The sequence below is a fragment of the Macaca mulatta genome, chromosome 2 (assembly GCF_049350105.2).
Source record: "Macaca mulatta isolate MMU2019108-1 chromosome 2, T2T-MMU8v2.0, whole genome shotgun sequence".
Classification (NCBI taxonomy): domain Eukaryota; kingdom Metazoa; phylum Chordata; class Mammalia; order Primates; family Cercopithecidae; genus Macaca; species Macaca mulatta.
Window position 1 is genome coordinate 179980539 of NC_133407.1, and position 144179 is coordinate 180124717.

Below are 144179 nucleotides of genomic sequence, written 5' to 3' on the forward strand. Positions count from 1 at the left end.
CTTAAAGTGAGGCGACATACACAGGGGTCTGCACAGGGAGCCTTGACATGAGCCTGAAAGTTTTTCATCCAAATCTATCCCCTGTTGCTAAATTCGGACATTCCATAATAATTTATGTTGTCATTCTGTTAAGTCCTGTCTTCTTTTTTTCTAAAATTACATAGAGGTAATTATTCTTATGAGAAATAATATATTATTTCACTAGCTTAATAGTATAAATTAATGTATAAATATTTCCGTTTCTGTTAAAAGAGATTAGGTGAGATTTGGGTACTTTATGGAAAACAAAACAAAAAACAGCAAAATGAAAAATAAAAAAGAAGGAAGACCACCATTTTCATATTAATAATTTATCTTGAAGCAATCCTTTTTCCTTGGGCAACACTTACTCTTCTGCCTTTCGAGCAAAACAGTAGGACTCTGGTCACTGCTATTATCTAGGCACCCAATATTCAGATTCCCAAATACCCTCAACATTTGGCATTCCTGTTCACATCTCATTCCCAATGACAATGAATGATTTTTAAAATGATTCCCCAAAGGAAAGCTGATAAACTGTTTACCCCACTGGGATAAAGCAATATTTTATTCCATGTATTTGGGTATTTTGTTGATATAGTATTTATGAATAAAACTATATAGTTTTTCTTAGAAAAAGACAAAATAAAATATAATTATTAATTTGACATTTTCTGTAGGATTTTAAAAACAAGGAAACAAAAAATACTAAACTTCCTTTGAAAGTTTCTAGAATTAGAATTTGATCTAAATTTGTGACTTGGTGGACGTAGAGAGAACAAAAAGGCATACATATTTCAGCCCAGAGGCGTATGTTTTTCTCTGAACTAGCAGATTGTTTTCAGAAACATTCCACAGACTGCCAGGAGCTTTGCTCTGTATTCTGTGCCATTCCAGGTAGGGTCAATGGATAATAAAGCTTCCCCAACACATTATCTAATCATGGGCGAGGCTTTTAGCTTTATTGCAATCACTATACTGTATGATAGAATAGAACTAGTAATGGCTTAGCTTCTCTGGACTGGAGGCAGGAAGTACTTTACAAATTTGTCTCAGCTGCTTTGCATCAGTTGCAAAAGTCATTTCTCTATCGAACCGCACTTCTGTTAGTGCTTTGCACACACACAACTGGGACCAAGAATAAATCAGTCATAATTTAAATTGATCAAAACTCATGTTCTATATTCACATTTTAAAATTTAGTACAAAAACTCAGTCTCCAGAGATATCAAAGACCCCTAATAATTCAGCAGTTTATTTTCAAGATGCGTGGTTCAATTTGATTATGGCTTTTTTACTAATGCTAAAGACCAATTTTGTGTTGACATAAGATTTAAAGGTTGAAATTAGAGATTGAATATTAGAACAGTGCTTTAAGTAATTAATATTTTCAAAATATATAGAGAACATATGAATATAATTCTGATTTGGGCAGATTTTGACATGGGTTTTTTCTAGTTCATGAAACAATTTTGTCATTTTTAAGCTTCAGATGAACAACTCTCAGTCTATTAAGACCCCAAATCTAAAATTAAGTCTAAGTGTATTCCATGCAAAAACTAACCATCGGGACTGCACCTTCAGCGAATGAGGTCGTGGAGTCTGACGTAAAACTGGAGTGCTTTTTAGCTCCTAGTTTGGTATAAGAATATGACCCATTTGCACTATCTTTAATATTCTGTACTTTTTTGCTTTAAGAAATTATACTTATTTTAAAAAATGAAAGAAAAATCATCAAAAGGGTACAATTAAAATAAGCATAAATAATAAAAAGAAATTTATCAAATGTATTTTTATTGTATATATTTAGATTTATAATATGATGTATTGCTATACATATACACAATGAGATGATGGCTATAGTCAGGCAGATTAACATATCCATCATGTGGATATCCATTGCTACAGTCAAGTAAATTAACATATCCGTCTATACCCTTTGTGTGCGTGTGTGTGTGTGTGTGTGATAACAGTACCTAAAGTCTACTCTCTTAGCAAACTCCCAGCAGTATATAACACAATATTATTAACTATAGTTCTTATGCTGTACATTAGATCTCCAGGCTTATTTATCCTCCCTGACACTGTACCCTTCGACCTTCATCTTCCCATCCTCCAAGCCACTTTTCTACTCTCTGTTTCTATATATTTGAGAATTTAGGGGAGACATTTGAGTGTGTGTGTGTATGTGTTTTGATTCCACACACAAGTGAGATCATGCAGTATTTTTATTTCTGTGCTTGATTTATTTCACTTAGCATAATGTCCTCTAGGTCCTTCATCGATGTTGTCAAAATAGCAGTATTTCCCTTTTGAAGAATGAATAAATAATAATCTGTTATGTGTACACACACACACACACCACATGCACACAAATATTTTTCTGTATCCATTTTCTTTATCCGCTCAACTGAAGTGTCCACAAATTCATTGGACACTATTTGTGCATTCTCTTTGTGGACACTTCAGTTGTTTCCGTATCTTGACTATTGTTAACAATGCTGTGATTAACATGGGAGTGCGTACATCTTTATGAGGTGTTGATTTCATTTCCTTTGTGTATATATGTAGCAAAATGATTACTGGGTCATACATCAGTTCCATTTTTAATTTCTTTGGCATCTCTATATTGTTTTCCACAATAGCTACACCAATCTACATTCCCACCAACAGAGTACAAGGGTTCTCTTTTCTGCACACCCTTGCCATCACTGTTATTTCTTGTGTTTTTGGTAATGGCTATTCTAACTGGTGTGAGGTAATATTTCATTGCGGTTTTGATTTGTATTTCCCTGATGATTCCTAATACTGACCAGCTTTTCCTATACTGTTGGCCATTTTTACTTCTTTTTTAGAGAAATGCCTATTCAGGTCCTTGGATCAATTTGATTATATTATTTTGTTTTTTGATCTTGAGTTATCTGAGTTCATTAGATATCTTGAATATTAACCCCTTACGTGATATATGGCTCACAAATGCTTTCTTCCAATCAATTGGCTGCCTTTTCATTTTGTTTATTGTTTCCTTTGCTGTGCAGAAGCTTTTTGGCTTGATGTAGTCCCACTTGTTTACTTTCGCTTTTGTTGTCTGTGCTTTTGATGAGATAACCCAAAAATTCTTGCTAAGGCCAATATTAAGGAACTTTACTCCTATGTTTTTTCTGGGAGTTTCAGATCTAGTGTTCAGCTCTTCAGTATTCATTTTGAGCATGTTTTTGTGTATAGTGTAATACAAGGGTCCAGTTTCTTTGTTTCATTTTTCTGTTTTTTTTTTTTTTTTTTTTTGCATGGGAATATCCAGTTTGTTTAACACCATTTATTGAAGAGACTACCATTTATCTATTGTATCTTATTGGGGTGTGAGCAAAAATTGGGTAAGCATATATGATTGTGTTTATTGCTGGGCTGTCTTTTCTGTTATATTGCTCTTTATGTCAGTACAGACATATATTTTTATGTCAGTACCATATTGTTTTGATTATCATTGCTTTTAATATAACTTGAAATTAGGGAGTGTGATGGCTTCAACTTTAACTTTGTTTATTAGCATTACTTTGGCCACTTGGGGTCTTTTGTAGTTCTATACAAATTTAAGAATTGTTTTCCTATTCATGTAAAAAGTGTCAGAGCAATTTTGACAAATATTGCATTGAATCAGTATATCACTTTAGGTAGTATGGAGATTTTAATATATTAATTCTTCTGACACACAAAAACTAGATATTTTTTTCATTAACTGTGTCTTTCTCAATTGCCTTCATGAATGTTTCATAGTTTTCAGTATAAGCATCTTTCACTTATTTGGTTAAATATATTCCTAAGTATTTATTTCTTCTTGATGCTATTGTGAATGGAATTGTTTTCTTGACTTCTTTTTTGAGCATACCATTAGTTGGTGTAAAAAATCAAACTTATTTTATGTATGTTGATTTTATATCCTGAAACTTTACTAAATTTGTTTATTAATTCTAACAGTTCTTTAGTGGCATCTTTAGGGTTTTTTATACATAGGGTCATGTCAACTTGCAGACAGGAATAAAATGAACCTTAAGGAAATCTTATTAATAATTATATTCCAAAAATTAGATAATCTAGAGAAAACTGATACATACATAGAAACTTTAATCTATGAGACTGAATTAAGAAGAAAGAGAAAGCCTGAGCAGATTATTAACAAATAAAGAGATAAAAGTAACAGTCAAACATCTCCCAACAAAGAAAAGCCCAGGACCAGAAAATTTTATGGCTGAATTCTGCAAAATATTCAAATATGCAATAATACCAATCCTTCTCAAACTCTTCCAAAAAATAGAAGTAGGAATAATAACTTCAAACTCACTTACAAGGCTGGCATCATCCTAACACCAGAACAAAAACACCACAAAAAGAGAAAACTACAGGTAAATATCTTTAATAAATCTATAGGCAAGAATCCTAAATACTAGCAAACCAAATTCGGCGACACATTAGAAAAATTGTATGCCATGAACAACTACAATTTATCCCTGGGATAGAAATTTGGTTTAACATATGCAAAGCAATTAATGAGATACACCATAATATCATAAAGAAAGATAAATACCACATGATTAACCCAATAGATATAGAAAACATATTTGACAAGCTTCAACATTGTTTCTTAATAAAAGTGCTCAACAAAATAGGTTGCTAATAGGTCTAGTACCATGTTAAATAGTAGTGATGAGGGTGGGTATCCTTGCTTTGTAACTACAGAAAAAGCTTTCATTTTTTTCTGATTAATTATAATGAACACTGTGAGTTTTTCATTATTGGTCTGTATTAGGCTAGAGACTGTATTTGTCTGTTGTCATGTTGCTATATAGAACTGCCCAACACTGGGTAATTTATAAAGGAAAAAGGTTTAATTGACTCACAGTTCCGTATGGCTAAGGAGGTCTCAGGAAATTTACAATCATAGCGGAAGGGGAAGCAAACATTTTCTCCTTCACATGTCAGCAGGAAGGAAAAGCACTGAGCAAAGAGGGAAAACTGCCTTATAAAACCATGAGATTTCATGAGAACTCACTCACTATCATGATAACAGCAGCATGGGGGTAACGACACCATGATTCAATTACCTCCCACCAGGTCCCTCCCACAACACATGGAAATTATGGAAACTACAATTCAAGGTGAGATTTGGGTGGGGACACAGCCAAACCGTATCCCACCTTAGCCTCTCCCAAAGCTTATGTTTGCACATTTCAAAACACAATAATGCCTTCCTAACAGTCTCCTAAAGTCTTAGTTAATTCCAGCATTAACCAAAATGTCCAAGTCCAGAGTCTCATCTGAGATAAGAAAAGTCCCTTTTGCCTATGAGCCTGTAAAATCAAAAGCAAGTTAGTTACTTCCTAGATATAATGGGGATAGATGCATTGGGTAAATACACCCATTTCATATGGGAGCTATTGGCCAAAATGAAAGGACTTCAGACCCCATGCTAGTCCAAAATCCAACAAGGCAGTAGTTAAATATTAAAGCTCTGAAATAATCACCTTTGACTCCATATCTCACATCCAGGTCACACATATGAAACAGGTCATCTGGCACAGCCTTGGGCAACTCCACCCCTGTGGCTTTGCAGGGTACACCTCCTCTCCCAGCTGCCTTTACAGGCTAGTGTTGAGTGTCTGTGGCTTTTCCAGACACATGGTGCAAGCTGCCAGTGGATCTAACATTCTGGGTTCTGGAGGACAGTGACCCTCTTCTCACAGCTCCACTAGGCAGCACTGCAGTGGGGACTTTGTGTGGGGCTACGACCGCATATTTCACCTCTACACTGCCCTAGCAGAGATTATCCATGAGGTCTCCACTCCTGCAGTAAACTTCTGCAAGGACATCCATGCACTTCCATACATCCTCTGAAATCTAGGTAGAGATTCCCAAACCTCATTTCTTGACCTCTGTGCACCCACAGGACCAATACCATGTGTTAGCCACCAAAGCTTGGGGATTGCACCCTCTGAAGCAACAGGCTGAGCTCCACTTTTGACCATTTTCACTGTCGCTGAGACTTGGGGCACCAATTCCCAAGACTGCATAAAGCAGCAAGGCCCTGAGCCCATCCATTTTCCCTACTTGACCTCCAGGCCTGTGATGGAAAGGGCTACTATGAAGACCTCTGACATGCCCTGGAGACATTTTCCCCATTGTATTGGTGATTAACATTTGGCTTATTTTACTTACACAAATGTATGCAGCCAGCTTGAACTTCTCCTCAGAAAATGGACTTTTCTATCCCATTGTCAGGCTGAAAATTTTCCAAACGTTAAGCTCTGCTTCTCTTTTAAGTTCCAATTCCAAACCATATCTTTGTAAATAAATAAAACCGAATGCTTTTAACAGTGCCCAAATCACATATTGAATGCTTTGCTGCTCCTAAATCATCTCTCAAACTCAAATTCCACAGATCTCTAAGACTGGGGCAAAACGCCACCAGTTTCTTTGCCTAGCAAGAGTGACTTCTAGTCCAGTTCCCAACAAGTTCCTCATCTCCATCTGCGACCACCTCAGCCTGGACTCCATTGTCCATATCACTATCAGCATTTTGGTCAAAGCCATCAATGAGTCTCCAGAAAGTTCCAAACGTTTCCACATCTTTCTGTCTTCTGAGCCCTCCATGTCTCTAGAAAGTTTCAAACTTTCTCACATGCTCTGTCTTCTTTTGAGCCCTAACTTCTGCCTGTTACATAGTTCCAAAGTTGCTTCCATATTTCTGGGATTCATTACAGCAGCATGCCACTCTCTGTGGTACCAATTGACTGTATCCATTCTGTATATAAAGAACTGCCCAAGAGTGGGTTATTTATAAAGGAAAGAGGTTTAACTGACTCAGTTCTGCAGAGCCTCAAGACACTTACAATTATGGCAGAAGGGGAAGAAAATACATCTTTCTTCACATGGTGGCAGGAAGGAGAAGGGGTGAGCAAGAGGGAAAAAGCCCCTTATACAAACATCAGATCTCATGAGAACTCACTATCATAGGAACAACATGAAGGTAACCCCTCCATGGTTTAATTGCCTCCCACTGGGGTCCCTCCCATGGCATGTGAGGATTATGGCAACTATAATTCAAGATGAAATTTGGGTGGGGACACAGCCATACCATATCAGAGACTTTTTTTTCACTAAGAAAATGCTTTTATTGGAGTGCAATGTCAACACACACAACAAACAGCAAGTGAACAAATAATGAGACATGGGAATTATACAACAGATTTTTCATGAATAAAGATTTCACATTTCTTCTACTCTTTACCCAGTTACAGAATGCTCTAGCCTACTTCCCCTTCAGCCCAGTCCTCCAAACTTTCCTCCTCCTTGGCCATAGCATGCTGGTGCTCCTGATACTTGGACACCAGGTTGTTCATGCTGCTGACAACCTCAGTGAACTCTATCTCATCCATGCCCTCATCCAACTACCAGTGCCAGAAGTCCTTGCATCTGAACATGGCCATGAATGGCTCATGGATAGCTGTGTTGTTGCTGATAAAGGTGGCAGACATGTGGCAGACTTTTGCAACATAACAAAGGCCAATAGTAAAAAGCCCACAATTTATATTACAACTAGAAGAAAAAAAATGAAAGCTTTTTCTCTAATACCTGGTATATGGCAAATATGCCCACTCTTATCACTACTATTTAATATGATACTAGAAGTACTAACTAGAGCAATTAGACAATAAATAAATAAATAAATAAATAAATAAATACATAAATCCATAAAACATCCACATCAGAAAGAAGAAAGCAAATCCATTTTATTGCATATTAAAAATAAAACATTATATCGTACAAATTATCTAATATAATAATAATAAATTCCATTGTAATATAATGTCTTTTTGGAAATTATTTAAAATCCTGCCAGTGAATGATTTTCATATCACCTTAATAAGTTTAATTCATGTGCCCAATATGGGTTTCTTCACAATTTGAACATACTGCATATAAAAGTAAAATTTTTATTTTTGGCTATCTATTTTATAGCTAATTTTTAATTAAACAACTTTTTTTCTAATATTTCTTGAGATAATAGGAGGGTGTTTATAATGCCATACATACAAGATTTTCACAAGTGGGTTATCAGGTTGTCTCATAAATTATATCATAAGTTTGGTCTAAATTTTTACGTTGTTATAGATTCTATAAAAATCATTTACATTTCACATATTTTATCTTGCAAAACCCTTCTGGGTTTAAATGACAGTGAATGCTTAAACTTGAAACACATTTAAAAAAAAAACTTGTTTCCAAAATGGTGGCATATATGTAACCTGGCTTCACTCATCCCCACAGAAAACCAAAAGAAAATTACGTAGCATTGAGATCAACATCAGCAGTATCCCAAAACCCAAATATGAGGTTGAGTCAGTTCTGTGGGCCACAGAAACATAAAAATACTTCAAGCAGAGGATAAGGGAATCGGATTTTTGTATGAATGATACTCCATCCCCAACCTGCCTGGCATCAAACACAAAGGAAATTTTCCCAAACTTATGGTTTCTTCACTGGAAATAGTGAGACTGAGGAGGATGACTAGCTTCCAAACCATCTTAGGCTCTTTGACAGGAGAGCTGTTGATGAGTCAACCCAAAGGAAGCATCATGTGAGCCTAAAGAGAAATATATATCTGACAATAGAGACCAAGGAGAGAGGCAGGACTATCATATCCAGTCCCTGAAACCTCTGCTCTGTAGCTCAGCCAAAAGAAATGGCAAATTAGCATGGCTATTCAGCAGAAACACATGTCAGCAGGTACCTTCCACACAGGGCCTCTGAGCACAAGCCCCTTGCCAATACCACCACACTGATGATGTCCTTTTGGGACCTTGTCCATTCCATATTGGCAAAGGTCTGGTCGATTGCTAGAGCTGAGACAGACCTGGCCTTTAGGCCCCATCTAGTCCCAAAATAGAGGAAGTGACCTAGCATAATAAAATATAAGAAATTCAACAGATAATTTATGAAGACTCTCTAAGCAAAGATAACCAATAAAACCCAAATCAAGTCAGAGATAGAAGACTGGAATAAATAATCTTTCATTGCAAAGTCATAGACATGCATTCACAAACAACAACAGAAAACAGGGAACCACAATTTCCCAAACAAGCAAAGCATGGAACCACTGAATGGCCCTGAAAAGATGCCAATACATAAGTTATCTAACCAAGAATTCAAAATAGCAGTTCTAATAAAAATCAGCACTCTCTAAAATTATACAGAAAGGCAATTCAAAAATTTATATGAGAAATATGACCAATAGATTGAAATAATTTTTAAAATTGAACATAAATCTTGGAATTGGGAAGTATACTTGCTGAACTTTAGAATTTATTGCAGTATTTTCACAGCATAATTAATCAAGTGAGGAAAAAAATCAGTAAGCTCCGACAGGCTATTTGAAATTACACAGACAGAGGAGAAAGGAAAAGAATAAAAAGAAACAAAGATCACCTATAAGAAATAGATAATTAACTAAAAAGACCAAATCTAAAAATTATTAGTGTTCAAGAGAAAGTTGAGCAAGAATATGTGGCAGAAAGATTATTCAAAAAAAAAAAAAATGGAAAACTTTCCAAAACTTGAGGAGGACATAAATATTTAGAGACAGGAAGGACAGAGAACATTAAACAAATTTGACCCAAATAAGTCTATGCTAGGGCCTGTAATAATCAAAGACCAAGAACAAAGAAGTAATTTTTAAAAAGCAACAAGTTAAAAAAATATAGCATAGAAAGGAACTCCAATTAATACGACAACAGACTTCTCAACAGAAGCCCACAGGCTATAAGAAAGTGAGTGATATTTCCCAGTCATTGGAAGAAATAAAACTGTCATCGAATAATACTTTATCCAGCAAAGCTGTTTTTTCAAAAAACGAAGGAAAGACAATGTCTTTCCCATACGAATGAAAGCTGAAATAATCCATCATCACCAGACCCATCTAACAGGAAATGCTAAAGGGAATTCTTCACTCTGAACAAACAAACAAACAAACAAACAAAAACAAGCAAAAGAAAGCAAAACACTGATGTACAAAAAGAAAGCACTTGAAGATATAAAACCCACTGGTAAAATAATGTGCAAAGAGACAACCCAGAATACTGCAACACTATTAGTGTAATGTACAATTCATACTAAAAATAGTTTTTAGTATTAAAGCTAAAGTACAAATATATCAAAACAATAATAGGTACATCAACTTGTTAAGAGACAGGCAATATGAAAATATGTAAATTGAGATGACCAAAAGTTAAAAGATGGGGAATCAGAGTTAACATCTAGATAATTGTTTTAAGTTCTTTCTTTTTTAAATTTTTTTTGTGATCTAAATAAGTTGTCATCTTATTAAAATAAGTGGTTAGAGCAATTAAGATATTTCTTAAAGTCTCATGGTAACCACAGTGCAAAAGTCAATAATACATACACTGACAATAAAAAGCAAAAAAATTAAAAAAACAAAAACATACTAATAGAGAAAATAATTGAATCACAAAGGATGACAGTAAGAAAAAAAGAAAGGTAGAGAAGAGTTACAATGCAAGCATAAAACAAGCAGCAAATTGGCAGTTCTTAGTTATCAGTAAGTTCTTAGTTATCAGTAAGAACACGAATGTAAGTGGACTTAATTCCCTAATTAAAAGAGAGTAGCTGCATTAATAAGAAAACAAGACCCAACTATATGCTGGCTGTAAGAAACCCACCTCACCTATAAATACACACATATTTTCAAGGCAAAGGGATGAAAATACATACTCCATGCAAACAGAGACCAAAAAAATAGGAGTAGTTAAAATAGACTATAATTAAAGACTAAAAAGAGACAAAGAAAATTACTGTATAATTACAAAGGGGTCACTATAGGATTAGGATATATTAATCATAAATATTTGTGCACCCAACACTGGAACAAGTATATAAAGTAAACATTAATAGATATAAGAGAGAAATAGACTGCTATACCACAATACTAGAAGACTTCAGCAACCCATGCTCGGTAATTGACAGACCATGTAGACAGAAAATCAACAAAGGATCATCATAGATAAATGACACACAAAACCAAATAGGCCTGACATTTACAGAACATTCACCAGACTGCTACTGAGTACACATTCTTTTCATCAGCACATAACATTCTCCAGAATATACCATATTTTAGGCCACAAAACAAATCTCAACAAATTCAAAGAAGGAGAAATTATATCAAGTATCATTTCTGACCATAATAGAATAAAACTAGAAAGCAATTACAAGAGGAATGTCAAAAAATATACAAACACATGGAGATCAAACAACATTCTCTGAAATAACCAATAGATCAATAAAGAAATTAAGAAGGAAATTAAAAAAAAAAACTTGAAACAAATGAAAATGGAAATAAAACATAATATATATTGGATGCAGCAAAAGCAATATTAAGAGATAAGATTATATCAGTAAATGCATACATCAAAAAAGTTGAAAGACTTTAAATAAATTACCTAATGACGTACCTCAAGGAATTCAAAAAGCATGAACAAACATAATTCAAAATTTGTAGAATAAAATAAATAATAATTAAAAGATCAGAAAAAGTAATTTGAGACCAGAAAGGAACACAGAAGACCAACAAAATGAAAAGTTTTTTTTAAGATAAACAAAATTGACAAACCTTAGCTAACCTAATAAAAAAAAGGAGAGAAGACCCAAATAAATACAGTCACAAAAAAAGGGGACATAATGACTAAGATCACAAAAATACAAATAATCATTAGAGAGTATTACAAACAAATATACAGCATCAAATTGGAAAATTTGGAAGACATAGATAAATTCCTGGACACATACAGCCTACGAGGATTGAACCATAAATAAGGGGATTGAAGCCATAACAAAATATCTCATCAAAAAAAGTCCAGGACCTGATGGCTTCACTGATGAATTTCACCAAACATTTAATGAAGAACTAAAACCAATTTTTCTCAAACTTTTCAAAAAGATGAAAACAAAGGATGACTAAACTCATTCTAAAAGGCCTGCATTAGCTGGACACCAAACCCAGACAAAGAAACTACAGGAAAAAATTTAACCACAGGCAAGTATCACTGACAAACATGAAAGCAAATATCTATCTTCAACAAAATTCTAGCAAATTTAATTCAATGGCATAGTAATAAAATCATTCACTATGATCAAGTGGTATCCTTCCCAGGGATGTGAGGATGGTTCAACGTATGCAAATCAGTAAACGTGATAGATCACATTAACAGAACCAAAAAACAAAAACCGTAGGATCATTTCAATAGATGTTGAAAAATATTTGATAAAATTCAACACTCCTTTATCATAAAATCCCTTAACAAACTGAATATAGAATAACTATACTTCAAAATATTAAAGGCCATATATTACAAACCCACAGCCAATATCTTGCTGAATGTAGAAAAATAGAAAGCCTTTCCTCTAAGATCTGGAATCACACAAGAATGCTCACTTTCACCACTTTTATTCAACATAATAATGGAAGTTGTGGCCAGAACAATCAGACAAGAGAAAGGAATAAAGGACATCCAAATTAGAAAGGAAGAGGTCACATTAACATTAGAGCAGATGACAGAATCTTATATTTAGAAAAAGATTCCACCAAAAGACTTTTAGAATTGATAAATTCAGTAAGATTTTAGGATACAAAATCAACTAACAAAAATCAGTATCATTTATATACACCAACTGCAAACATACAAATAATATAAAAACCTAGGGATCAATTCACCCAAATATGTAAAAGATCTATACAAGGGAAACCATAAAACACTAACGAAAAAAATTGAATAGGATAGAAAAAATGGAAGGATATTTCATGCTTATAGATTAGAATTACTACATTAAAATGGCAATATTACCCCCCAAAATTTACAAATTCAATGCAATTTTTATCAAAATATGAATAAGATGGTATTTCTATTACACTATTCACAAAAATAAGAAAAGTCTTAAAATTTATATGGAACCACAAAAGACCCCAAAGAGCCAAAGCAATCCTGAGCAAAAGAAACAACACTGGAGGCATCACACTTCCAGACTTCTGAATATATTACAATGCCGTAGTAACCAAATAAGCATGATACTGGCATAAAAACAGACACATAGCTCAGTAGAACAGAATAGAGGACACAGAAATAAATGCATCCATTTACAGTCAACTAATTTTAGATAAAATGCAAGAAACATCAAATGGGAAAAGGACAGTCTCTTTAATAAATGTTTTGGGAAAAGTTGGATAGCCATAGGCAGAAGAAGGAAACTAGACCCCTATCTTTCATCATGTACAGAAATCAAATAAAGATGGATTAAAGACTGAAACTTAACACCTGATGCTATAAAACTACTGGTAGAGAACATTGAGGAAACATTCCAGGACATTGGTCTGGGCAAGTTTTCTTTGTGTCAGACCTCAAAACACAGAAAACCAAAGTGAAAATAGACAGATGTGATTACATGAAGTGAAAACGCTTCCTCCATATGGAGCTCAAACAACTCAGTAGTAAGAAAACAATCTAATTTTTTAAAATGGAAAATATGTGAATGGACATTTAATAAAAGAAGATGTACAAATGGCCAAAGGGTATATGAAGAAAATGCTCAACATTATTAATCATCTGCTAAATGAAAATCAAAACCTCAGTGAGTTATAATCTTACTCCAGTTAGAATGTATTTTATCAAAAAGGAAAAAAGGAAATAACAGATGCTGGTGAGAACATGGAGAACAAGCAACCGTTGTGCATTGTTGATGAGAATGTAAATTAGTGTGGCCTCTAATATGGAGTGTTCCTCAAAAAACTAAAACTAAATCTACCCTATGATCCAGCAATTCCACTACTGGGTACATATCCAAAAGAAAGGAAAACAATACATCAAAGAGATATTTGCACTCCTATGTTTATTGCAGCACTTTTTTCACAATAGTCAAACTATGGGATCAGCCTAAATGTCCATCACTGCTTGAATGGACAAAGAAAATGTACTATATACAAACAATGAAATATTATTCAACCATAAGAAAATTAAATTTGCAGCAACATGGGAGGAAGAGGTCATTGAGTTAAGTAGAACAAGCCAAAACACAGAAAGACAAATACTGATTCTCACTTATATGTAGGTCCTAAGAAAATGGATCTCATACAGATATAGAGTAAATTTCTGGTTATAGGAGGCTGGGTAAGGTAGAAGCAAGAAGAAGATAATGAGAGGTTTATTAATGGGTACAAATATACACTTAGAAGAAATAAGGTCTGATATTTAATAGAATAATAGGGTGACTCAGTTCATATTAATTGATTGTATATTTCAATACAGCGAGAAAAGAGTAAGCGCAATGTTTCTAGTGTAAAGAGAAGATAAATATTTTAGGTAAAAGCTATCCCAGTTACCATGATTTGATTATATGAATGTGTCAAATTATCACATGGATTCTGAAATATGCACATCTAACGTGTATCAGTAAAAAATATAATAAATCTACCTGTAAAAATTACAGGTTATTTTTGCAATATCAAATCTCTCAATTTACTTTGATGTTATTTACTGCCTTTTTTCCTGGCATTTTATGTAATAGACTATTTTTAGCAACTGAGGGAAAAACATTCTACTTAAAACCTGAGTTTTTTCTAAATAGGAAAAAAAAACCCAATAATGTAAACATCTGCTTTAAAATCAGTAGGCTATATGCATTCATCCAAAATCTATTTTAATATATGACTTACATCTTTTAGCTCAGATATGTAGAAATTTTTTCACAATACTATATTTGAATAATTACTTTCTTTTTCAAAATTTGAATTTTTTTTTTTTTTTTTTTTTGACACAGAGCCTTGCTCTGTTACCCAGGCTAAAGTGCAGTGACACGATCTCGGCTCGCTGCAACCTCTGACTCCCAGGTTCAAGCGATTCTCCTGCTTCAGCCTCCTGAGTAGCTGGGATTACAGCTATGCACCACCATGCCCAGCTAATTTTTATATTTTTAGTAGAAACGGGGTTTCACCATGTTGACCATGCTGGTCTCGAACTCCCGCCCTCAGGTGATCCGACAGCCTCGCCCTCCCCAAGTACTGGAATTAAAGTGCGAGCCACTGCGTCCAGCCAAAATGTGATATTTTAAAACATTGTACAGAGCTTGATTGAAAACATTTTTTCAGACATTAGTAAAATGATTTTTACAATTTGCTTTATTTTTATTTTTACATTATGTCCTCAAATTACAGCAGTCTCCTCAATGATAGAGACCTTGCCTATAAGGATTTGCCAACCTTCCAATCCAGTAAAATTTGCCATTTGCCAAAGAAAGATGTTTAAACTTCATTAAATGCTGATGTTCAAGGTTTTTTGAAATACGAAATACCATATTCATCTTAAAATAATTTTTCAATGTCACTTATGTATTATTAGAAGTATAATAACTAGACTCAACTGTTGCAAAAAAATTGTTTTACTGCTAAGAGAGAGGACAAATATACTAAGGTCTTATTTTTAATAAGTTTTTCACTCATCTGCTTAATAAATATAATCATGTGGAGATCTTCAATTCAGAATTTCATGAAATGTGTTTTTTGGACTTTCTTTTACACTTGTTGCAATCATCAACATTATTTCAGTGGGAATTTAATGGTATTCATGATAATGAGCTGAATAGAATTCCGTGGTGACATGTGAGGAACTGCCTATATTTAAAACTGTGAGACCTTTGTAAATATCTTTTGAATAATGGTTGGGATAACTGAGAGACAAACAAAAAGTACTATTTGTTCAGCAAAAAGCTAAAGGGCCAAGAAATATAGCTAAAGTCTCTCCTTAGAACAAGTTTGAATGAAGTATTTCATTATAGACAAGTAGAGAAACTCAATACAGTTCCAATATGAAAAAGTTTTTGCCTGGAATTGATTGACATGTGAAAAAATGAAGACATTTTTGAATATAAAAAAGATGGACAAGAAACAAATCAAAATCAACTAGAAGTCCATATGGTTTTGTTGTTGTTGTTTTGTTTTTGTTTTCCCCAGACTCTCTCATATAGTAAAGGTAAATAAGCACTGTAGGAATCTTATTGTTATATCAGTTCAGGAGTGCATATGTCATGAAATTGAACACTAAATGGAATTTGTTACGTTCTAAGATAGAGAAGCAAAATACAAGTCATTTTTCAATTAAAAATGAAAATTATTATTGTTCTTACACAGCTAAAAATAATAAATTAATAGTCACCTGTAGGGGAATATGCTTCTGTGTTTAGTAAAACATGTAGAAAATGTGTTTATTTTTTAAATAAAATAAGAATTAAGGGCAAGAACACTGATACGTGTAAGGCAAAAATACACATTGAATAAGTGCCATTTTACCTTAAAAATTAGATTCAAATTATTATATTTATCAGGAGATCTCAATTAAAAAATGGAATGTGTTTTTAGTTTATGAACTTCCTCAAAAGATTTTGACCGGAGAAAATCTAAGAAAAACTTACCACAATTTTATGTATAGTCAGAAATTAATTACCCACATTCTTGATGGAGTGCTTAGAAGCATATTCCCTGAAAATAACAAGATTTGAACTTTAAGATTTATCCATTACATTTGTCCTTCTAATGCCAATGTGCCTAATTTTATAGTATTTGTAATTTTATCTTCTTACAAGAGCCCAACAGCTTTTATAGGCTTCAAGGCTCACAAAACTTATATCTACCCATAGAAATATTATAGCTTAGATTAAAGTAACAGGCACAATTGATAAAAAACATTGTTGTCATCATTGTCAAGTACTTATGCTACTTTTCCATAGCATTATTCTGTCTCCATGTTAAAAAAGCACTTTGAATCCCTCATTTTCAAGGTGTTCTGTGATATTTGTCAATCTCTCTGTAAGAAACAAAATGAGTTGCTGTAATTGCTTTTAGATCAAACTGAGAAATGCTCGTCAGAAATTGTTCACAAACAGTTGAATTGCAGCAGCATTATTTGTACTTCTAATGTTGAAAGACTATAGCATATCTTGAATGTGTCATTATTTTTAAGAGAGCTTCTAACCTGGAGAAAGGCAGTAGCTACTTTTCAATAAGCAAAATCTTGACTTAAAAAGTATGTTACACTTAACTTGTGATGTCAAATTTTATTTGTAGATTTGATGGGCAAATAGAAAATAATGGCTTCATCATCTCCTGCCAAAATGTGCATGCATGTGCATATGTGTATTTGTATGTTTCAGGAAGGTGGTATGAGAGGTAGAGGGGCCTGGGAGCAGGTTAAAAATTAAAGTAGGAGGGAAAAAAGCATAGAAAAGAGAGTAGACATCGGAGTCCTCAGCTGCTGAATTAATGAAAATGTTATTGCCATTTTTATAGGCATTCCAGAGGAAATCAGAGTGTAACCTGTCTCAATATATGAATCCTAAGGTCTCTGGCCCCACAATCTTATTGCTGAATAGGATCAACCTAGAAATTTGCAAATTATATTTAACAAAACTTAAACGTAGATCCAGACAGTAAATCTAACCCACTTTTAGCAGTGAGCATTTTTATCTCCATCAGATAGCTTTCAGAGCCTTTTAATTGATGTGAAGATTAAAACAGAAAAGAAAAAAAGTCTTTAAGAAAGTGATAAGAAGGCTGCTGCTACAGTTTGGACATTTGTCATGTTGAAATTTGGTCCCGATGTTGGAGATGGTGCCTAATGGAAGATGTTGGAATTATGGGGGTGGAACTCTCATGAACAGATTAATGTCCTCCCTGGGAGGAGCTGAGTGAGTTTTCACTCCGTTAGACTTTGTGAGAATTCCCAGAAGGGCAGTTGTTAAAAAGCGCTTGGCACCTCCATTTCCTTTCTCTTGCTTCCTCTCTTTCCGTCGCCTCCTGGGTTCAAGCGATTCTCCTGTCGCAGCCTCCAAAGTAGCTGGGATTACAGGTGCATGCCACCACACCTGGCTAATTTTTTTAATTTTTAGTATTGACGGGGTTTCATCATATTGGTCAGGCTGGTCTCAAACTCCTGACCTCAGGTGATCTGCCTGTCTCAGCCTCCCAAGTGCTGGAATTACAGGCATGAGCCACCACATCCAGCCAATTTTTTTTCCTTTATAAATTGGCCCAATCTCAGGTATTACTTTGTCACGACACTAAACAGACTAACTTAAAGATGATTTTCTTTCATTCCTACAAAGGTCAATTACATATACTTTTCTTGTGCATACTCCCACATGTAATCTTCGTACTTATCTTAGTATGTTATTGTATTTGTATGAAGTATCTTCAGTTTAAATTCTATAGCTTAGAAGAAAACATAATAATTTTGATCTTTTTTAATAAAATGTGTATGTAGTTTTCAATATTAACATGAAATTCTTGTTATTTTATAATATGCCTATGATCTATGCTTGCATCTTTACACTCTGCTATTTACTGTGTATATTAAATATTTATGTTAAATTTTAACTCATTGTATGTTTCTTAAAGGTGTTGTGTCTTCTTACATTTATGCCATCTACATACTGTTTGTTTGTGGACTTCTGTTACATGTAAAAGACTGCATTAAAAGAATATGTCCCTCAGATGATTTTTTTCTGATTCCCAGAAAAGAGATGGTTCTTTATGTTTAATCCCTGATATGGTTTGGCTGTGCCCCCACCCAAATCTCATCTTGAACTGTAGTTCCCTTATGAGAGGAGCCCCGGTGGGAGGTAACTGAATCATGGGGGTGGTTACCTCCATCCTGTTCTTGTGATAGTGAGTGAATTCTCACGAGATCTGATGTTTGTATAAGGAAATTTTCCCTATTGTCTTAGCACTCCTTCCTGCCACCATATGAAGAAGGACATGTTTGAAGTAAGGTGCTGATATAAGGATACCTAAATATGTGAAAACAACTTTGGAAATGGGTAACAGGCAAAGGTTGCAACAGTTTGGAGGGCTCAGAAAACGACAGGAAAATGTGTGAAATTTGAAACTTCCTAGAAAGTTGTTGAATGACTTTGACCAAAATGATGATAGAGATATGGAAATGAAGTCTAGGCTGAGGTGGTCTCAGATGGAGATGAGGAACTTGTTAGAAACTGGAATAGAGGTAATTATTGGTATGCTTTAGCAAAGAGACCAGCAGCATATTTCCTCTGCCCTAGAAATCTGTGAAATTTTGAACTTGAGAGAGATGATCTAGGGTATCTGGCAAAATAAATTTCTAAACAGCAAGCATTCGAGTGTAAGTCAAGCATGAAAGTTTGGAAAATTTGCAGCCTGATTATGCCATCAAAACAAAACAAAACATTTTCTGGGGAAAAATTCAAGCCCCTTGCAGAAATTTGCATAAGTAATTAGGAGCTGAAAGTTAATCACCAAGACAATGGGGAAACTCTCCCAAGGGCATGTCAGAGACCTTCACAGCAGCCCCTCTCATCAAAGGCCCAGAGGCCTACAAGGAAAAAGTGGTTTTAGCTGCCCAGCCCAGGGCCCAACTTCTGCTCTGTGCAACCCTGGGACATAGTGCCCTGCATCCCAACTGCATCAGCTCCAGTCATGGCTAAAAGGGGTCAATGAACAGCTCAGGCTGTTGCTTCAGAGGGTACAATCCTCAAGCCATGGCAGCTTTCACGTGGTGTTGGGCCTGTGGGTGCACAGAAGTAAAGAATTTAGGTTTGGGAACCTCTGCCTAGATTTCAGAGGATCTATGGAGATGCCTGGATGCCCAGGCAGAAATATGCTGCAGGTGTGGAGCCCTCGTGGAGCATCTCTGATAGGGTAGTGTAGAAGTGAAATGTGGAGTTGGAGATCCCACACAGACTCCCCACTGGGACACTGCCTAGTGAAACTGTGGGAAGAGGGCCACCATCCTCTGGACCCAAAAATGGTAGATCCACTTACAGCTTGCACTGTGCACCTGGAAAAGTCACGCATATACTCAATTCCAGCCTGTGAAAGCAGCAGGGAGTGAGGGCTGTAACCTGCAAAGTTACAGGGGTGGAGTTTCCCCATGTTGTGGGAGCCCACCACTTGGCATCTGCATGACCTAGATATGAGACATGGAGTCAAAGGAGCTAATTTTAGAGCTCTAAGGTTTGACTGCTCTGCTAGATTTTGGACTTGCATGGGGCTTGTAGCCCCTTCATTTTGGTCAATTTCTCCCTTTTAAAATGGGTGTATTTACCCAATGCCTGTACCCCCAATGCATCTAGGAAGTAACTAACTTGCTTTTGATTTTACAGGTTCCTAGGCAAAAGGAACTTGCCTTTTCTCAGATGAGACTTTGGAGTTGGTCTTTTGGGTTAATGCTGGAATGGGCTAAGACTTTGGGGGACTGTTGGATAGGCATGATTGTGTTTTGAATTGTGAGGATATGAGATTTGGCAGGGACCGGGGGCAGAACGATATGGTTTGGCTGTGACCCCACACAAATCTCATCTTGAGTTATAGTTCCCATAATCACCTTGTCAGGTGTCATGGGAGGGACCCCAGTGGGAGGCAATTCAATCATGGAGGTGGTTACCTTCATGCTGTTCGCATGATAGTGGTGAGTTCTCATGAGATCTGATGGTTTTATAACAGGCTTTTTCCCTTTTGCTCAGCACTGCTCCTTCTGCTGCCACGTAAGAAGGATGTTTTTGCTGCTTCTGCTGCCACAATTTTAAGTTTCCTGAGACCTCCCCAGTGCTGCAGAACTGTGAGTCAGTTAAATCTCTTTCTTTATAAATTATGCAGTCTCAGGCAGTTCTCTATAGCAGCATGAGAACGGACTAATACAATTGCGTTGTAAAGTTTGAGTGTTTGTGTCCTGCAAACATCCATATGTTGAAATCCTAACCCCCAAGATTATGGTATTAGGAGGTGGGGCATTTGGAGGTGATTAAGTCGTGAAGGCTCAAATATGATTAGTGCCCTCACCAAAGAGGCCCAGGGAAGATTGCTGCTTTTTCCATCATGGAGACATAAGAAAGAGATGCCTTCTATGAACTAGCAGGTATTCCCTCACCAGATACTGAATTTTCTAGTGCCTTGAACAGGAACTTTCCAGTCAGCATAACAAAGAGAAATAAATTACTGTTGTATATAAACCACCCATTTTATGGGTGTTTTTGATTATAGATTTTTTTGGTTATTGTGCTCCATTTTGGTTATATAAGCACAAATATACTAAGATATCCCCCTACTTATTTGCATAATGCATTGTATAATTGTCTTACTATTTCTTTAACTATACATGTGTGCTTATTTCACTATGACTGATTGTAAGTAGACAAATAACACAGGCTCCATCTTACCTATCTTTGTATCAACTCTCAGTCCAGTCACACTGTCGTCTCTATTACTTCACTTTTGTCTAAAACATATACAGGTGTGTTATTTAATAAAAAATGTAGGACTGGGTACATTTTAAGTTATGTGATTTTTTTCATTTAGTCTAAAATGCATCATTTGATTTATTTTTTTTTAATTCAAATAAACCTAGGCAATAGATATTGTAAGTATGCACATTCTTAGATATGAAAACTAAAGGATCGTCCACGAGGTTAAAAGTTGTGCTCAAGTTCACAGAACTGAAACATAAAAGAGCAACATTCTCAAATATTAGATCACTAACCCCAAAGGTCTTGAAATCTTCAAACACTGTGCTAACTACCAAAATTTTAAAATTTTCTGAACACTGAGTTATTTAGCCTTATATGTCAGTATTCCCGATATTAATATCATTTAAATAAAAGAGAAAGGTAGCAAAATGTTCAGGTACTAATGTGATATTCTATGAGTGATCATTAACCTTATAGAGAAAAAAAGATTAATATTTTCTTATGAAGTCTCTTTCATATGCCTTGATTTCAATATCTTATTGAAAGTAGATGTGCATGGACAAAGACTTACATAATTAATTGAAGACTATTTTTCCTAGTGTAACATGTCATTAATCATTCAATAATTACCTATTATGAACTGTTCAAAATGTATTTGTGCCATGATGTTCAGATTTGTGCATAATGTATAATTTCTCCAAAGCAACAAATCAGTTTAAAGCTTATTGCTAATGTTCTTTCTTCTTTGAGGAAGTATTACATTGATATTGTAAAATGTGCAAAATACAAAATGCACTAGTCTTCAAGTATATAACTATAATAATATTTTCATATATAGACAATCATGTATCTACTTCACAGGCTAAGATATGAAACATATCTAGCTACCAAAATGATTATTTATTCCCCATTTCTTGGCAGTTCAGAAATAATATAAATTTTGTCTCCTGTGACCATAAAGAAGCTTTATCTGTTTTTGAGCTTCATATAAATGGAGCCAGGCTACAAGTGCTTTTTTCTTTCTTCTCTCAACTAATATCTGTGAGATCCATCAATGTGTCAGATATCACATTTTTATTATTCATTTTTTGACCAACATTTGGGTTTTTCCAGTTTTGGGGTAACTGGTAGTAAAGTTAATGTGAAAATTCTTGTACATATTTTTTCATTAACAGATGGGCTCATTTTGGGGTAGATCTCTAGGAATAGAATTGCTGAATCATATAGAGGGCCCATATGTAAATTGTAAGTTGATGTTTTAATGGAAAACATAACATATTTACAGATAAGAAAGCAATATTCAGAACTATATAGTGAAATATGTATAGGTTTGAGCTTGAATTTTGTCAGCATTATATTAAAAGTTGTGTAAGATAAACATTGTTTTTCTTTTCTTACACAGTCAACACATAACAGACACTATTTCCCCTTCTGGTTATCAAGGTGAGTGTTGGATTTTCTTTTACAAGCATCCAATCAGTTATCCACTGGACACCAACTGGGTGTCTTATAATTCAATTCAATTCTGACACTCTCTACCTGGAGTTAGTCAGATCCCACAGGTTAAGGGCTCAGTCACACAGGACTTTTTTCACTTCAGATGTTAGCTGCAAGTAATAGATTGTCAGCTAAACTTCTGACCACCTTGCTATAAATCTGGATTCCCACTACCTTCTCCCTGAGTTTGATTAATTTCTCAGGATACCAGTTTATTACAGAAGATATTGCAAAGCATACATATAAACAGCCAAATTAAGAGATTATGAAGGACAAGGTATATGGGAAGGGGCTTGGAGCTTCCATATCCTCTCAGGGTGCATCACCTCCCAGGCACCTCCAGGTGTTCAGCCATATGAAAGCACTTCAAACCCAGTTATGAGGGACTTTTATGGAAGCCTCAATACATAGTCATGACTAATTACTCTATTGGCCATTGATTATCAACTAAACCTTCAGCTCCTGTCTCCTTCCTGGATGTGGGAGAGTGGGATTGAAAGTTCCAACTCTCTGATCACTTGATTGTTTCCCCTGGCAACCAGTTCCCTATTCTGAGGCTATCCAGGAATCCATCAAGAGTTGCCTCGTGAAAACAAAAGATGCTGCTAAGAATTATACAGGAAATTCCAAGGGATTTAGAAACTCTGTCAGTGCTCCTTTCACTCAGGAAATTATAGAAGTTTTAGGAGCTTTGTGTCAAGAACGAGGGACAGAGACAAATAGAGTTTACATATGTCTTATTATAGTATACTATAGAATAGTAAATTGAGTTATTTAATTTTGAGTTAGTACATATACTTATTGGCAATTTAACTTGACTTACTTTTACTTCTATATATTTTGATATAAATATGAAGAAAATAGATAATCAGGTTAGTACACAATAGTTTTGTAAAAGTAGCTCTATAAATTGTTCTTTTATTTTTATAAATTATAATACAATTTATAGTGTTATAATTTTGTGAAATCCCTGGATATGTTTCCTTCAATAATTTTTAAAAATTATTTGCAGTACTTTCATCCTAAGACAAGAGTTTAATACTCCATCACTTCAGAGCAAAGATGGGTGGATTTTGCTTAGAAACTGAAGGAAAAAGGAATTCTTCATTGGGAGGGAAGAATTCTTCATTGGGAGGGAGCAGAGAAGGCTTTGGGTGGAATAAACAAACTAACAGCCTATCTGTATCTATCAGTAAACCAGAATTTCATCATTTCTCACTTCTAAGCTTTGGTACAAAAGGGAAAATTGGGAAATATTGAGAGGACAAAACCTCAGATAAATAGGAAAGGAAAGCTAACAGCAAATGGGCATGTGATCTTTTTTACATTTATGAATCTGGAACAAAGGACATCACAAAATACTGTATTTCATACAGAGGGGGGTGCATTTGTCAGCCATTTAGGTCTGCATGTGACATAGGAATGATAACTGTATTCTCATGTAAAAGGTAACAGAATTGAAAACCTGTGCACCTGCCATGGTGTAGTCTTGGTGATGGGTGAAGTAATCCTGTAAGAATAAATGTTAGGTCAACTCCTGAAGCCAAGAATGGGGTGAAGCACATGTTTCACTGGTTTTAGAGTATTTGTACTGCTTTTATGGAAGTGGGTCAAATGAACCTTAGCCTTGTGTTTGGAAGGGTGGGGCAAAGAACCAAATCTTTGGCATACCAGGAGATTAGTTACAACGGTAGTGAATACCTCAGCAGCCAGGGCAGATGTTTACGGGAAGAAATATAGTGGCATGTGTCAAAACTCAAAAACAGTCTGAGATGAGGAATAATCGCTGTCCAGGAGCCGGGGTCCTTAAACCACCATGGCGAGTTTGCCTCATAACCAAAATTTAACTTAAACATAGTTTGAAGGGAAAAGTAAGGGAAAAAATGGTAAGAAAGAATAACAAACCTCAATACAGAGTTTAAATTTAAAATTGAATAATACATGAAATTATTAAATAGTTCACCCATTTAAACATAACTGACATTTGCTGCTTAGATACATTCTAAGTAGAAGCTAATATTTATTTTTTCCTCCTTCCTTTTTCATGTCATTCCTCTGTATATTTAGATTTGTGTATGTGTGTGTGTGCTTTCAAGATGTAACTGTATTTATGATTATAGAAACAATGTAAGTTAAGCCTTCTAGTATAATTATATGTCATTGGCAAAAAGCCCAGTTGTGATATGCAAGAATGATTTAGAGGGCAATAAATGACAAAATCAAATGTGTGTGCATCTTTTAAATGGGCAAAGAATCTTTAAAATAGATGGAATATGGATTAATTGATGGCCGCAAAGCCTTGAATTGAGTCAAAAATTCTATGTTGAAGAATTCCTTCACACACCCACTCATAAACTTAAATGGTTCATAATTTCTGTAACACACAACACACCTACAGAGGACTTGGAATGTCTGTGATCTTTTCCAGGCAATCCAAAATATAAGGGACATACATTCATTTTTATTATTTTTTTCCTACTCCCTTCCGGGAAGGTCACCCCCTGTCAAGCAGCCTGTTCTCTCAGCCATTCTCTCCTGGCAAGTCATCTTTCAGGATCTCAGTCAGAACAAAAGCAATTTAAACCCTTACATGTGCTACTATTCCTTTTCCCTTGACATTTTATTATGACAAATGTCAAACATAGAAAAGCATAAATAATTTTACAATGATTCCCCACATGCTTACTACCCAGATGTTAACATATGTATTACACATGTATTCTTTCCTCTACCATTCATTCCATCGTATATTTTCATATTTTAAAGTAAGTAATGCAAAACTGACTTCTGAATTATGTAAACCACATGCCATAATTAAGTAAATTCCATGCTATGCTCACTTATTCAGACTTTCAACTTTTATGAATTATTGAATACTACATGTATTCGTGCACTGACCTACTGCTGCTCTATACCCGGGGGATAAAAAACGAGTTAAAATGTTTTAACAAATGCCCCTTTGAAGTAGAAATCATGTTCTCATTTGAACAATAATTTTTATATGGCTTTATAACACTTCTAATATTTAAATATTTTTGTCTTATATGTACTATCTCAATCTCTGAATCAACTTATATAATTGCTTTCTTTCCTACATGTTAGTATGGCTTCAGATCAGTAATATCCAAGCTATAAAAACGCAAACTGAAGAAAAGTCCTTCTTCTGGTTCCAAATTTTGCACTCTTTTGTTGTACAGCAGTTTTCCCTTACCCATGATTTTGCTTTTTATGGTTTCTGAAAATATTAAATGGAAAATTTCAGAAGTAAGCAACTTATAAGTTTTAAGTTGTGTGCTGTTTCGAGTAGCATGATGAGATCTCATGCCCTCTCTTTGCCCCCCAGCTGCTGAACATCCATCATTGCTCTGTTCACCATCTCCATGCTGTCGACCTGCCCATTAGTCACTTAGTAGCCCTCTCAGTTATCAGATCAACTGTCATGGTATTGCAGTGCTTGTGTTCAGTCACCTTTACATTACTTAAGAATGCCCCCAAGTACAAGAGTAGTGATGCCAGCAATTTGGATATACCAAAGAGAAGCCATAACATGCTTCTTTTAAAAGTGAAGAGGTGAAAGTTCTCAACGTCAGGAAATAAAGAAAAAATAATATGCTGATGTTATCAAAATGTACTATGGAAAGAAGATATCTTCTGTCCATGAAATTGTGAAGAATGAAAAAGTAATTTGTGCGTATTATATACAGAGTTTGGAACTATTTGAGGTTTCAGGCATCCGCTGAATGTCTTGGAAAGTATTCCTCATGGATAAGGAGAGACTGCTGTACTGCACTCTCTGCACAATTTTTCTGAAGTAAACTGGAAATAAAATTTAGCAAGTATGCTGATGATTTTCTACTTTGTTATGTGTAAAACTCCATTGCTTTTGCTCTTCATCTTAATTTTGCCACCTAGTTCATACTACTACTATACAGGTCCATAGGGCTTACTGAGAAGTGCTTGACATTTCTCACATAAGGGTTTCTTTTTAAGTATTCTGTAAAGTAGCTTCATTAATGAGCATGTTGCTTGGAATTATCAGATATTTCTGCTGAGCATTTTTAAAAATCACCCTTTACTCACACGACAAGCTGTTTTTTTTTTGAATACTGTGGGCAGGCCGTCTTACATGTAAAGTTAAAAGAAGACATTTTTAAAAGAACACGAGCAGAATTTAGAAAGCCAGCATTTTTGTCAGTGTGAAATAGAATGCCAATGTTAGAGAAAATCTCCTGATATCAGGATCCAGAAGCTTCTTTGGTACAGAATAAGTCAAACGTCCAAACATAACATCAGGAAATAACAAAGCTGTTAGCAGTTTTCTTGTACATGCTAGGGACGCAAATCACAATCTGTCTTCCAGAAAATACCACCTGGAAACTTTGAAGAGGAATATTCCTGAAAGTCTCCCAAAAGACAAAAATAAGTCCTACTAAATTTTACCAGACTGCAAATTTGATGAAGAAAATTGTATAATACTTTCAACAATTGCCTTCTCTAGTTTGTATAACCAGGAGTGGGATTGCTGTACCAAAAGTCAGAGGCATACACAGAGGGTTTACCAAATTCAATTTTAATAAAAATTCCATACTGTTCATTATAAAGCTTGCACTATTTTGAATCTCTGTCAACAGCAAATAAATTTTCAGATTTTACCACATTGTTCCTATCATTTGATGTTACTACACATTTAATTTTACCAATTGTGGTAGGTATGACATAGTGTCTCTCTGGGGCTCTATTTTGTATTTCCCTGTTATCTATGCACAAAACTTTACCTTTTTAGACATATAGGTATCTATATCTTTGTATCTTTATGTCCTATGTATGCCATAAAAAACAATCTCTTAAGCGGTTGTATGATCAGTCAACAACAAAACTGCATGGCTATCTTGTAATGTAAAAGTAGCAAAGCGGTGTTGAAGACCACAGAGTCTGCAGTCAGACTACTTGGATATGAAGTATGTCTGCCACTCTTTCTATCTCAATGAACTTGGGAAAGTAGTTAACCTATCTGTGCCTCATTTACCTAGACTTTAAAACTGATACAATAACATATATTATATGTTATCATATGTTAGAGTTAAGAGTATTATATTGAAAAAAAAACCCAATATGTTCAGCACATAGTAAACAATGTACAGTCATTAGCAAGGAACACAGAGTGTTGTATTAACACCTCCGTCTGAACATCCCAATGGAATAGTTGAAGAAAACGAGCCTCAGAAGAGCTGAATGATAGGCATTTCAGTGACTTACTCCAAATATTTCTGGTACAAAAATCTAAAAATAGAATACTGCTTTTATCGATGGCTTAGCTGCCAATTGGACTTCCAGCCTAATGGATACACTCAATTGTATAGTAATTAATCATCAATATGACAAACAGAAACGATCATCAGTCGTGTGTTTATATTATTCTCTCTGTTCCTTGCCAGTATCTTGTGATCTTAAACACCACATTTAGAAACTAGTTAATTTGTAAACTGACTAGATTGTCCAGAAGTCAGCTGCAGAAATTTTTTGAGGTAAAAGAAAAATTTCTTCCATGGCTTTAAGAAAATAACTTTTTAAAAATTGAAAATAGTAAGTTCAAACATAAATAATTTAATTTTTTAACATCTAATTGTTTAATTTTTAAAGATAATGTCTACTTAATGATGTTTATTTATAAATTATATATTCTTAAAATATATTTTAATCCCACCTGGGTGGACTTCAGCTGTCAATTTTCAGAAAAACTGTTTGTTCTATAAATGGACTGATTTCTAAATAGAAACTAATTTTTCTATTCATTCATTCATTCATTCATTCATATATTTTTTAAAAAAATTAAATAGTCAATGGTTTCATATTTTGGAAATAAAGGGATCATGATTTGGCTTTTTTGACATTCATTTTTTCAACAATTCCATTGGGATATTCAGACAGTGAGGTGTTAATAGAATACTCTGTCTTCCTTGCTAATTCCCTTATATTATTTAATATGTGCCGAATATGTTTCCAAGTAATTTTACAAATATAATAAATAAGAGTCTTGGCCGGGCGCAGTGGCTCACACCTGTAATCCTAGCAATTTGGGAGGCTGAGGTGGGTGGATCTCTTGAGGCCAGGAGTTCATGATCAGCCTGACCAACATGGTGAAACCCTGTCTCTACTAAAAACACAAAAATTAGCTGGGCATGCTGGCATATACCTGTAATCTCAGCTACTTAGGAGTCTGAGGCATGAGAATTGCTTGATCCCATGAGGCAGAGGTGGAGGTGACCCAAGATTGTGCCATTGCACTCCAGCCTGGGTGACAGAGTGAGACTCTGTTTCAGAAAACAAAAAATAATAAATAAATAAATAAAATAAATAACACTCTTTATCATCACCATAAATCTCTGAGGTATTTGTATTTTCATCCTCATTTTAAAGACTAGGTAAATGAGTCATATATATGTATATGTTATCTTATTGACTTATAGTTGAGTAGAGCCAGTAAATATTAATTATTGGGACTCACATCAACTGACAATTCATGCTGATCATTTAAATAATTACTGTGAAGGTGAATTTTATATATTAACTTGGTTAGGTCATAGAGCACCCAGATATCTGATCCAACATTATTCTGGGCATTTCTGTGACCATGTTTTCAATAAGTTTAATATTTACATTATTGGACTTTGAAAAAAAAAGATTGCCATCAGTAATATAGTTGAAGTCAGTTGAAGGCCTGAATAGTACAAAAAGAAAGTCCTCCCCCAAGCAAGACAGAAATTATCTAGCACATTGCCTTTGGACTTCACTGACTTTCCCAGGTTCTATAGCAGATGGCATTCAGACTTAAGCTACAACATCAGCTTTCCTTGGTCTCTAACCTGATGGCTGGCCTACCCTGTAAGTTTTGAGCTTGCTAATGTCCATATCATGTGAGTCAATTCCTCAGAACAACTCATTTCTATATATACATACATATTCTATTATTTCCATTTCTCTGTAGAACCATGGCTAAAGAAATTACTATAACAAATTACATATCCTCAAAACCTTTCTACTAAGACCGATAAAATTTTACTTTTCTTGCTGTTTTGGGAGGTGGGGTACAAGTACACTGGAATAGAAATGTATATAAAAACACATACATACACACACATATATAAATTTATTTACCCTACTTTATCATAGGACAAGCTTTATCATGTAAGTGTTTATAAGTTTATATCTTTTTAAAAGTTGTATTTTATTTTTTCTTACAAATAATAATTATAAATATTTATGGGGTACAATGTGTTTTACTACATGCATGCATTGTGGAAAGATCAAATCAGGTGTTTGTCACCAAAAGAAAATGATAAATATGTGAGGTAATGGATATGATAATTAACATATTAACATGTGATAATTAACATGACAATTATCATATTCATGACCTCACATACTTATTTCTTTTTGGTGATAAACACTTGATACTGGGTAATTTATAAAGAAAATGTATTTAATTGGCTCATGGCTCTGCAGGCTGTACGGGAAGCACAGCGGCATCTGCTTCTGGGGAGTCCTCGGGAAGCTTCCAACCATGTTGGAACACAAATGAGTATCAAGCACATCACATAACAAAAGCAGAAGCAGGAGAGAATGAGAGAGAGTGGAGAGGAAGGTGCCACACGCTTTTAAATTACCAAATCTCATGAGAACTCACTCCCTATCACGAAGACAGCATCAAGCCGTGAGTGATGCACTCCCATAATTCAAACATCTCCCACTAGGCCCCACCTCCAATATTAAGGATTACAAGTCAATATGAAATTTGTATGGAAACAAATATTCAAGCTATATCAATAGCTTTGTAATATATTTTGAAGGCTTTTTGTTGTTGTTGTTGTTGTTTTTGTCCAGTATTGCTTAGGCTATTTGGACTCTTTTTCAGTTCCATAACAATTTTATAATTTTTAAAAATATTTCTCTGAGAAAGGACATGTGGATTTTGATGGAGATTGCATTGTAACTTTAGATTGCGTTGGGTAGTATGGTCATTTTAACAATATTAGTTTTTCCACTCTTGATTATAGAATGTCTAATTGTTTGTTTCTGTCCTCTTGGATATCTTTCATCGGTGTTTTATAGTTTTCCTTGTACAGGTCAATCACCTCCTTGGTTACATTTCTTCCTGGGTATTTTATTTTTCTGTGCATAGCTATTGTAAATGAGATTGCCTTCTTGATTTTATTTTCAGCTATTTCATAATTTTTGTGTAGAAACACTACTAATTTTTGTGTTTATTTTGCATCCTGCAATTTTACTGAATTTGTGTATCTGTTCTAAGCATTGTTTGGTGCAGTCTATGTTTTATTCTAAATATAAGTTCATATTGTTTGCAAACAGAAGCAATTTGACTTCCTCTTTTACAATTTGGCCGCCTTTCATTTATTTCTCTTGCCTGATTTCTCTGGCTGAGATTTCCAGTACTATGTTGAATAGGAGTGGTGAAAGTGGGCCTCCTTGCCTTATTCCAGTTATTAGAGAAAAGACTTTCATGTTGGCTCCAGGTTTGTCATATGTAGTAGTCTGTTCTGATCCTGCTATTAAGAACTGGTTGAGACTAGGTAATTTATACAGGAAAGAGGTTTAATTGACTTACAATTCTGCTGGACCGGGGAGGTCTCAGGAAATTTACAATCCTGATGGAAGGGGAAGCAAACACATCTTTCTTCACAAGGTGGTAAGAAAGAGAAGTGCTGACCAAAGCGGGAAAAGCCCCTCATAAAACCATCAGATATCGTGAGAACTCACTCACTACCACAAGAACAGAATGGGGTAACTGCTCCTAAGATTCAACTACCTCCCACCAGGCCCCTCTCATGACACGTGGGGATTATGGATACTACAACTCAAGATAAGATTTGGGTGGAGACACAGTCAGATGATATAATCATATATGACCTTTATTATATTTTAGTGTATGTTTCTTCTGTGCTTAGTTTGTTGATAGTTTTTATCATGAAGAGATCCTGAATTTTATCAAATGCCTTTCCTGTATTTATTGACATGATCATTCTCTTGATGTGATGTATCATGTATATTGATTTGTATATGGTGAACCATCCTTGCATTGCTAGTACAAATCCCACTTGATCATGGTATACTATCTTTTTGATAGTGCTGTTTGATTTGGTTTGCTAGTATTCTGTTGAGAAGTTTTCTGCCTAAGTTAATCAGGAATGGTAGGCTGTAGTTCGTCCTTGTCCAGTTTTGATATCAGTGTTATGCTAGTCTGGTAAAAGGACTTAGGTTGAATTTCCTAATTTCATGCTCTTCAATTTTCTGGAATAGTTTGAGAAGGATCGGTGTTAGCTCTTCTCATATTTGATAGAATTTGGTAGTGAATCCATTTAGTCCTGGGTTTTCCTTGTTGGAGGAGTTTTTGTTACTGAGTAAATCTCACTTTTTGTTATTGGTCTGTTCAGACTTTCTATTCTTCCTAATTTAGTCTTGGTAGGTTGCATGTTTCCAGAAATTTATCCATTTCCTCTAAGTTTTCCAGTTTGTTATCATGTAAGTGTTCATAATAGTCTTTGGTGTTCTGTTTATTTCTGTACTATTAATTATCATGTTACGTTTTCCATTTTTTATTTTATTTGGCTCTTCTCTTTTTCTTTTTTGTTTACTATACCTAGCAGTCTATTGATTTTTTTTTCTCAAAAAACCAACTTTTGATTTTGTCATGATGTTCTACTATTTTATGTATCTATTTCATGTATTTCTTTTATGATCATTATTATTTCTTTCATTCTACTAATTTTGGGTTTGATTTGTTCTTGCTTTCCTAGTTAACTGAGATATATCATTAGATTATTTATCTGAAAACTTTCTGCTTTTTGATGTAGGTGTTTATTGCTATAAACTTCCATATTAGGACTGCTTTTGCTCTATCCCAATGGTTTTTGTATATTGTGTTATTTTGATTTGTTTCAAGAACTGTTTGTATTTTCCTCTGAATTTCTTCATTGATCCAATCACTGTTCAATATAATGTTGTTTAATTTTCAGTTTGTTGTTTAATTTGTACAGTTCCAAAGTTCCTCATGATATTAATTTCTGGCTTTATTCCATCCAGTTCTGATAAAAGGCTTGATATGATTTCAATTATTTTAAGTTTGTTGGGACTTATTTTGTGACCTAACATAGTCTGTTATAGAGTATGACCCATGTGACAAGGACAAGAATGTGTATTCTGCAACCATTGGATGAAATATTCTGTCAATATCTGTTAGGTTCATTTGGTCTAAATTCCAATTCAAATACAATGTGATTTTTTTGTTGTTGTTAATTTTATGTCTAGATAACTCATCTAATGCTGAGAGTGGAGTATGAAAGTCCCCAACTATTACTGTATTGGACTTAAACTCTATCTTTAGGTCTAATTATATTTGCTTATTTATTTGGGAGCTCAAGTGTTGGGTGCACATATATTTAGAATTAGAGTATCCTCTTGTTAGATTGATCCCTTTATCATTTTATGATAACATTCTTTTTTTTTACTGTTTTTGCCTTAGTGTCTATTTTATCTTAAGTACAGCTACTTCTGCTGTTTTTTGGGTAAAGTATGTTTCTTGTAGGCAGCATATAGCTGCATCACTTTTTTTAAATTTATGTGGCCAGCCTGTGTATCATTTAATTGGAAAATTTAATCAATTTATATTCAAGGTTATCAATGATATATGAAGTTTTATTCCTGTCATACTGTTAATTGTTCTATCACTGTTTTGTATATACATTATTCCTTTTTCTCTTATTATTTGTCATTGTAATTTGGTAATTTTTTGTAGTGGGACCATTTGAGACCTTTCTCTTTCCTATCCATTTGTTTGCTTTAACAGTGAGTCTCATACTTTTGTGTTTCTCACTTCAGTCAGAAGGGCTATTATTTTTCCCCCATTTGGTAGTTTGTCTGTTTACTCTATTGATAGCTTTTTTTTTTTTTCTGTGAAGGAGCATTTTAGTTTAGTTAAATCTCACTTATTAATTTTTGGTTTTGTTGCAATTAATTTTGGCACTTATTCCAAAATACTTTGCCAAAGTCAATGACAAGAAGAGTATTTTCCTACGTTTTCTTTTAGAATTCGGATAGTTTGAGGTCTTACATTTAAAATTTTAAGTCTTAAATCTTTAATCTATATTGAGGTAATTTATGTACATGGTGAGAGGTACAGGTCCAACTTCAGTTTTCTGCATATGGCTCATCAATTATTCCAGTACAATTTATCAATAGGGTTTTCTTTTCCCATTACTTCTTTTTGCTGGCCTTGTCAAGGATCAGATCATTGTAGGTGTGTCGCTTTATTTCTGAATTTTCTATTTTGTTCCATTAGTGTATGTGTCTGTTTTTGTACCAGTAACATGCTGTTTTGATTACCATCATCTTTTATTCAACATAGGACTAGAAGTCCTGGACAGATCAAAAGAAAGAGATAAAAAGCATCCAAATAGGAAAAGAAGAAGTCAAATTATCTCTCTGTACTGACAATATGATTTAATACTTAGAAAACATTATACTCCACCAAAAGGCTACTAGAACTGAAATTATTTGGGTAAGGTTTCAGGATACAAAATTGATTATCCAAACATTGGTAACATTTCTATACACCAATAATGTCTAGGCTGAGAGTCAAATCAAGAAGGCAATTCCATTTACAAGAGCAACAAAGAAAATGAAAACCTAGAAATACAGCTAACCCAGGAAGTGAAAGATCTCTACAAGGAGAACTGCAGAACACTGCAGAAAGAAATCAGAGCCAACACAAACCAATGGAAATATAGTCCATGCTCACGGATTGGGAGAAGCAACATAATTAAAATAGCAGTACTGCCCAAAGCAATCACAGATTCAGTGCTATTCCTAACAAACTCCCAAAATCAGAGAATTAGAAAAACAACTGTTGTAGAATTTGTGTGAAATAAAAAAAAAAAAAGAGCCTGAATTTGCAAAGCAATTCTGAGCAAAAAGCACAAAGCATTTTCTAATATTTGAATTAACCTCTGTAGAGGAAGACATTTTTTTCTCAAGATGTGCCTATGTCGATGGTTGGGAAGTGTACCTCAGCTTTGATTCTGGATTCTTGCAGTACAGTAGTCTTCATATGATTTCACTGACTGTGTACTGCATCAGAGATGTCTGTAATTTCCTCGGTGGCTTGGCTGCAGTTTTTAGTACAGGCCATGGTGAGGCTTTGCTGAGGAGAGAATGTCAGGTGGGCAGTGCTCAAGCCTTGGTGATTACAGTAGTGGCCCGAGCATGCCTGTCATTTCATGCCTGGGCAGCATGTGTAGACATTAGATTTAGCAGGTGCAGGTGGTCCAATTTTTGGACTTCCAGGCAGTTTGCTCAGGTGTTGGCAGTGGCAGCAGTGGGCCAGATGGACAAGTGGGTCCTCAGGTCCCTGGACATGGTGTGCGGCATGAGTGATGGTAGTAGTCATAGTAGGACAACCCTTCAGCTCACAGCTGGCACTCAGTATTTTTAGTAGTGGTCATAATGAGCTGGGCAGACCAGTCCCCAGGCACTCAGCTGGCATGTGTTGGTGGGTGTCAGTGGTGTTTGTGGCAGGCTAGGTGGACATGTCTTCAGGTTTCTAGGGGGAGTTCATACATATATGCCTGAGGTGGAGGAATGGTCAGGGTAATTTCCATGTCCATAGGCAGTATGCTTGCACATTGTAAGAGGTAGTTCCAGGCCAGGCGGGCTGGACTTGAGGCCCTGAGTGGTGTCCGGAGTCACAGGCTGTAGTAGGTAGGGCCAGATGATCTGCAATGGTGGCTGTGGAGAGCCTGATCTCAGGGCACATGCTAGAGCTCAGAGGTCATTTTGATGGTGGAGAGAGGGTTGCTGTTCACAACCCCAGAGAGGCAGCTTTTAAACTCAGGGTACTGCTCATTTTGGTTGCTGGTAGCAGTAGCAACTGCATTGGTGTGTGACATGGGGAGGGATCCTGGCATCTGGATGTTAGCACAAGCCCAGAAGTTGTGCTTCTGGTGTAAGCCAGGTTGCAGTCCACAGCCCCAGACAGGCAACTCTTAGACTTTAGGTAATACTTGCTTCGTTTTCTGGTGTCAGCGGCAGTTGTAGCAGTGCGTGATCAGGAACGGGATCTGGTCCCTGTCCAGGAGGTAAAGCTCGGAGCTCTGCTACTAGTGAGGGCAAAAGAGGGAGATGAGACTACTCCGCCCATAGACTAAGGCAGGCACCTCTCACGTTCTGGATAGTACATGTTTTGGTGCCGTTTGTCCTGGGCAGCCTTGTCAGTGTGTTGCATTGCCCCTTCTCTGGGGAGCAGGACTCTATTTGGTCTAGAGTGCTGAGGACCTCAGCACTGTGCCAGCTATGTGCCAGTGCAGCTCTCCAGGTGGATGCTCAGGATGTCACCGGGGGTTTTGGGGATGGAGAGGTGCAGGGACTATTGAGTCCCAAAGAAGAATCCTGTCTGGTAGAGGCTGAGTTGTCAAAATTACAGTGTGATGCTGCTGCTTATGTCTTGAGGGTGGGAATATATGACCCAGTGCAGACTCCCTCTATAGAGCAATGTCCACATGGGGTCCCCAGGCTGCCCCCCATGACAGCCCAGGGCTTGTGTGTGTACAGGAACTCTCCCATGGCTAGGATCACAGTAGTCTGCGGTGAAAACGTGGACCACTGAGGGTTTCACTTAGCCCTTCTCCACAATATTGAGCCTCTCTCCCAGCTCCCAGCCAATCCCAGAAGAGCTGGGTGTCACAGTTCCCTTTCCTGCCATGCTTCAATTGTTTTTCATGACTTCTCTGTTGAATTTCATTGTTCTGCCTCAGATGCTCTATGCCAGATGTGATTATCTATTTGCAATTTTGGCTTTTTTTTCCCCCTCTGGAGACAGCAAGTGTCCAATACTTCTAGTCAGCTACCTGGCTTGAGAAATATGTAATATCTTCTTAAATACCATTTTTTTCTCTTGGATGTTTATATTTGGTTGCCAAAGTTCCTTTTTTGGTAGATATTTAACACCCTGAAGGAATCTTTATGACATATTTTAGTAATATTTTAAATTCAATAACACATCATATTTTGCCAGAATAAATACAATGTAAACTCTCAAAATTCAGATTTAATTTCTAAGTTCAAACTTCTTCCAAAAATAAAATGGAATATTATATATACCACAACTATAATTCAGTGTGCTTAATATACCTCTTGTCTCTTACCTATTGTTGTTTGTGCCTAGACATTTTTCACTTTTTAAGCTTTGAGGGTATAGTTACAAGCCTCTGCGAGGATGCTTCTTCTCCATATCACATTATACATTTGTATTTCTTTATTTTGGCTGGGAATGTTACAACACTGTTAATCCTTTTCTTTTCTTTTACTCTATCACTTTAAGAATTTGGTATAAACCTCTACAAAAAAGTGTTACGTATTTCAAAATTGGGGAAAAGTTCATATTTTCCTCTACTTACACATTTTGGAACATCCTTTAGCTGTGTACACTGATGTAATCCCAAATCTGGGATAAGGTTTGAATCCCAGGTTTGAAGGATAAGGCAGCTGCATAGCTCTCACAATAATTGCTAAGAGAATACAGATGTCATGTCAGAAACATGGGATCTGTGTGCATAGAAACTTCTCCTTCTAAAAAAGTCAACATCTGCTCATTATAAACTATGTTTGAATGGATAACAGAAAGATTTAAAAGTGTTCTGATCTTCCACATGAAGATTTCTAATAACTAGATTTTAAAAATATGTCCATTAGTTAATTTTGCTTATTAATAAATATTTTCATAGTCATATTGAAATGGATTGAATAATGTATAATCAACTTTTTAAAAAAATAGAAATTAAACTCACTTAAAAATATTTAAAACTACTAAGATGTTTTAGGCAAGTGTTCAGACTAGGTAATGACTTACTTTTCTTCTTTATTTACTATGGAAAATGGGCCATGAATCTGTGTTTATTCACTTATGAAGTGATACCATGATAATCTAAAATGCTTAATTTGCCTGAAAACTGACACAATTCACTCTTTTCTCATCATCTTGTTTGATGTGATGATAGCTTTGTCCTTTCTTCAACTACAGAAATCATCCATATCTCAGATCTTACATGCAAAATTCTCTTTTCTTAGAAATCAAGGAAATTCTAAGTTCTAAAGTCACTCTACTGCACCTAACTCAATAGTCAAATATTTAAGCTTGTCATGATAAAGGTTGACACATATTTCTAATATAATTTTAATTTTTTGTATGTCTTCTTTTGATTTATCTATAGCTAAAGTTTCTACTAAACTCATACACATATACTGGTATGATTACAGGAATCACACAAATACATATAATTATATTGGAGTATTAGACAGCCTCAGAACTTTGGATAGCACTGTCATGTTGGGGTGTGATGGTTAATACCGAGTTTCAAGTTGATTGGATTGAAGGATGGATATTGATCCTGGGTGTCTCTGTGAGGGTGTTGCCAAAGGAGATTAACATTTGAGTCAGTAGGCTGGGAATGCCAAACCCGCCCTTCATCTGGTGGGCACAATTGAGTGAGCTCCCTGAGAATATAAAGCAGCAGAAAAACATGAAAAGGCGAGACTAGCTGAGCCTCCCAGCCTACATCTTTCTCCAGTGCTGGATGCTTCCTGCCCTCAAACATCAGACTCCAAGTTCTTCAGTTTTGAGACTCAGACTGGCTCTCCTTGCTTCTCAAGCTTGCAGACAGCCTATTGTGGGATCTTGTGATCACGTAAGTTAATACATAATCAACTCCTTTATGTATCTATCCTATTAGTTCTCTCCCTCTAGAGAACCCTGACTAATACAGAGTTTAGTACCAGGAGTGGTTCTAGAGGAACACAGTATTAAGTATGGAGTTTTCTCATTGGTTTTGGTGTTTCTGAAGTTGGCTGTTTAATATGATTAGACTAAAAAATGCTAAGGATTCTACTTCTAATAGTATGGAAAACACTGATAGTCCTTGGCATGAACTGTTTAGAAAGTTATGCAAAATAAATGATTTGACACTCCTGATTCATCACTTATCAGAGGCAAGGAGGTTAGTAACTCTATACATAATATACTTGACCATATGTGAAGAACCAAGGAACATATTGAAGCTGGTTGGTTGCTCCTAAGTTCAGTGGACAAAGTGATGAAAGAAAATGATGAACTCAAGGATTCTGTCTCGCAGCATCAGCAGAAGATAGTGAGCCTCAAATCTGCCAAGATTGCCCTGAGTGATTCTTATCTCCTGAAGAGAAAGAGCTGAAATTGTGGAAAAACAGACACAAGCTCTTATCATGTGAGTGACTGACCTGCAACAAAAGGTGCACGCACAGCCTCACCAGGTGTCTACTGTTAAATTGAGGGCATTGATTGGAAAAGAGTGAGACCCTGCAACTTGGAATGGGGATGCGTGAGAGAACTCTTATGAAGCTGGGGACACAGAGTTTGTAAACTCTGATGAAATTCTTTGTTAGAAGGAACAGCCTCCCTATCCCCAGTAGTGGCAATATCCCCTCCCTGATCCATGCTGCCATCAGCCTTTCCACCTTTGTCTGAGGTGATAAATAAACCTGTGCTGCTTGAGGCAACAGTGATGGCCTGCCCTGAGGCAGTTGGCAGGCAAAATAATGTTGATTTTCCTCAGGAGCCACCTCCAAGACATCTGTTTGCTTCTAAACCTATAACTAGACTAAAGCCCTGGTGGGGCCCTAGAGGTGAGGTTGAGAGTATCACCCATGAGGAGATGCACTACACTCAAAAAGAACTGCTTGAGTTTTCTAATTTATATAAACAGAAATCTGGATAACAGGCAAGGGGATGGATATTAAGGATATGAAATAATGCTGGAAGTAACATAGAGTTGGATCAAGCTGGATTTATTGATTCAGACCCACTAAGTAGTGACTCTGCTTTTAATGCAGCTCAGGGAATTAAGAAAGTTTCTAATAGATTATTTGCTTGGTTAGCTGAAATATGGATTAGAAGATGGCCCACTGTAAGTGAGCTGGACATCCCTCATCTCCCTTGGTCTAATATAAAGGAAGGGATCCAAAGGCTTAGGGACATTGGGATGGTGGAGTGAGTTCGTCACTTTAGACCTACTCATGCCAGTTGGGAGGATCCAGAATATACACTCTTGACCAATGCCTTGTGAAATAGATTTGTGAGGGCAGCACCTGCATCTTTGGAGAGCCCTGTATGTCTTCATCTTTGAAGAGTCCTGTTGTTCGTCTCTGTATGTCAGATCTAACAGTGGGAATCACAGTCACTCAACTACAAAATGTAAATACAGTGGGGGATCCCAAGATGGCAGGTGCCAAGTGGCGGCTCCCAATCGTCAAAGGCAAGGTGGGCACAGCTACCAAAATGGACAGCAGAGACAAAGCAGCAATCAGAATAATCTGAATCATGTAGAGCTCTGGCTTTGGCTAATAATAATGGTGTTGCTAGAAGTGAAATTTATAGGAAGCCTATTGCATTCCTGCTTAATTTATCTGAGAAGAAAACTTTTAGGTCAAATGGATAAAAGGCTAATTTGAGTTACAAAAATAGAGAATCACGATTCCTCTATCAATTTCCAGACTTCAACCAGTTTACAGACCCAGAATTCCTTGAATAAAGGGGAGACTGGGTTCCCTTAAGGAAGGACCACACTACATTACCAACAATGTATTCAGTGAATCTTTCTCCCATCCTTCCCCAAGGAGACCTCTGGCCTTTTACCAGGGTAACTGTGCATTGGGGAAAGGGAAATGGTCAGAGATTTTAGGGACTACTGAACCCTGACTCTAAGCTGATGTTGATTCCAAGGGACCCAAAACATCATTATGGTCCTCCAGTTGAAGTAGGAGCTTATGAAGGTCAGGTAATTAATGGTGTTTTAGGTCAGGTCTGACTTTCAGTGCGTCCAGTGTGTCCCCAGACTCATCCTGAGGTCATTTCTGCAGTGCCAGAATGCATAACTGGCACAAACATACATAGCAGCTGGCAGAACTCCCACATTGGCTCCCTGCCCGATAGGGTGAAAGTTATTGTGGTGGGAAAGACCAATGGCAACTATTAGAGCCTCCTCTAGCTAGAAAAATAGTAAATCAAAAACAATATTGCATCCCTGGAGGAATTGTGGAGATTAATGCCACCATCAAGGACTTGAAAGACATTGGGGTGTGATTCCCACCACATCCCCATTTAACTCTCCCATTTGGCCTGTGCAGAAGACAGATGGATCTTGGAGAATGATAGTGGATTACTGTAGGCTTAACCAATGTTGACTCCAATTGCAGCTGCTGTACCAGATATGGTTTCATTGCTTAAGCAAATTAACACATCTCTTCATACCTGGTGTGCAGCCAGTGACTTGGCAAATGCTTTTTTTCCATTCTTGTCCATAAGGCCCACCAGAAGCAATTTGCCTTCAGCTGGCAAGACCAGCACTATACGTTTACAGTCCTACCTCAGGGGTATATCAACTCTCTGACTTTGTGTCATAATCTTATTCAGAGAGGTCCTGATCACTTTTTGCTTCCACAAGATATCACACTGGTCCATTATACTGATGCCATTATGCTGATTGGATCCAGTGAGCAAGAAATAGTAAACACCCTGAACTTATTGGTGAGACATTTGCATGCCAGAAGATGGGAAATAAAATAAACTAAAATTTAGGGAACTTCTACCTCAGTAAAACTTCCAGGGGTCCAGTGGTGTGTGGCCTGCCAAGATATTCCTTCTAAGGTGAAGGATAAGTTGCTGCATTTGGCAACCTCTACAACCAAGAAAGAGGCACAATGCCTAGTGGACCTATTTGGATTTTTGAGGCAACACATTCCTCATTTGGGTATGTTACTCTAGCCCATTTATCAAGTGACTCAAAAGGCTGTCAGTTTTGAGTGGGGTCCAGAACAAGAGAAGGCTCTGCCAAAGGTCCAGGCTGCTGTGGAAGCTGCTTTGCCAATTGGGCCATATGACCTAGCAGATCCAATTGTGCCTGAGGTGTCAGTGGCAGATAAGGATGCTGTTTGGAGCCTTTGGTAGGCCCCTATAGGTGAATCACAGTGGAGGCCTCTAGGATTTTGGAGCAAGGTTCTGCCATCTTCTGCAGATAACTACTCTTCTTTTAAGAGACTGCTCTTGGTCTGTTACTGGACTTTGGTAAAAAGTGAATGTTTTCCTATGGGTGATCAAGACACCATGCAACCTGAACTGTCTATCATGAACTGGGTGCTTTCTGACCCATTTAGAATTAATATTTTAAAATTTACAGCAAATGGTGTGTCTAATTGTAAAAATGCTAGAAATATTTCTCTAACATCTGTAGTAGTTGGATATTTAACACATCATTAGTTTTGAAACTATTTGTAGATCTTTATGCTTGCTCTTATTATTGTAATTATTTTTACCACTAGTAACACAATTTTTTAAAATATCAAAGATATTCCAAACTTCTTTCTTTAAAAAGACACCTAATGTGAAAATTTAAAAGATAAATTAAACTATATCTGACCACTAACCAGAGCATTCCTTGGAGCACTGGAATGCACCAACTTGCATTGGTAGCCAATTAAGCAGTGTCATAGCTATACCCTATTGTTTTGAATCATAATATTTTTATTAAGGTTAATTATAAATGTTTCTGATTAAAAACCTAGAAGAGACCACAGAGATAATTTGAATAATCTCCTTACATACTGAAGATCTGTGGACCACATGGATATAAGGTTTGCCCTTATTCACATAGCCAGTAAGACAGCACTTAGACGCAGCTCCTATTTAAAATACAATTTAAAACAAGTCATTATATGCATTTTACAACTGTGTATTTATATGACAAAATTATTAATTTTTTTTTTTTTTTTTTTTTTTTTGGAGACGGAGTCTCGCTCTGTCGCCCAGGCTGGAGTGCAGTGGCCGGATCTCGGCTCACTGCAAGCTCCGCCTCCCGGGTTCACGCCATTCTCCTGCCTTAGCCTCCCGAGTAGCTGGGACTACAGGCGCCCGCCACCTCGCCCGGCTAGTTTTTTGTATTTTTTAGTAGAGACGGGGTTTCACCGTGTTAGCCAGGATGCTCTCGATCTCCTGACCTCGTGATCCGCCCGTCTCGGCCTCCCAAAGTGCTGGGATTACAGGCTTGAGCCACCGCGCCCAGCCGACAAAATTATTTATAATTGAAATTTTAATTAATTAATAAGAGACCTGCTTAATTATAGGCATATGCTTATATGAATACCCAGCGTGTTTAAGCATTAGTAATAACATAGGTACTCTGGTTCCCTTCTCTTCATTCTTAGGACAAATATTTATCTCACACAGAAATAATAATTATTTAAAAAGTTTTTTCTTTGATTTAAAAATGTTATTTCCTCTTTCATACATTTTCTTTACATTGTTTTGGACTTACATGTCTAATTATGATATTCAGGAAAGGGAATTTCCATCTATTTTTTAAGAATATGAGCTCCAGAAAAAGGCAGTACACATTGTACAAGGCCAGGTTTACACCTTATGTACATAAGGGAAGAAATGAACAGTAAGATATTCATGGGTAATCAGACTTCCACAAAATGCTTTTTAAAATATTGATTTGATTGATTATAACTGCATTTGAATACAGTAAGCAACTATTAGTGAAATCTTTTATAATGAGGAAATGCAAGCATTTTGCATCTCATCTGATAGCATATGTACCAAATGCATCTAAGGAGACGCTAATTCCAACGATATCATATTTCTAATATACTTTCATATGGCATAATTAAAGAATCCCGTCCTCCTTTCAATGGTGAAGTAAATTCTATGGTTTATCTTGTTTCTGTCAATGTGTTTCACTACTCATTTGGAGGCTAAAAATATATGACAAAGCAAATAAAAACAAAAGTACTGACACTGCAGTGTTGTTCCTTGAATCATTTTTATCTTCATATTTCAACTTTTACAACATTAAGTATGAAAAAGTAAAGATCCTTCATATTAAAGAAAACCAACTGTGTACTCTAAAAACACGCACACACACAGAGAAAGACACACACACACACACACACATATATCTCTTGCTAGAAAAAATAAGAACATTTATGTCACCTAAAAGTAATTGGTCATGTCTTACAAATCATTCGCCTGAAGACTAAGTAATCAACAAACTGAAATCACATTGAAATAAATGGCAATTGTTTATTAAAAGATACCAAAATAATTATGAGAACTATAGTTTCAATTAGAAAGTGTATAAAACATAACTCATATTGCAGTCAGAATCAGCATGTAGGATGCCTCTGGACTCCCTGCAGAAATTAACTGTGTCACCAATTGGACTCCTCCAATCTCTACCTGAACTCTTCCAGTTAAAAATATTCCCTCTAGTCACAATGTTTCAGATTTCCTTGTTGAAAGATGTCATTGTAAGCTAAAGCTCACCTCTCATGTCTTCCTCACACTGCTCTTAGTTCTGTCCTAACAGCTGTAACAGCTCAATCCATTTTCAGTTTGTAGCCCATTAATATTTGAAAACACTTATACTGTCTTTTCTCAGACACTATAAAATAAATATCTTATTTATTTATTTATTTATTTATTTAGAGTCTTGCTCTGTAGCCCATGCTGGAGCGCAGTGGTCAGATCTCAGCTCACAGCAACCTGTGCCTCCTGTGTTCAGGTGATTCTCCTGCCTCGGCCTCCAGAATAGCTGGGACTACAGGTGCATGACACTATGCCTGGCTACTTTTTTGTGTATTTTTAGTAGAGATGGGGTTTCACCATATTGGCCAGCTTGGTCTTGAACACCTGACCTCAAGTGATCTGCCCGTCTTGGCCTCCCAAAGTGCTGAGATTATACGAATGAACCACCATGCCCAGCCTAAAGTAAATATCTTTAGAGGTCATGGTTTTTTGTCTGTCCATCATCCATCTTTACCTTTCTGCTTCATGATAGAACTTACATTTTGTTCAATTACTTACTTTTATTTTTTCAGGTTTGATGCTTATCAAGAAAAGATACCACCCTAAGGTTCTGAGATTTGTCATGACCAAACTAATCATAGTAATTCCAATCACTTTGACAATAATAGATTCAGAAATCTACGCTTAAGTCAGTTAGCATTTGTCATTCACCTGGCCAAAATTATTGATTTGTGGGTGAACACCTGACCTATGTCCAATCAGAGGCAAGTAAGAAAGCATCAAGTCTCACTTGCCAATGCAGTAAGTTTTGAACAACAAGAGACCCAGTTTGGGGAATTAATGACCCCAAGGATAAAAAGTTAAGACCATGACATTGCGGAAGCACTGACAAATCGAAAGATTGAAATCTGATGTACCTCTGAACTTCAAATTATATAGGTTTACAGATTAAGATCATTTGATGGTTTCTTCCCCCTATTGCTTCTTAAAAATGTATGCATGTGTGTGTGCATATATTCCTCCTGGGGAAAAAGTTCCCAAGTCATGTAATCAATAAACATGATAATGTAAAAAACAATTTCTTTTGTTTCTATTTGTGTTATTTTCCCCACATAAACATTTCTATACAGTGAGACGCATTATGGTATAAAATGAGCAGGCAACAGTGTCACTGTGGAATGTCATTCTCACTGATTTATCCCACAACTTTCATTCCTTTGGGTTCAGATCCTGGGACACCTTGTTAAAATGTTAAAATCTTATCATAAAGGAATAGATCTATTGCTCGGCAATCCTTATCCTTAAATCATTTTATCGATAAAATCAGCTAGTCAGCCACTTAGCTTAAGTGAAAGCCCACAGAGGAAATCAACATTATCTATGTTATAATATTTCTGAGTCTATCTCTTCTACTAAGTATGAAGGCTTAGAGGCTGTTGTGAATTTAGAACTAAAAATATAAGTGACTTGGATAAATATGCATTATTATTCGCTTCCTTTAAGAGACACGGATTCCTTCGATTAAAAAGCCAGAAAGACGTTAGTTAATGTCGTAACTACCAACAACGTAAGAATCTTCGCCATTCTTTTAGAAGTCTGGTAATTTGTTTTTCTGAAATTGAATATATTTGTTTACTGTCTCGGAGAGACATATATATTTCTAGAATCTTGTGAGGCTTTGATATCCTTTGCCTGGGTACCAAACTTTTTCATGCATAAGCACTTTAATGTACTTCCAATGTTTTAGTTTGATTTTGTTCTTCCAGTGGCTGAGCAAATGGCTCATTTGCTTTTTTGTTGTTGTTGTTCTTGGCAAATATCTTCCAGTTACGAGGGTTTTATTTTTTATTGCTTTTATTTGTAATCACTGTAAATGATACATTATAAATGAAACAAATGGTGTTTCTAATCAATATTTTAAGAGACATGGTATATTTATATCTACAAAGTTAATTTCATGGATTGTGTTTTTTAATTCTACTTCCTCAAATTTCCTAGAAACTTAGACTATGAAAAAAAGAAAAATTTAGAAATTATCTTAAAAACTTGTTCTTTTATTTTGCAGTTTTGAAAAGAGAGAAACAGAAGCTGTGTTATTCATTTATATTCACCATATTTGTTGATAACAGAGCTAGAACACTTAAGGCAACTAAATTTTCAGTGCTATCTTACTATTGTGCCAGTTATCTATTGCAATAATAATGCTATGTAACAAACAATTAAACAATAAACATTTATTAGCTTACTAGTCTTTAGGTTATCTGAACCATTATTTTTTATTCCAGGTTGGGCTCAACTGTTCTCATCTGTGCTTGATTATGCGTTTATGGTCAACTGATGGGTTGGCCAAGGGCTGGCATTCAGGCCTTCTTGATTGGAATCTTTCACATCTCTGGACACTGGACTTGGCTATTTTGGTTGACTGTGCCCCACATGATCTCTCCTCCTTCATCAGGTTACCCCAAGCTTGTTAACATATTAGGGGCAGCATTATAAAAGTGCGATTGAATGCACACAAGACCTCCTGAGGCTTTGGTTTGTAACTCATATACCCTCACTTCTGTTGCAAGATACAAAGCCAGCTTAAATTCAGGAATTGGGGAAATGGATTTATTTCTAAAGGAAGAAGGAGCAAATTCACATTGCAATAGTGTGCATAGAAAAAGGGTTAAGAATCTGATCACGTTCACAATCTTTCTACTACAAACTACGCGGACTTTTTTGTTGTTTCTATTTCCATTCCTTGAAAGCTCTCTTTATCCTCAGCTTCATGCATAACCTCAAAAGTAGCATCATCCATCCCCAAGTTCTTTGATTTTTACTAACATATGCAATGCTGACAAATTACTATTCCATAGTGTGCTTTTGGTCATAATCTATGGCATGACTCATTATCATTATGGAAGCCCAATTTTTGTCTTCTCCTTGCTATGTCATTACTATTCTACTGTATGATATTTGATATCTGATTAATCAGTTTTAGTGCAATTATTTTAAGATAAAACATTAAAGAAGTTATTTTTAAGAAAACACTTTTTTCACTCTGACAGGGAAAGCAGAACTTTTCCAAGCTGGAATTGGCCAAAGCATTAAGGTTGTCTTGAAAATGGAAACCAAGTGTAAAATCTTAAGTTGCCTCTACCTTGCTAATTAGCACTGAAGTCCTTCTTGCCCAGATACAATCCTCTTTAGTTTCTACTTAGTTTCTATGTCATGCATATATGCCTTGACAACAATAAACTGCCCAACCTTTTCCAGATTAAATTCTAACAGATAAAAAGTGACTACAAAAATATATTACCATGTAGTTATAAGTCCCATAAAAAAAAATAAAGTTTTGTTAGGGGAAAGACAAGAAATCTTATTTTGTCATAAATTGGCTACTGTAATGAGACCTGGAGTTTGTGAGAAAGTTATTCCTTATCATTATAGTAGTTCTCAAGTGTCTTTATGGCATTAGAAAGACCGAGATTTGAATCTGAGCACAACGGTTGATTGCATGGCCTTGAACAGCTGACATAACCTTCTTGAGCCTTAGTTTCTTTATTCATAAAATATGGTTGTTTGAAAATACTTTGAGGAATTGGCATAGGGCTTAAATAAGGCAAAACAAAATTAGACTCTCAGAGTGCCTTTCTTGTATCAGAGGCTACAAAAACATTTGCCATTTTATAAACTGTATTAGTGCTCAAATCTACGTAAATGTGAAAGAAATGCAGATCATCTTCTGAAGTGACTTGAAATCTTTTTGACTAAGTTTTACTGGGGAATGGTGGTATATTTCTGAACTTATTTGTATTCTTCTCTGTGCTAGATTCAGCATTTTCTACTGCTACTATACCACATTATTTCTTTAAAACTCCTCTGACAGCATCTTTGAGATGAATGAATGGTTAGTGTCAGTGTCGCTGACCTGTTAAGAGGACCAAATTTGGATCCAGTACAACTGGTTTTCAATCTAGATCTGCCACTTAGAGGACCAAGTTTGAATCCAGTACAGCTGATTTTCAATCTTAGATCTGCCACTTACTCGCTGTATGATTTGGGTAGAAATCGTTCTATCTTTCTGTGCTTAAGTTTCCAAAATAGGAAAAAGGATGATAAAAATAGCACCTACATTATGAAGCTGATATGAATATTAAATAACAGTTCCTAACACATTAGAAGACATTAGAAGTCTTCCATCTCGTGTAGTATTATTATTCTCTAAAATAAAGGGTGGTTGGCAGGGTGCGGTTGCTCACACCCATAATCCCAGCACTTTCGGAGGTGGAGGTAGATTGAGGTCAGGGCTTTGAGATTAGCTTGGGGCAACATGGTGAAACCCCGTCTCTACTGCCAATACAAAAAATTTAGCCAGACTTGGTGGCAGGCACCTGTAATCCCAGCTACTCAGGGAGGCTGAGGCAGGAGAATTGCTCGAACCCTAGAGGCAGAAGTTGCTGTAAGATGAGATCGCACCACTGCACTCCAGCCTGGGTGACAGAGCAAGACTCCGTCTAAAAAAAAAGAAAGAAAAAAAAATATATATATACACACACACACACACACACACACATATTTAAATCAATGATATAAAATAAAGGGTTGTAAACCAGATTGAGAGTAAAATAATGAAGGTTCATTTATATGTATTTGTCTAATGAACATTACAACATAGAATGTTTGCTAAATTAAGATATTACAATTGACTTTTTTTTTGAGACGGAATCTCGCTCTTTTGGCCCAGGCTGGAGCACAGTGGTGGGATCTTGGCTCACCGCAACCTCTGCCCGCCTGGTTCAAGTGATTTTACTACCTCAGCCTCCTGAGTAGCTGGGATTACAGGTGCTCGCCACCATGTCTGACTAATTACAATTGACATTTAAACTATTTTATCAGTGATAATGGTTACTGAAAATTTTGTTTCCATTTACTATCACCTAAGCACTATGTCTCGCAGTTTTAACACAATGTTATATATTTTTATTTTTGATAATATATATTGCAAAGTACCTTCTTTCTTGGTCTTATCAAACATTTAATAGCTACAGGTCATCATGGACATGCATTGGACAAACTCTAGTGAAGTGGGTCTATGTACAGTAGGACTTATGTAAGGAGGAATAATGGTGAATAAGTATTATGGTATATATACAAGAGCGATAGAGAATGTTACCGTATTTAAGGGATGATCATTATCTATATGTCTCCCACTTTTTGTGAATTTTATTACTGATACACATCAGGGACTTTAGATAATGGGCAAGGAGGACAAAGCATAGGAAGGAGCATTGCAACAGTTAACATTGCTTACTGAGAGGAAAGGAGAAAATCATAATTGAAGAGCTCCTCTGAATTCACAAAGCAGAGGCAGCAGCAGGTAAAAGAGGAACTGAAACAAAACACGTAAAGTATACCAATTTGTTTCAGTTCAGTTCAGAGAACACTTTGAGGAGAAATTTAAATGGTTCTAATAAAAATCTAGGGTGGGCGCGGTGGCTCACGCCTGTAATCCCAGCACTTTGGGAGGCCGAGACGGGTGGATCGCTAGGTCAGGAGATCGAGACCATCCTGGCTAACACAGTGAAACCCCATCTCTATTTTTAAAAAATACAAAAAACTAGCCGGGCAAGGTGGCGGGCACCTGTAGTCCCAGCTACTCGGGAGGCTGAGGCAGGAGAATGGCGTGAACCCGGGAGGCGGAGCTTGCAGTGAGCTGAGATCCGGCCACTGCACTCCAGCCTGGGAGACAGAGCGAGACTCCGTCTCAAAAAAAAAAAAAAAAAAAAAAACTATTCTACTTCAATCTACTCTATATTTTTATTTTTCTCAGCATATAAATATTTTTCATCACCACAAAAAACATAAAATGCATATTGTATATCAATTTGAGAATACTATTTCTACTCATGTTACCATTTCACATATTACTCAATTGAAACATGGCGGTAAGACTTCTTACAGTTCTGCCAGGCCAGCTGCCTGAGTGGCCACCTACATTAAACTCTGTTTTTTGACTTCCAGAGTTAGAATACCCAGGCCACCAATGGCTCAGATTATAGCTCTTAGGTGGTGTGAAAAAGATCTTTCTTGTATTAACTGCAGAGAACAGAAAAAAGCACCTAAACCTCCAGAATCTAGGGGATGAGCACCTCATAAACTTCTTCCACAGATATATACATATATACAACAAACTGAGCTGCCATTAGCATTCAAATTTGTAGATCAAAACAAATCGTACAGGAATCAAGACAAAAAAAATAAATTAGTCCAGGAAACAAAATTATGAGGCAAATAAAAGAATTAAAGCATAAGATATACCGACTTGGATGACTTTTGTGTGTGATAAGTACATCTGAATGCTTTGGATCTAGTAAATTTTCCAGATTCCTTTGGTTGTGGACACACTGTTTAAAATACTTTATTGAGCATCTCTCCTTTTTTTTTTTTTTTTTTTTTTTTTTTGAGACGGAGTCTCACGCTGTCGCCCGGGCTGGAGCGCAGTGGCCGGATCTCAGCTCACTGCAAGCTCCGCCTCCCGGGTTTGCGCCATTCTCCTGCCTCAGCCTCCCGAGTAGCTGGGACTACAGGCGCTCGCCACCTCGCCCGGCTAGTTTTTTGTATTTTTTAGTAGAGACGGGGTTTCACCGTGTTAGCCAAGATGGTCTCGATCTCCTGACCTCATGATCCGCCCGTCTCGGCCTCCCAAAGTGCTGGGATTACAGGCTTGAGCCACCGCGCCCGGCCCATTGAGCATCTCTGATGATAGAAAGGACTAAAAGCGCTGGAAGGAGGTGGTCCTGAGTACATAAAAAAAAAAAAAAAAAAAACTTTATGTCCATATAAAACTTCCATTAATGCTAATCAGAGCCTTGCTTATAAATCTGAACACATCAAAGAGAATATATATGTATATGCATATATGTGCATATGTTTATATTTTGCTCTTGAGTTTTCACTATGAGTACATTTATAATGATGGTAAGTAGGTCTTCTTTTAAGTCACTTATAATTTAAATATATTAACATTTTTGGGCATGTAGTTTTTCAAAACTTTTAGATCATTAAAACTTTAAATTCTTATGTGGAATAATTTGCAACCTACTATAACTCTACAGATTCTTCATTGCAAATGAGACTATAAGACTTTAATTACTCATGTTTGATAATCTAGTTTGCACTTTACCAAATATTTGATATTACATTTAACCAAACCTATAAGGAGATGGAGAAAAACACAAAGATAAAGGCAATGGTTGGAGCTAAGGGTAAAGCAGAGGGCGAGGAAGGAGGAGAAGAACAAGCAGAAGGAGGAGGAATGAAACCTGTAGCTACAAGAGCATAACAGTCTAGACTATGGGAGTCTCGAGAATGGATCCTTCTCCTCTTCTTTTCTTTGAATTTCTGGAATTTGGGACAATGCCAGGCACAGTGTAGGTGAGCAATGCATGCTTGCTAAACCAACCTAAACTGACAGAACGACAAAGGTTAATTACTGACGTAAACAATGCCTTCACCAGTTTTTCTACCTTCTGGAGGCTTTATAGAGAAGAATTAAGCAAAATAATTTTTTAAGGTTCATTTGAGTTAAAAATGACTCTGAAATAGTGTCAAATAAAGGGTAGAACTACCTATAGGGTAAAAGAAAATATTAATTGTAATAATACTAAGAAAGACTTGGAGATTGTGAACTTGGGAGAGTTATGATAATATTTCCATAATTATAAATGTAATGCAAACTGTAATGTTATATACATATATCCTATTTCTGGATCAAAGTCATATACAAAAATAATTGATAACCTAATGTTTAAGGCACAGTAAGTAAATTTAATTCTTTTAGGTTTCTGAATGCCAGTTTTTGAGGTTTGTGAAGGTAAGGAGATTCCAACCTGCCCACGCTGCCACACACATCCTTCTTTGTAATGCACAATTAATGATGGAAATCTATGCCAAAAATTGTGGTGTGCTTGGCTCTGGCACCTCTATTACAATACTTGCTATAATCGTCTGGTTATTTATTAATCTCCCTCACTCTCTTAGAAACTTGTCTGCTTTTCACACTTTTTGTTTATTTCGCGAGTTCCCATGCTAGGAAAAAATAAAATAAAATGGATGCATTAAAAGATTTAAAGATGGAAAAAACAACCAAAGATAAGACAACATGGTCTGTGGCCTCACATAGTTTATATACTAACAGATAGAAGAGTCAATGAAACAAAGATGCAAACAAAGTAATTATAAATTGTATTAGTTGCAATGTAGAAAAGCAATTATACCCTCAGTAATAGAAAATATATTCATTGATTATTAATTAATTTGACTTAAGAAAAAGTTCAGTTAGTTTTTTGGCATTTTCTTCATATGTATAGCAAAAAGTAATTTTTCAAAAAGAGGTAAAAGTACAATTTCTTCCCTCGAGGAGATTTCTCAGCTTAATTTTGAATAGACACATTTACGTAAGTGTATGCAACTTAAGATAATGTATTATACAATATGTGAACTCAGAATACAAAGGGGTATTTAGAGAGGTTTACCCAAAGTACTATGAAACAATAGAAGGAAAGATTTATTCCAGTAGAGGGAATAATTTGTTGACAAATATGTTAATGGAAAGCAAGAGGTAGTGCAAGAGTTGCAATAAGAGCCAAAGCCAAGGAATCTGGTTATGGTAGACTAATCTTGAACCAGGAATATTAGGGAAATATTTAGTAATTCAATTACCAACAAACATCTACGCTTGTATTATAATTTTGTTTAGGCTAAATTATAAATAAAAAATTAAATAGATGTGTGTGTGTGTGCGCATGTGTGTGCACATATGACAGTTTTGACATTCTCTCCATAGTTTTATGATGGCAACTCATACACAAAAAACTGGAGATCTTTATATTTATAACTGACAGTCAGATATTTGCTAGAAAATTTTGGAAGATTTATGACAAAGATGCAAAGCAAGTGAAATTTTCCTGGGATTGATTTTAATAGAAATGGAGAAGCATAAATGTTCGAAACTATTTTAAATCTTTCCTTATATACAAGCAAATCTTATATGTAATACAAAGAAGGAGTAATCAGACAAAATTTCTGACTTTTTAAAAACTTTTGTTTAAGTGAAAGAACAGGAGAACAAATTGTTGTATTTGACATTTCTTTTTGGGATAGCTGGAACATTAATGAATGGGCCCAAGGTGATTGAACTATATTACTAGTTATTCATAAGTGAAACACCCTAGACATTCATACCCCTGTTGGTATGCTATCATCAATTTTTCATTTTTTTCACTGTCAGGTTTATTACTGACAGTGAAGAAAATGCAGATAAAACTGATACACTCAAAGTAATTTGATTTTAAAAGATTTATTTTGTTTTCTAAATTGCAATTTAATATAATCTCTAATGGGAGTTTTAAATTTTTTCCTTTCCTTTTATTTTTTTGTCACGGTATTAACAGAAATGTTATTGTTGTCTTACATGCGTTAAGCTCCTGGTATCAAATTATGTTTTGGCAATGTCATTTTTCAAATGTATGTAGCATATTTCTTATAGACCTCAATGCTACTTCACAATGGACTGTACTAATTCTTTCTAAATATACAATATTAATACTCTGCTATTGGATCTACTTTTAAAAGAAAATAAAGCTTAGGCTATTTTACAAAATAGTAAGGAAAAAGGAAGAAACAAAACAACACAATGATTTCGGGTAAGAAATCTGGTTACTACAATAGCATTTTAGTATATCTTGCTCTCAAATCCAAGGCAAACATTAGAAATGACTGTGTTCACTATCTCATATTTAAAATTCAACCTATTGTAATGTTGTTTTTTCTTTATTTTTATCAAATAGTACTCTATTCACTAAACTTATTTATTAGTTCTCAAAACAGAACTGGTACTTTATAAAAACTGCACTATGGATTACTATCCCATCAATCAGAATGGCATTTTTTGTCCTCTTCTTTTAGATTCACTGTATCTGTAGCAGGATGAGCCGCAGACAAAACCTCTCAGACGCCGAATTGTAGAAGGAAGGGCTTTATTCAGCTGGGAGCATCGGCAAGCTACTGCCTTAAAATCCGAGCTCCCCAAGTGCATAATCTCTTTCCGTTTTAAGGGCTCACAACACTAAAGATTTCACATGAAAGGGTCGTGATTGATTTGAGCAAGCAGTGGGTACATGACAGGGGCTGCACGCACCCGTGGTCAGAGTGAAACAGAACAGAGCAGGGAGTTTCACAATATTCTTTTATACAGTGCCGGGAATCTATGGATAACACTGGTTTCTAAGTCATGAGTTGATTTTTAACTACTAGTTTTAAGCCAGGCAGGCCCAGGCCCGGTTTTGGGCCTGGCGCTGGGCTGCCTGTCTTTGGTTTCATTTCCTTGTTTTTTCTTAAAACAGGTACTGAGTATAAAACAATATAAAACAATATGAGAAGATCTCTCTCTTCCCTCATATCCATTGTTCAAAACTAATAATCCGTTACTGATTCTTTAAAAGCTTCCTGTAGACAATGCAGCCTGAACAGATTACTTGGACTTCTAAGCTTTTATATCAAGGCAAGTTTCCGTCATTGGCAATACATTGTTTACTGCCAAGTAATATTTCTACAATTGCTTTTTAGAACTTCTTTATTGGTCATTTTTGGCACTCTCCAAGTAGCAAGTATTTATATCATCTCTCTCTATGTAAGATTTTGAGGGCAAGAACCACATTTTAAATCATTTTTTCCTCAAGAACACAATTCAGAGTGCTGAAGATATGACTTTTTTCTTTCTGTTTTTAATCTGTGAAATTTTGCAGTAATATTTCTATCTATGGAGAAATAAAAATAATGTTGACCTTCATTTATTTATGTACGTATCCTGTCAATAATTACTAATTACCTACTAGGCACAAAACACTGGGGACACAAACACTAACATGACACTAGTTTTACCCCCAAAGAATCATAATAGTAAGCAGTTGTTCTTTCTACCTGTCCCCAGTTAACTAGATTCGCATGTTAACTAGATTCACAATGACTGCATCCTTGGGGAATCCAGTACCTGTTTATTTACAAGGTTGTAGAATGAAACTAAAACAAGTTAAGCATAGTTGAACTTCCATATTCAGGCTGCCAAAAGAGATATGGCTTCTAGAAAAGCGGAAATTTTCTTTTAATATGTTGAGATTTCAGTGTATAATCATATAAATTTCTCCTTGACATTTGTAAGAAATACTAAACAAAACAGATACAAATATCTTTCAGTAAAATTAACAAAGTTGTAATGTAAAAATGCTGGATAACATTTTGAGATGAACAGTTTTCTGGTTTCTTACAGTAACTGAAACATAAAGAGTTGTATCAATCACAAGTGCACTTTGGGAGAGATGATTTCATCATGCTAGGATGTTTTACATAATTGAAGAAACGAATTAATTCTAGGTGCAGCTAAATTACAAAGTTTAAATACAATAATTAAAAACAAAATTGAGAAAGCATTACAAAATTCAAATTGCCATTCTACAGTTACTGGTTTGTTAATATAAGTATACATATGCATATACATGCACACCTATATTACGCTATCTATTTTTTTGCATCTTTTTTTTTAACTTCTATTTTTGAAGAGAACTTTCCTTTCTACAGTAGATTATTCTTTCTCTGTTTGACCTGAGGAAGAGATTATGAACTGCAGCATCAGATACACTGTTTTTAAATTCTAGTTGTCCAAATTTACTGCTGCATAACCGGGGTAAAGTTACTACAAGTTTTTTTGTGTGTCAGTTTCTTCATCATTAAAACTATCATACTAAAAAATATTCATGATAAAGATAGAACAGATTTATATGTAAATTGTTTAGTAAAAAGTTTGGTACTTTATACTATTCTGCACTCAAAAGTCATTTTTTATTATTGTAAGATTGTCAATTGTATACAGATAAAATTCATAGCATATGAATACTAGACTGGAAAAAGAATTAGGTGGTAAAATATTTCTTTTTTTTCCCCCTGTTTTCTAAGTACAACTATGAAGTGGGATGACTATTTTAATATTCTTATTAACTGGAATAACTATTTTAATATTTATATTGTGATAATATCTGCCTTAATCAAATTATTTGGGTTATTTTTAATATTATGCAATGTATAAAAGGAAATCAGTACATATGCTTATGGAGATATTAGTGAAAGTACATTGTAAATTGATGTAAGATGTAAGAAGCTGGAGTTGGGAGGCTTGGGAATAATAGGCCAGCCTAGAGTGTCCTTTGTACTAAGTTATTCTATCAGAATTTTGAACTTAAACAGTTTTGATTTATCTATTACTTTTATTTTTCTGTTACTAATACTGATTTTTATCTACATAGCTTTTTTTTTTTTTTTTTTTTTTTGTACACTGAATTTACACTAGGGCTCTGATTGCTAAAAAAAAAAAAAAAAAAAAAAAACAAAAATGAGAAAACGCTGCATGGAAGATCCGGGACCTACATAATGTGTGCTTGCTGGGTACAAATAGACTAAGAAAAAGGCAAGGGTGGTTCTCAAGAAAAAAAAAATATGATACTTAGGCTAGGTCGTACTGTGATCTTGAATGTGTGTGAAACCATTGCTAAGTTTAGAATAAATAAAAACACATTATTTAAGATGGCTACATGCATTGATTACTAAAAATGTAGTTTGGATGAATCCATACATCTAAAGTATCTTGCCAGCTCTATGAATCCAGCTTCCAGTTTTAGACCAGTAATGTGTAATTATTCCCATCGGTTGATGAGGCAACTGAATCCCAGAAAGCCTTGGCTAGTACAGTAAACTGGCTTTTCAACCACAGTTAAAACAGTCTCAAAGGAAAGAAAAAGTATACAATACTTAAATACATGACTTTTCTTAGAGCAATTCTAGATTTCATTAAGATTCTTTGCTATCTGAGTTGCAAAGATGAGTTGTTTAAGAATGATGAACTCCTAAATCATATGACTATCACCATTTTTATCAATTCCAATTGATTAATCACCCCACAAGTCTTAGTGGATGTAGATCTACATTAAAAAAAAGAAAATTTTCATATAGGACCAAAACCTGCAACCAGTAATGCCTGCCTTTTAGCGGATTTAAATATCTACTTTCCCACATAGATGCTTTACAGAGTCTCAAAAAAATTCCTACCGTTCATATTAAGCTTTCTTATGCTTTTATATGCACAGAATCTTAGTGCAATCTTACCTTGGTGGTGACAGTGCAAAGGGAAAAATCCTTACTAATCTCTTCTAATCTTTTTTCAAGATTTGAGATTTTGGAACATTTTAGTTATTAAAATTTGTCACTCAAACTTTACATATATTTAACTTAACACGTGAATAATCTTCTGTGTCTGGGATATTCAGACAGCTGGTTTCATTTAAAAAATAAAACTGTGTTTTCGGCATTTCTTTAAGTGGAATTTGAAACGAAGTTATCCAATGTTAAATTTCTGTTCTAAAAAAGAAGTTACCTTTATTCAAATAATATAAAGGAATTCTGAAGTACAAGAACTAGTGTTAGCCAGGAGTTAGAATATTGAGAGGCCCATCAACATCTAAATATGTTTCATGAAAGCTCGGATATGCTCTGTCATTTAGTGAAGCAGAGAAAGAGAAGGTGTTGCCATTTTATGACCATGCTCTGAATCCCCATCCTGTTGTCCCACTGCCCTCCTCAGTGCCTTACCCGTGGAGAGAACCCTCCACTAGAGTGTATTTAATCTGCTAGTTCATTACAACCACATATAAAAGCTGAGACATAATTGTGTTTGTATTTTAAGTGACTTTTTACTGGTGGTGTTTCCGCCCCCCAGCTCTTGTAAAAATCTGGGCACAGAATACTCTTAAAGATCAGTTTTAATATTATTTTAAAATATTCTTTAATAATTCCAGGAATAAAATGAGATGTACAGATATTAACTACCACAACCTGAAGCAGCATGACTGTGAGTGTTTTCTCTTTTTAAAAACATCTCTGCTGAATGTGGCTGCTTAGGAAATATCTGGTTCTATGCAGTTGCACAATAGGAAATAATCAAAGCAGTTGCCTATAGGACTAGAAAGGTAACCAAAATTTTATAGTGGAAGCAAGTTGGTTCTCTGAGAAAATAAGCAATAAGGACTGTGGTTTTTCCCTACATGGGTCAGCTGCTTATCTATAGTGAATTGTTGTCTGGGAAAGATGGGCTATCCAGGAAGAGCAGGAAGAACAGATCTTTTGAATATGTTGGCATTAAGTTAATTTTGAATTAATATTAAATACACACATTCCCCTCCATGCATAGACACACATTGTGGGCTCAACAAAACCTTTTGTAACGAAGTGAACTACGGGCATCTAAGTGACTAATGATCAGTATGTTTGGGGATGATTAATTGTATTAAGCTGATGATTCATAATGATACTTTAGATTTAATTAATATTAACTGAAGCCCACTGTGTATAAGGCACTCTTACAGGTGCTGTGTGAACATAAATATAAATGGGACATGGTCTTGTCATCATATGTCCACATACTCTTCTGGAATGTTGGTATGTAATGCTGAAGAAGGAAATTCATACATGGAAGATATCATTGCAGAAAGAAACATAGAGTCATAAAAATTTGACTTGACTTACCTCTTTACCATGTGCTGTGTGGCTTTGGAAAACTCATTTAAATTCTCTGATTCTCACTTTTCTTATCTTTAAAGTACTGCTTTGCTGTAATTTGAAGTCAGTAACAGATATAAAACACTTAAATAGCTGGAAAGTGCTAATAAGAACCTCAAACATGAGAACAAACAAACCCAGCCCAGCATCCTTCGTAGAGTTGTAGTGACAGAGATAACATATATAAAGGGCCTGTTCAGTACATACATTTTTAAGTACTCAATAAATCACAACCTTGGAGATTGTTAGATCTAAGTTTATCTAAGTGTTTATAGGTTTTGTAACATGTGGATGAAACATTTTGATTAAAATGGATTCTTTTCATGTGATGACACAACTTAATCTATTTGTCAATATTCTTAGTATCTGTAAATACCAGCGATATAAACGTTTTGAAGGAAAATGCTCAGTATAATGAGATCAGTCAATTATTTATTCCCTAAATGGATTCTGTTGCTGTAAGCAAATGCTTACATTATTGCAAGATGCCTGGCAGACTAAATGAGATACATTTTTTAATAAAGATATGATATTTCTGGAAAAGTTCTTTATAAAGAAACATAACAGTTTAGAACCTCATTCACATAGAGAAGTCTTACTAAATTCAAAATGAAGTAAACAGAAATTTATAAAACTACCAATTTTATTGTATCTATGATAATGATGAAATAAACTCATCTTAAAATCAGATTTTCCGAAATACTTAAGTGAATAGGTTTTGTAAACTCTACATAAAAACATATTTTAGATTTCCTGCCCAGAAAAGAAGAAAAGAAACCTCCAGGCTTACAAGACACTTTATTCTAGAAAATCCACTCTGCCAATTAGAGAGTGATACATGAAGTAGAAATATATATCACAAATTCTGACAATCTGTAAATTAGAACTGTATCAGGATGGAATGGGAATATCAAAGCCAAGGGCTCTTTCTGGAAAATGCCTTCGATGATTCGGGTCTTAAATCTTGGAACCATTAGCAAGAATGCTCTGGATGATCAAAACTGTTCATACGTGACAAAGAGTTTTATTTATTGTGCCATTTTCTACATTGAATTTCAAACCTCAGGAGCATTTTTTCACACTCTGATTTTCAGACACTCAGGCAAAAGTAAAATATAGCATCAAAATAAGATAAGTCTCTACATGGATGGATCAGCCGTGCATCATAGAATGCCTAATGCCGCCTTTGTTTCACCAAATCCCAAGCAACATTTCACAACTATATGTGGTGCCCCTGAGACTGGAGACCTGTTTGTAAATTACTGATTTAAGTTACTCTGCATCTGTGTGTGTGTGTGTGTGTGTGTGTGTGTGTAGGCATGTGTCTACATATGTATTACATTCTGTAAGCATCACTGACACTTACTATAATTAGTCAGAAGCAGTAATAGTGAGACCTTGTGCACATGTGACATCATCATTTGAAAATGGTGTCTGGATTTTACTCCAAAATAGCAAGTTGACATTATCTCGAAAGCAGACACAAAGGTGCCTGAAGAAACAAATGTCTCTGTGGGTTGTGCCATCTGCACATGCATTCCAACCTTACTCTCTGAGAATTCAAGACGTGTATTCTGCTCTGCACTTAAAAAGCAAAAACAGATCATCAGATTCAGAGACAGTAAGGAGAGTTATTTCCAAAATCATATGATCCAGAACTATTTAGCACACTGAATTATTTTGCTTTTCTTAAATCATATATATAAGATTATATTTTAAAATATATAAGTAGTGCTTATACATTGTGGAAACTTGAAGATGTTTTTAAATCTAAAGCTGACAGTCCTTTCTATATTTTTTTAAATCTACATTTTATTTATAAACTTGGAATTCTACTACAATAACATTTTAACCTCCTTTTTATCTTATAAAAGAAGGTAATATAGATTCTCATGATATTAAATAGTTTACTGAAACTTCCTTTTAATGGATACATCAAAATTTCAAAATATTATAATATAGATATGTATTATTTTACCAAATACTATGATAAGTAGCTCCTGTTACATTCAGTCAGACAACCTACTGGAAATTAGTATCCTTTATTTTAAAGAAAGGTATTTGTACAAAATAAGCTGTGATCTCATTAGACTATTTTTGACAGAGAAGAGCTAGAACTCGGAATAATAATGTCAACTGTGAAAAAGAATCAATAATTGATATTATTCTACTAATGTAATTAATAAGATAAATCAAGACCAGGTATTCATGTGCTTCAAAATACACACAGATAATAACTGCTGAATTGTTAAGAAAATGTGATTTAACAATTAGCATTCTCAGTAATATGTTGGCATGTTTAGGTATGGCTGGGAGTAGCTTGAAAAAGCAAATCATGTAATGATGGTGATCAGAGACTTTTCATGGAAACAAATTTGACAAAATTTGGAGGCATCATTCACCATTCTGTCTCTCTTTGTCTCCTTCTGTCTCTTTCTCTCTGGTAGTGATTGATGGTTTGAAAAATGAAATCATTGAGGAATGCCTATGTTTTAATTTGAGAGTTAAAAAAGAAAAATTTATATATTTTTAATAAGATATAATTATTTCTTGAATTATTACAGAAGAATATTTTTCTCAACCAACATTTGAAAATGTCAGAGAAATAAATGACAAATACATAAACTATTATGAACAACAAGATATTATTTCATATCCGTTAATAAACATGAGGACTTGCCATGCGTGAACAACAGGAGTTCAGTGTGGTATGATGACTTATGTTAAGTGTAACAGTTTAAAGATAAAGTGGAAAAGAATAAATATAATATCAAAACATGTGTTACCTGGTCAACCAGGACAACAGTCAGAGGTAGACAGATAACTGTTGGCTATAATTAATAAAGAAGACATAAGGTAGTAGGTGCAGCTTGCATTGAAACTTCTAAAGCTTATGGATTTAGATTAGATCAAGGCAATGCGGATTAATTTTCAGAGATGATCTACATAAGTAGGAAAGAATTCGCCAGCATAGACTATATAACATCATCTTCTTACTTACACGGGACTAACTGTGTATTTTTGCTTTTGAAATGGTGAATTTTCTATTATTTAATAAGTATATTTTAGATGAGGATCTGGGTTCTAAAGCTATGGTGCTGAAATCCCTTTGTGAAACTAAAAGCAAAGTCAATTTGACTTCTCATCTTTAAGAATATTTGCATTGCACTAAGTTCCATTAAACTAGATAAAAGTACCCATGAACATCTAGGAAAATTACTCTAAATTCTGAAATCATTAGACAAAACCAAGTAGTTTCAGAGCTCTTCTAAACTCAGTGAGTTGTGTTACAAAACTATGTGGAATTCTACTCTTAGAGAATTATACGTCAATTTGATTAAGAATGAAAATGTTTCAAATCCCTTTCATTTTTATTCTTTGAATTTATTTTTTCTATGAATATTTTGATTTCAAGCTAATGTAATTTATGATATATCCATATGACATTTGTAAATGTGATCCATTAAAAGTATGTTTCAGTGAAGTATTTAATGACATATATCTACTCAAATTTTGAAATTTAAAATGATGCAAAATGGTATATATAGTAGGATCCCAATTTCACCTTTTCCTGCTTTTCTTTTTTCTTTTTTTTCTAACTGGTATACTCCTTCTCTAACACAAATTTCCTGAAACAAATAAAAACAAAACAAGACTATGTCAGAAATTGTAAATGAAATGTCTGCTTAATGAGATAAAGATAAAAGTCCCTATTAGGGCTATTTATTCTTCATGAGTTTTCCAATTTAAAAAATGATCTTAAAACAGATAAGTAAATGTTTATGTAATTTTGCATATATGTGATTATGTGCAATTATATATATACACACAATTTCATATATAGTATATGTAATGAATGTGTGTATATAGGCACACACACACTATATATATAATATGTATAAATATAATGTGTGTATATATATATAATTATACATGATTTTTAAATTACTCTGCTTCCCTACCACTTCACTAAGTGCCCAATTATCTATGCCACCAATGGCTGAATTGAGTAGTAATTTCTCAGACTTCATCTTACCTGACCTCTCACCATTTTGACATAGCTATTCCTGCCTCCTTCTTGAGCACTTTCTGCACTTGGCTCCTGCTACATCACACCATCATTCTTTTCTTTGTCGTTCCCTTGCTCCTTATTGGTGTCCAATGCTAGATTTTTCTCATTGCTCAGTCCTCTAAATGAGGATGCATCAGGGCTCTCCCTCAGCATTCTTCTCTCTTGTTTACATTCACTTGCTTGGGGACCTCATGCAGTCTTGTGACTTTAAATGTATTCTGCCTGTTTTAAATTAGATTTGACTTCTTACAAACAAAAATTTGCCACAAAAAGTGGCTTAAAGTAAGAGACGTATTTCTCTTTCATAAAAAAAGTCCCAAAGAAGCCAGTTTAGAGTAGGCATGGAAGTTTCACATTTATCGAAGACCCGAGCTCTTATAGAGTTTCTTCCTTTCTCAAAATTACAATTTGGCTACTAAACCTTCCTGTGTTCAGTTGGGGGGTGGATAGGTAGAGGAAAAAACACACCACATAAATAAGCTTTCTTGCAATATTAACTTTGTTAAAGGATCTTTGTAGAAGCCTCACCCAACAACTGACTGGTACATCTCACCGACCACCCCAATCTTGAAAGTAGGTTAGAAAATCCCTTATATTTAATATGGACATATTATTTCCTCTAATTAGGGTATTCTGATGGTTAAGTAAAATTAGATAGTGGTTATTCAATAGACAGTGGATAATTATACTATAATATTTTATATACCAAGGGCTCCAATTTAATTTGGCTCAGATCATCCAACTACCTACTGAATACCTCCAACTACTTACTGACCACCTCCACTTAGGTGGCCAATGGTTGTTTGACTCAAACTTGGTCAAAATTGAAATCATAAGTTATACCCAGGAACCTACTCTTACTGTGGTTCCCCATGTCATTTATCCAATTTCTTGCCCCTAAACTTTGCATTCTCTTGATCCTTCTCTTCCTGAAGACTCTCCATATAATTGAAAAAAAAAATGTTTATAATACCTAAATCTAACCTCTTCTGGCACTACCACCATTATTGCTATTACCTCTCATGTAGACTTCCATGCTTACCTGCCATAGTTCATTACAATATTTAAGAAGTAAGTGCAGTGATATCACCCCCTGCCTGAAATCATATAATGGATTTCATCAAAGATAGGATACAAGTAAATTTTTGCCATGATTTACCTATATAATCTACCTCCAAGTATTGTTCTGACATATTTTTCCTCCCACCCCTCACCCCCAAGATTCATCTATTCTAGCCACACTAGCCTCTTTGCTATTCTTTTAGAGGTAAATTATTTTCTTGCTTCAGGGTCTTGTATTTTACTTTACTCTGCTGGAAATGCTATTTCCCCAAACACTCACAGATATCCTCAGGGCTCACTCTCCATGTTCATTCAAAGAGTACCTCTTCTGAAAAGCTTCCCCTGACCACACACACACACACACACACACACACACACTCATACATACAAACACACACACAAAGAGACACACAGAGGCATACACACACACACACACAGACACACATACACACTCAAATATCATGCCCTCTCCCTTTACCCAGTTTTAATTTATTCGTAGCACTAATAACATCTTGTCATTATCTTATCTGTTTATATATTTTAATTTATTTATTGCTTATCGCCTTCTTTTGTATAAGCTCTGTGAGGTTAAGGACTTTATTTATTTCACCAAATGCTCTATACATAGTACCTAACTAAAAGAGTTATTGGAACTTCATAGGAATTTCACTTCCTCTCTATGGGCTTCATTTTCCATATGTATATAAATAGATGTGAGATTCAAGGAAGTGGAATCAAAAATAATTCCAAAATATTAGATTGAGTGATTAAGTGCAATTTATTGGTAATGTGTAATCTAAAATATGTTATACAAAAATACATTTTCCCAAGGATAAAATATGTGTGTGTGTATGTGTGTGTGTGTGTGTGTGTGTGTGTGTGTGTGTGTATGTATCTCAAAAGCCAAATCTTTAAGGTACCTTCGGGATTTATTCTGATATTTCAGTGGGTACTTAAGAAAGATTTCCAAACAAGAGTATCATGTTTGAACAAACATTTCGGAAAGATTAATCTGATGGTTATTTGTAAGAGGTGTCCATTGACAGATTCTACAGAAATCAAGTAAGAAACTTTTAACAAGAGTTATATGTATAAGGTTGTTGGTATGACGTTATTCACAATCAAGTTAGGATGGCAGTAGTGTGTGAAAATGTTTGAAAAGTTACAGGAGATTTAGAGAAAACAATAGATGTGAGATTCAAGGAAGTGGAGTCAAAAATATTTCCAAAATATTAGATTGAGTGATTAAGTACAATTTATTGGTAACATGTATAATCTAAAATGTGTTATACAAAAATAATTTTTTCCCAAGGATAAAATTCAGAGTTGAACAGCTGTATTGGTTTTCATTTTTGAAACGAAATGAACAACTAAGTTACTTGGATGAATATTGTTTGGATATTAAGACACCTTATACTTCAACTTTATTTCTGCCTAGATACTAAACAACCAGTGTATAATCAATGCTTGCATCCAAACTAAAGTATTTCATTCTTGCTGGAAAAAAAAGAAAATATTTGTCATTGTATCAAAAATTTTGACTGACTAAAATCATATTAAATCATTTACTGTGTATTTAATCTGATAGATAATATCCTCTTTCTCTAACACACGCATACATGAGCGTGCATGCACACACATACCACATTACTTCTAGAACTATTAAGAAGATTGCTCCAAGCATCTAGTCATTGTTAAAAAGATCTATCTCCCCACCATAACACTGCTATTGGAAGGGCTCCTCTTTCTCTACTGTTATATTTCAGTTCTCAGTTGACACATTATAATAGTACATTTTCATTCACTCCAAAAGTAAACTAGTCTGCTGACATCACACGCACACACATGCACACACACACACACACGCACACACGCCCCTTCAGTTGTCATTTATTCTTGACTACGTCTCCTACCCTTCAATTCTCCACTTTCTAAAGAAAATATGAGCCCTCCAAGCGGGACTCTATACTTATACCAGAAGCAAGGGACAAATTTCATTTATGCAGATATTCCCTTGTATTGTTCCTCTTGCTTCTCCACCAATCAGTCTCTACTTTCCCTTGTACTTCAAGGTCTTTGATTTTTCAGTTACACCCTCTTTTCAAGCACTCTTCACAACGGAATTGTTCCACTCAGATTTTAAACAGTCTCAAATTTCTCCCATATAAAAATTAACAACACAAAACCAAATAAACAAGCAAACAACTTTTCCTCACACTGGCCTTTACCTACCACCCTGTCTTGCAACCCTTGAATGAAGTGTGTACTTATCCAATTTGAACATCCTCATATGCCATTCATTATTCACTCTTTCACACTGCTTGTTAATAATATGCTGCAGGCAAGAACTCTACTGAAACTGTATCAGTATATCAACCAACTCTCTGCTGTTAACATGAGTTCTTTCTATTTAACTTAAACTAGTGCAGTCCATTGTTGACTCTCATTCACTTTGAAGCTGTCTCTTTTCCTTCCTTCAGTGACAACATCTCAGCTCATTTTCTACCCTCCCTTTCTGCCCATTCTCCATCTTAGTCTCCTTTCTGTAGTTCTATTTCTCTCACAGCAATAAAACCATTGCCCATGGTGTTATCCCCAAGATAATTTTTTTAACATCTTCTTTTACCGTACATATTATTTCATGTTAGTCGCATTTACCCCTGCAGATATAAATATTATAAAATTTGATGGATTTAAAAAATCCATATATCCATTCTGATTACCATATCTTGGCCTCCAACTAAATCTGTATCCTTTGCCTTTCTCCTGATCTTCAGTTTTATGTTATCTTTTGTTGAGTTCCAGAACTATATATTCAGAAGTTTAATATAGTTTATGAAATACAAAAATATAATTCAATGGGAATATAAAATGCAATTATTATATTTTAAAAATAATATAAGTGATAGTTCCTTAAACTCTATATATCTTGCTGATTTCTCCATTTACATGTAGCAAAACTGTGGGTGCTCATTTTATTATACATTCCAGTGCATGTCTTGGCCCATAATGGGGGTTTAAAAAATGCTAAATAGCAGCAAATACAGAGGTAAACTATAGAAGCTTGTTCTAATCATCTGTTTGCTAAATGATATCCAAAATAACTTCTACTATTCCTTAAATTGATGATTTATTGTCAATATTGAATTTTGTAGGATTTCTACTTATCACGGCAGATTGCAATTTTAATCTTTGGTTTAGAACAACTCATTAAAAGCATTCAGTTCATCAACATCCTATTTGGTAAATATTTGACAAGGCTTAATCACCTGAATTTTTCCATTTGAAGCTATTTATCACTTTGATATTGGAATTAGAATCAAAATGTACCTAAGCAAATCTATCTAAGTAAACTCTGAAACTTACTTTACTTGATTTGGTTTGGATAAAAACATGTTCCTGTGGGGATATCTTGTACTCTTGATATGAATATCTGAAGAAAAGGAGCCCTGTGCATTTTGAGAAACCAAGAATTTATACACCAGATTAAAAAGTTGAGACAGCTAAATTCAACCACTGCAACCAAAATGGGAAACTTTAGCTTAGACTTTAAAGATGGTGGGTAAGGGTGGCATTGATCCTTTTGAACATTAGAAAGATGTTTGAAATCAATTTAAATATTAGTACATTTTCTCTGATAAAAGTATTGCTTAAGAAATTAAAATACCTTCTTATCTCAGGATTCACTATTATAATGCAGTTCATCAAGAGGAATTCTAACAAATCACAATTTATAATCTTGAAGAACATTAAGTAAAAGCAGGTTTTATATAAAAGATGTGTCCTTGGCCGGGCGCAGTGGCTCATGCCTGTAATCCCAGCACTTTGGGAGGCTGAGGTGGGCGGATCACCTGCATTCAGGAGTTTGAGAGTAGCCTGATCAACATGGAGAAATCCTGTCTATACTAAAAGTGCAAAAATTAGCTGGGCATGGTGGCATATGCTTGTAATCCCACGTTTTCGGGAGGCAGGAGAATTGCTTGAATCCAGGAGACGGAGGTTGTGGTGAGCCCAGGTCGCGCTATTGCACTCCAGCCTGGGCAACAAGAGCAAAACTCCATTAAAAAAAAAAAAAAAAAAAAAAAAAAGAAGAAGAAGAAGATGTGTCTTAGTCTATTCAGGATGGTAAAAACAAAAATTCATAAACTTAGTAGTTTACAAACGATAAAAATATATTTCTCACGTTTCTAGAGTCCGAGAAGTGAAGATGCCCAAGATGAAGGCACTAGCAGATTCGGTGTCTAGTGAGGGCCCACTTTCATAGATAATGTCTTTCCACTGTAAGGGCACTAATCCTATTAATGAGGGCTTCACTTTCATGACCTAATTACTTCCCATAAGACCCACCTCTTAATATGATCCTCTTGGGGATTAAGATTTCAACATACGAATTTGAAGTGGACATAGACATTCAAATCTCAGCAAGAGGCTTTGATATCCTTTTAAAATGCTTTTGGCATCAAGTCATTGTTGAGTATTTCACAAATGGCACAGTTTAAAAGGAGACATTAACTTATAATCAGAATTTTACTTGTTAAAAAATTGAATTTTATATGGAGGAAGATCTGTAACATTTCTTTTGGAAAGACTTCTTTTCCAGCTCCACCCCCATGATTCATGTATTTATACCAAATAAACCGTATTAAAATTCACGACCACCAAATATTAAAAACATTTCATTTATAATAAAAAATCTGAATCCTTTTCATAATGACTTTATGCTTGCAGATAATAAATATGATTCACAAAGTTAATATTATTATTGATTCTGCAATGTGAATAAGCTCAAAATATACACATGCAAAAACACACACACACACACAAACACATGGGGCACCATTACTGACTAATCAAGAAGAAATTCAATGAAAAAGAATGAAGTAATATTTTTTATGCAATTTTGATGAAGCTGGAGACCGTTATTCTAAGTGAAGTAACTTAGGAATGGAAAACCAAATACAATATGTTGTCACACATAAGAGGGAATTAAGCTAGATGAGTGCTTTAAAAGATATTAGAGATTCATAAATGGGAAGGGTAGAAGGGAGCTGCATACTAGGTATAACGTACACTACTCCAGTGACCAGTACACTAAAATCTCAGACTTTACCACTGTTACAATTATCCATTCAACCAAAAACATTTGTATCCCAAAAGCTATTGAAATATATGTATTTGTATCCCAAAAGCTATTGAAATATGGTTGAATATGGTTCAACCATATTATACAAATATTATTAACACTCTTTACTTTTAACGTACGCTTTTTATACTATTTCATTATAAGAATTAAAAAATGGTTGCATTAGTTTTGTGCCGTAATAGCTTAGAGCAAGAGATAAAAGCAGTGAGACTGATATCAAAGCTTTGCCCACACCTGAGTAGCTGACAGAAAATACTAGCTAAAAACAATGCATTGTATACTTGAAAGTTGCTAAGATAATAGATCTTAAGGCTTTATACCAATGCAGAAAAAGGTAACTATGTGATATTATAGATAGGTTAATTAGCTTGATTGTAGTAATTATTTTGCAATGTGTATAGATACTAAAATACCATGTTGTATTCCCAAACATATACAATTTTTACTTGTCAGTTATAATTCAGTAAAGGTAGAAAAAGAAACAAAGAAAACACTGAATCAGACCATTAAAATAATGCTTTAAGCTTCAGCTGAATTTGTCCTAAAATACAAAATTATCACCTATTTTGTCAATTATTTAATAGGGCTCTTTACTAAGATTAGTTTTGGTTAATGGGCTTGTGGTACATTATTACTGCCATAAACTCCTACAACTTCAGTAAATGCACTTTTGTATAATGTTATATCTCTGCTGCTTCTATCCCGAGGTCTAATCCTTTCCTCCATTCTCTTAATTTCGGGATCACTTCGTGATACACTTTAAATAATAGACTTTGGCATAAGTAATACTGTGCAATTTCCAGAGTATTAGCATGAACAGGCCTTGCTTCTTCTGCCTTCTTCGTCTTGGAATGCTTTCTTAAGAAGGTCATGTAAGGAAAGTAGTCACTTTTATTGGAAGATTATGAGAGGAGGGGCCAGCTGGGCTTCCTGGGTCGAGCAGGGGCTCAGAAAGCTGTGAAACTCACTCATTTCCTGCATCAGGACTTACTTCTGTCCTGGGTGAATAATATTGAAGATATACGCTTAAAATATTCCTAGCACCAGGAACTGTGCTTGTGTTTTCTTCCCCAAGAAAGCTATAAACAGCGAAAATTTTGCTGTAAGTTTCTCTGTGTCCTCTCTCCCTCTCTCCCTTCCCCTTCCCCCGAAACTAAAGTAAAAAGAATGCTAACTGCCCATTTTTCTGACATAATTTGTAAAGTTCTGTAAGATCCTGTCTCTTTTGCCATGCCACTGCAAAGTCATAAAGTAGATAAAACCTAAGTTGCAATTCCGGTTTTCCTCAAGATCGAAAACATGTCACAAATGGTTAATTGTCTTTGTTTTTTGCTCTGGTAACAGCTTCCTGCCTCACCTATCTCCTGCGTTAAAGAGTTTAAAAGGCAATCACCCAAAACCAACAGTGGCTACCCGTTCGGAACCCCTTCCACGTTGTGGAAGCTTTGTACTGTCACTCTGCTTAATAAAACCTACAGCTTTTTCTGTCAGTCTTTGTCTCCATCACTCGCCGCAGTCAGCCGCCACACCAATTCTTTGGCAGGGCTAGGCAAGAACCTGAAGCGTTGCAATTATTAGCCATATGAATAATTAAGTCATTACAGATGACAGCCAGCATCAGTGACCAAATATGTATGTCATACTCTCATGAATTTTCCAGCCCAACTAAACCTTCAACTAAATTCAGCTTCCCAGGTAAAAATGAAACAGTGATGATAAAAACAATAAGGAACCACTCTAATTCAAAGGACACTGAGAGATAGTATGACATTGTTTTAAAACTAGGTTTCGGAGTGGTTTGGTAGAGATAACTGATATAGAAACCAGTACCTAAAATTGGGATATTGGTAAAACAAAAAAAACTGGTAATAAATGAAAAAGAAAGAAAGAAAAACTGGGAGGTGGGTAATCAGGAAGAACAGTGAGGAAACTTCATTTGAAGGTTAGGAAAAGAAAGATCTGTATTATACAGTGGTGGAAAAGATTTCAGCACTTGAATGTAGTAAATTGGAAGACAGAAAATATATCCTGTGGCTATGGCTAAAAAAGATGTTCAGGAAGAGTGTTGAAGAATCCTTTGCCTTCTATTCATTGAATTACATTTTGCCTGATAAGAACAGGAAATCAGAGCTAAACTGAAGAAGGTCCTATTCAGTTTGAAAGTAGACTTCAGCAGAAATATAGAAGGCTCCTTGAAAATAAAAACATATCTCATCCTTATACTTTTCATTGTAAGAATTATTTTTTAAGGCAAGACTTGCTATATATATATATGTGTGTGTGTATATGTATTTCAGAAAGATTTTCAAAGTGAGAATTGAATTTAGGGTAAAGAGCACTTAACAACTTGGCTGCAAGTCAATTTATTATGAACTCAGAAATATTTAAAGGTATGCCCTTTTTGAGTTCACAGATTTTAGACACAGAAAAGCCACACACACATACAAATCCCATCCATACTTGGATATGATGGAGATTATGAGACTGTGAATATTGAGCCTAATGCTGTAATTAGAATGATATTAGGTGGTGTTCTGGGAAAGGTTTAGCAAATATTACCTGTGGAGTAAATGCGAATCCTTTGTACCAAAAGGACAGAATGTGATTGCTATGTTTTGAAAGTGACCACCTCCCCTCATCCGCAAAGTTCATGTATTGAACTCTTCATCCCCAATGCAGCAGTTTTGAGAGGTGGGATCTCTAAGTGGTGACTCAGTCATGAGGTCTCTGCCTTCATCAATAGATTCATGCTATTACTGTCAGGGTGGGTTAGTTATTGTGGGAGTGGATTCCTCATGAGAGGATGACTTTGGCCTCTTTTCCTCTTTCTCTTGTACATGTTTTCTTTCCCTTCAGCCTTTTACCCTGGGATGATGCAGCAAGAAGGCTCTCACCAGATGTAACTCCTTGATCTTGAACTTCCCAGCCTCTAGAACTGTGAACCAAATAAACTTCTACAGTTTATAAATTACCCAGTCTCAGATATTCTGTTGTAGTAGCACAAAACAGACCAAGATAGCAGTAGATTGTTTAAAGGCTAAAAATCCATCCCATTCCAGCATACACACCCTTTGCAATACTCGTTATATTCAGAGTTTTGAGATCTAGTTTTCTAACGTCCTGAAGTCATAGTTGACCTTGGGACTAGGTTTGATAAATAGAATATGGCACATGTGGCATATACCAGTATTCCAGCCTATACCAACATTAACTGAGGGATGAATTATGATTTTCCATGAAGACAGAAGAAGGGTGCTCTAAACAACTGTACTAAGAGTCTGAAGCATTAAACAGTGTATGGTGTATTCAAGAATAAAGAAGTAGTTCAAATTGGCAGAATAATTTGTTTTGAAGAAGGAAGATATTACACATATCCAAGAAAAAGATAAGGGAATCAAGGATATTTAGGAAGAGAAGAATCCTAAAAATGGTTAGGAAGTATAAATAAAAAGACCTGATAATTTATTGTACATCCATTAGATAAATAGTGTCTGTATTTAATTTACGCAGATTATTTTATTCCTCTGACTTTCTAGATTTTAGTGTAGAAGAATGTCAGAAGAATCCTCTAAAGTGTCTGGCCAAGAAAATTTGAAACTGCTTAAGAGCCTGGAAAACAATTTTCCCAGATTGGTTTGAAATTGCTTTCTATCTTGACGACACTGGTATAATTCTCAAGACTGTTTTTTTTTTTTTAAATGTTGTTTATTGATGTTTGGCTCCTATATCTTTATATAATTATATAAAAATCTATACAGGGCTGGATATTCTCCAATTTTGAGGAAAAGTTGTGTTATGTACTCTGCTGTAGACAAAAAATATAGATGTTCTCATGCTAATGCCTTTCCAAGAGAATTTAAAATTATAAAATTGTAAAAAAGTATATTGATTTACTTTGGGGACAATGAACTAATTGGGGCTCAATACCATGTAACTCGTATATCATATATTCTTTTTCATTCTGTCATCAATTCTGGGATATATCAGTCTGATTAAAAAATGAAATTCTGGAAGGAAGCTGGAAATTGGTCATTAGGACAATGGAAGATCGTAAAGAGGTCAGATAGGTGGAAAAGAAACAGATGGTGCAAGTTCTAGAATACCAGACCTGGAAGGAAGATAGATTAGCACATGACACACAAGGAAGATTTTTTCACTTCCATGACATTGCAATTTATTTAAATGACTACAATTTTGTATGAAATCAAAACATGTAATTCCTGTTCTGTTGCTGACACAGAATGTTAATTTATTTAAATCAAGTCAATTTATAATTTATTCTAGAGAGTGGTTGTCAACGTGTGTCTCCCAAACTATCATTATGAGCACAACTTGGAAACTTGTTTGAAATGCAACTTCTCAGGATCCGATTCAATAGTTAATGAACCAGAAATGCTGAGCATGGAGCTGAACATTCTGTGTCTTAACAAGCCCTATAGGTGATTCTAATCACATTGTATTTTGGCAACCACTGCGCTAGAAGCACCAATACTGACAATATTTGAGACAGCTTCCAGTGCCTGGTCAAATTAGCCATGTGACTTTTTATCTTTTTTTTTTTTTTTTTTTTTTTTTTGAGATGGAGTTTCGCTCTTGTTGCCCAGGCTGGAGAGCAATGGCATGATCTTGGCTCACAACAACCTCCACCTCCTGCGTTCAAGCGATTCTCCTGCCTCATCCTTCCTAGTAGCTTGGATTACAGGCATGTACCACCACGCCTGGCTAATTTTGTATTTTTTAGTAGAGACAGGGTTTCTCCATGTTGGTCAGGCTGGTCTTGAACTCCCGGCGTCAGGTGATCCACCTACCTCGTCCTCCCAAAGTGCTGGGATTACAGGCATGAGCCATTGCACCCGGTCAAGGCCATGTGACTTTTAGCATTCATCTTAACATCTCTGACTCCATTTTCTTTACGAAGGTAAAAACAAACAAACAAACAAAAACAAAAAACAGAGAGAGATTAAATTACTATTAAAGTCCCTCAAACAAAAAAATGTTCTGATGAATTTTATTTTTATATTGCCAAGTGTAGATTCTTGAAGAGCTGTGAGAGTCTACATGATCAGCCTTCTTTCCACACAGCATATTACCTCTCTGAACACACCTCAGTGATCTCCTGCTCCTTCTTTCCATTCAACCCCACTGCCCTCCCTACTGTTTCGTCGTTGTTGTTGTTGTTGTTGTTGTTGTTGTTGTTGCTGCATGCCTGCGTATTTACACCTTGGGATTTTCACTTTGATTGTCTTATCTTTCCTTCAGAAAAATTGGTAACTGTGTCACCTCCTTCAGATCTTTGATTATCAACTCCTTAAAAGGACTATTCTGCTGACTACCACATTCAAAATTTTACCACAAACCACACTACCTTGACTCTTTATCCTGCCCTACTTTTTTCCATTTTATATAGGAATAATCACCTCTGAAATTATTATATAACTTATTTATGTATAATTTTTTTGCCCTAACCTATATCCAATATAAATTCCAAGGACCTTTGTTTTATTTTTCCACTCATCTATTCCATATCTGAAAGTATTTAAGAACTTAAAAATATTTCTCAAATGAATGAAGGAAAAATGAATGAGTTAGTAAGTGTGTGAGTGTAGCTTGGATGACATAGGTAATGTTACATAATTTAAAATTATATAAGATTTTGGCAGTTTGGCTAATGTAAACTTATTTAAGCTCAAATTGATCACTTGACGAATCCTTTAATCCAACTACATCTAGGAATCTGAGATAGTTGTTTAGTCAGTTCTCCACTTAATAAAGTCTTAACACCCATGGCTGTTTCCCTTGCTTTCAGAATTATAGGATGATTCATTAATATTAAATGTTGAGGAACAATGGATGGTTCTACATAAATGAGTTGAAGTCATATAATATTCTTAAATGTGTAGGTCTTTTTTTTTTTCATTTTCTTCTTTCTCTTCTCCTTTTCTTCCTTCCTTTGTCTTTTTCATTCTTTTATTTATTCACAGAATGTTTGTTGCATGTATTCTGTCTAATGCTCATCATTTTGCTATGTGCTGTTAAGGCTGTAGTGATCAAACATTGATCCTGCCCAGGTGCAGCTACAATGTAGAAATGCTATACAGTGAGAGAGACATACATTAACAAATGAATATATAAAATATTACAATTTTTGCTATTCCCAAGAGTAACAAATAAGAGTACAATGACTAAAACTAAATGAAAGGTGACTATTTAGAAGCACTTGTCAAGAAAAACTCTTTAAGGAAATATATTAGTTTACTAGAGTCACCATGACAAAGTGCAACGCACCGGGTGGCTTACACAACAGAAATTTGTCTCACAATTCTGGGGTCTTAAAGTCCATGATCAAGGTGCCAGAAGGGTTAGCTCTTTCTGAGGACTGTGTGAGTCTATTCCATGCCACTAGCCTAGCTTCTGTTTGTTTCAGGATGGAATTTTGCATTCCTTGACTGACTTAAAACAACACCTCAAACCCTGCCTTCATCTTTACATGGCATTTTCACTGTATGTATATCCGTGCCCAAATTTTCCCTTTTTATAAGAATATCTGTTATATTGGATTAGCGACCCATCCTACTCCAGTGTGACCTCGTCTTAAATAATTACATCTGCAATCACCCTATTTCCAAATAAGGTCACATTCTAGAGTACTAGGGATTAATATTTCAACTTAGGAATTTGGAGGCATGGAGGAGGCACAATTCAACCTAAAACAAAAGCCAAAAAATACTACCTCATTTCCTTAGTGAAGACATAGGTGTTCTCCTGGACTCAGTGCATCTAGACCCCAATAAAAGGGGTTCTTGCCCTGGACCCTGCACTTTAGCGGGCCCAACTCTGGCCCTTCTCTAGCCTCACCTTTCCCTAAAGAGTAAGGAAACCATGTAGCCAAGAGAATGTGCCCGCCCAAGCACTGCACTGCCCTTTCTTAAACATGTGCTGGTATCTTGGAACCTAGATTTGTCTGACCACGTGGTCTCAGGCTTGGTCCAGAACTTGAAGGAAATTAATCTCCAAGTTCATCTTCCTAAAAGCAAATCAAACCCTTCTAGTCCTGAGGAGGTGAGAACTTATGTCCTTCAGATGGAAAGGAAGGGAGTAACAAATGAAAGAGAATAGGAATGGCATTTGATCTCTCTGCCATCATTTCTGATGGGGAACTCCAAAAAAAGCCCCAAATTCAAATTTGGCCTACATGGTGTTTATGAAGCTATATTTGTCAATATTGGAGGAAAGTTATATATGTGACAGGTTTATTTTTTTAAGCTTGATTACAGTTTTAAAATATTGAACTAATGTTACATGGGCAACTTTTTGTAAACTTTCCTTTTTTGATAGTTGATATTAGAATACATTTTATTAAAGTTAAAAGTAACCCAACAGACAGAGGAGTTTATTCTTTAAAGTAAGGCTCAGCAAACTACAATTCATGGGACAAATCCAGGCTACTATTTGTTTTTATAAATAAAGTTTTATTGGAACTCAACTAAACTAATTCATCTACATATGGCCTATGGCTGCTTCCATACCACATTGGAAGAGCTGAGTGGTTGCAGAAGAGGTTCCATGACTCACAAAGCCTAAAATACTGGCCTTTTACAGGAAAGTACTATCTGGCCTTTTACAAAAAAAAAAAAAAAAAAAAAAAAAAAAAAAAAAAAATTGTTTGTGGACATTTCATTTAAGAGATAGAGAAGATAACAAAAGAGTGAGTTTTGCAAGAAAATAAGAAAGGGTAGTTGCAAAACATAAGTAGAGTGATAAGAATAGACAGAATCCTTTGTCACTCAAAATAGGAAGAATAAAAACAGTGGGCAAAGATAAGTGTATGCATTTAGAGGCAGGAAAATAATTCTTGCATGCTAGGTAGAAAACCTACTTGCATGCACACAGACACAGACACACACATCCCTTATGAAAGCTTTAAGCAAAAAATATACATTTAATGATCTTGTTTTATAATGTTTGTAAACAAATGAATTTTACTTATCAAGTGAATCTTTATGATAAATATTTTATGATACTTATCACCCAATATTGCAGTCATTTGTCTGTTTTTCTGTCCCTGGTATAGAGTAGAAATTCCATGACGCAGAGACCCTGGTCACATTTACCTTTATTCACAGTATCTAACACAATATTTGTCAGGAAGTAGATATGCAATAAATGTTGGTTATTTAATTAATAACAAGCAGGCAAATAAATGACAATATTTCAAAGATATATTAGATTTTAAAACACATGTATGCCGTACCACCAGAAGGGAAATTTTTGTGTCTGATCTATCTGTAGAGAGTTTAGGTTTGAGACCATTGTTCTATTCCGGTATGTGTAGTTCGTTGATGGATGACTATTGCAATCTACATCCTTCCAAACGACACAACTTACCAAAAGGCAGAGAGAGAGTTTAATCTGATTAATTTATTGTTTGCTCTTAAGTACAGATTAAAAAAACATTAGCAAGAAACCTGTTAGCAAAAAACCATTGACTTAGTATATTAGAATATACTCTTTAAAAACATACAACTTTTTAAATCACCAAAATACCATTTCTCTGATATTGAATTAAGAAATGAAGGAATAGATATGTGCAGAGCATTATTTTGCATAAGAATAAGATCTGCTAAATTTAGGAAAAGAGATGAAATTTATTCAGCAAAAATTGATCTATTTTAAGATTGTCAGTATAATATTTACATTCATGTGGAATAATTGGCAGATATAAAAATTAGAGTTATCGTTATTTTTAATAAAAGAATATATAGATAACTTTCAAAATCCACCAGAAATGGTCTAAATATAAAAGTGATTAAATATTTAGTTTAAACTGGAAAATGGCTTACTTGTATTTTTTAGCTGATAATTGTTGCACTATTTTTAAAATTATACACAAAACACTACATATTTACTTAAAATACTTAATTCTGCCTAAGAGTTCCGGAAGGATTACCAAAACATAAAGGCTTTATAACTGAATTATAATTGGGGCTTTACAGTCAGAATCATAGAGGATATTTGAAGATACTTCTGAAACTTTAAGTTTAAATTTTATTCCATTTTGGCCAAATAAAAAAATCAGTAACTACCAGAGCCCAAGGTCTAATCTCACTGTTTTTTTTTTGTTTGTTTGTTTAAATTACTTTGGCTCAATTTATCAAACAAAAATATCTATTTTATATGGAATATTATTTAGGCTGTTATCTTTGAAACTTAATATTCAAATAGCACATTACAAATGCTTTCCAAAGTTTGTATTAAACGGCTTTCCACAGTTTAATACATGAGATCTGCTTATGAATCCTGTGCTGAGTGTATTATACAATTTTACAAATAAGAAGAGTTAGCAGCCGGGCATGGTGGCTCACGCCTGTAATCCCAACACTTTGGGAGGCCAAGGCGGGCAGATCAAGAAGTCAGGAAATCAAGACCATCCTGACTAACACAGTGAAACACCTCCTCTACTATAAAAAAAAAAAAAAATACAAAAAATTAGCCGGGCGCAGTGATGGACGCCTGTAGTCCCAGCTACTCGGAGGCTGAGGCCGGAGAATGGCAGGAACCCGGGAGGCGGAGCTTGCAGTGAGCCGAGAGCGCACCACTGCACTCCAGCCTGGGGGACAGAGCGAGACTCCGTCTCAAAAAAAAATTCAGGGGAAACAATCTAATTTAATTTGCAGTATGAATAGGTGTGTAGAGACATAAGCTTGTGTTGTATATGGCCAAACTAGGCACTGTTCTTCCGTTGAAGCATACAGATGCTCACAAGTTTATAGAAAGAATAAGACAACTCCAAGATCTCTAATTTTTTCTTAATAAGTAAGTAGCCAAATGCCACAATTGGCCCTCAAATCACATGAAATAAAGATAACTCATGTCCAGTTGGAGATAGCAGGAAATATTTCATTTTGATTGAAACAATCAATGTTGTTCTTTCTGTGCGATTAATACAAACTTTCAGTCTGGAAATCTTAATTACAATTAACATTAACATGTGAATTTGCCTAGTGAATTTATGTGAATCATATAAACTAAAGAGGTGTTAGACTTCGGGCCCTTGAAGCAACAAATAAATGTGAAGATTCCTTTTTTACCTACAATCTATGGATATTATAGGAAATACACAAACCATTCAAACAACAAAGACTTCATGAAGAACACATTCTCGGTAAACTCCAAATTGTATATTGCTGAGGAGAACTCAATACTGACAGTTCATTGATTTAGCTGAAAGTAAGTCAATTTACTCTTCTAGTTCTCAGTTTCTTCATTTTAAAATAATTGAGGCTTGAGACAGATCAGTCGTTTTAACTTTTACCTGTTTTTGGCAAAATGTATAGGAAACGCGTCAATGTAAAACCAATAAAGCCTTCTGTGGGTCTGGATAAAGTAGGGTTGAAGGCTATCTCAGACGCCTCTTAAGCACCAACTCAGACATTTTTTGACTCACCTGTCTCTTTTCAGTTGTCCTGATGAGTAGCTTGACATGAGTTCTCATTATCATGATGCAGACCTACCTGATAATGCCTACACTCCGCTCACTCTGTAAGTCACTGGCCTCAAGCTCTGGGTTTCCCTGTTTACACCAAGTCATGAGTAACCATGACAAGAAAATGTTGGTCTGTTGGATACAGAAACCACTGGATAAATTCTTCTCTCTTTCTTTTTTTGGAGGAACTGTCCGCAGAGCAGTCATTTAAACAGCCTCTCCAAAGATGATTTCACTAAAGGAGAAATCAGTTGTTCTTGATATCAAGCAATATCCAGTTAAGCAATATACCCCCACATTAGGTTTCCCTCACCTTCTCTAACTTATTCTGGTATTTGCCCACTCCTGCTCCTAGGGATCACACTCCCCGGTAGGTTAGTACACATGAGCCTTTGCTTCAGACTCTATTTTCAGGGAATCCCAGCCTAAGAAAAGACCCTGGGCCATTTTACAAGTCCAAGTTATAACTCTTTAGTAACCCCTATAGGAGCAAACAATTCCTGGACCAACCTGTACTAACATTCCATAATTAACAACATACTACCAAAATAAGGTACTATGTAATTTAGTTATATATTTTATTTCTCCCTACACTAGAACATAAATTCTATGAAAACATTGTTTTTGTTGTGTTCACTGCTGGACTTTCAATGACATCAACCATTCTCATTTTCATGTGCTGAATGTGAAGTTGACAGGGTGAATGAGGGCATAACAGATATTCTCTTGCTATACACTCTGTGACTAAATGTATGATTTAATTGTGAGAGAAACACAAGCACAAATATTAGGTATCACAGAGACCTATGTCAGAGAGTTAAAAATGACTAAAACATGTCTTCAGAACTGGTCACCCCCAAGCTAATTACTAAATGTTACTTTAAACTCTTAATTATTTTCAATCCCAAGGGAGAAATGCTTCCTTTTTCTTTTAATGTTTTCAATTAAAACATAAAAATGAAAAATGTTCAAACTTACAAATAGTTTATTTTGTTCTCTAAAACTACAGACTCATATGCTATTAGTAATACTAGGACATGTGTTCATGTTAGAAACTCTCAGTAAACTAGATATTGATGGAACATACCTCAAAATCATAAGAGCTATTTATGTCAAACCCATTGCCATATCATACTGAATGGGCAAAAGCTGGAAGCATTCCCTTTGAAAACCAGCACAAGATAAGGATGCCCTCTCTCACCACTCCTCTTCAACATAGTATTGGAAGTTCTGGCCAGGATAATCAGGCAAGAGAAAGAAATGAAGGGTATTCGAATAAGATGAGAGGAAGTCAAATTGTGTCTGTTTGCAGATGACATGGTTGTATATTTAGAAAACCCCATCATCTCAGCCCCAAAACTACTTAAACTGATAAGCAACTTCAGGAAAGCCTCAGGATACAAAATCAGTGTGCAAAAACCACAAGCATTCCTATACACCAATAACAGACAGAGAACCAAATCATGAATGAACTCCCATTCACAACTGCTACAAAGACAACAAAATACCTAGGAATACAGCTTACAAGGGATGTGAAGTATGTCTTCAAGGAGAACTACAAACTACTGCTCAAGGAAATAAGATAAGACACAAACAAACGGAAAAACATTTTTTGCTCATGGATAGGAAGAGTCAATATCATGAAAATGACCATACTGCCAAAAGTAATGTATAAATTCAATACTATTCCCATCAAGCTACCATTGATTTTCTTCACAGAATTAGATAGAACTACTTTAAATTTCCTATGGAACTTAAAAAGAGCCTATATAGCCAAGACAATCCCAAGCAAAAAGAACAAAGCTGGAGGCATCACGCTACCTGATTTCGAAATGTACTGCAACGCTACAGTAACCAAAACAGCATGTACTGGTACCAAAACAGATACATAGTCCAATGGAACAGAACAGAGACAGAAACACCACCACACATCTACAACAATCTGATCTTCGACAATCCTGACAAAAAGAAGCAATGGGGAGAGGATTCCTTATTTAATAAATGATGCAGGGAAAACTGGCTGGCCATATGCGGGTAACAGAAACTGGACCCCTTCCTTACACCTTATACAACAATTAACTCAAGATGGATTAAATACGTAAATGTAAAACCCCGAACCATAAAAACCATAGAAGAAAACCTAGGCAATACCATTCAGGTCAGGACATAGGCATGGGCAAAGACTTCATGATTAACACACCAAAAGCAATTGCAACAAAAGCCAAAATCAACAAATGGGATCTAATTAAACTCTTCTGCACAGCAAAAGAAACTAGCATCACAGTGAACAGGCAACATTCATAATGGGAGAACATGTTTGCAATCTACCCATCTGACAAAGGTCTAATATCCAGAATCTACAAGGAACTTAAACAAATTTAGCGGAAAAAAACAAACATCCCCATCAAAAAGTGGGCAAAGGATATGAACAGACACTTCTCAATAGAAGACATTTATGTGGCCAACAAACATATGAAAAAGAAGCTCAATATCACTGATCATTAGAGAAATGCAAATCAAAACCACAATGAGATACCATCTCATGCCAGTCAGAATGGCAATTATTAAAAATTCAGGAAACAACAGATGCTAGCAGGGCTGTAGAGAAATAGGAACACTTTTACACTGTTGGTGGGAGTGTAAAGTAGTTCAACCATTGTGGAAGGCAGTGTGGCGATTCCTCAATGATCTAGGACCAGAAATAACGTTTGACCCAGCAATCCCCTTACGAGATATATACCCAAAGGATTGTAAGTCATTCTGCTACAAAGACATATGCACATGTCTGTTTATTGCCACACTAGTCACAATAGCAAAGACTTGGAACCAACCCAAACGGCTATCAATGATTGACTGGATAAAGAATATATGGCACATATACACCGTGGAATACTATGCAGCCAAATAAAAGAAGGAGATCATGCCCTTTGTAGAGACATGGATGCAGCTGGAAGCCATCATTCTCAGCAAACTAACACAGGAACAGAAAACCAAACACCACATGTTCTCACTGATAAGTGGGAGTTGAACAAGGAGAATTACATGAACACAGGGAGGGGAAAAACGTAGGGGTGGGGGTTAAGGGATGGGAGAACATTGGGACAAATACCTACAGGGTGTGGAGCTTAAAATCTAGATGACAAGTTGATAGGTGCAGCAAAACACCATGACACATGTATACCTATGCAACAAACCTGCACATTCTGCACATGTATTCTGGAACTTAAAATAAATAAATAAACCAACAAATAAATAAATAAATAATATGGTATGTGAAAAAATAAATTAGTCTAACTGTAAACACTCCTCCAAATGTTTCTAAAATGGCAATTTTATGTTTATAGGTGAAAATATTAGATAATGTGTTTGGGGCATATTTGTGATGTTAGAATAATTTATAACAGAAAAAACTGTAATTTTTACAACAAACTGTTTTAAAAGTACTTCATATAGTGCAAACTGCTTTGGGATTGTTGTATGATTATTCCTAACAGAGTATGATATCTGGGGAAAAAATGCTGCAGATAAAAGGCATTAAATAGAATGCTTCAAACAATTTGTTCTCATTCAATTGATTTTTAGGCAACTAATTAGAATGTTATTGCATGATTTTTGGTGATTGAATATTTAAATATGTGAAATTGCCCTTAATAAAAATGTGTTGACTGATAGTCATATAGTAAATGCTTTATGGAATCCCTACTATGTGTCAAGAAATGAATCTCCTCTTCAAGGAACCTAATCTTGAGAAACATAGCAGGAAAAATAAATACATGGAGAAAAACAGTCCTCACTGCTGCTCAAATACACTATGGTTTTGTCATCTCATTGGGTGTATCTTACTGTCTCATTTAGAATAAAAGCCCGTAGTGCTTTAACCACCTAGAGGGCACTATGTCATCTGGGTCCTCCTCTTCACTTCTTGAGTCTTATTTTTTTTTTCTTAGCACTCTCCTTGTTCATCCTTCTGTAGCAACACTAATTTTCTAGCTGTTACCCAAATATATGAGGCCTTTTTCCCACCCCAAGTCCTTTGCACTGGCCTTTCCTCTAAAAAGCCATGTAACTTTCCCCATGTGTCCCACCTCCACCTGTCCCACAAGCTTTGCTGAAATGCTACCATCTCAGGAGACTTATCCTAATCCACCCAGTATAAATTTAAACCAACCTTTAAACACTTCTTTGTGCACTCCAGTCTTATTCCTCACATTTCATCTGCAGTATTTACTTTCTAACACATTATGTATTTCGCTTATCTGTTTTACTTTTTTTCTATGCCAATACAAGCTAAAGTCTATGAAGCCAGAGGATTTTATCTTCCTTTTTGTCTCCTTTTTCCTCAATATATCCTCAGTGTCTTGAAAAGTGCCAGGCACAAAAGAGATGTTCAATGAGCATGCATTTAATAAAAATGTAAATATCAATAATATGAACTGAAAAGTTTTGATTGCATGAATGATAAAAGAAAGAACATAAAAACCTCAGAGCAGCCGGGCACGGTGGCTCATGCCTGTAATCCTAGCACTTTAGGAGTCCAAGGCAGGCGGATCATCTGATGTCAGGAGTTCGAGACCAGCCTGGCCAACGTGGTGAAATCCCATCTCTACTAAAAATACAAAAATTAGCTGGCTGTGGTGGCAAATGCCTGTAATCCCAGCTACTTGGGAGGCTGAGGCAGGAGAATTGCTTGAACCTGAGAGGCGGAGGTTGCAGTGAGCCAAGATCACGCCTCTGCGCTCCAGCCTTGGGCTACTGTCTAAAAAGTAAAAATAAAAAATAAAAATAAATAAATAAATAAAAAACCTCTGAGCTGGGTTAGGAGTAATTGTTTTCTAAAATAAATAAAAGCTTGGAAGGAGGGGCAGCCAGCGCAAGGTCCTGCATCCCATTGCACTTTTCCTGACTCTTCAATGTTGTGGGAGGTGAGCTAGGACACCCAGCAGCAACTCACTGCCACTTCTGATGGCTGTGAAGGTTTTAATATCCTGTCATTTATACTAAACAGCCCTGTGTCTAGCTGATCTGTGTCTACCTGATGATGATGATGATAGTTAATATTAATTATTTGTGTTCCATAAACCAAGCAGTATGCTAAATATTTTATGTATTATCTCACTTAATCCTTGGGGGAAACGTAAGAAGAGATGCCGCATAAAAGAATGACAACAGCTGTACTACATGTTTCACTGCTGAACTAATTCCTCAGGAATCCTGGCTATAGAGATTGCCATGAGAGACTGGCAATCTCTACAGTTAGTTACAAATGGCTGTTACAAAGCCAGGTCTGTCTTCACAAAGCAAAACTATGTATAAGTATAGCTCAGAAGCAAAGAATCACCATCAAATTTATACTTCAAGGAAGTGCCATGTTCCTCAATAACTTTGTTTAAAAATGTGCACATTTTTTGTTGGTGCCTTCTGCATAAAAGATAATATGTTACAGATTATTTCTATCTTGATCAAGAATGACTACTTTTGGCTTTCCTCAGTTATGTGAAGGATCCAAAGGTAAAGAGATAGAGAGAATTAAATATGGCAGCTCTTTTAAATTATATGAATGAACCAATACTACTTCAGTAGAAGAACCCTGTAGCTCAGGAGACACAGAACCTGAAACTGGGAGGTGACATGAACCACCTACAGAACTGCTACATGAGACTTATGGAACTGGAAACCTCCCAGAGGGAAATGATTGAGCTTCAGGAAAGAGACAGTTACAGTGCAAGAACAGGAATTTGTATCAACTATTGAAAAATGAGAAAGATAAGGTACAGAAATTACAAAATACTATTGCAAATTGAGCTATTCAGTATTATAATGATATAAAGAGAAATGAGTACGACAAACTGAGGGAAAGTCTACATCAACTTTTTATGAACAAAAAATAATTAAAAATAGCTTTAGACATTTTAAATAATGTGGGGAGAGCTGATGGAAAAAGAGGCCTCTGGAAAACTGGTAAGACAGAAGTCAGGAATTAGACGAAATGTATAAAATTATGTTGACTCATTATGAATATTGTCACAAAAGATTTCTAATGGAAAATGCTGATAAAGAAGAAGTTTCTTCAGCAAATGGAAAAGGAAATGGTTTTTCATCTTTCTCCTCAAAAGAAAGCTAGAGAAAGAGAAGATGGTAATGCAGGAAATGTCATCTCAGATCCTGAAGGAGATGCTGGGGAAATGAGCAGAGACAGTATCTGGGACCTTTCCTGTGAAACTGAGAGAACAGCCTACAAAGAGCATCAGAAAACAATGGGGAATTTTGAAAAGTTACGGAGAAAAACTTGGTAGCCACATTTCAAAGGTACATTTAGAAAATTTAATGATGAAGATTTAATCTCAAAGCAAGACCATGAACAGGAAGCTGAAAAACTCAAATTAGAAATTCAGAAATGTAAAGAAATGCTTAAAACTCAGCAGCAACTTTTACAGCAACACCTCACTGCTGCTTGTGATGGTGACACCACTTCACTACTATGAGACTGTTATTTGGAAGAAAAGGAATGCCACAAAAAAAGGGCCCCTTTTTAAAGAGCAAAAAAATAATTTTCAGAGAGAAAGATGAAATTTTGCAGAAGCCGCTATTCACCTAGGTTTCGAGAGAAAGGTGCTTGGAAAAAAAAAAAAAAAAGCCAGTTGGTTAAAGCAACAGCTTTTAGATATGATTACCATTGACTACCAGAACTCAAAAAATCTTAAAGTTTTCAGTGTCTTCTGAGGAAGTTCTGATCAGCACAATCTTATAGCGCACTCCAGGCAATGGAAAGGAAACCTCAGAGTGTGCGTAATGGTCTCCAGTTTGCATATCTAAACTTACTGAATCTCTTCTTGCTTCACCTTCTACTGAAGATTTCTTTTCAGATGCATTCCTGTGTATCTGAACATATTTCCATGAATATACTGAATATAACTCCTGAATAAACTGAACCAAATCATGTTGAAAGAGAATCTACAAACCAGAAATGAAGCATGACATCAGGACCTGCATCATAGGAAGATGACCATATTACATGCTCCCCGACCTACACAATTTCTCATGGAGAAAAAGATGACTCACCTTAGACATGGGGACTGAAATTTTTTTTCATTAACCTATTCACCACATTTCACTTCTAAGTTGAAGTCAATTATATCTACTAATAGAAAAAAAAAAAAAGAAATATAAAAACTGAGTAAAGTTTTGAATATAAGCCGAGCCTTGATATATAATTGCTCTGTAGATAATGAGAAGGCACCACAGCTAAGGGGGAGGGTTACATGGTCAGGTATTTGCTTATAACTTAGCAGTATATTGGCTTTCAGGGGAGGACATTCAGAGGCAGGAAGACCAGTTACACCAAGGTGGCAGCAGAGAAGATTTTAATATGTCTACATAGTAACTAACAATTTAAATTTCTTGTGAAAAGCCATGTTTGCAAAACACTTGACCACAGCAGAACTTGATCCATTCTTGCAGCCCATGGTACTGTGGGTTTGAGGACCAAGGGACAGTCTTGTGGCCCAAGAAGTAGAACTCTCTGTGGAACGCTATATTCCTTCGTGAAGAAAATAATCTCGGAATAGCCAAAATATTAATACTTTAGCACCCCTGTATATTCTGATTCATTGTCCAAAAAGAGCAATTTTAGCATCAATAGAGTCTATACCAGAGAGAGAATACTTTATTTACTACGTAATTATCAGCGAAAAATGTGTCTTTCCTTTTTCGATACTGAAGACATTTTGCAAAGGAAGGCCAGATATTTTGTAGAGTGCTAACACAATCTCACCAGTCATGCTTTTGCTTTCTTACAGGATAAGAGAGAGCATAAGAAAATAGGAAAAATGCCAAGCAATAAAAATCTAAGACATAAATAAATAATCCCTCTGAAAAGTGTCTTTATTTGGGCATTTCATATTCTGAGATTTAGACCTATGATGACTTGCAAGCTTTGCAAAAGAAAATATATATTCCTGCTTTATTTAGAAGCTGACACATATAGCCAATATATTGAGTACTATTCAACTAATATGTGGATGTCATGGAAATAAACATAGGTAGTGATTGCATGTTTTTATAGATTGTAATTGGATATTTTTAGTCAAATTTAAAGGTAAGGAATAATAAAACTGAATATTTTCATAACTTAGAATAAGAAATGGAAGGAGTTAAACTTTCTATATATCGAGAAAACAGAATGTAAATGATCCAGGTTTCCTCCACCCAGCCATAGTTTCAAAGTCTGGGCGAATGATTTGTATGCCTACAGTGAGAACTCCTACGGGCACTGCTAGTCATTAAATGAGAATTCTTTAAAGTGTGTTCTGTAGTTAACTCAGTTTGAAAAATGATCGTACTTCATTTTCCTCTGGAGATTAACAACATACATTACACATTAAACTTTTTGAGAAATCATATAGAAGAAAGTCAATAAAAAATAAATTTTAACCTGTTTACATTTGCTTAATTAAGGTTTTTCAGATTTACTTGACAATGGAACCCTTTCGTCATGAAACATATTGCCCTCTTCAAGAAACTTGTGGAAAAATTGTACCCTGGATCATTATCTGGGGACAAAATTGTGTCTTTTTCATTTTAAAATATCTAACATTGTTTACATTTGTGGTATTGAACATGTAACAATGAATAAACATATTTATCAAATATCTTATCAAAAATCAGTAAATGGTATAGTAAGCAATAGATCAATATTCTCTTACTGTTCTAATTCAATATTCTCTTTTTGTTCTAATTCACATTCCTTCTTTTTTCTTTCTTCCTGATATTTTCAATTCTATGTTTTTTCCAAAAAAAAAAGACTGCCAGTTTTCAGACACTGCAAGTCATAAAAAATTCAACTAGTTTTCAACGATAAAGTTATGCCTGATCATAGTGAAGAATTTAGAAGAAAAGTGATAGAAAATTGCCATTCATCTAAAAATGAATGACTAAATATTACAGAGTATCAGTGCTGAGTAAGATAAATTACTGCCATCTTAGTATTTACAACTTAAATAATAAAAATAATAACAAATGCAGTTTAGATACAAATACATATATACAAATATAAATCCAAATACAGAGTTTTTAGTATTCTCAAAGTTATTTAATAAATTTCAGGTTTTATCATCATGACTACTATAGGAAGTGTGCATATATTACAAACTGTAAAACCAAGGCTGAGGGATGTTATCTTAGCTTGCTATTGTTCACCCATTAGGAGAGAAAATAGGGATACATAAATAATTTATGTGACTATACTTAAAATGGTTGCCTGGAAAAATCCCAGTTTACCCCTGTCTTCTTGCCATAATAGTTAATGTAATTCCTTTTGATTGTCAGTGTGCCCAATTTAGACAATAATGCATGTAGTCAGCTATACGTCAACAACTAAGCTGTTACTCAGTAGAGTATAAGGTGAGGATCATTGCATATTACAACGAGTGAATACGGTTTTCAAGAGATTTCTTTCTAATCCTCTAGTATATCAGAGAGCATGCTAACTGTGTTCTGTCAAAAACAAAATGTTCACTCTAGGTCTATACTGGAAAAACATGGGACCCTCTAACTTGGGGTTAATCTGATTTAGAAGTGATTTTTACTGCTGAAATTCCTGATGAGATTGTGTGTGTATGTGTGTGTGTGTTGCTGTTCACATAACAGTCTTCTTCAAAGGCTAATCTGAAACTTCTCCATTTCATTAATGGAAAATATTAGATTATTTTTGCCTTCTCTTTTAAAAAGACACCATTGCAAAGTAACATAATTTCCTTGATAAATGACAACTTGATTTCAGATATTTTAGGTGTCTTTAGTTGAAACAAAAAGTTAGATAATTCTACATCTTCTCAGAGCATAGGAAACAATGTTTTGGAATGTTGCCTTGCTCTAAAATACCCTATATATGTTAGCATTACAGAAAGAACATTCTCAAGGCAAGTTTAAATTCGTATCTATTACTTGTTGAAGGTGTCCGGGTTCTTGGAACCTTGGACAAAGAATTGGACAGAATGCAGAAACAAAGCAAGGAAAGAAGGAAGCAACAAAAGCAGAGATTTATTGAAAATGAAGGTACACTCCACGGGGTGGGAGCAGGTCTGAGCAAAGGGGGTCAAGAGTCCGGTACAGAATTTTCTGGGGTTTAAATACCCTCTAGAGATTTCCATTGTTTATTTGGTCTACATCCTATGTAAATGAAGAGGATGAAGTAAAGTTGCAAAGTGACTTACTCGGTGTGAGCCCTCCATAACTGGAGAGGATATTTTCTGTCGTAGCTGAAATGTTTCCATTTGATTTAGTACTAGAAAGTCAGCATGAGTAAGCCTTATGTTCCCTTTCTCCAGACCCTCTTCTCCTGCCTCATAGCTAGTAACAAAGTGAAGTGTTTTTATTTATTTAATTATTTGTGCTTTCTAGGAAAATGTTGAAGGATAACATATTTTTATGGGAAATTCTACACAATATAACCATTAAGTTCTTAAGGGTTGATAGGTGGCCCTGTGAGTCATAATCAAGGTTCTGTTCACTGAAGATCAGAAACTACAAACTTGTTCAAATGCACTAGCTGGAGGGTGTGAAATAAAATGTATTTTAATAGGTAAAAAGTCATCTTAATAGATACAGGCAAACTTTAGAAGAAGGTCTTAATCAGTCATCCCCTTGAGTAGCTTCCTTACCTCTCTCCTCTCCTTTATAACCACATATTGTAAAGCATAATCACTCTTGCAACCATTTCCTCACCTCCTACTCAACTCTGAACCCACTACAATTAACCTTCTGTCTCCATCACTTTGCTGAATCAGGTCTCACAAAACAAACAAACAAACAAACAGTGACTTTCACATCATTACATCTCTCAGGAATATAGAAATTCCTCCATGACTTTTAAGTATCTGCATTGCTCGGCACAAATATTTACCTCTTAAAACACTATTTTTAGGATACAGAGGTTTCTTATTTCCTTCCTACTCTGGCAGATCCTTCTGTATTTTTTATTTTTATCTGTGGCTTATATTCTTTTACTCATGCTTGCATTGTTAACATCCTTGCTAAGTCATGTGAGAGGAAACTAAGTCTTGGGACCCCTCAAATCACTAAGCTGAAGGGAAAAGCCAAGCTGGAAACTGCTTAATGCAAACCTGCCTCCCATTCTATTCAAAGTCATCCCTGTGCTCACTGAGATAAATGCATATCTGATTGCCTCCTTTGAAAACGCTAATCGGAAACTCAAAAGAATGCAACTTTTTTTTTCTCATCTACCTATGAACTGGAAGCCCTCCCCCGCTTGAGTTGCCCTGCCTTTCTGGACATGATCAATGGACATCTTATATATATATTGATTGATGTTTCATGTCTTCCTAAAATGTATAAAACCAAGCTATGCCCTGACCACCTTCGGCACATGTCGTCCTGATCCCCGAGACTGTGTCACGGGTACATCCTGAACCTCGGCAAAATCAACTTTCTAAATTAACTGACACCTGTCTCAGATATGCCACGGTCTCAAATGTTATCTATAAGCAAATGGCTTACGACTTTATATTTTTAGCTTTTTGTTAATTCAATACATATTTATTGACTACCTGCTATTTTTTAGTTATAAAGTGGTGGGCAAGACAGTATGACTGTTGCCTTCATACTTTAATGGAAAAAACACATTGAATCAATAGAACTGTGCAAATAAAAATATGCCTATAATAATGATAAGGTTTATGAATAGAAATTATATAATAAAATAGTATAACAGGGCCGGGCGCGGTGGCTCACGCCTGTAATCCCAGCACTTTGGGAGGCCGAGGCGGGCGGATCACAAGGTCAGGAGATCGAGACCACGGTGAAACCCCGTCTCTACTAAAAATACAAAAAATTAGCCGGGCGCGGTTGTGGGCGCCTGTAGTCCCAGCTACTCGGGAGGCTGAGGCAGGAGAATGGCGTGAACCCGGGAGGCGGAGCTTGCAGTGAGCCGAGATCGCGCCACTGCACTCCAGCCTGGGCGACAGAGCGAGACTCCGTCTCAAAAAAAAAAAAAAAAAAAAAAAAAAAAAAAAAATAGTATAACAGAACTCTGTACTACCTTTTGCAACTATCTTTGCAAAATATCAACTTATTTCAAAATATAAAGTTTACTAAAAATTGGGCAGGTAAGTAGTCTAATATTTTAGTAAAATGTCTTATAACTTAGTATATTGTTATTAATTAAACATGATAGCTAAATTGATAAGTGCCTTAGAGTAAATGAATAGGTTATTAATAATAACTGTTTTAGAATAAAAGAAAGGGAGATTGATGAGTGTTTCAAAATAAATGATGGCAATGTGATTGCTAAGTCTAGCAGTAAACATAGGTTTTTCTCCTAAAAAAAAAAGTGTATAGCCATTTTTGTTTAATCTTCATTTATATCTGGATATTAGAGAATCTCAGAAGTGAATTTCAAGTTGAGACATTCACATGAACTTCAATACATCCATGAGTAAATTATCTTTCTTATTCTAATCTTATCCTCCTCTACTGTTTCCTGTCTTAGTAAATGTCAGCGACAACTTTTTAGAAGTTACCTCAAAGAAGAAATCTGACATTTAGCTTTTCCTCACCTCATATATCCCATCAATCAGTTATGCTATTCCTGGTACTCCTTTTTCTCCTTCTTCTTCCTTTTCTTCTTGTTCTTCTTCTTTTTTTTTTTTTTTTTTTTTCTTTTGCAGCAAAGTCTCATTCTGTCTCCCAAGCTGGAGTGCACACCACCACGCCTGACTAATTTTGCAATTTTTGTGGAGACTGGGTTTCCCCGCATGTTGCCCAGGCTGGTCTGGAACTCCTGGGCTCAAGCCATCCACCCGTGTCGGCCTCCAGAAGTGCTGGGATTATAGGTGTGAGCCACCATGCGTGGCCATATACTATTTATTTTAATTACTGAGTGCATCTTGAAGCCATGCATTTCTCTCAAAAGCCAGTACTGTAATAGAAGTGCAACTCACATTTTCTCTTTTGATTTTCTGCAAAACCCACTATTTTTTGAGGGGATTTTTAAAAATCCTGATCTAATCTCTATTGATATAACCAGATTAGTTTTACAGATGCAATCCTGATTATGATATGCTTAAAATTATTTATGACTTCCCAATAATGTTCAAAATCTTTATCCTGGCCACCAAAGCCCTGTATATTTGGGTCCCCTACTTACCACTTAGATTTAGCTTATCTCGTACAACTTTCTCCAGCACTCTTTATGATTTTTATCTCTTCCACTATAATTGACTAGTTCCATTTGTCTTAATCATTCATATTGTATAGTGTTCATAAAGTTACTCACTCTACTTGGAAACCCAGAATCATTCCCCTTCTTTTTATTTTGCCACCTTCTGATTCTGCTTGTTTCAAGTTATATTGACAGTTGCTAGAAGCCATCCCTCACTCATCTCAGCCTCAGTATCCCTAAGTAAGAAATCTCTGTCATAAGCTTTCATCACAGTCTCAATCTAATTCTTAGTATTGATAACAATTACATTTAATAAACATATTGATTTATTTGTCTAGTTGCATTGTTGTAAAAGAAAATTAAGCCCTGGGATGATAAAACTAATACATATCTTCTTTATCATTTTATCTCCAAACAACTATTAGAGAAGAGAAGAATGTAAATTTCAATTTCCTTTTTATTCTCCACTAGAGGGATGGATGGTACTAGAGATGCAGGTTTACCTCAAAGTTTTGTAAGGCAGTTTAGACAAGTAGACAGACAATAGTGCTGGAAAACAATTAGTACTAAAAGTCAACAGGAAATCTAAATACTTGAATTGCAATAGCAAAATATGTTGGTAACTGAGACATGAGTAGTTTGCATACATTTATATTAAATAATAATTGAAAACATTTTAGGTAGGATAAACAATGATGAAATTTTTAAATAGATAGCATTGCCCCATCAACTGGGCTCAGGTTCAGCATCAGAATGTAGCTCCTGAGGAAACTAACAAAAAAATCAGAAGCTAAGGTAAAAAGAGGAAAAGACATGAAGAAGTTGGTTATAAAATAGGAGTTCAAGATGGCTACTAGGAACTTAAACAGAGGTACACTTATACTAATCAAAAATCCCAGAGGAACTGAATTCACTTATACCAACCAAAAATCCCAGAGGAATTGAATTCACTTATACCAACCAAAAATCCCAGAAACAGAGAAGCAACAGGAGGGAAATTAAGCTAAATGCCAACATGTTGAATTTAAGATAATTATATCCCGTTATCTAAAATCTGGGCCTGAGAAAGTGATCTATTTTCTAGCTTTCGACCGGCCCAGTCTGGAATGAAGCAGATGAGCTTGATTATATGAATTGTACTTGAGAGAGCTCAAACTTGTGAGGATCAATGAGAAAAATAAATAATTGTCCTTTAGATGTAAAGGTAATCATCTGAAGAGAGCCTACTGTAGGAGGAAGCACAAAGAACAAGCGAAGTGGTAGATTAAGAGCCATGAGAACTGATTGTCAAGCAACAAAATAAGAGCCGAAGAACAGACTGGAAGTAGATAAGCAGAATAGCCTGTGTGTGTGAGTGTGTGTGTGAGAGTGTGTGTGTGTCCAACCTAGATCTCTTTTCCAAATTCCAGATTAACATATTCATATCTCTACCTAATATCTCACTTGAGTATCTAATACACATCTCAAACTCTATGTGACTGAAACTGAAATTATTTCACTCCCTTGCAAATCCTCTTCACCTAAAATCTTCCCAATCTTGTTTAATAGGAGCTTCAAATTTTGCCCCACTATTTGTCTTATACTCCATGACCAATCCATCAAGAAATCCTATGTGATCTAATTTCAAACTATATACACAATCAAAGTACTTCTTACCATTGCTGCTTTTACCATCTGGTCGATGTGCTATCATCTTTCGCCCTTATTGATCTCACAGCTTTTACCATTGGTTCTCATGGGTATATTCTTAACACAGTAACCAGAGTAAATCTTCTAAAATGAAAATCACACCAGGTCACTCTTTTTAAAGAAAATGCTTGCAATGGCTGTTCATTTTACCCACAGTAAATGCTAAAATCCTTTTTTGTGAAACAGTTGTCCATGGATCTCTTGTTTGCATAATAAACATCCTTGGATGATAGAGATAGTGTCTTCCTCTAGGGCAGAGAAAATATTTGTTTCTGAAACAGGACAATAAAAGATACTGTCTCCTTTCAGGGTAAAAGTTGGCACAGTTTGCTAGCTGCCCCCTCATATGATTAGAAGCTTTGATGGTTAACTTTATGTTTCAATTTTGTTAGTCCATGGGGTGTCCAGATATTGGCTAAACCTTATTTCTGAGATGAGACTAGCATTTGAATAGGCTGACTGAGTAAAGCAGACTACCCTCCTCAGTGAGGGGGGGTGTCATTGAATCCGTTGAGGGCCCAAATAGAACAAAAAGGTGGAGGAAGGAACAATTTGCTATCTGCCTAACTTATGAGCTGGGACATCAGTCTTCTCCTGCCCTCAACGTATGACAGCCTGTCATCTGGTTTTCAGGTCTTGGGACTCAGTCTGATCGACAACACCAGCTTTCCTGGGTCTCCAGCTTGTTGGCAGCAGATTGTGAACCTTCTTAGCTTCTGTGTTCACAATAAATCCTACACGATTATAATAAATCCTCTCTCTGTCTGTACATATATATATATAAAAACAGATTATATTTACACACATATAATCATAAATACACGCAAAATCATAAATATGTAAAATCATAGTATATGTGTAAAAACCATATCTGTAAAATTATGTATCTATCAACCAATAGGATATGTACACACATATATGTATATATCCTATTGGTTCTGTTTCTCTGGAGAACTTTAATAAATAAGTTTTCTAAGTTCAGGATTTCTCATCTGTAGCTACTATGCTACTGTGTTTGTAGTATCCCTCTGGGCCACTTGATATTGCTTCTGTGGGACTTAGGAAGCATAAGACACAGGTGTGAACGTGAAGTGCATACTGCCTGCCTTTCTGTGAGTAATAAATTTCATTTTCTCTTACGCAGAAGTCTCATTGCTTCTCTCAACACCTCTGAAACTGAGGCAGGCTCACTTATTAGTTTGTAAATTAAGTTGAATCTTAACCCTTAGCAGTCTTTAACAATCCTTACAATCACCTCTAGCTGTGCATGAATTAATCCATTGACTCTCTCATGGATCATTCTCATGTCCTAATCAATGTCCTACGTGAGCTCCATCACTTACTGAGTTCCATCCACAATGTCCCTTTGCTCTCCTTAGGATACTCATAGTCCTACCTCAGAAAATTTGCAGTAGTTCTTTCTTGAAAAATTCTTCTCTCAAACATGCCCATGGCACTTAATACATTGTCATTAAATGAAAAAAAAAATCGTATCAGGTGAATTAACAAATAGAATATGTGTCATCTGAAAACTGAGTCATTGTTAATCTCATTAATATTATAAAGTTTTTCTGTTATTTGACTTGGCTGATTCTCTTCTAGCAAGGAGCATGTTCTTCAGGCAATAAAGCTGTTCTCCGCACCTAATTGTACATGAAGTTTATGTAAAAATTACCTCTGAAGAGAAGAAGAAAATACAGATTGAGAATGAGGAAGAGTGAGAAACACTGGCCAATTGTAAAGTAAACACAATTGCAAACTATTTCTTCTCAAATTTCCACATTATATGTTGAATTAAAAATGCTAATTTCAAAAGACAAATTAATAATATAATCTTATTGTTTTAGTTATCAAATTATTAATTCTTTCAGTACTTCTTAACTCAGTATTTGACAGACTTGCATTTAAATAACCTAATTATCTTGTCATTCTTGATTGTTTGTAATCCAATGAAAATTTACTTTTAGAATTAACTTTTTAGATCTTGGGACCTGCAATCCAAACTCTTCCTTGGAATTTGATGCGGTCTTCTTGGCCAATGTGCAAATGGACTAATGAGAACTTTGACAAAATAGTCTTAACATAGACAGTGCTTATTAGATGGCTGCATATTATTAAACATTAAATCAATAGTGAAAACCCTCTTTCATGCTCATGTGTTCTATAAGAACTAATGAAATATACTGCAATTAGACCAAAAATTTTAATTAGGGGTAAAAATGGGAGAGCCAAATCTGATTTCTCAGAGAAAATAATGACGAAAGCACAATCTATTATAAGAAAAAGCTTTGAAATGGAACCCATGAAAGTAACTAAGGAAACAAGAGGAAATAATAATCAGGGAGGGAAAACTCTGAGGCAATTATACATTTTTTTGAACTCTAGAAAATGTGTAAGGCCAGTTCTTCAATAAAAACAGTACAATAATTGATATTTGACAAGTCCTGTAGCACTCTTATGTGTAATAATTAAACATTTGTTGAAGATGAATATGTTCACTTATTTTTTGTAACAACTTCTGCACTTACCCAATAAATCTCTTTCAAAATAATATAATTGGAAAGCATATTTTTAAGTCTTTAAAATGCTAACCATTGCCAATAGAGTCCGAACTCTTTGATGAAATACATCTTGAATAAAAATTTTGTTTTTCTATTACATTAAAGTATCTGCTCACGTCATATGTTGGAATAACTGCAAAACAGATTTTATTTGACAATAGTGTATTTGTCAAAAGCTAGTTAGAATATCTGGCATTTAGTATGTGATCTGTGGAAATTAGCATTATGGTAGACAGGTTATGGCAGCATAACCTTTTAAAAGAAGGGCTGGCTGCCCAGCTCTGGAGTGGGGTCTGAAAACAGTTTCTGGTTGTCAGCTTTTTCAAGATTTGACTCAGTAGCAGAGAGCTGACTCTTCCTAGAGTTACCCTTACCTGTGACCCAGTAAAGCAGGAGAATTAAGGAGGAATTTGCAAATGTTTTCTATTAAAAAGCAAACAAGTCTTTTAAGCTACATGAGCAGTAGAGACTCTGCCACAAAATACTCGATTTTGCTGTTGTATCTCATAAACAGCCAAGGATAATACATAATGGATGAGAATGGCTATGTACCAATAAAACTGTATTTATGCACATTGAAATTTGAATTTCATATAATTTTCATGTCAGAAAATATTCATTTGTTTTTTTTTTTTTTAAACCATTTAAAAATGTAAAGAAATAATCTTAGTTCACAGGCAATATAAAAACATGTAGCAAGCTGACCATAGTCTGGTAACCCCTGGTTAAAAGGCCTCATCTACTTCAGCCTGTTGTGCGACAGTGTTGTAGACAGTCCTTGCTCCAGAGCTCCTCACCAAGTTCTCTGATTATTTGTTTGCCCTTGATGCACTTTCACTTCTCCCTCTGCTCAATCTGTTTTCTTCCCTTCCGCTTACTGGTGTTGATCCTTTATCAACATTTTTCATTAAAAACTCAGTCTCAGCAGCTGCTTCTCTAGGATCTAACATGAGACATATACAAATTGATATCATTTGGTATTTTCTCCTCTAAAGATGATATTAAGTTTCATTTTTCATTGCCATCATTGAATCAGAGAGAAATTAAAGAGGGTCAGAATAAGTCTCCATCTACCCACAGAGAGATCAGTTATGTGTATATAGAGGTCTAGAGGAAAAGGAGAAATGATGTGTGATAGAAAAGGAAGCCACTGGTAAGCCAATTTATTTTTTTAGTCTGATATTTACTTGCCTCAATATAGTCTGTTCATATTCGTTTTGAATTTATCTTGTAGGACTCTCAAATAGTTGACTCCATTTTCTACCAGACTGCCTTTTATTTTTTAACCTCTACCAATCACCTACTCCCAGTCGCCTTTTATTAGACTAAGCAATCTCAGTTACTGCTAGCTATAGATAAAGTTTATTTTCCATATATAAAACCTCTTCCCTTTTCATTATCCTCATTTATACAGTTAGGTCCCCATCCTATCCCTGACATGTTTCTTCCATCTCAACTTTGCCATCACATTGAGGCACTTCTTGGTCTCTCCACATGTTTCCTGTCAAACTTATCTGCTGTAACCCTGATTCCAAGTGAATTCTTGCTCTTGGTTATCAACCACTTGGAAAGTATTCAGCATGTTTTAATCATGTATTAAATGTGGGCATTGCTTTTATATTTTTCTACTTCCTCATATTAGCATTTAATACTTTATTCCATAGGAAAGAATCCCACTAATAGAATGTCTGATTATTTGGCACCTACAAAGTAGGCAAATTCTGAGCATGGAAAGCTACCTGGTGACCCTCACAAACCACATGGAGACTTGCCAACAGGAAAGATGGCCCTAGCAGCACACTGTACTGAGTCATAAATTATTTGACTCTAAAACCTGGATATGACAATGATTTTATGAGTAGCCATAGATCAGGCAAATATCTGAAACTGGGGAGAAATATGGGGTTCACTTTCAGCCCCCCAAAATCATTTCACTTTAACGAGGAAACACACATTTTAGTTCATTATTACTTTGATACTTCTCTTCTTTATTCATTGATTCTGAAGAATAAATAGAAATAATTTCCAAATTGTTGTTTAACTTTTTCACCACTCTTCATAATCAAATTTGCATTTGTCCTTTGCTTTGTGGAAAAACAAATGATTAAGCATGTTTTCAATTATTCTTCCGTGTGTCATTAGCCTGCCAACCTCTTTTTTCCTTTTATTCCATTTGGTAAATAAAAATATTTAATATATGTACTGATATATTTATATTTGCATTACATTTTTCCCTTTGTTTTGACAGAAATCCCCTTCCTCAAGTAAATAATGTCACATAGAGTAAGTCTGATCAACATTGTGGCAGGAATCCATTTTTCACAGTCAATTAGAGAAGGAGAAAATGAGGAGCACCACCACTTTCTCTTTCGTATCTATTGTTTCCAACTGGCCAGGCAAATTGATAGTGCATGTGAAGATCGCTGTGGAATCATGGCAAGCTGGTAACTGTGATATGTTCTACGAATTCTGCCTACATGCCGATACGACTCCAAGCAATGTTTACAAATTCACACTACTCCTCTACTAGGAAATTTTGAGAGGAAAAATACTTTTTATGAAGAAAATTTAGGGTTTAACAATATTTCTTTGATTAAAGCATAATACCAATTTAGTACCCAAATTATTGAAAACATGGTTAAGTTCAAAGAAGATAAACGAAATACCCAAAACCCCCTAATAAAACTGAAGCTTTATGTGTGCACGTATGTGTATACTCATGTGTATTTGTGCACTCATATGTACTTATATTTACATACATAAACTATGAGAATCACTTGCGGTGCTCATTTCTCAAATTAACACATAGTCTACTGTGAGAAATTGAATCAACTAACTTATTTGTGTATTATATCTTGGTAACCCAATTGGATATTCTAAATACTGGGCAACTGGAAACAGAGTGAGCCGATATATTGGGTGGGTGACTTCTTTATAATAGTTTTGCTCACTGTAGATCTCTATTTATTTATTTATGTATTCACAATAACATGTCTATAACCTGGTTTTTTCCATCTGTTATGTTCGTGCAAAAGTAATTGTGGGTTTTGCTATTAATTGTGATTACTTGTAATGGCAAAACCCGCAATTACTTTTGCACCAACCTAATAGAAAGCATGTTCCATTGGGGCTAGGTCAGCAGTGTATTGGCTCACCAACTCTCTTCTTTAAAACCACTTAAAATTACTTTAAAAAGCAAGAGGAAACAAGCGTAATTAATTTTAATAATGTATTTTAACCCTGAATATATGAAATGGTATTATTTGAAAATATATTTTATTGTCACATAATAATTATACATATTTATATGGTATAAATGTAATGTTTCAATATGTACATACATGTAATCATTAAATCATGATAATTAGCACACACATCACCATAGATATTTATCATATTTTTATTGTGATAATATTCAGAATTCTGTCTTCTCCTTATTTGAAATACACTATGCATTACTGTTATCGTCACCATACTGTGCAAGAGTACCAGAAATTATTACTTCTGTCTCACTGTAACATTGTATCTATTGACCAATCTCCTCTCATCTCCCCTTACCCCATTCTCCTCAGCTCTAGTAACCACTGTTCTACTCTCAACTTCAATGAGATGAATAGTTTTGATTCTAAATATGAGTGAGGTATTTGTCTTTCTGTCCGTAGCTTATTTCACTTAACATAAAATCCTGCAGGTTCATCCAAATTGAGTCAAATGACATTTCATCTTTTTCATGACTGAATAGTAGTCCCTGGTGTGTATACATACCACATTTTCTTTTTTTAAAAAAAATAATTTCAACTTTTATTTTAGATTCAGGGATATATGTGAAGGCCTGTCACATGAGGACACTGTGTGTGGCTTAGGTTTGGTGTACAAATAACAGTGACACCCGGAGAGTGAGCACAACACCCAATAGGCAGTCCTCTCAGGCCTCACCCCATTTATCTTTCCCTATTCCAGTATTCCCCAGTGTCCATTGCTTCCACCTTTATGTCCATGTGTACTCAATGTTTGTCTCCCATGTATAAGTGAGAAATGCAGTATTTGGTTTTCTGTTCCTGTTTTAATAGAATCCTAGCCTGCGGCTGCATCTATGTTGGTGCAAAGGACATGATTTCATTCTTGTTTATGGAAAGGTAGTGTTCCTGTGTATATGTGTCATATTTTCTTTTTCCAATCAACGATTCAGGGGCGCCTAGGTTGATTCAATGTCTTTGGATTTGTATCTTGAAACTTTACTGAAATTGTTTATGAGTTCTAAAAGCCTTTTAGTTGAGTCCCTAGTATTTTTAGGTACATAAGCATTACATCTGCAAAGAGATAGTTTTTCTTCTGTATCTATTGGAATGCCTTTTCTTTCTCTCTCTTGTCTGATTGCTCTGGCTAAGACTTCTAATACTATGTTGAACAGAAGTGGTGAGAATAAACATTCCTTGTTTTGTTCCTGTTCTTAATAGGAATGCTTCCATCTTTTGCCTATTGAGTATGATGTTGGCTGTGGATTTGTTCTAAATGACTCTTATTATTTTGAGGTATATTCCTTCAATACCTAGATTGTTGAGAGTTTTTATCATGAAGAGATGAAAGATGTCAAAGAGATAAGGGATGTTGGAGTTTATCAAAAACCATTTTGCTTCCATTGAGATGATCATAGGATTTTGGGATTTAATTCTATTTATAGGGTGAATCACATTTATTGATTTGTATATGTTGAAGCAACCTTGCATCCCAGGGATAAAGTCTACTTGATCATGATAAATTAACTTTGAATATTCTGCTAGATTAGGTTTGCTAGTATTTTGTTGAGGGATTTTGCATATATGTCAAGGATATTGGCCTGTAGTTTATTATTATTATTATTATTGTTTTTGTATCTTTGCCAGGTTTTTTGGCATCAGGGTAATGCTGGCTTCATAGAATGACTTAGAAAGGAGTCCTTCCCTGATTTTTTTTTTTTTTTTTTTTTTTGAGGGGATGGTGGGGAGCAGAATTGTATGCCTTGTAGAATTCAGTTGTACAATGATCTAGTCCAGGACTTTTTCTTGATTGGTAGGTTTTTTATTACTGATTAAATTACAGAATCTATTGAGTGTTTCAATTTCTTCTTGATTCAATTTTGGGAGCTTGTTCGTTTCCAGGAATGTATCCATTTCCTCTAGATTTTCTAGTCTGTGTGCCTAGAGGTGTTCATTATAGTCACTGAGGATCTTTTGTATTTCTGTGAGATCAGTGGCAATGTCACCTTTGTCATTTCTGATTGTGCTTATTTAGATCTACTCTCTGTTTCTTTGTGCATCTAGTTAGCTGTCTATTGATCTTGTCTATTTAAAGAAACTACTTTTGTTTAAATTGACCTTTTGTAAGAGATTTGGGGTCTCAATTTCATTCAGTTTTGCTCTGATTTTAATTAATTCTTTTTTTTAATACTAGCTTTGGGGTTATTTAGTTCTTGTTTTGCTAGTTCCTCTAGGTGTGATTTTCGATCGTTAAATGAGATCTTTCTAACTTTTCAAAGCAAGCATTTAATGCTATAAGCTTTCTTTTAACATTCCTATTACTACTTTTCATAGATTTTGGTAGCTGTGTCTCTGTTTTCATTTATTTTAAATAATATTTTTAAATTTCTGCCTTAATTCTGTTGTATACCCAAAAGTAAGTCAGGAGCAAGTTGTATAATTTGCCTGTGCTTTTATCATTTTTAGTGATCTTCTTGGAATTGGTTTCTGTTTTCTATTGGTTCGAGAGTATGATTGGTGTGATTTCCTTTTTTTTTTTTTTTTAAATTTATGAAGCCTTGCTGTATGGCTAAGAATGTAGTTGAGCTTAGAGTATGTACTATGTGCACATGAGAAGAATGTATATTCTGTGGTAGATGGGTGGAGTATCCTGTAGATGTCTATTAGAGTCCATTGGGCAAGTTTACAATTGAAGTCTAGAATTTCTTTTTACGTTTTCTGCCTCAAAGATGTGTCTAATGCTGTCAGTGGGATGTTGAAGTCCCCTATTATTATTGTGTTGCTATGTACAGCTTTTTGTAAGTCTGTAAGTACTTGTTTAATGACTCTGGGTCCTTTGATGTTGGGTGCATACATATTTAGGTTAGTGAAGACTTCTTGTTGAATTGACCTTTTTATCACCAGGTAAAATGTCTTTTTTCCCACTTTTTACTATTTTGTTTTGGTTCAAAGTTTGTTTTATTTGTTATCATAATAGTGGTTGCTACTCTTTTTTGTTTTCTGTTTGCATGATATATCTTTCTTCAGTTCTTTACCTTGTGTCTATGGGTGTCATTACATGTGAGATGGGTCTCTTGAACATAGCAGATAGATGGGTCTTTTTTATATTACACAACTTGCCACCATGAGTCTTTTAAATGGGGCATTCAGATCACTTACATTTGAGATTAATATTGATATGTGAGGTTTTGATCCCATTATAAAGTTGTCAGTGGGTTGCATTGTAGTTTCTATTGTGTATTTGCTTTATACAGTCTGTGCTTAAATGTGTTTAATGTGTGCTTAAATGTGTTTCTGTGGTAGCAGGTTTAATTCTTGGATTTCTATGTTTAAAGCTCCCTGAAGGATCTGGTCTAGTGGTGACAAATTATCTGAGCTATTGCTAGTCTGGAAAATATTTTATTTTGTGATAACTTATGAAACTTTGTTTGGTGGTATATGAAAGTCTTGATTTGAATTTCTTTTGTCTGAGAATGCCAAAAACAGGCTCCCCAATATCTTCTGGCTTGTAAGGTTTCTGCTGAGAAGTCCACTGTTAACCCTGATGTGGTTCCTGTCATACATGGTCTGACCTTTCTTACTAGTTGCCTTTAAGATGTTTTCTTTAGTGTTGACCTTGAACAGTCTGGTGACTATATGCCTTGGTGATATTCGTTCGGGGTAGTATGTTACAGGTATTCTCTGAATTTTTTGTATTCGGATGTCCACTTCTCTAGCAAGATTAAGAAAATTTTCTTGAATTACTCCCTCAAATATGTGTTTCAGGTTGTTCATTTTTTTTTCTCCTTCTTTCGCAGAAATGCCAATAATTTATAGTGTGGTCACTTTACATGATACTATATTTCTCAAAGACTTTGTTCATTTATAAAAATTCTTTTTTTCTTTACTTTTGTCTACGTGAGTTATTTCAAAAGCCTGGTCTTCGAGTTCTGCAGTTCTTTCTTCTGCTTGGTCCAGTCTATTGATAAAGATTTCAATTGTATTTTGAAATTACTTAAGTGATTTTTTCAATTACAGAAACTCTGATTGCCTACTTTTTAAGATCTTTATCTTTTCCTTCATTCCTTGGATTAATTTAGAAGTTTCTTTGTGTTGATTTTCAAGCTTGTCTTGGATCTCATTGAGCTTCCTTGCAATTCATATTTTGAATTCTTTATCTGTTTTTTCTGCATTTTCATTTTGTTTAGGAACCATTGCTAGAGAGCTAGTGTGATCCTTTGGTAGTGTCACAACATTCAGATTTTTCGTAGTGCCAGAATTCTTGTGCTGGTTCCTTCTCATTTGTAGACGCTGGTACTTCTAACTTTCATACTTATTTTAGTGCAGATAGGATTTGTTTTTCTTTCCCTTTCCCCCTCCCGGGAGGATGTGACTAAAGAGAATGCTGATTAAGGTGTATTGACCTTGCTTTTGCAGTCCTATGCATTTCTGTTGGCAGGTTTTACATAGGGCCACAGGGTCCAAGCTACAGAGCAGTAGATGGTATTTATGGACAAGAACTTGCTGTGGTCAACATCAGTGGGCATATACTTGATCCTTGTTTACTGGAAGAAGTTCTCTGTTGCCCCAGGGAATGGGCTAATCCATGGAGTGCTCATCAGTCTGATCTCTACCTGATTAAGACTGTTAGTAAGTTTCCTCTACCACATTTTTTACTTACCTTTCAAAATAATATTGATTTTGTTCACCATAGTATGTTAGCAGTCTGCTTAATACTTCCTTTAACCTGATGGTAGTTGTAATTATTGATAGCATTTTTTTCAGTATCTAGCATATAACTGACATTCTTTCTTAGTTTTAAGAACAGATGGTGATTTTAATGCTATTTTTATATAATTTATTATCTTTCTTTTAGTCCTTTGATTCCAGTAAAATTCAGAAATAGAAATATTAAACATTTGTACTTAATCTTCATCTTATCCAGTGTCCATTTGAATTTAGTTTTTGAACAAAAAGAGGCAACATGAGTACATTATAGAAAACAAATATTTTTTCTTGAAAACTAGTTACACAATGTAAAATCAGATGCTAGCAGAGAAAAAGAATCAATATGTGTCATAGATAGCAGCCTGAAGGATAAAGCAAAGCAACAGGTAAACAAGACTATAATTAACATTAAAATGATAAATTAAAATATTCTTTTCTTTTGATATTATAAATATTTCTTGATATCTTAACCAGGCTGAATTTATCATTATTATGCATTTTGTTTTATATTCTTTTAAATAATATTTTTAAGAAGCATAGACTAATATTTTTCTTCTTAAAGACTTGCATCATGTGTGTGTATGTGTTTTAAAATACTCAAAGAGCTATATTTACTAGCTGATTTTGAAAGCAAATGCATGGAGCTCTACATTCAGTGCTTAGAAAATACAGTGGAAATTGTTGGATTCCATCTGTCCAACAATGTAACCAAAAATTTTTAAGCAAATGTCTAAAATGGCAGTGAATCACTCTATGTCAGTATTGCATATATTAAATTAAAATATTAGTTGATTCCTATTTTAGTGGTGTTTATAAAGTGTCTACTAGGTATCTGGCATAGTTTTAACATCATCGTATGTAATCTACTTCATAGGAATTTGAGTTAAGTATTATTTTATACCAGCAAAAATGTGTGATACCAATCCTTAGTCATCATAAGGGTAATTGCCCAACTCATATAACAAAAGACGAGCTAACAAAAGGAAAACAGCAAGTTTTTTCAATCAAAATTTTACTTGATATGGGAGCCTTCAGAAATGAAGACCGAAGATCTAGAGAAAACGTTATGTATGCTTAGGATTGATGAAGAATGGAAAGCCATGTAGAAATGTGATTAGACTGATGTTAGAATCTGATGGTAGTAGACTGAGGATGGAAACATAGCAAGACCTTTCTATTTCTATTCCTTTTTTATGGATCCATAATAATTGTATATATATAGGTAGTACATGTGTTATTTTGATACATGCATAGAATATGCAATGATCAAATCAGAGTAATATCCATTACCTTTGACATTTATCATTTCTTTGTGTTGGGAACATTATAACACCTCTCTTTTAGCTGTTTTGAAGTATACAATAATTATTTTTAACTGTAGTCACTTTATTGTGCTATTGAACACTACAACTTATTCCTTTTACCTAGCCATATTTTTGTACCCATTAACCAACTTGTCTTTATCCTTTCCTTCCTCACCACTTACCCTTACCTATGTGAGCCTGTGGTAACCAGATGCTTGTTGGCCTCTCTGTGTAGCGTTCCTTCCCTCTGGGTGTGGGCGGGGTCCCTCTGGAATGGTTAACTTTCAGGAAAAGTAGGTCAGAAAGTTGCTTTATGACCAGCCCTTACAGAGAAAGGTGGGGAAAGACCAGAGTGTCTTTCTTGCTTCTGAGGCCCTCACAATCTCCTTCAGCTCAAAGTCCTTTGGGTAGTGCTTTCTGAGCTCTGCCAATTTCTGTCTTTACAAATGAAGAAATTAAAGGTTGTAAAGATCAAATACCTTGTTCAATAACACAAATAGCCAGCTTTACTTCTGCACCAAAGCATAGGGTTCATTCTAATGTTCATTTTCTTCTTAGTTGGCTTTCATATTTTTTAATTTTTTTATTAAATGGTTGCAAAAATAATGAAATATAAGATGGGAGCTACTTCCTTATTACCCTTATTTACAAACTGGCTGAAATTACAATAGAGGAAAACATGTAAATGGAGCATGGTTAAAAGGGAGGAAAGCATATATCTAGCTTGCAACAGGGGACATATTAATAATAGTAATAACAGAAACAGCACATGTACATTGCTACCCTGAACTAAAATATGATGAGGTTTATACATTTAGAAAAGAGAGCATTAAGGGTATGTAGCCTGCAGGGTGGACATTCTGATAGGCTGGGAAGCATAACCTCCATCCTGAAGCCAGAAATGACATTTTAAGGGATGGACAAAGGGAACAGGAATTTATGCTGCACAAGGTGGACAGATATACAAATTTAATAAGCTATAGGAGGATTCATGAATATTCATGAAAAGATGAAAAGAAACATGTGTGCATGTGCAATTGAGTTTTATGCCCCTTCATGGATCCCATGTGCAAAAAATGGTGGTGTTAGCATAACCTGAGAGGGGACTATTCAGCCCTCTGACATCAAAAGGTGCAACAGAGGACATGAAAACCCTTACTGCATACTCGCTACAGACTGGCCAGAACCACTCCATGGTCAGTGGTCTACAGACTGGCCAGAACTACTCCATGGTCAGTGGTCTCTTATCAGGCAAATAAAGGAGGAGTGGCATCAGTTAGTTTGTTGATATCAATGCTGCAGTCTTTTGAAAGAGCTGATTTCCGTTAAGTCCTTAGGCAAGAAAGACTAATCCTGATTAGGTAGGGAGGGTTGCTGTATAATGAGGCTGTTCTGATTCCCCATTGCATCATGGCCGATGACTCAGTTTTCCAGGTTACTCCAGGGACTCCGTTTGCCAAGAGATGGTCTCTTTAGTCAGCTAGGGGCTTAGAATTTTATTTTGAGTTTACACTACTTACATTTAAATAGGCTTTTAAAGCACTTTCACAAAAAGTCCTTGGAGGAAAACTAATTATTTTGATTTTAAAAGATATTTATATTTAATACTGATTATTATCAGCATTAAATAATAATGCCGATTAGTATGATAATTTGTCTCACCATTTCTTTTTTTGTGTCCAACTTGCCAACCTCTTCTCTCTTTCTCTTTCTCTCTCTCTCTCTCTATACACATATATAACATACACATATAACTTATATATATAACATATAAAACCTATGCACATAACTTATGTGGGGTCACCATTATTTAAAGTGTGAGTGACCTTTTTACTTATGAAACAGATTCACAGAGTAACATACCTTAAACATTGCCACTGGCATTACTTGGTGGAGAATGTAGACATTTGGATAGTGGAAAAAAATTGGGACTAATGACAGAAGACAAAAAAAAAAAGCAAGAGGTGGTGAAAGAGAATAAAGGAAAATAAAAAAAAATTGGCCTCATAATAATACAATTGAAAATGACCAAAGTCTGAAACCTGGAGAGATGAAAAGTAATCAGATTTCAGTTTCATTTCAAAACATCACTTGCTGTTACAGAAGTGCTTACTTTTCTTCCCAATTGCAGTATATTCTTCTACTTTCATCTTTTACCACTTTAATTTTACAAGTCAATGGCTAACATTGCTGTACATGGGTAATAGCTAGGTCGATGGCGAGTCTTTTATTTGTTTCAATTCCTGCTACAGAAACAATCGGGCAATTCCTGCTTGTCAAAGTTGCTAAAATGGTCTTTACCTGTCTCAAAAAATTAAAGTTATCCATGAAGACTGTGAATTTAAGTAATACAAACCTAAAATAATTCTAACATAAAGCTGTTGGAACTTTATTCTGAGCCTTGAGAGAAATGTAGCTATACTGCCATAGTCACCTGGCACGCAGCAGCCACTTTTTCTTTTTTCTTTTTTTTTTTGTAAATGATTAAGAGGACCAAGTGGTGGCAGAGACAAGGCCCTCTCAGATCACTGCCTTTCCTCACAGAGTAATCAAGTAACATTTCTTGGGATGTAGCAATTTTTAAACAATCAAATCGCTGTGGCATACACACTGGTTTTACGGAAAATGTAATCCTGCTGGAACTTCTCTGTCTTTGCCTATATAAGTGAAACCTTAACTTCTCCACTTTGAAATGCTGACCCTATTTGTTCAGAGTTGGTGTTTCTAGGCAGCTATCCTCAAGCTTTGTGCTTGAATAAACTCCATATTTAATTGTGTTCTTTAAATCTCATTATTTAAGGTTGACATGACCATTTCTGTTCGGGTAACTAGAGGCAGAAAATACTACTGATAACCTGTCAATGACGTTTTCATTTAGTGGCTAATTAGTCCCTAGCATAGAAGTTCTCCTGTTTCTCTGCAGGATAACAAAGCAATAGTTTTAAATCTCTGATTGCTTCTTTGTACTTTCACATGTTACCTGACCTGTATTTTCAGCAGAAAACTTTCATCAGTTTGTATAATAATGGCTCCAATCTTTAACAGAAAGGTATAGAAACACATAATGGCATTTGGACATTAATCTGTTTTTAACTGTGGAGAAATTCCTTTGGAATTGAAAAATTAGAGCCATGTTAATACCTTTCTCTTGTGCTGTGAACAATAAATGCCAAGAGGCTTTCTTCCCCCTTAATGATTAACTGCTTTTGGAAAGTGCTACCATTTACCACATGTAAATTTCTTGCTTTGTAGATCAAATGTGACTAAGAACACTAGGTTGTTGGCTCTTGTGAATAGAATTAGAAAATACTAATTATAAGACTAACATACCACAATCATGCTTAATTTGTGTGACTCCCTTAATGCAAGATGAATGGACCCTGTGAGGCAAGTTGAGATGGAAACAATAGAATTTTTACCTTTTGTCTATTTATTTGCTCATATGATAGAATTGAAGGCAGGAAATCAGAATTCTTTGACTATATAACCTTTAAAAAGTTATTTGTTATAGTCATAAAAAACTGTTAGGTATAATTTAGGCTTTCTCTATGCCTCCAATTAAAATAAGCCTTTAATTTACTACCATATTTTCAAAAGTATGTGGATAGAGAGTCAGTGTGGATGACTAAGATTGTAACCTCTACCATAGTTTAAATATAATTTTATCTCAGGTCCCTTTTTTATCATCATAATACTAAATAAGTATATTATGTTATAATTAATAATAAACATAATGTGAATGAATATTTCTGAATAAAATAGTTTAGAGATTTTTAAATTTAATTTGGTAATGATATTAGAAAAGAAATAAATGAGATAATGAAAGATAAATGTTCTATATTATAGTTTCATCCACATACCTTTCTTCTTTCAAGATCAAAAAACAAAGTAAAGGAAAATAAAGATCAATTAACTTGGGAGTTAAAATTTCAAAGACCGAGAAATTAACTAAAACCTAATATGTTGTAAGAAGTAAAAGTATGCTTTATATAAGAGGAATAAAGGCATATATTTTCATGTTATAGAAAACTCAAATAAACACATGGAACTGTGAATGTATATTTGAACAGAACTAAAGCTCTGAGCATGGAAACATGCCAAATGGGCTTTTAAAAGCAATAAAAAGAAAGCTGAGCAGTTGGCTAAAGCAAACGTACATTGAGTAGATACCAAAAATTAACTTAAAAATTTAACATTTAGATAACATAATAAAGATGACATTTTGTGAGTTCCAAACAAAAATTTTCCAAAAATAATAGTATGTAAGCCAGACAATGTACTCCATTGTGAGAACAGAATACACACACTCACACACACATATACACACATATGTTTTGACAGTGTATTTTCCTATAGAGTTATTATCTTTTCAGAAAGAATTCAACTCTTTTGGAATTCTTTTCATGATAAGCAATTACATAATGGGATGTCTAACCAAACTACCACACAGAATGAAAGTAATTTTAAAACAATGTTCCTGATCATAAAGACTGTCAACAGATTGTTTTGCTTAGGATTAGGATTCATTACAAAAGAGTTTGCCAGATAAAAGAAATATTTTTGGAAATTACACAGGAAAACAAGGAGAACATGTTTGGAGAAATCGTTGTAAGATATAGTCATATAATCAGTGCACATTAAGCCAGGGCCTAATGTGTGAATTATGCTAAGGGCTGAATGCCAGAAGAAACTAAGACATATCACAACAAGTAACATTTATTAGGCATCTAATATGCGCTAGCCATTATGGTAAGAACTTCATACATTTGTCTCAATAAACTTATTATATCCTAACAACAATTCTGTATGTAGTAGATATAATTGTGCTGACATTCCAGATAAGGAATTTAAGGCAGGTTAAATAATTTTCACAAGATGGACATCAAGAAGAGGACAAGACAGGTCAGGCACAGTGGCTCATGACTGTAATCCCAGTACTTTGGGAGGTCGAGGCACGTAAATCACTTGAGAGCAGGAGTTCGAGACAGGCCTGTCCAACATGGTGAAATCCTGTCTCTACTATAAATACAAAAGTAGCTAGGCATGGTGGTCCACACCCGCAGTCCCAGCTAGTTCGTAGGCTGACGCAGGAGAATCGCTTGAACCTGGGAGGTGGAGATTTCAGCGGTTGCAGTCAGCCTAGATGGCACCATTGTACTCCAGCCTGGGCAACAAAATCAAAACCCCCTCAAAAAAAAATAAATAAATAAAAATAAAAAATGTAAGTCCAAACACATGATTTATAATTTCAAAACAGAAAGGCAGAAAGTTAGGAAATAGAGTATAGGCAAATCTTTTGGAAGTATCCTTAAAAAATGTGATTTATCTGCATATTTGAACTTGTTCTCCAGCGTTCTGTGGAAAATTAATCCTATTTCTAGGAAATAATTAATGTCAGCTGCCTACAGCTTCTCAACAGCTGAGTGTGAAAGTTCAGTGATTACTGGTACTGTGTCTTTCCCAGACTGTTATAACCATCTTCTCTTTCTAACTGGCCTGACATTTCCAATGAAAGAATACATTCTTGTGAGTTAGAATATAAGTACAGGGTCCTTCACTGCCTCCAGATGTGTAGGTTAACATGGACACATTTTGACAAATGGAGAAAACAAAAATCTCTATTGATAAACTTTTACTCATTACACAGATTATCTATCAAATTTTGAATAAATTACTTAATTTCTTAATTTTGAATAAATTACTTAATTTATTAATTTCACAAGCAAAATGGTAGGAGAAGATGGTCTCAAAGTATTTTTAGCACTGATATAGCAGAAACCTATGAAGCTAGTTAGTTAACAGAAAATCCCAGAGCTCACCATTGATTTAATAAAAATGAATTGAGAAAGATTATCTTTATTATTGGACAGGGAAACACATAGCACATGTGTTCATGTGTCTTTCCTGGTAGGGTTTATTGCAGTAATATGTAGGCTGGAATGAAACCAGCTTATCAACATTTGTTTCTTTCAAGATTTTAAAGATAAAACAGGAAAAGGGAGAATCTTTTGTGGAATCATACAGGATATGTTTGCTGTTTTTCCACACTTTGGGATAGGGTTTTATTTATCGACTCATAAGATATGAATAGTCTTGGGAGGTACTCAAGCCATTATGAAGATGAAAATGTTGCTGAACATTAGGACAATATATTTTTTCTTCTTTGTCTGTCATAACTCTGGAATAATTATTAATGAACAACCTGAAAGGTTGAAAGTATTTGAGAACATCTCTCTCTCAATACTAATGTAGTATCCCTTCAACTCCTATTTGGAAAATGAATCAGTATGTTTAAAATTTTATAATTCTGTCTTTTAGAAGAAATGTACTATTAAAATTCCTACTTTTTTATTCTTCTTCTTATTGTTATATTCAAGATGTGACAAAGGTAAACATTTTACAGTAAAATTAAGTACATATTTATTAATATCATGTCATAATATAAAGTTGCTGTGTACTTTTTGAAAGTATCAAAACTTAGATAATCCCTAGTCTCAACAGCTTAATTCCTTCCTATGGATGGGTGAGGAGATGGGAAAAGTCTGTGAAAGATTCATTACAAAGAAACCTTGGAAGAACAGCAAATTAGTTTGAGGACTTACGTCTACTAACATTCTGTGGACATAAACCTTAAAGCTGACTGGTTTTTTGTCCTTTGGTTTCCCATTATCATAATATTTTCAAACTCCCTTATACAATCAACTCATTAAAACTTTAAATTGGGGCAATACTGATTACAGAAAACGGAGTAAAAGAGAAACATGGAGGATATAGTTCACTGATTGAGAATCCTTAGCAGAAAATCTTCATAGACTTGTTTCATTTTGTTTTCATTCAAATTTCCAAACCAAACATCAAATTTAACATCATATTCCATTTTAGGTAAAGAGCTGAATATTTTCAGAGCATACTATTTTTTCTAATCACTAAGGTTACCATAACTGTTTGCTTGGAGAATACACATTGGGGCGATTGCAATGGAGAAAGTGGATTTTTAGAGTTTCTCTCTACTTTTTCTGTTCATGCATACTAGATCACTTGGGCAATATCAGAAGTGCATTTCTCATAATGCTTCTGGGTCTTTCAACCTCATTCTTAGCTCCCAAGGAAATCGTGCAGTAGAGGAAATAAAGTAGAGCAATGCTGCTCATATTTTACTGTGTGTTAGAATCACCTAGTCAATTTTATAAAAATCTGTGGTATTCATAGCTTCCCAACCTGACTTTGATTTCTGAATATTGGATAAGAGAACTAGTAATGTGGAATTTAAAAAACTACCTGATGTACCTTGGGAGACTGAGGTGGGTGGATCACGAGGTCAAGAAATCGAGACCATCCTGGCCAACACGGTGAATCGCTGTCTCTACTAAAAATACAAAAATTAGCTAGGCATGGTGGTGCATACCTGTAGTACCAGCTACTCAGTAGGCTGAGGCAGGAGAATCGCTTGAACCCAGAGGCACAAGTTGCAGTAAGCTGAGATTACGCCATCGCACTCCAGCCTGGTGACAGAGCAAGACTCTTTCTCGGGGAAAAAAAAAAAAAGCCTGATGCACATGATCTTTATACATTCTTATACATACTCATTGCTCTAGATAATCCCTTATAGCTAACTTCCTCATTTAGTTTCCCTTTTAAAACATGATATGAGATGATGGAGGAATCTTGCCGTATGGAGAAAGAAAAAGTGGTTAATTGTAGGAATAGAGATCTGCATATATTATGAATATGAGTGAACACCAATACCACATTTTTTATTTATAAAATGTCATCAACACAAATATTAAATACAATCACTAAATTAGAAGAAGACAATATCAAATAGAAACCAAAAACTTGGAAAATTTATATTGCTAATTTTAGAGGCAAAGGCCTCCACTTCTCATATTCTGAGCAACCATGTTTTGCTCTTAACAACTCTATCAAAAATATTTAATGATATCAGATCACCAAAACCAATTATTAGTCCATTTTCCTCATTGTATTTAACTTATTTTCATCATTAAATACTATATTTTTTCCTTCTTAACTTTTTTCCGATAGCTTCTCTAATGCTTAACAGTTTTGTTTCTCTTCCAAGCCTGCTATAGTATCTGTCATCTCCTCATATTTCTCTTTTCTTTATACCCATTAGAAATTTGAACATTTCTATGACAAAATTTTAGCCAGTCACTATTTCTTGTTTGCAGTTTTCTCCTCTGTATTTCCATATGATGCTTGTTGCCTGTATCAAACTGAGTAGCAGAGTGAAGAGAACAATGGACTAAGAATTCCAGTATTTGGTTTATTTTGGATTATTCATGTATGTTTGTTGGATAACCTTTAAAAATAAATAGCCATTTAAAATAATGATCAAAATACAGAAAATTTATAAAGACTAAATTAGATTATATATGTGAACCAGATAAGATTATAGTAAAATGCTAAATATGTAATATATAATAAGATATAGTTAGTGTCTTGGTACTGTTATACTATATTTTTGCATCTGATACATATGGTACAACTCATAATATGGTTCATATTTATACATTTGTATATGTGTATATGTCTGTGAATACATATGTGTGTGTGTGTGTGAGAGAGAGAGAGAGAGGGTGTGTGGGCATGTCTTTTTTTCTTACAGAGAAAGGATTTGAAGTGTCTCTTGTGGATTACTTAAATTCCCACAAATAGAAACTCTGGACTTTACACCTTATAATACTTTGTGTATGCCACAGCACCCAGCACAGGACATCAAAAGATAGTAGATAATATATGCCTATGAACTGATTAATCTTAGAGATACAGGAAATGTATAGGATGTGCACCCAGATTTGGACTGAAATGGAAGAAGTAGTAATTGAATTTTTTGTACTGGTCTGTCATAGTCCTTCTCATAGAAATCTAGAGGACTGTAGAACATATCTCTTCCTTTTATTTTTTTAGTTGTTAACATGTGGACACACTGGTTTTAGAAACATGTCAGTATTTAGTTATGCTTTCTTTTAGTTAATCATATCTTATTTTATTTATGTTATTCATGTTTTGGAAGTATTCCCATTTATTTAGGGACATTCAAATACTTCCACTTGTTTCTCCTCCTCCTCTGAGTTTGATTTCATTTCTTATCCCTTTAGTTTTTTTTTTTTAATTGTCTATTACTGCTTCTGCCTCATCCTTTATTGTGACAAATTGAACAGATTCTTGTATCTGTTAAGAACATATGTAGAGGTATACTTAACTTTTTAAACAGACCTCATTTAGATGATATTATTTGTGTTTGCCTGAATAAATAGCATTGTCATATTTTTTTCCATAAACAAAGTTATATTTTAGTTGTGGTTGTGATTATTTTATAAAAATAGTAAATCATTTTCTTTCTTTTTCTTGCTTCTTAAAAAATCCAGTTTTATTTACCTTATAAATAAATGCACTTTCATGTAGTACATTTACTACTTACATAGAAACATTTTGTTTCTAATTGCTTTTACTTTGTTAAAAAAGTAGGGCATACTTTACATACAGCAAAATTCAACCCTTTTAGTGAATAATTTTGTGAGTACTGACAAACATATAATGCTTGGGATTACAACCATAACAAAGATATACAACAATCCCACTGGCCTCATAATTCTGTGTGCCATGGTATAGTCAGGTACTTATATCCTCAGTTGTAGAAACTGCTGATTCCTATAATTTTGCCTTTGCAAAATGCCGTATAAATGGAATCACACAGAATGTCACTTTAAAAATGTCTCCTTACGTTTCACATAATTACTTAAATTATATTCATCTTGTTGCACAGATTAATAGATTGCCAATTTATGTTTCTGAGTAGAATACTATCATATGGGTAAACCATAGTTTGTATAGTTTTCATCCTGTGTCAAAAATAATTTTAGCTTTTCTACAACATGATAAATCTATACCTACAAAGTCATGATACTTTCTCACTCTCCTGTTGTTTAGTCTCTAGAAATAATTCCTGGATGAAAGGATCAGCCACATTATAACTTATATAAGGAAAAGTTCTTCCAACTTTGCTTTCAGATTGAATCTACTGTTACTATTGTTTACACCCCAGGCCGAGTTCTTCAAATGTTCCTGAGGGACATTTGGGTCATTTTCAGTTTGGGACACTTATAAGTAAAAACGCTATAATCATTTGCATATCACTTTTTTTAAAAAAATCATACTTCTTTTGAGTAATTCCTCATAAGTGGAGTTACTGATTTTCATGGTATTTGCTTGACTTCATATGAATTTTCCAAACTATTTTTCAAAGTAGCTGTACCAGCTTCCACTGGATGAAAGCTGTGGTTGCTCTGAATCCTCATCCATATTTGACATTATGGCTTATTTTGGTGTTAGCCATTTTTAATGGATATGGGATGGTATCTTACTGTGGTTTTTATTTGCAGTTCTCTAATAACTAACAATATTGGGAGTATTTGAATATATTTATTTGCAATCTGTATATAATTTTGTTTTAAAAGTCTCTTCTAATGTTTTTTTTCTCAGTTTTAAATTAAATTGCTCATTTTCTTATTGTTAATTTGCAAGTATTATTTATGTTTTCCAGAAAAAAAGTGCATTATCAGATATGTAATATAAAATTTTTCTACGTGTCTATGGCTTGTATTTTTATTCTCTTAACAATATTTTTTTTTCACAGATAAAGTACTTTTAATTTTAGTAAAGTTAATTTAATGTTCAACCTTTTTTTCTTTAATTGATCGTATCCTTGGTTTGGTTTCTGAAAACTTATTCCGCATCTGAGTTCACATGGACTTTCTTGTATGTTTTCTACTAGATTTAAATTTTACATTTTGCATCATGATCTCTGATTTATTCTGAGTTAATTTTTCCAGAGTGTATGTTAAGATTTGTTTGTTTGCGTCTTGTATATGGATATGCCATTATTCCAGCAGCATTTGTTGAAAAACATATTATCCCTCATTGAATTGCCTTTAAAACTCTGTCAGAAGTAAATTGACCATATTCATGTGATGAACTTTATGAATTCTCTGTTCCGTTCCGTTGATATATGCATCTGTTATTTTGGCTAATACCACGCTGCTTTTCATAGCTTTATAATAAACCTCGAATTTTGTAGTGTTATTCCTTTGACTTTGTTCTTAGGAACAGTTTTGACTATTCTAAGACAGGATCTCTGCGCTCTAGTAAATTCAAAAAAATTGTATATTTTCAGATTATCTGACTGATCTTTTGTCATGTGGATAAGAATAATCCTCTTTCTAGTCTTACACATGCAAAATGGAAGCCCAAAGCTCTTAATTTAGTTTTATTATCACTGAATTAAGTAGAATCTTTCTTTGCTTTGCTATTTTTAGGGCCATTGGAATTTTTCTTCTGAAGTATTAATATAAATAAAACAAATGTGTTTATTTCCTTTTTCACTTTTAAGATTTATATGTGAGATATAACTCCTCTCAATCAAATGTATTCCCAAGACATGTGTTATTGGTAGTAAGGTTTAAACATTTTTCTAATAAAAGCTATTTGCATTCTTCTTTAACTTACATTTCCTTTTTTCAGCATACTCAACAGAGTTATGTGGTAGAAGTTCTAGTCACTTTTTGTAGCTGAGTAAACTAAAGCATTTCACGATTAAATAAATTGGCAAAAGATTACACTATATTAAAACCAAGGTGTTAACCAAATGTCTTCACTTCACATTTATGTGGCATAAGATCTGATGTTAATTACTAATGTGGAATGCGATCATAAGTTTCTGTGAAATTTTAAAGAAGCGGAGCCATATGGTCTTAGTAATGCAGTCTTCAAATGGTGACCTTGAAAATAGTTTTTCGATGTTGCAAGTTAGAAGATCACATAATAAACTCATTTTCTAAGGTTCTGGAATTTGGAATCAGAGTTTCACAGATTGAGACTGAAAATGAAAGAAACTGAATGTGAGAAGAAAAGTAGAAATTAAAGAAATTTTTCAAATTGTTTTGGGTAAACTCCCAATATTAGCTAATAGAGATTTGAAGCACATAACTTGGAATTATATATATGGAATTTAAGTCATAATCATTGTCCAGAATTTAAGTAAACATAGTGCATGTTCCAACATCAACATCTATTCCTATGGACCATTTTCCTATGTCCTGAAAAATAAATGGCCTTATTTATACTCATAGCTCTAAATTCTAAAGGAATATTAGACATATTTATTCTGCTGGTAACTAGCTGTCTACTTTGGAAATAGATGATAAGCTCTGTTATCTTCATTTATGTTATATACATTTCTGATAATATGCTAAAATTTATTTTGTTTTGAATTTCAAAATTTTCTTTAACAGTTAGTTTTACATTAAATTAATTTTACTGAAATGTATATTCTATATAAATATGCAAAATTAATATAATGTTGATTTTTACCTTCTAAATATATATAGTGAAGATTATGGAGAGTATGAGAAAATAACAAATAACATTTAATTAATTAGTTTACATTATTACATGTCTGCCTCTGTGATTTCTGAGTTATATTTACTGACATAATGTAAGGTACATTCACCATTGCCATATTACACTTTACGAATGTTGTTGATAATTTTGGTTTTCTTGAAAGAACTTCCAATAATGCATTCAAAGGATTCTGGTCTAGTATCCAGTGCTATTTCCATCAAAACGTAATGTGCACTCCACAACAACTACAGAGAAGTAAAACGTGAACATGGCAGCAATTGTCTTCACCAATCCCATCATGGTATATTTGGTTGAATCTTCCTTCTTAGAAATGCCAGAGGATTTGAAGAACTCGTCCTGGGGTGTAAATAATAGTAAAGATAGATTCAATCTTAAAGAAAAGTTGGAAGAACTTTTGCTTATTTAAGTTATAATGTGGCTTCAGCCAGGAATTATTAATCCCTTCAGCCAGGAATTATTAATAGAGACCAAACAACAGGAGAGTGAGAAAGTACTATGACTTTGTAGGTATAGATTTATCATGTTGTAGAAAGGCTAAAAATTATTTTTGATACAGAATGAAACACGCATATTTGTGATATTTTACACAAGAAAAGTAACATAGATTTTGAAATGGGAGACTTATAATATCACAAACTTTCAAAAATCCTGAATATTTTAGTGAAAATAAGATTTACGCTGTGCAATTAGAAAGTGCAGAGAGTGTCCCCTTATAGCTAGTATGGCAAAAGTGCCAACCAAAGTACACTGAGTGCCAATCTGGTAAATTTTTGTATCTTTTGTCTTAAGATTTCCCTCTCTCATATACCAGGTGCAGGTCTCTGCATAAATATGACAGCTACTGAATCTGTGTTTATGAAAAAAGTAATATCTAGTCCTATACCACAGTTACAAGAACTTGTTCACATTCTGTACTAGACTTGTATTAGGTTATGTTCAAAGATGCATAAATTCACAAGAATATGTCAAGATGGAATTTACCTTACCTAGCATACTTATTTTTCCAGATAAATAACCCCTCCACTCCATGAGAGTTAAGCATTCTCTGTTACATTATCTTCACAATTCTCTGGCTTTTGATATTGATACAACTCTCATTCTCTCCCTTCTCTCCCAAAATCCACCACTCTGCTCTCTCAAACTCTTATTTTTTAATTAACCAAGACCCTTATAGCCATGACATTGCTCTGAAATATCTTCCTTATGTTTGTCAAAAATAAATTTTCATGAACCTCAAAGATTATTTCTGATACAGCTCTATGAAAGTCAGGGAAGTTATTTTCTTATCCTAGTCTCAAAGCTGAGACTGCTGATTTAATTGCTCCTCGATGCCACGTTGGGATCACTGTTCATCAAATTATTAGAAAAACTTTTCCACCTCATAGTTTTTACCACTATCCCAACTTCTCTCTTCCTCCTGGGAAATTTCAATCTCACCATAGACTCCTCGGCCACACACACTGGCCTCTCAGTTCCTTGATGTTCTCATCCCCAATGACTATCTCCATTATACTTCAGCCACCTGCTTCCAATCCAACATCCAAAAGAGCTCCACTGTTTTCATGAATTCAAATATCTCTCTATCTTACAATAACATTCGTCTTCCCTGCTTGTTTCTGCAGCCACTCCTGTTACAGCTGTTTCATAAAATGACTGAAACATCAGGACATTTTGTCTTAACACCCGCATTCCTCCTATAACATACAGTGTCGGTTCTAATGCTCCTCACTTTAGAGTTGATTCCTTACCTCTGTCTTTTCATTTTAATCATGTGCCCAAACTCCAAATGTGACTAAATTCAAATACTTACCATTTTGTTTTCTTTTTTCATACTCCCTAAAGTGATTGATATATATTTAAGTCAATCGTTCCATATGACAACTTGCTACCACCATATATTCATTCTTCACTTTATGCAACAGTGTTATTAAACTTTTCCATATTCCTCACACATCAGACTCTTTTTCATCCCTCACTGAGAAAAGATCCTGTATTCAGAAATAAAGGAAGCTGCCAGATGGAAACCCCCTCAGCTTCCTATCAAGAGATCTGCCTCCACACCTCACTTGATCTGTCATCCATAAACTATTTATTGCTTGGCACTGGAAACATTTTGATGAATAAAACAGACTCAATCCTTGTCCTTACAAACTTTATTTGAGAAATGGGATATTATACAAATAGAGAAAAATATATACACTTTTTATCCTAAGTGCAATTCATAAAAAACACAGATCCTATGGTAGAGTAACATAACATGTAGGACCTTTTTTTATTTTATTTTGGGCGGTGATCCTGTAATTTTTCTAGAGAAGTGACATTTAAGTTGAATGCTAAACGATGAATAAAAATAACCATGTGGACAGTGGGAGGAAAAGCATACTGGGAAGATAAAACAGCATGTGGGAAAGCCTGAAAAGGAAAGGAGTTGGTACATTGTAGAAAGGTTTAAAATACCAGAGTGGTTAGGGCATAGTGAGTAAGTGGAGGAGTCGCATTTGATGCCTATAGAGAACAATGATGAATAAAAATCTGGGGAAAGCATGCAGATTAGCCTTGTCAATTCTAGAGTGTGACAAAAATTCTGTTTTAAATCTGACAGCACCTGTCTTTAGTTATATGACCCAGGGGCAAATGGTTTATTTATTTTTCTTGTGTCTATTTTCCACATTTATAAAATAATAATATTATTTCCCATACAATATTAGGTAGCAGATTATTATGAAATATGAATTGTTTACTATGTACAGGATATTTAGAATGGTTCCTGGCTTAAGATACAAGCACAATACATATTAGCTCATTGTAGTTAGTTTTCTGCTTTAGTTCACTTTAAGGAATTTACTTTTCATTTTCAAAAGCATGGGCTGTCATCTATAAGTTTAAAGTTGGAAAGTGACACTATATCATTGACATTTTAAAATATAACTTAGACTGATTATAAAGATTGGATTGAAAGAAGGAATAATGGAACCTGAAAGGATATTTGGGAAACCAATGCAGTAATGTAGAGGAGAAATGATAGTGAATTAGCTAAGGCTAATAATCCAAGGCTTAGTGTAGTGAATGGGTACCAGTGGAGGAAAGTAAATTCATTGTAGATATATTTTAGTGCCAATGAGTACTGAACTTAGTGAAGTATTAGCTAGAGGGCATAAAGAGAAGTGAATTCAAAAAAAATCATTCCCAGGTATCCAGTTACTGGAGGCCTGTTTATATAGATGAAAAAGAAGGTGGCGACTCAAGTTACATTTTCCACAAAATCACCTCTTTGAAATATGAACACCATAAAACTTTCTCTTCTCTATGTTTGTTTCCAAATGTGAGCTGATCTATTATTCTACTACTTTTAATAATTTTAATTATCTATATTGTTAGTATATGATGTTCTTTCTAGTGAATGATTGCTGTTCTTGATCTTTTCTCTTTTATTTGAAATATATTCATGACAAAAATAAGGAAAATGGTATGTACTTGAAAAAGCAGGCATATAAAATTTTAACATATAGGTGCAACTTAATTGCTTTAGGCAATGAATTTGCTTTCCTGTAGCACTTCGCACCTCACCACAAACCAAGATGATCAGAAGCCTAGAAAAAGACAAACAGGAATGGATATAGAAGAAGACTGTGAAACACTTCCAGATACTGGATGCTGTCTTTTAGGAACCTAACTCTATTACCGGCAACTTCCCTCACAGAACTATAGGCTGTCTGGAGGTTTGGAAGAACTTTGAAACAGTTGGATTCAATCAGGAAACAAACCACACAATAATCTGTATAGGAAAAGTTTAATATAAAAATTATTACTTCTAACAAAATATTTGATTAATGAGGGACTGGCTCGTGTATTACCTAGGGTTCTTGAGAGAAACAGAACTAGTAGGATATATATAGAGACCGATGTATTTTAAGGGAATGGCTCATCAGATTCTGGAAGCTGGGAAATCCGAACTCAGTAAAGAAAACTAGCAGTCTGGAGATTCAGGTAGGAGTAACTATTGCAGCCTTCACTGTGAAGGCAGAATTTCTTTTGGAAACCTCAGTATTTTCCTTTTAATGCCTTCTACTAATTGGACGTGGCCTACCTACATCATGGAAGACAGTTTTCTTTACTTAAAGTCAACTAATTGCAGCTGTTAGTTACATCTAAAGAATACTTCCATATCAACGTCTAGAGTAGTGTTTGAATAAACAACCAGTCACTATAGTCTACCCAAGTTGACACATAAAATTAATTATCATGGTGAGGAAAGTATAGTAAAGATAAATACCTAAGAAATATCTAAGAAATATAAGAATAGTAACTATAAGGAGAAGTCAGTACCACTTGAACTATGATAAAGCACCTAGAAAAGAAATCCTTACTCCAGGGCTGAGATTCAGACCTTGTTGAAGAATGAATGGCCATTCCTCACTGAATGGCAGAGAAGTAGCTGTGTTATTGCACCCGTGAATCTTACTAGAAATCTGTCCTCTATGTTGCCACAGAAATCCATGTTACATTGGAGGCACTCCATTATGGAACTGCCAGAGAGGGGAGTCAGGGAAGCTACTAGTCACTGGATGCAACTGACTGCCCTGGACTACGGGAGCTGGACACTGAAGGAGACACCTGTGCTGCAGGAGCCTGATACTGGAAAAAAAGTGCTCTCACAATGAAAGATCCAGGTGCTGGAGAAGACTTCAACCCTGCTTGCATTAGGTGCTAGGGAAGCTGCTTGTGCTGGAGAGCCAGCACTAGAAAACTTTCCACACTCTGTTGGATAAACTCTGAAGAAGACTTCTGTGTGCAAGAGTCTGCCAAGAATGCATAGGAACCAGGAATGGAGGCCTCGTCCTCCTATATTGTCTCTGAGTTATGTTTTAAAATGTCAATGATATAATGTCACTTTCCAACTTTAAACTGAAAAAGCTTTCAATTTTTCCAGCTGACTAAAGAAAAAAAATTAAAGGATTTAAAGAGTCAGCGCCCTCTTTGCAATGATAAATGAATTAGGAGCTGAGATGAAATAAATGAAAATCCGTCACAAGTGTGTGTGGTGACTTGTGGAGTCTATTTCATGCAACAAGATCTAAAGCTGGAGGAGCAAATTTGATAAAGGGCTGCAGTAAAATTGGATAAGCAAATATGTGCCTTCTAGTTCTGTCCTCACATCCGTATAATGCATAAGGAAGCTGTCTATGGGAGAGGGTCAAAGAACGTCATAAATGAGGATGTCATTAAAAGTAGATCTGTATTTGAAAATATTGCTGCAGGTAGGTACAAAGAGTCAAAAATCATTCAGCTAAAAGAACGAATTGTCTTTCAAAAATAGATGATCTGACCGAGTTAGAAAATGCATGGTAAAGGTTGCACTAGTACTCATTCTTTTAACTCTAAGCCATGGTCTTGAACTTCTTACCACAGGACCAAAGGAAACTACTTTAAATTTACTGTAGCTAAAGAGGAATCCTCTTAGTAGGGGATCATTCTCAACAAGTTTAGCACATTGGTCAGTCCCACGGGACTAAGTACAGGAATAGAACATATTTTGAAATTTCCTTTTTACATAGCCTAACATTTCTCAGCAGGTTGGGTCATGGGATTTCAGCATTTTAAGCTGAAGACAGCAAAGGAATACAATCCAAAACAATTGAAAGCTCCAGTGCCTATATCAACATAATTTCACTGGAAAATCTTATAGACAGTGTTGGCTTTCCTCTGACAACCACGCTGGTATAAAAATATTGGTTATATTCAACTTACACGGAAAACATTCATACAATTGAATTTTTGTAGAATATTTTAAAATTCTATGAAATCTAAGCAATGGATCTCTGTAATTCTCTAAGAGAATTGAGTAAATGAAGCATTTCCTATGGGTCGTCTTAGTATTTGCATAACTTGGCACATCAGGTATTTCCAGTTCCTGCCACCTGAGGATTAACTGCACAATTACCAGGGACATTAATCTATTAGATATTTAGAGAAACAACATACAATCTTTTACTACAACCATACTTCTATGCTCCTGCACAATACAGTGGTTTCTCCTATTGCAACACTAAATGTGAATTCAACATTACTTGCCTTATGGAATTAAGGATGTTTACTAAACTTTACTAAAGTCTTCGATATTTTAGTTTAAGTATTTGGTTTATGGATGAGAAATGCCGGTACTTTAAATAATATTTGTCAGGCTTTTCTTTAAATGGAACATAGATTTTCTTTTTTTCTCTCTTTCTTTCCCTCTGCTCTCTCTAGATATTTTTTATTCATCAAAACACTCTAATTGTAACAGATCTGAAACTATGCTCATTGAGGTAACACAGGGTGGAGTGGGAAGTGGATCGTGGCATCACTCAGCAGCATACAGCATAAGGTGCAGATGGGACAATATAACACAGAGGAGCAGTCTTAAAAGCCAGCACTCAATGATCTGTTTTTCTTTTGCCCAGATTTTGGTTACAAAAAGAGTTTACATTCATGTGATTGTTTTTAGTTCTAATATTCTGTTTTTAGTGATTAAATGTTGTCATTCTAGTGTAAAGATGGAGAAACAGCAACACTAAGAAATTAGAAACTTCCAATAAATGGTACTGCTTTTTGAAACTTAGTGTATGGGATAATATAAGAATTAAAATAACAAAGATTTTGACCTAAATAAAGGTGGAATATAGGAGACCAGAAAGTAACATCTTGAGGATTTTGATGAAAAAAGCTTTCTGCATTATCAATATTATTAATATTAAACCCACAACTGCTACTGTCCATAAACCTGGAAAGTCTTCTTTCTAGTTTTGAGTATATAGTAATAGTATTCTCCTACTTTCTCTTGAAACAACAGTTGATCTGCTGTAGGTATATCAATTTTCCAGTAACAAATAATATGCCTTAATTGAATAAAGGAATCTAGATTCATTCAAGAGAAACTAATTTACTGAGACTTCTTGGCTCTAGATATTTTGTTAATTCTCCTCTGTTGCATAGCCAAATATCACTGCCATTATCTCTAAGATAACACACCCTTCCTTCCTTCCTTCCTTCTTCCCATCCTTCCATCCTTCCTCCATCCCTCCCTTCCTTCTTTTCTTCCTTCCTTCCTCTTTTCCTCCTTCCGTTCCTCTATCCCTCCCTTCCTTCTTTTCTTCCTTCCTTCCTCTTTTCCTCCTTCCCTTTCTCCCTACCTTCTTTTCCTTCCTTCCTTCCTTCCTTCCTTCCTTCCTTCCTTCCTTCCTTCCTTCCTTCCTTCCTTCCTTCCTTTCTTTCTTTCTTTCTTTCTTTCTTTCTTTCTTTCTTTCTTTCTTTCTTTCTTTCTTTCTTTCTTTCTTTCTTTTTTCTTTCTTCTTTCTTTCTTTCTTTCTTTCTCTCTTTCTTTCTTCCTTTCTTTCTTTTTTATCTTATTTTTTGTTTATTTTAATCAAGCCCTTTCTTAAAGCTCTATTTCTAAGCTTGTGACTGATGAAGAGCCAGAACTTTTTAAAATTATCCTGCAAGTTTTACAAAAGCTAAGATGAAAACACCTTCAATTATTTTTATTCCAGTATCTGAAACCCTTGTGGAACTTTGATGCCCATATTCTGAAATTTCTGCTTTACATTCTTTATATATCCCACACAAATATTATGATTTCACCCATATGATATAACTCAAAGGATATGGTTAACACAAAATGTGCATTTTTCATAAGCCACAAAGCACAGAAATTTCAATAAATTAAGTGTTCTGTTAGTCACTATATTTACAATGCTTACCTCCAAGTTTCCCAGTGGTTTCTCAGCAAAATATTAGTTCTCTGAACTGCTTTTTGAAAAAAAGTTTCTGCAGATAAATAATCTTGAAGGAAAACCCTACCACATCCTCCTCTATAGATTTATAATACATATTGTTTCTGACAAATACTAATACAAAGATATTTCATCCAAACATATTTGACTATAGAATTTATTGTTTTTATATATATATAAATAATTAACAGATAACTCCTTAAAGTCTATTATCTTATCTGATTCATATCAAATATGGCTAATATTGCAACCCTTTTTATAGATGGAGAGTGGAATTAATAGATATCTCATAATTCTCTTCAAGGTGAATTTTAAAAAGTGGAAAAAGGTAGAATTTGAATCTTTTTTTTTTTTAATTTATTTATTATTATTATACTTTAAGTTGTAGGGTACAAGTGCATAACGTGCAGGTTTGTTACATATGTATACTTGTGCCATGTTGCTGTGCTGCACCCATCAACTCGTCATTTACATCAGGTATAACTCCCAATGCAATCCCTCCCCCCTCCCCCCTCCCCATGATAGGCCCCGGTGTGTGATGTTCCCCTTCCTGAGTCCGAGTGATCTCGTTGTTCAGTTCCCACCTATGAGTGAGAACATGCGGTGTTTGGTTTTCTGTTCTTGTGATAGTTTGCTAAGAATGATGGATTCCAGCTGCATCCAAGTCCCTACAAAGGACTCAAACTCATCCTTTTTTATGGCTGCATAGTATTCCATGGTGTATATGTGCCACATTTTCTTAATCCAGTCTGTCACTGATGGACATTTGGGTTGATTCCAAGTCTTTGCTATTGTGAATAGTGCCGCAATAAACATACGTGTGCATGTGTCTTTATAGCAGCATAATTTATAATCCTTTGGGTATAAACCCAGTAATGGGATGGCTGGGTCATATGGTACATCTAGTTCTAGATCCTTGAGGAATCGCCATACTGTTTTCCATAATGGTTGAACTAGTTTACAATCCCACCAACAGTGTAAAAGTGTTCCTATTTCTCCACATCCTCTCCAGCACCTGTTGTTTCCTGACTTTTTAATGATTGCCATTCTAACTGGTGTGAGATGGTATCTCATTGTGGTTTTGATTTGCATTTCTCTGATGGCCAGTGATGATGAGCATTTTTTCATGTGTCTGTTGGCTGTATGAATGTCTTCTTTTGAGAAATGTCTGTTCATGTCCTTTGCCCACTTTTTGATGGGGTTGTTTGTTTTTTTCTTGTAAATTTGTTTGAGTTCTTTGTAGGTTCTGGATATTAGCCCGCATCTCCAAGACAATCCTAAGTCAAAAGAACAAAGCTGGAGGCATCACGCTACCTGACTTCAAACTATACTACAAGGCTACAGTAACCAAAACAGCATGGTACTGGTACCAAAACAGAGATATAGACCAATGGAACAGAACAGAGTCCTCAGAAATAATACCACACATCTACAGCCATTTGATCTTTGACAAACCTGAGAGAAACAAGACATGGGGAAAGGATTCCCTATTTAATAAATGGTGCTGGGAAAATTGGCTAGCCATAAGTAGAAAGCTGAAACTGGATCCTTTCCTTACTCCTTATACGAAAATTAATTCAAGATGGATTAGAGACTTAACTGTTAGACCTAATACCATAAAAATCCTAGAGGAAAACCTAGGTAGTACCATTCAGGACATAGGCATGGGCAAAGATTTCATGTCTAAAACACCAAAAGCAACGGCAGCAAAAGCCAAAATTGACAAATGGGATCTCATTAAACTAAAGAGCTTCTGCACAGCAAAAGACACTACCATCAGAGTGAACAGGCAACCTACAGAATGAATCTTGATATGTATAGTTTTTATTTCAAAAAATTTCCCCAAAGTGAACAGAAGCTACGATGATTACATGAAACTCAAATGTAAGGAATTTCTTATTTTTCTATGAGCAGATTTTGTGAATAACTCTGGCTCCTCCGAATACTCATTGGTTGCTCCTCTCTATGCCAGGCTCACATCTCTCCCTCACTGCATTTCCAGCAAAGAAGCTTTGCTAATCTAATTAGTGAAAGCCTATCACATTCTTTGAGCTGAGTTTAACAGCAGGACACGATATATATATACACACGCACACACACATATACATATATATATATATATATATATATATATATATATATATATATTTTTTTTTTTTAAGAAAGGAACGAACACTTCGCCCTTTCTCACTAGTGTATTCTGGTTCTAGCTTCTAAGGCAGGCTTTGGTTTCTCGGGACAGTTCATTCAGGCATCCTTATCCATTCAGCTAGTTAAGTACAAAGCTCAGGGTCTACTCTATAGTCCTTGCCATCTCAAATTGAGGGAGAAGCCTTTATGTCATGAGCTCTGGCCAAACTATGGAGAAAAGCCCTATATTGAGGGACAGTGAGGTGTTTGTATGCACAGATGTTAATAGAATATTATCTATTTTATTTATTTTATTTGGTTACCTTTTATTGTATTACCCTTTGGCTGTTGCTTATTGTTGGAATGGTCACATTTAAGAAGGGCTAGTAAGATTTGAGGACCAGAAGCACATTTTTAAATCATATTGGTAAACAAGATCAACTTGAGCACATCCTTGCACTAGGCAATGTGGTTCAGGATGTGACAGAACTGGGAACTATAGTCATCATTATTAATAATGAATAGTTACTATCTGCTTACAATGTATGAGTCAACATGCTAGAAAATGTGAGCAAGTTATATCCATTTAATTCAGAGACTCTCAGCTCTCTGCCTATCAGGAGAGCTTTTATAATATGCTGGTATCCAGATAGTATGAGTTGGGGAATGATTCACTTACATTGAAAATTATATTTAAAATAACTATTTAAATTCACTTACAAATAACCATGGTAATCTTTTGACTTACAAATCCTGAACATAGCTCCAATGCCTCATGGCTGAAGAAAATTAGTTACATTTATTGAAGGGTTTACCCCAAATTGCTTTATATATCTTTAAAGTTACATATGTGTTTTTCTATGGATAACTATTATTGAGGTACTTAGATACTTTGATGATTACTGACCTGGGTCATGTTTGAAACACTGCTAAAGATCTAGATTATATTTTTCCTGTTATAAAGCTCCTAAGCTTTCCAATCTCTTATCAACAACTTTTAAGTACTGAGATTTTACAATAAAAAGAACAGTTGACATGGTTTTATTCATTCTGTTACTTACAAAATGCCAAGAGGGTTTCAATGTCATTATAATTATTATTGTGAAGTGGAATAGGCAATAAAATAAGATTTTTATTGCTGCAGAAAATAACAAACAATTCAACCTTCTGTAAACATCAGAAAAGTCCTACTATTCTTACAACAAAAATTAAAAACAAAGTTACTGCCTCTGAAAAATATAACGGTAAACATATTACAGTCTTCAGATCCAGTATTTAAATAATATACTTTAGTATACAAGCCTCAAAGTAACAAGTACTTTACTTTTATGTAAATTGTTTCCTTCAAAGATATAAAGGTACTTTGTACATGTTATTTGTATAGTCTCCTCATGTTGCATCTGAACTAAGGTAAAACATGACTTAGTTAAATATGTGTCATCTGTGTATTTAAATACAGATTCATGAATTAGAAACACAGGAAATTAATTTTTAAACTTCATTTATCAAACTGAAGGCTAGCAAATCAAAACTAATTATATTAATACAAGTGTATACCTAGGCTTCCAGAAATTACTTACATGAAACTCATTGCTAATCAATAGCTAAATTTTAAAATATTAATCTCAAGAAGTAAAAACATACCTTAAATGATTTTTAGCAGATCCATTTATGAATATGGGTATTTTAAAATATAAATTTGAATATAACTATAGAATGAATCCAACTATTTCATTTTATAAAAATATAAACATTTTGGGGTCAGCAATATATACTTTAAGTAAGCTTTTTAACTGTGAATATTAGTTTTACATAAGTGAAGCATTGTCCTTGCATAACCATCATACTGATAAATTTATTAAGAAACTAAGGATCATTTACTTTCCCTGGGCTGTCTCCCCAGAGTTGTCAAGTTACAGATTTTACTTAATTTCTGAGGTCTAGATCAGAGCTAACAATGATGATCACAATTATAATATTTGTACAGATAATTAACAGTTTAATGAATCATTATTTTAGCAAATAAATAAGCCATTCTGGATCCCCACTGTCCTATAATCCTCACATTATAAATCTCATTTTTCCTTTTACATCACTTTCAATTTCATTCTCACACTTGTGGTCTTTATTCCACATCTCCCCACTACTCTCTTTCACCACTTCCCTACCCCAATTAATTCTTCCTATTTCTCCTTCATTAAGCAAGTACTAAGTGTCTACTATTGTTTGGATTAAGTTTTCATTTGTCAGTAATAGAGATACACTCACTAACAGTCTGAAGTAGAATGTAAACATTAAACATAAAAATGAATTCAGTTGATGTATTTAAAATCTGACACTTATTTTTAAATAAAAATTTATAAGTAAACAAATGTAGAGCAAGAAGCTCTAAGTTTAGTGGGAATCAGGAAAAGCTTCTCATTGGAAGTAATATTAAACAGCAACCCAAATATGAGTTGGAGTTCACCAGATAAAACAGGTTGAGAAGAAGGGGTGTTGCAATTAGAGAAGAGGAGGTCTCAAGGTCTTAGATTAGCAGCGAGCAGTGCAAGCTTCAGGAAACGAATGTAAGGTCAGGGTGTAGATATGAAGCAGTGGATAACTACGTGGCATGAGCCTGCAAGAATAGGGGAGAGAGGGAGGAACCTTATGATAAAGGTCTTTAGTGTTGAATTAACTATGTAATACATTATTATATAAAAGCAATGTGATACCATTTCTGGGTTTTCAGTCAAGTAAAGAAATGACAGAAAAACATCTTAATTCAAACATTACATTAAATTAAATTAAAACATTAAAAACAAATGATCACTCTTGTCACATAACAGAAGCTTAAGACTGAATGAGACTAAGTTGAGAAATAATTATAAATTGGACTAGAATGATAATGTGTTTGAAAAAAAGGACATTACTCTTAGATTTAGAGATCAGAAGTGATGGTTATTGGAAATAGATTGGAAGAGAGAATGGATTGGATACAGAAATTGATGTCATCTTGAATCTAACTTTCTTACTGTGAATTTTCTGCTCATCTGAAAATAGGAAGCAAAACACCTAGAGGGAGTTAGATACCCTAAAGAGATAATGTGACTGAGAAAAGAGAGGGCCAGAGAGTTTTTTTTGCTCTGAGTCACCTCAACAGAGAAAGACTCAAAAGGAACAGAAAACAAGTTAGAGAAAGATAGTAAGACGGATGCATGGTACAGGAAATAGCCAACATTGTTTTAAGAAAAAGGCAGTAGTCAACCATTTTAATGTTAATGAGTGAATAAAGTAAGTAGTGAGGGATGTCTCAAATTTATCAAAGATGTGGCTCGTTTGTTGATGTTATTACAAAATCAGTTTCGATGAATAATTGTGAATATAATTTAGTCTCCTGTGAGATGAGAAAAAAGTGGAAGGTGTGTGAATACTAATAACAAGAGTATAAAAGTATTTCTAAAATACTGGTTTTGAAGAAGCATCAAGGATGTTACCTTGATGAGGATATCGTCTTTATAATTTCACTTTTTTGTTTGTTTGTTTTGTTGTGTTTTACCTTTTTTTTTTTTTTTAAGAGAATAAAGACCTGTTTGCTTAAGCAATAAGGAGAAGGAATCAGTAGATGAAAGATAGACATGAGAGAGGAAATAATTAACCAGAGAAAGTTTCTGTGACACTCAGCACTGGTGATAAAGTTAGGAATGACAAACAAGTCATAAAAGGATAAATGGTGCAAAGATTGGATGGAGAACATGTTTGTATGTAGCTAATTTATTTGTTAGTTGAATTTCATAACTAAAACAGATACAATTTCACTGTCTTCTATGTGAAACATTAGTAAATGTACTGTTTTAGAAAATATTCTCTTATATTCTCTTATATTGACTCTGAATGTTTAGGTCATTCTTGAATAAAATATTTACAATTAAATGTTCTATAAAATAATAAAATAATTTTAATAATTTGGTTACAAGTAAATGTGTATAGGCTTAAGTTGTTTAGAAAATGTCACCTTAGTAAACAGTTTACTATGGGTTTTTTATCATATGGAATTAACTATTATCCTAACATGTATGACTCCTTTTTTCTTCAGTTATTTAATTTTTCTTCCTATTGATTTATCTTTGTAGAACATACACACACTGTTTCCATATACAAAATGTTTCCCTTGACTTATCTTGCTGAAACTCCTCAGTCTTGGTCGTTGTACCAAGTTATATCGTTGGATATAGTTACACGTTGAAGGAATAATTATGCAGACAGATTTAGAAAGACTCTAAATTCCTTTAAATACCAATGGTGAATAAATTTGCAAATGCCAATGAGATTGATTTAACAAATAGAGAATAAAGATATTTTATTTAAAAACTTTCTAAAGCACACATGGACACTTCTAATGCAATTTGAACAGGTATTACAGGTTGAGTATCCCTTATTTGAAATGCTTGTGATCAGAAGTTATGCAGATTTTGAATTTTTTTTTCAGATTTTGGAATATTTACATTATACTTACCCCAATCAAACATCCTAAATCTGAAAATACAAAATCTGAACTGCCTCAGTGAATATTTTTTAGCATAATGTTGGCACTCAAAAAGCAAATTCAATTTTGGAGCATTTTGGATTTTATTTTGTTTTATTTGAAATGCCCAAACTGTATTAAATAAAAAGGTACCATATCTCAAACATAGAAAAATGATAAAAGTGTAGAGCTCTAACTTGTTATTAATTTTAGCAAATGGACATGAAAACAATTTTATTTAACTCCAATGATTTTTTTAATTTGTCAATAGAAAAATTAGGTCATTAAAAAATTAAATACTGAATGTAAGAAAATATTATGTATTTATTCAATAATTTAACTTAAAAGACAAGTTAATATTTGTTTTTAATATTTTTATTTTATGAAAAGTGCAAATAACATAAAATTTTACTATCTTAACCAATTTTAGGTATACAGTTCAGTGGCATTGAACACATTCATATTTTTGTGCGACAATCACCACAATCCATCACCAGAGCTCTTCATCTTAAAAACTGAAACACTATGCCTACTGTCTCCTGCCTTCAACCCCAACTGTAGTTCTTCGTTCTTCCTATATGGTTTTGACTACTCCTGGGACTTCGTGTAAGTGGAATCATTCAATATTCACCTTTTTGTGACTGTTTTTTATTCATCTAGGATAATGACCTCAAGGTTGTAGCCAGGTTGCAGCCTGTGTTAGAATAGTTCATCCTTTTCAAAGCTTAAAAATATTCCATTGTGGGAATACTATTTAGCCATAAAAAGAATAAAATCTTTATTTGTGGCAATGTGGATCAGCCTGGAGGACAATATATTAAGTGAATACGCCAGGAACACAAATAATGCACGTTCTCACTCACGTGTCGAAGCTAAAAAAGTTTATTTCATAGAAGTAGAGAATAGAGTAGTGGTTACTAGAGACTGGGAAGGTTAGAGGGTAGTAAGAATAGGGATAGGTTGTTTAACAGATACAAAATTACAGCTAGATAGGGGAAATAAGTTCTAGTTCTCTACAGCACTGCGGGGTGACTACAGTTAATAACAATTTATGGCATATTTTCAAATAGCTGGTAGAGAAGATTTTGAATGTTCCCAAAATTAAGAAAATATATATGTGCATTAAAATAAGACATTGTACACCATAAATATATATAATTTTTTGTCATTTAAAAATAAATAATATCAATGTTTATATACATATAAAATCACATTTTGTTTATCTATTAATCTGTTAATGGATATATATATCACATTTTGTCATTCATCTACTAATATATATACTAATGAAGATATATATTATACGTATATCATATTTTGCTTATCTGTTTATCTACTTACATTGCTTTTACCTTCTGACTATTGTGACTAATGCTGCTGTGAACATAGATGTGCAAATATGTCTTTGAGACAATGCTTTTGATTATTTTGGGAATATACCCAGCAGTGAAATTGCCGAATCATATGGTTAAGATGATTTCTATTTTTTTTTAAGAAATCACCATATTGTTTTCCACAGTAGCTGTACCATTTTATGTTAACACCAACCACCAATAATATACAAAGTTTCTACTTTCTCCATCCTCACAAACACTTTTCTTTTTCTTTATGAGGTAGTCATCCTAATGGGTACAAAGTGGTATCTCTCCATGGTTTCCATTTGCGTTTCTCTAATGATTAGTGATGTTGCACAAGTTTTCATGTGCTTATTTGGACAATAATTGTAACTAATTTTCTTCCAGGAGGAGGCATTGTAGCTGTGTTCATGATTTGTAAGTCAAAAGATTACCAGAGTTATTTGTAAGTGGATTTGAATAAAGAGTTATTTTAAATATAATTTTCAATGTAAGTGAATCATTCCACAACTCACTGTATCCGGATCCCAGAATATTATGAAAACTCTCCTGATAGGCAGAGAGATCATAGATTCTGAATTGCATTTGGAGAAATATCTGTATTTAAGTCCTGTAGCCATTTTTTGAATCAGGTTTTGTTTTATGTTGTTGAGTTTTAGTTAATTTATTCTGGTAATAATTCCTCATCAGAGATATAATTTGCAAGTATTTTCTTCCTTTCTGTGGGTTGCCTTTTCACCCTGTTGATAGGGTCTTTTGATGCACAAAAGGTTTTAATTTTCATGAAATCCAGTTGGGCTATGTTTCCTTTGATTGTCTGAGCTTTTGGCATCATATTTAAGAAATCATTGTCAAATACAACGGCATGAAGTTTTTTCCTTAAAATTTTTATAAGAATTCTAGAATTGTAACTCTTACATTTACCTCTTTAAACATTTTAATTTTTATATGTGGTATAAGTTAAGGGTCCAATCCCACTGTTTTGCATTTCAACATCCAGTTTTCAACACACAGTTTGTTGAAAAAAAAGAAATAGCTTTTCCCCTTTATTGGTTTTGACATCATTGTTGAAAATCATTTGACCATATATGTAAAGGTTTATTTCTGGGTTCTCTAATACATTTGATTGGACTATATATCTGTCGTTATGCCAGTAACACAAAGCTTTGATTGTTGCAGCTTTGTGGTAAATTTTGAAATATGAAAATGTAAGTCCTGACCAGGTGCAATGGCTCACACCTGTAATCCCAGCAATTTGGGAGGCCAAGACGACCAGGTTTCTTCAGGTCAGGAGTCTGAGACTGGCCTGGCCAACCTGGTGAAACCCTGTCTCTACTAAAAAAACAAAAAATGAGTTGGGCATGGTGGTGAGCGCCTGCAATCCCAGCTAGTTGGGAGGCTAAGGCATGAGAATCACTTGAGCCTGGGAGGCAGAGGTTGCAGTGAGATGAGATTGCACCACTGCACTCCAGCCAGGGTAAAAAAAGAAAATAAAAAGAAAAGAAAAAAACGTAAGTTTTTCACCTTTGTTTTTCTTGTTCAGGATTATTTTGGCTACTCAGTATCTCTTGAGATGATATATAAATTATAGGATTATTTTTATATTTCTGCAGAAAAAACAAAGATTACTTTGGGTAATATTGGCATTTCACTAATATTAGCCTTCCAATCCATGAACATGAGTTATCTTTCCATTCATTTGTATCTTCTTTAATTTATCTCAGAAATGTTTTGTAGATTATTTTTCAAGTTTTTTGTTTCCTTAGTTAAGTTTATTCTTAAGTATTTCATTCTTTTTGATGTTATTGTTTTCCAAAATTTACTTTTCACATGACTACTTGTTAATATATAGAAATACAACTGATTTTTGACTGTGTATCCTGTTTCTTTGCTAAATTCATTTATTAGTTCAGATAGAATTTGTGTGTGTTGGTAGAAGTTTTAGGGTTTCTACATATAAGGTCATATAATCTGCAAAGAGAGATCATTTTGCGTCTTCCTTCCGGATGTGGATGACTTTTATTGTTTTTTCTTGCTAGTACTTCCAGTACTACATGGAATAGAAGTGGTGAAAGCTGGCATTCTTGTCTTGCTATTGATTTTAGAAAAACAGCCTTCAGTCTTTCACTACTGTGAATTATATTAACTACAGGTTTTTCATAAATGTCCTTTATCAGGCTGAAGAAGTTCTCTAGTTTTTTAAGTGTTTTTATTATAAAAATATTGAATTCTGTCAAATGCTTTCTCTGAATCAAATAAGGTGACTGTATTTTTTACCTTTATTTTTTAATGTCATGTATTATATTGAGAGATTTTTATATGTCAAGTCATTCTTTTAATTCAGGAATAAATCCCACTTTGTCATTATGTATAATCCTTTCAATTGTTGACATATTTAATTAACTAGTACTGTGTTGAGAATTTTCACATCAATGATAATAAGGAATATTGGCCTGTAATTTTATTTTGTTCGTAGTAACTTTGCCCCCTTTTTTTTTGTATCAGGGTGGTGCTGGCTTCATAAAATGAGTCAGAAAATGTTCCCTTCTTTTCAATTTTCTGAGGTAAATTTGAGAATTCATGTTAGTTCATTGTTAAATGGCAGAATTTACCAGTGAAGTCATCAGGTCCAGTGCTTATATTTTTTGAAAGGTAATTGGTTACTAATTCAATCTCATTACAAGTTATAAGTCTATTTATACTTTCTATTTATTTATGAGTCAGTCTTGAGAGTGTCTGTGTTTTTAGAATTCTTTCCATTTCGTCCAGGTTATTCAATTGTTGGCATAAAATTGCCTGTAGCATCCAGAGAGAGAGAGGGAGAGAGAGAGAGAGAGAGAGAGAGACAGATTTTACTGCTATAAGATTAGTAGCAATATCCCCTTTTTCACTTAGGATTTTTGTAATTTGAATCTTCACTCTTTCATTGTTTTGTTGTTGTTGATATAATAAAAAAGTAACTTTTCTTTTTTAAATTTTTTCTATTATTTTTCTATTCTCTACCTTGTTTATTTATTATCTAATCTTTATTATTCACTTCCTTGTTCTAGCTTTGGGTTTACTTTGTTTATTTTTCTACTTCCATGAGTTGTATAGTTTGTTGATTTGAGAACGTTCTTGTTTTTTTAACGTAAGCATTTATGGCTATGAATTTCCCCCTTAGCACTGCATTTGCTGCATCCATAAGTTTAAATGTATTTTGTTTTTATTTTCATTCATCTCTAAGCACTCTCTAACTTACCTGGTGATTTCATTATTAACCCATTGGTTGTGTAAGAGTGTATTGTTTAATGTCCCAAGTGTGTAAATTTTCCAGTTTTTCTTCTCTTCTTGAGTTCTAAGTTCATCTTGTTGTAGTTAGATCAGCAATTATTTTAGATCTATTGAAAGTAAATTGGTTGCAAAATAAAAGGTCTATTGTGGAAAAATGTTTTATGTGCACTTGAGAAAAATTCTGTGTTAGGTAGAATGTTCTGTATATGTCCATTAGATCTAACATTTTTTTCATTTTTTGTACAGTTATTTTTTAACTTATCTTCTGTCTCCTTATTTTAACCATGACTGAGAACTGTTTGTTGAAATCTCAAATCATCTGGAAGTGCCCTCAAAGAACCTAGAGATGAAAGGCTTGGAACAATTTTGGGGGAGAAGGGGTAGGATGTTGTAACAAGGACTGTTCTACTCTGTCGGCAGTTAATGATCACAAGTAGCAAGCAGAACACAAATACCCAATATTTAGAGTACAGAGGTCCTATCATCCTTCATGGATCCTGAAAGCTGTATGCAGCTTGCTCCTGGAACAACTGCACAACTCCCTGCCACAAAGAAGGAGGATGAGTAGGCAATCTGACTGAAATAGAATAAAATTATTCATAATCTACTCTCTAAACCATTTTCCTAGAAGTTGCAAGTCTTCAGTAGACACTAGAGTTCTAAAATAGTTACATTAGACAGGTTTTTCCAGTTCAATTTTTGTCTTGGTGGGAAGACATATTTATAGTACTTTCCACTCCACCATGTTTCCAGAATCTTCTCACTTGCTTTCAGTCTTTTGAATAAGGAAATTGATGTTGAAGGTTGGTGACATAAAAATCCATGGGAATTTTTTAAGTAATAATAAAAAGTAGAAAAGCATATGTCACCAAGCTTAGGCAAAATTCATTATTAAATATTTTGGTGAAAATAAAACTTGTGTTAAGTCAATACATTCAGTTAACAAAATTGACATAATTTTTCAGATGTGCTATTCAAATCCAAAGCTGAAATCTGTATGTCCCAAAAACTGGTTAGAAGTTTTAAGATAAGGATAGACATAACATCTTTAACTATAGCTTATATTAAATTTTATCAAGGGATAATCTTGTGCCATGTAAACTGGAGGAGTAAAGTTGAAAAAGGGGAAGAACATCTGATTTGGTTCTGAAGTTTTCTGGTGAATAAATACTCTATTCCTATGTTTTTAATAGTTCCTGTCAAGAATAGATTTTTAATGTTATCTTTTTTTCAAACTCTGTGAACCAAATTATGCTTTTCACATTTTAATGTGATTATTTATATTAATTAAATTTATACATTTTCTTCCATTGAACTAATTTTACATTTCTTTCAATGCTATTTTTAGTCATACTCTTAATAATTGTGGCTTCATTATCTAGAAATTAGATAAATACATAGATTTGGGCAAGGAAAGGTGCTATGTTCTTGGGCTTTTGATACCAAGGTATTATTCACATTCGAATTAGAATTTGAAAATGTTTAAAATTATTCTATTATCTGAAAAGTTATGGTAATCACCTGGTTCTCTGGAGACTTCAGTTACAAATATACTAAGTTTTCTCTGAGCATATAGTGTACACATAATTTTTTTCTAAATTTTTAATTTTTCTTTATAATTCATTGATATTTATCACTCTCAAATTATCTTAACTGGATCTCTACAAAAGCAAACTATAAGATAGAAGTTTAGAGACGAGTGATACATTTGGGAAATAATCTCAGAAAATGAAGTGCAGATGTAGTGAAATGAGATATAGAAGGAAACAAAGACAATAATATTTAATGAGTGGGCTTCAACCGTAGGCTTCAACTGGGGCTTAATCTTTGGGGTATTCTTTGAGAGACATATTAGAATATACCTCAATTCAATCCAGTGTAGGTTGCAAAATATGAAGTATTTTTCCACCTCTTCTTATCTGCCATTGGTTGATAAAAATATACATACATCTTGGAGTACTAAAGCTCTGGCACTCTGGCTTGCCATAACTCAGGCAGATAATATTCCTGTGACCAGGCATAGCCTTAGACAGAGAGAGATGTGAGTGCTTAAGGTCAGAAGCTATCAGCCTGTACAGATACTGTCCATCAAATGGAAGATGACCAATAGGTGGTCAATGGAGATGAGAGCATTGGCTACTTGTCTCTTAATTTGTTTTCAACAAATTCTATTCTCCATTGGCTCCCTTGGTTACTTCCAACTTAATTTTCTTTGCTAGAGTTACTTTGTTTTTTATTTTATATTTGTGTATGCACCTGCTTTACATTAAATGTGTTGCTTAAACTAGTCTGTTTCCTGTTAACTTCAAAGAAATGCTCACTAACACAAAATGATATGAGATGGTCAATCATTTCTTCTTCCTAGGTATACATTTTTCATCATCAATCTAGGAAAACAAGCTCTTCTCACATACTTACTACTTTGCTAGAGCTGTTTTTAGTCTCCATTGCTGGTTCCTTCTCTTCCTGATTTCTAAATATTGCAGAACTTGGGATTCTATCCTCCGACCAAAGATACTCTCTATTTAAAATCACTTGTTATATGGTTTCTAAAGAAACTCTAGACACCCTAGTTAACTATTCCCAACCCCCTTACATGTGGTTTTCCCTTTCAAAGTAAAAAGTACCACCTGATAACGTAGATCTTTTTTAAAAATCTAAGATTTATTCTCCCTTTTTTCAGATCACACAGATATATTTCAGAAAATGTCTGCATGCTATCACTCTAGAATACATTCCCAATTATTTCTCTCCATCTGCCCCACAAGCACCCTAGACTTATCCTCACCATCTTCTTCCTAGACCATCACAATTGTTTCCTAACTAGTTTCTCTTCTTTTATACTTGATCTTCTTAGAGTATATTTCAACACAGCATACTAGTGATTTTTGTAACTCTCTCATCAAAACCTTCCAATTATCAAAACACTTTATCATCGGAAGCTCTTATGACGGTGTATAAATAAATGCATATCATTCTCTTCCTGGCACATTCTGACCTCCTTATATTCGATCTTTCAATGTCATTGGGATAAGTTATATTACTTTGTTCCCTTCCTTATAAAATAACTCATAATCCAGCCTGAATGGTCATGTGAAATGTGAACAGAACCAGTATTCATCATTCTGAGAAGATTTAAGAATCAAGATGTACTTTTTTTTCCTCGCATGTTAACCAATCATGTTCTACACAGAGGTAGCTAATTTAGCCTAAATTTTAGAATTAAAAGAGCACTGAGCAGAGTTACACTGACTCCATCATGTAAATATAGCATATAAATAAGAAATAAACCCATATTCTCATAAGTTTTTATAAAATCTGATATATCATGTATAATCTGATGTCATAATTAATATCCACATCAAATTCATTTCTCTCAAACATAAACAGTTGTTTAAAGAACTAGGCCAAATGACTAAAAGAGAAGAGAAAATTGAACTGCCCTCAGCCTTTACCACAATAGTATTCAACTGCCAGACTAGGATTAGTTTCTTCCATGTTGAGAGTGAAGAAAGTGTAGTTTAATAATATACATCCAACTAAAATTTCATTCAGGTACCTAAAGACTAATTCTGAAACATAAAATAATATGATAAACCATTAGCTCTTCCTCAATAAAAACACTGAATTTTGAAAATCAAGGCAAGTTAGAGATAAATTTAAATGAGGAAATATATAAGCAAAGGGCTCTGACAAAATGACAGATGAATAGTACTCATACCTTTTATGTAAAATCAAAACCAAACTTTTGGAATTACATCTATAGAGCAAAATAAAGTTATAAATATTTGAATTATAGAAATGATGATGTTAGAGTTAGTTCAGCAATTATTTTATTGACACCAATTGTTTTTAGTTTTTCACTTGTTCAACTTTTTAAAATTTTAAGTAGCATGGACTATAATATTTTTCTAAGAGCACATCTATGTTTTCTTTTTTTCTTTCTCACTATCCAACTCTTTTAGAATATGGAAATAATTATGTAGGAATATATTAACAGATTTGGACTATTTAAAAATATTTTTAGATTATATTCTCCTTAAATTACTTATAACAAACATGTTTCCTGTTTACAGAAGCAATAAAGTTTCTTTTTAATCAGAAGGAAATAGAAAAGACTGGAAGAAAGTCATGTTTGTTAAATCCTCATTATTCATTATGTTTACTAGATTTGTTTTAAAGTCATTAAATACTATTTAGAGATACAGAAATTACTTCCAGTGTACCTTTTAACAGACCATGCATTTTTTTTTTTTTTTTTTTTTTTTTTTTTTTTTTTGAGACGGAGTCTCGCTCTGTCGCCCAGGCTGGAGTGCAGTGGCCGGATCTCAGCTCACTGCAAGCTCCGCCTCCCGGGTTCACGCCATTCTCCTGCCTCAGCCTCCCGAGTAGCTGGGACTACAGGCGCCCGCCACCTCGCCCGGCTAGTTTTTTGTATTTTTTAGTAGAGGCTGGGTTTCACCGTGTTAGCCAGGATGGTCTCGATCTCCTGACCTCGTGATCCGCCCGTCTCGGCCTCCCAAAGTGCTGGGATTACAGGCTTGAGCCACCGCGCCCGGCCCAGACCATGCATATTAATGAGAGGTCATAGAATAATGAATTATTATTCTTTATAATTTTTTTTTTTTTCTTTTTGTAGACAGAGTCTTGCTCTGTCGCCCAGGTTGGAGTGCAGTGGCGCAATCTCAGCTCACTGCAACCTCTGCCTCCCAGGTTCAAGCAATTCTCCTGCCTCGGCCTCTTGAGTAGCTGGGACTACAGGCGCCCACCACAATGCCCAGCTAATTTTTGTATTTTTAGTAGAGGTTTCACCATGTTGGCCAGGCTGGTCTCTAACTGCCGAGCTCAAGTGATCCACCTATCTCATCCTCCCAAAGTGCTGGGATTACAGGCGTGAACCACCATGCCCAGCCTGTTCTTTATAATTTCTTCAGTAACGTTTGACTTTTATTACCTTGCATAACTGATTCTTTGTACATCTCTTTCTACCAAGACATTGAACATAAATTGCAGCCTATCACAGAAACTATATGTGTAGAATAAGTTTGTTTGGTGATGTTGTACTAAGGAGAGTCAAATGACAACACTATTGAATGCATTGTCTAAATCTAAAAAATGTATTAACTTATATCCCCAGTTTAATCACATTTGACGTTCAGCGTTAGTTATATCTGCATACTTTTAGTTATCTCATAGTACATGCTAGTTTCGTCTTTGAGACTACAAGACACCATGATTTTATTTTGGTTGTATGAGAATGAGGAATATAATATAATTTTAATCTAAAACCTATTTTACTAAATACACATATTTAGTAAAATATAAATTATATATCAATTATTGCACTAAAATGAAGTTAGAGTAACTTGTTATAATGTGTCTGAACATGAACCAGTTTGGAGCATTAAGAATAATAAGACATAAGTTTGAGAAGAACCTCTGTCAGAACAAAACGAATTATGCTAAATTGATGCAAGAACAAGCATTGAATTTATGGTGATGCTTAGGCAGAAGAATGGTGAAATCATTGATGCTTTATAAAAAGTTGACGGGGACAATGTCCCAAAGAATGCAGTGGTTTAAAAAATGGATAATTCATTTAAGAAGAGAAGAGACAATATTGAAAATGAGGCCCCCATCAGCAGATTATCCACATCAATTTGTGTGGAAAAAAGACATCTTTTCCATACCCTAATTGAAGAGGACTGGCAATTAATAGCAGAAACAATAGTCAACATTATAAATATCTCAATTGGTTTAACACCATTCTGGCAGAAAAATTGAAGTTCAGAAAACTTTTCACTCAGTAAGTGTCAAAAGTGTTGAGCCTAGAACAAATGTAGATAAAAGAAGAGCCTTCAATGAAAATTGTGCACAAGTAGGATCAAGATTCTGAGGCATTTCTCTGAAGAATTGTAACCAGAGATGAAACATGTCTTCACCAGTACCATCCTGAAGACACAGTACAAGAAAAGCAATGATGACCAAGAAATAGAAGTGGCCCAGTCAATGTAAAAGTGAGCTGGTCAAGAGAAAAGGTCATGGCAACAGTTTTTTGGGAGGCTCAAGGTATTTTGCTCTTGACTTTCTAGAGAGCCAAAGAATATGAGAGTGTTTTGAGAAAGTTGGCCAAAGCTTGAGCAGAAAATCACTTAGGAAAGCTTTATCAGAGAGATCATCTTCACCAAAACAATGGTCCTGCTCATCCCCTCATTAAACAAGGGCAATGTTGTGAGTTCTGATGGGAAATTATTAGGAGTTTACTTCTGGTACTGATCTGGCTTTTTCTGACTTCTTTTTGCTTCCTACTCTTAAAAAAAATTAAAATTTTCTTTATCTAATTATGTAAAAAACGGCTGCATTGACATTGTAAAATTTCCAG

General features: G+C 34.7%; 1 pseudogene; it reads left to right on the top strand.

Moving 5' to 3' along the window:
- Nucleotides 1-35633: 35633 nt before the first annotated feature.
- LOC100428144 (afadin- and alpha-actinin-binding protein-like) lies at nucleotides 35634-90067 on the top strand (annotated as a pseudogene).
- The last annotated feature ends 54112 nt before the right edge of the window (nucleotides 90068-144179 follow it).